Source organism: Cyclopterus lumpus, chromosome 9 (genome assembly GCF_009769545.1).
Source record: "Cyclopterus lumpus isolate fCycLum1 chromosome 9, fCycLum1.pri, whole genome shotgun sequence".
Classification (NCBI taxonomy): domain Eukaryota; kingdom Metazoa; phylum Chordata; class Actinopteri; order Perciformes; family Cyclopteridae; genus Cyclopterus; species Cyclopterus lumpus.
Window position 1 is genome coordinate 23,301,368 of NC_046974.1, and position 143,010 is coordinate 23,444,377.

A 143,010-nucleotide genomic window follows, 5' to 3' on the forward strand; every position below is an offset into this window, starting at 1 on the left:
ACAAATTAAACATCCGTTATTTTGACGTTTTACAGCCCAAATGATTAATTTAAATAATTAGCAGATTATTAAAAACATGTAAATAACTGTACCGCCATAATTATTGGAACCAACATCGCTCCATCTCCCACCAAACATCAAGTGTACAAGTGTAATATTCTATTTTGAACTGAGTCACTGCGACTAAAGTCTCATGTATAACGGTACAAATGATACGTTTGTGTGAATTGTTGAAGCAACACACTCTTTCTCTTTTTTTTCCAGGTAAAAGCGTGAATCATTTACTACATTCATCTGTAACTTTACGTTGTTTATGTAGCTGCCAGGTCCATAACCACCAAATGTTTCATTGCAGGACGATCCTTCTCTGATAAAGTCGACCGCTTGAAGTTGGCTGAAATAGTGAAACAGGCCATCGAAGAGAAGACGAATCTGCAAGAATCTCATTAGCGACCGCTGTCTTTCTATCTTCTTTTTATATTGTTCAATATGACCCTTTTTAACCCATATCTGTAAAGAGGCTTTTTTATGTAAAATAATGCGCTAATTTTTCTTTTTCTTTTTTTGTGAATTCACTATTGTACAGCTGTAGATATATTTCAAAGAGGACTCGTTGGTACTATAATTTTTTTTTTTTTTTTATGGAAACTTGCAAAGAACATTGAAAGAAAACAAATATATTTTCATTTTTGCAAAAAAAGAGAGAAAAATCAGTTAAAGAAATTATTTTCTGGGAGTGAATTTTTATTTGCTGATTGTCCAAGGCGTCACATGTTTTATCCCAGTCATTTAATTTTATTGTTTTCTTTCCTTTTAACCACCCTGAGACTAATTTAATTTATTTAAATAGTTCCATTATTTTATACCTCATTTGTAGCCTGTCAGTGGGCTCTAAAGTCGAGACACGCTGTCTACGGTTGTCCTTCTACTCTCTGATTCTCAACCTGCGTTTTAAACTATATGAATCTTTGGTTTTGTGTAACTTTCCCCATGAACATTTTTTGTTGCGGAGAGGTTAATGTGAAAGAAAGCCCCAGATTATTTTTTTGTAAGCTAGTTAGAGATCGGAGCAGACTGAACAGGCATGAACACTATGGTGCATATAGATCATTGTGTTTTGACAAATATATCTTAACCTAAGGTCCACTTACTAGCTTTTGTTTTTTTGGGAGCTTTTAACTGCCTCACGATGGTCTTCAGATGATTTAAAGCATTTTTAAAGATATGGTGTTAAGTTCCAACAGTTTCAGAGGTCAAGAGTGAACTTTCACGCTCGACGAGATCCATCTGTAGGTTTCACAAAGAAAACCAGCTCAGCTCGTACACATGAAGAGATGACCACGCTCCTGAAGTTTGTGTCTGTCAAGTACAATGAAGTGCATACTTTTATATAAAGGCTTTTTATATGTCTTCCCATTTCTGATGTGATTCCGAAAAAGTCTTAAACTCAGTCTTCGGCTGAAGTTGTTGAGCTGTGAAACGGGCACGACCTGAGCGGCTTTGACTTAAAGTTGTATTTGCTGGAATTCAGGCCACAGTCCGTTAACATTTCAGTCATTTTAAAAGGACGCCTGCAAGAAACACAAGAACTACCAGAGGGTTTCAGCGTCCGTTAACAGGGTTCCTTCTCATAAAACTGCTGAATGTGCAATAATTGAATCATGTGTTCATAGCGTATGCGTGTTCAAGATGGTGAAATATCAGTATTAGTGTCTTCATTTCAGGGGGTCTGAATACCAGCAGATCCTCCCTCCCTTCACCCATCCTCATTCTTTAGTTTAGAATAATGTCATTGGTCAGCCAATAGTGACATATCCAGTCATATCTGAGTTGTATTTCTTTAAAGAGGGGTTAAAAGAAGGGACTCTTGTTCAGTGCCTGATTTAGTTATTCAATCATGTTTTCATAACTCATGAAAAGACCTTTTGATGAGGTCCTATCTTCATAAGGAACTTATGAATGAATGACGTTTTGTACCGTAATGAAAAAATGTGTCTCTTCTGAGTCTTTAGCAAACATGGGAGCAATATGGTGTTGCTGTCCAGTTAAAAACAAACTCTTGAGGGATTGAACAAATTATCCTAGTTAAGTTAAATAAACCATTAATAAAACCTATTGGATTCTCTGTAAAATGCTTTGTCGCATTGCTAAAAATCAACGGCTAGCTAATAAGAGGCACCGAACAGCGATGACATGTCAGCTGATCTTTTTCACGCCATCTGTCAGGGCCATGAATGAAAACAACTCTTTTCTTATTTAGGTTTGGCTTGAAAAACAAAAATATGAGGGGACAAAAAGAACAATTACTAATGTGATTCTGAGGGATGTTTTTCAATCCGTCTTGATGCTGTTTTTTCATGCAGCCCCCCTTGAAGTCTAAATGATAACCACAGCCTTAACCACATGCTCGGATGTGCCTTGTCGAAGGGCCGGCATCGTCATTCTCTCTCATCAGAGAAACTGAAATACAGGATGAAGGGGTCAGAGTAGTCGGGGATATTGCTAGTTGTCCTTCTGGCTGTGATTTTCTTGTTTTCCGTGTGATGAAACGAAGGCTTTCATTCCACAAAGAATCGTAGCCTCCTGGTTCGGCAACATTTTCTTCAAATGAATATATAGTTCTATATTAATATATCTGTTAAAGAAAATCTGCACGCTTAAAGAAAGAGCAGGAGACTACCCCTTATTTTACTACTGACACATTAAGGTAATGGTTCAACATGTTGGGAAATGCCCTTAAGTCTGCTGCTCCCTGCAGGGTGCGCTTGGTTGTGAAGATGCTACCTCCCTCCTCACATCCTCTGACTGAGGAGAGTTGCTGCTGCAGGATGCCCTCAGTCTGACATTCGGCTCCTGACATGTATCACAATAATAAAAAGCTTCCACTAGTCGCTTCCTCTCTCTAATCCGCTCAGTGAAGAGAGACCAGATTTCTTGTTCCCTACATGGAGGATGATGACTAAGCAGAAATAACTGTCCTTTTTGACCTGGAAGGCAGTTTGATGGTTTTAGTCAGCACTTGCTACTCTTGATAGATACCAGTTGCTTCCGTGTCCTCTGCCCTCGTAAAGTATGGAGAGGTGGGTTTTATATCTTTTTGAGCCATTTCTGTTTATGTTAAATCTATACACCCACCCCACCCCCCCCCCACCCCCCCCCTCTCCAACCTGGCAGTTATGTAGCATGTACCTGAATCCCTCACGAGAGACTTGCTGTATTTCTGTCTACACTATTTAGTTTTTTGCCCTTTCTGCCTTCTTTGGAACATCAACATGCTGACTTTGTAATAAAGGAATTCTTTGACTTTTGAATAGACTTTGTTTTTTAATTGTTTACACGTTGTATTAGTATTCATTGGCCTGCCCTGGTGTACAGTCTGAGTCCTGCACACCTCATTTGAACCCGAGCGCCCCCCTCCCCCCTCCCAAAGTACCAGGGTCATTAAGACTTAGACCAGTGGGAGGTATTCTTTGGCTGGGCATATGTGCAGTGATATGATTGATTGATTTTCTTTCTCCAAAATAAAGCCCAAAAACATGTTTATTAATATTGGCACCTGAGAAAAGTTCAAATGGCACAGGTTGTATCCCATTTTAAGATCTTGCCTTTGTACATGTACATATATGAACAGTAACATATATAGTAAATCCCACACACGTGTTACCGTTGTTATACCAGTATTATAGTTGCTGCAAAGATACACTATTCATTGGAAATGTGTCTTGCTCTGAGAAGCTTGTAGTAATTATTATAATCTCTAGAAAAAAAATCACTTGCGTCCAAAGGTGTGCTTTAATTATTTATTTTCTCTCAGCCACGTGTGGGAATTTATTGTAAACGGAAAAAAAAGATCTACTCACATTAAGTTAAAAATATTTTATTGTAGATTAAGAGAGCAGATGGAAATCTAGAACAAAATCATCTTAAGAAATTCACAACCTCAGAAGACTAAAGCATGTTCACATTGATAGATAACAAAAGACACACTTTCTATGTCACACTTAAGGCACTTTAACATATATTTATATATTAAATGTGTGGGAAAGCAGCAAAGAAACAAACAGAAAATAGCTCCCAGGGTGGAAATTACACCATCAAAAACCTTGAAAGATGAAGAGTAATTTAAAGTCTGTTTTACAGGGGTTACATTTTTGTTATTAAACTGAACAGATCATCAATAGCAGTAATAGATCAAAACATCTGCAGTGCAGGGGACTTTCATGAAATAATGGACAGGGAGGAATGAGGAATATTGCGGCCTACAAGACATGGCTGCAATATTCCCCCCATTAGGTCCCGTTTATGCACATTACTGACACCTTTAATTTGACCAAGCAGATGACACAAGAGTCTCATTGGGTCCCTCAGCACTTCCCATTAAAAGAGGAAATATTAAGGTTAAACACAAACGTTGCATTGCCTCCCAGAAGTACATAAACAGAACTAAATTGTGGCTAGTTACGATAGCGCTCCAAGCTGTAAGAGATAACGCATTTCGAATTCCTTTTGGGTGATTTTGTGGTTCAGTAATTCAAATCGGAGCATTACAATTCATAGACATAAACCGGACCAATTTTTTAATCTGCACTGGCACTTTAATGCCCAGTTTAAAACAGGTTAAACACAATCTGTACGTTTGTGCCCATCTCCGTTACAACTTATGTTATGCCCCTCAGTTCCCCGTGTGCTACATCCCAAGACAAATCCCCGGCAGGTTGAAATGCACTTGGCGAACTGTAAAACGCCTCAATTCAAAGCTTTGAAATTGACACTGAGGTGATACAGGGGGGCTGAGGTATTTGCACAAAATAATGGAACTAAAATGGAGTCACGGTTGGAAAGAGAGCAGCAAATCGATTTTAGGTCTGTAAGAAATTTCTCTGAGCTCCACGACCCCCCCCCCCCAAACCCAAACGGAAGACAGGGATGATGTTTCGACAGGACCGGCTCAGTCCGAGTCCTCGTCGTCCAAATACTCTTCAGCGTTGCTGAGTGTGCGTGTGATATCTGAAACAAGAGGAATGGACAATTAATGACATGAATATTGCAATAACTCACTGCTTATATGCATCTGCAATACCTCTGCACTTTATATTATTAGCAGCAACATGTCCGTGGCATGTTATGCAAAATAAGTTCTGAAGCATTTGTGGTTTTATGGAGTTATTTCACAATGTATGAGAGTCTCATTCATGATTGTGTCCTGTGTTGCACTGATGCTGGTGCTACTCTCCGGGGTCCTCTGTGCTGTCCACTGACAGTTAACCTCAGTTCAGTTATGAAGAGAAAAAAAAATACACAGTACATACATTCTGTTCCCTGTGAGAGTGTACTGCCTGTCTCGATGATACTGTATGTGAGGGTGCAGCGAGGCTGCCCACTAGTGGCAGCTGCACTTACTGTTTCCCTGCTTTTTCTTGAGGAGTGAAGCGCACATTGAGTTGGTGGACATCTCCAGGGCCAGCTTATTCTCATTGTTCCTGATGTCCGTCCTCGGATCTGAAACAAACAGAGTCGCACTCAAAGAAGGAGAAAGCACATACAGAAAGACAAAACTGGTAAAACGGTGCACAGTTAGCTGGTTATTGTTTCTTCAAATTGGAACCACACATTCTCCTTTTATGGTTTGATTAAAAAACCCCGATGGAGCTTTGTCTCCGTGTTCTCCATGCTCTGTTCCGATATCCGTCCAAATGAAGAAGATGACCCTCTGGCCCAAATTTCTCTTTTTTACAAAACCAACCGTGACGTGGCTAGATACTCACTCTTGTTCAACAACATCTCCACAATGTCAGAATAACCCTTCCAGGCAGCAGCGTGCAGAGCGGTGTCCCCGAGTTTATTCTGAAACACAACGCATGAACATCAGTGACAAACGCCCCCGACGAAGCACTCAATCTGACTTCATTTAAACTAAGACGTGAAACCCCGGTGAAGCCACAGCCCAGAGTGTGACCCCAACCACAGCTACAAGAAGCCTGAAGCACAGATGGGCGACGGATGCAAAAGAAAAGCCGACGCAGAGTGTTGAAGTAATACGTCGACGCCTCTTGGCAAGGCTCACCTTTTTCCAGTTTGGATTGGTTTTATTAAGTGACATGATGGAGATGTCTCACCCTATAGGAGACCATTTGCTTTTCTCCACAGTACAAACTGTAAATCAATTGGTAGGGGTAGTCAGAGTGCGGCTTGTAAAAATAAAGAAATCAGTGGCGGGAGGTTTTTAAAAGGTTTGTGCTCATTAAAAAAGAAAATCACAACCCCCAGCGGGCCGACAGACTACAAAGCCTTTGAGCTACTTCTTGCAGCTGTTAAAGTAACATTCATGATAGAACAATCGTAGATATAATCTATAAAATATTATAAATAACTCACTCAATGTAATTCATCAAGTAGCAAAACGTTTTCATCCTCTTGTCCTGTCATGTGGACATTTGGGCCGGGAAATCCGGTAACAGCATATCTCTTTTTTCGACGCCTTAGTTAATCTACTTTCATGCCTGAATGAGTTTTTAAACCCAACCTACCTGCTGGTTGAGCTCCACGTTGGGCTGGCTGAGCAACACCTCCACCACATCTGATACAGGGAGAAAAAAAAAAAGAGAACTTTGAGCAACGGATTAAGAGAAGAGTTCGACATGTATCACGTAACAATCACGTGGGAACAATGGAGGAACACAGAAGAACTGGAACACTTTCATAGACTAAGTTCCTGTTTTTATGTACTTCGTGGAAAATTAATCTGCCAGTGTGTCATAATTCAAGATTTATGAGATTACATTCAGTCACTGCCTCACCAAAGTAGTGTACACAGTCAGTTTGTCAAAAGAAGGGCTGAAACCATTTAGTGTTTATGAACACCACAACCGGTTACCTTTATGTCCTCCGTGGCATGCCCAGTAGAGGGCAGTGCTTCCCGCTTTATCCAGCCCGTTGATTCCAACCTTGTTCTCCACACATTCCCTCAGCCAGCTCAGATTGCCTGTTTAAATAAAGACATATGAGGACACAAAGCACACATCTGCAGGGACAAGGGATGTCTTGGATGCCTTTTGATGACAATGTCACCAAAAAAAACAATAGAGAAAAAGAACCAAACTAAATAGAAGACACTTTGAAACAGAGGTGTAGATAGCGGTCGCACCTCGTTTGGCTGCTTCGTGCATTGGATTGTCAATAGACTCTGCCTGCTCGGCCACTAAAAAGACAAAACAGGACTATTAGTGCATTATCTAAAGATTCACTATCACGGTTATTCAAAGTCTTTTCTGTCTATATTGCCCACTCACCATAGTTACTTGGAATGAGTCCCGTCCTTCCTCGGCATGTCCCCTTCCACCAATTACTGTCACTCTGGGGATAATAAGTAATGCAGATATCTTTGTATTTGGCAAATGCGTGGAGACGAACAGGAGGAAGCGAGCAGAAAATAGTGGTGTAATAAAAAGAGGGAGGGGCAAAAGGAAAGGGAGACGTTTTCGGACTGAAAAGGTGGAAAACGGAAACACAAGAAAGGGGAGACACAAAATGCAAAGATTGCAACACTGAGATTCCACAGAAAGGAGGAAGAAGAAGTGCAAAGTAAGGGAAGGAGAGGAAGACGGCAGCAAAAGGCTCTAAAGGCTTTACTCACCGTGTCAGAGATGTACAAGAAGTCTCCTTCCTCAAAGGACAGCTCGTCTGGCTGAAATTAAAAATGTTAAAAACAAGCTGATGAGACTAATCTAATCATTTTTATGCCTTCGCAGTATTCCAATACTGACTTTTGTGTTGAATTTCATCCCCGTTTTCCCCCTCATTGTTCACCAAGTGAAATTATTGGGACTGCTAAATGACGGAGGACATAAAAATGATCCTTCACATATTCCTTCCCCTCTAAACTGTGTCACTAATCCCTTTTAGACCCCATTTAGTGGGGAAGGAATTATGTTCCTTTTAGTGGTTTGATAATGAATTAGATTTTTCTGTAGTATTTTGACAATTCATAGACATGTTTTTTTGGCGTCATTATGGTCACAATTACATAATAACCCTTCATGTGGCAATTCTCAAAATGGTGCTCAACATTTTCTCTCCATCTCTGCAACGCCGACATTGGTTATTGCATTTATTGTCAGATTTGTCTTTTAATGAGTCCGTCCTTTTAATTATATATATATATATATATATATATACACACACACACATACACATATACACATAGTACATATACACTCTCTCTGGAATGACAGTTGTTTCATTTATTCAAATCCATGGAAGAGGTATGTCAAGTGAATAGATATTGAAAATAAAAAGGACGAAACTAATGTTTTTTTTCACAATCAGAGAAAAACAAGCCATCTAAACCAACATAAAGCTCTTACTGTTCTGGGGTCAAAGGTGAACAGTGCTCGGAACACCTTGACTTGGCCTAGTGGAGCGAAGACAACAAAGAGATATCATGTGAGACAAAATATTTACAGAACGAACTTCATCCCTGTATGCAAGAGTGGCGAACATTGTACTTGAGAATATATATATATATATATATATATATATATATATATACATATATATACACATACACATATATATATATATATATATATATATATATATATACATACACATATATATATATATATACATATATATATATACATACACATATATATATATATATACATATATATATATACATACACATATATATATATATACATATATATACATATATATATATACATATACATACACATATATATATATATACATATATATACATATATATATATATACATATACATATATATATATATATATATATATATAAAGTGAGGTGAAACCACACGTGCTACCACCCAACAGCTCTGTACAATAAACTGCTTGGTTTCACTTCAATGAGACTGCAGGCGAGCGCAGATTGTGGCCTTGTTTTGTTATTTATGCAACCAGAGGTGTCACGAGAGGGTGGAGCTTAGCACAACCTCACAGCTCCTCATGTTGGCTCTGCTGCAGCCCACAACAATACACACTTTTTGTTTACATGCAGTGCAGGGATAGGAACACCCAGCTGGTTGTGTGCAGCCCTGAAAAGGTAGCCGCCCTCGGGCTCTGTGATGGCTCGCTGTCGAGCCCAGGGTTAGCTCTGCTGCTAGAAAAGCACCCGAGTGAGCGTGAACAGCTGAACTAGTTCATGGAGACAGACGCGGAACTCAAAGAAGCAGTGCCACATTTCACAAGTACTTGTTGTTGTTTTCTTAATATGTCTCCTACTGATTTCTGGGACTAAACAATGGCTGAAGTTAAGTTATACTTGCTATGTATATTTGCTAAATACACACACGGTTTACTAAAAAGACTAATGAGCTTGATACACTGAGAGCCAAAGACACACAGACACACAGACAGACACACACACACCTCTCTCTAAATGTGTGCTGGTAATGTGCGACAAGCATCAGATTTTTGACACAAATGTCTGCTGAATGTCGATCATTTGAGCCAACAGGCCTAAAAACCGGAGAGCTGTACCCCTCTGCTGTCGGTCGGGCTTTCTGTTTCGCTAGCACACTGTCTCAGTGTCTCAGAATGAGTGAGGCTGCACAAGCCCGACTTTGTTCAACACGGCTACCGTGTCTACTCTGCAGGCCCGGTCACGTCCCCTAAAACACACTAAGGCCTGTGCCGACTAGTCCACGTTCCCTCTGGATTTTAAAGCCTGAGGCTCCTACGAAGACTCTTTCGAGCTAAAGAAATACAAAAAAATCAAAATGAGAAAACAAATGTCCTGAGAGTGAGCAAAACATTGTCAGTCCATTTTATTTTGCTAGTGGGCTTTTGATGATTTCCAGCTGTGTTATTTCATTGCAAGAGCGACTCCAACAGTCTAGTCTTGCCCATTCCTCTGCAAAGCCCAACCCAAAAACCATCAACGTCTCCAAAAATACGACACCAGGAGTCATTAGTACAGACACTATAATGTCTTACGCCAGATAATACACACAGATCTCTAGTAGTGCTCTCTGCATTCCTGGTTAACCCCCAAAACTGATACTATTCCTCTTATAAAGTACCGATTAGAGAGAAGAAGGTAACACAAAAGACAATGAAGTCACAAGCCTGGTCCTGTTAGTTAGACTACATTGTTCAGGGTGTATGTGGCCATAGAACACACACAAAAAGCAGTTATCATGGGACATAAGCTGACGAGCTCTTCCACTGGAAAGAAAATGGTTGTAATTGATGTTTGTAGAGAGTTTTCTATTTTTCACTTTGGCTCCTCAGAGGCACGGTTACAGACCAGAAAGATGAATTCAAAATTTGATTTCAGAAGGATAAAAAAAAAAAAAGAAAGAAAGAAACCTGCACCACCACATAACGGCATTAATATCTCTCCTGCAAGGAAAACTCATTAAGGCAGGGAATCCTCAGCCACAGATCCACGTCAATTACCAGAAAAAAAGAAGAAAAAAAACAGACAACAGTCGTGACCAAGCGAGGCTGACTTTGTTTTGAGTTTTACTGCTCTGTAGTAGGCGTAACATGACACACCGTACAGGTGTCCGCAGAAATGTGCCCGGTCGTTAACAATGTGCCGAGTTAGATTCTTGGAGTTACTTTTCTTCTTTAACACCTGCCATTGCTTGATGCACAGGATGTGACCTGAAAAGAAAATACACTCAGCTGCCACTTTAGTGAGTAACCCTTAGGTGTCAAACGTCATCCGTGCATTAAATCCTGCATTCGGGATTTATTGTTTTTTTATTTACAGATTTTAGAAAAAGGTTGTCATTATGGTCTGTTACTACTATTCCGTCCATCTCATTTAGTGTACATCAGTGAAGGTAGACTAAATATTTGACGTTAAGAAAGATAAGTATGTGTGTGGGTGATACACTGAGCGTAGGTTTTACAGCACATGTGAAGATGTGTTTTTGCTGCTTATTTTTCTTCTTCTTTCCACCTGTCACGACTTGTGTGATAACACCTGCTGCACAAAAACACCAATACATGCTATATTTCACATTTAAAGTCATGCAAACAAACCATACATGCTCTTTATATTCACCTGACATGTTTGTTTTTATTATGTGTGAGTAAGAGACACATTTCCTTATCCCTGGGATGGAGGTACCAGAATAGCAGCAGCACAGACTGAGCTTGCCAGGAAGTAAGGCTGCTCTCATTGAGCGCGTGGACTCACTGTCTCCTCCTCACCTACGACCTAAAGCCACTCGATGATTGCACTCTTCTTGCATGAGTGATGGAAATGGGGAAGTCACAGAGGCCTTGCTGCTAAGGGTTGGATCCCCCTGTCAATCAGCAGTGGAGGCGCTTTTACCAGCTCCACTGGTCCGCTCAGTAATGACGGACGTTGACATGAAGCAGAGTTTAGGAGCTTTCCGTCCACTGTGCCATGAAGGTTTAAAAGAAACAAACGACAGACGTCAGCATTTCTCTCTCTCTCTCTCGCTCTGGAAGTGCTCACCGTCCGTCCATTAAGCTCACACCACCAACAAGGTGTGTAGTGCTCACGAGGGAGACCGAGCTGAAGTTTGCGGTCTAAATAAGAGGGACAAACCTCCGGAGCGTGGCTCTTACCTGGCTTGGCCGGCTTGGGGGGTGGCTTCGACATTTGCGAGGCTCAGAGATGAAATAGAAATGAAACCCGCGGTGTGTTACTTCTGTCACAGGCGTCGCGGGTGTGCGGACACTTCGCTATCACTGCCAATGAGGAAGTGGATGTAGCACTACGGGGCTAGGCGGAAAAGTTCTGCCGCGCATGCGCGCAGCGAAACCCGTAAACTTGAAATACGTAAGTACGTTTTTAATGATAGATAGATAGATAGAATGAATGAATGAGAAAGGAAGAAAGATAGATATATAGAAAGAAATATGGGTAGATATAGATGGATAGATAGAAATATGGATATATATTTTATACATAACTTACTTTACATATTTGTATGTGAACCCGAAACCTTTTTGCACAATGTATTCTATTTATATTAATTAATTATTTAATTTAGTTTGAACATACTTCAACAGGTTTCCGTTACCCCTTTCGTAACACTGCATACTGCGTACTACCACCACCCTCTACTCTTCCTGCTGACTCCACTCCCCCAAACCGGACTTGTACATATTTGATTACCTCCATTAGTCCCTACCGCATACCCACTGCAGCACGCTCAGTGTCATGTCCCGCTGCTGCTAATCATAATAATTTGATTAGAGTTCCCCTGCAACATCCCTCACTACCTCCAATTAATAGGAATCTGGCAAATGTTGGTCTTTTAAATATCAGATCACTAAATAATAAGTCTTTTTTATGCCACCATTTTATTACTGATAACAAACTGGACTTTTTTGTCATCACAGAAACTTGGCTATCTGAGGGAGATTGTAGTCCTATTATAGAGGCAACCCCCCTTCATCAACCCCGGCTGTCAACACAAAAAATGTATCTAAATTATTATTATTTTTTTTTTTAAATCACCCTTTCAGCATTTATTGAAATTTGACAGTTTGTATTGGATTAAAATAAATACTGCATTTGTTTACATTAACAGATGTTCAATAGATTGATACGTGTTTCTTTAAAATTGTTTGATTAGGGAAAAAGAGAAGCCAAAGGTATTTCTTTGTCATAGATTTTAAAATAACTTAATAGTGTGAGAAGATAATGTATGTGCATTTACATGTCAATCATTATTTAAAATCTAATAAGAATATGTTGCCGATGCAGTTACAATTTGGATCATATGTAGCACGGTTTATCTGCTTTGTTCCCACTTTAAATAACTCACATCATAAATCAAATACAGAGAGGACCTGAAGATGAGGAGAAGCCGTGGGAAAACTGAGTGGATGGACAAAAAATGGACCAGAGGAGTTCTCACACATCCAACTCAGAAGGATGGCAATAACTGTGGTGTTGTGGTCATCATGGTAAGTGCTTTGTAAAGTGGACTTAATTCATAAGATATATCATGTATTTCTATCGTAGGTTAGTTCACAGTTATCACCTTTAAATTAAGTCCATGTCTTCGTTAAACTCAGTTTTACCTGTGCAATTGTATTTTTCTATATAATAATAAGATACAAGAATGGTTGTAAATGACTGAATAAGATTGGTTTTAAGTAATGCAGTTTTGCCTTAGAACAGCTGTGTCAAGAGCATTGATGGAGGCCTTTCCAACGGTTCCAACAATCACGTTTGGGACATCCAAAAAGGACATGAAGAATGAGAGAAAAACACTGGCTCTCAAAATACTGAAAGCTTCAGGTTTGTAAGGATAGTGTTTGTCTGTGGTGTGGGGGAGGGATACGAAACTAACTTCAGGTTTGTCAGGAATCAAACAAACAACACGGCAGGGAAGTACGGTCAAAAGGTGTTCACTATGCCAAAAATGCAAAAGCCAGTTTGCATTATACAATTTGTGAAATCCATAGAAAACAAACAATCATTGAAAATGTATCCAAAACAAGTCAAAATAAAAATACACAGGGCAGACAAGGAATACAAAACAGAAGTGTTAATTCATGTAAAAACACATATTTATCAACTCGATGACCTATGAGGTATTTGTGGCAGTTTAGCAGGTGAATAGAGAAGACTAATGGATATTTATCAGCACCGAGATACACAGAGCGACCTCACATAAATACTGAGAGATAGAGAGATGAAGGGGACCTGAACAATGTAGGGGATCTGAACAGACCCCGATTGATATTTAGACATAGTTTATCAATATTTTGTATTGTCACAGCACAGAATGCCTTGTTTTAAGGACATGTGTGCCACACAACTCAAAATTCTGTCTTTACATTTTCTTTTATGCTAAATCTTTTTTCTATGTAAATAAACTGCAATAATGCAGTTTTTCCAGTAATACTAAAAATATTGGAAGATATTTGTTCAGTTAATGCCTGACCCCTGTGTATTTGAATAAAAAGATGATTTTGGTGTTAATAATATTTTTTTATTATACTTTTGTATTTCAGTGTTTGAGTTTGAAAGCAACTGCCATGTGCTCCATGGCAGATCCTCCTGGATCTGGGCCTCCACTGACAAATTGGGTTAGGGTTTATTTTTGTCTGTGTGTTTGTTTGCTTTTGTTAATGCAGCGTCACAATCAGCATTAAGGTTTAGAGGTGGACAAACGGTTTTGCCTTTAACTCAGAGATAGAAGCAATTCAGATAACTTTTTTAATGTCAAATGTGAATATGTAGGTAGTGTAATGGGATTTTTTAATTCTTATGAGTATCTTATATACTTTATATTATAGGTGAACTGTTTTATAAACTATCAAGGACTGCATTCTGAGACTCGTGGTATATGCAGCAGCTGCCTAAATAACATGCACGGATGTATGAATAAAGGACGTATGGACTTATGCTTATGTGTCACAACTATTAGCATGTGTGACAAAGACCTCCTTGCTGTATACATGCATGTATCTATATGTCTTGTGACAACACTGATAAGTACTCCTTTGTTTGTAAATATCAAAGCTGAATATTCCAATAACAGCCCACTCTTCTGTATACTGTCTTTATAGCGCTGTGAATTTCAATCTTCAGCACTCACTTGCACAGAATCGTTGTGGCTCTGTGCAACTGAGACTCTTCTTGCGAGAACAAAAACTTTAAAGATAAGTTTTAGTTTTTCGATATTAATCATTTCATCTTGAAAAGACTTAACACCTGGTAGGGTAAACTTTTGACACGACAATAGAAAGAAAAAAGTGTAGAACTTCGAACTTGTGAAGTTGTGTATTTGGATACATCGACAGATTGACAGTAAACTAGATATCTTCTTTCTTAGTAAGGTTAAAATAAATACATAATGTCTAGTTTAATAGTGGGAAACATTTGTTAAAAACAATGACAGGTCTAATTGTGCAAAAACTCACGGAAACTTTCTGATTTCTACCTTTTCATTTTCTAGATCCAATGTGACACATGACAGAAATGGTTCCATGCACAATGCTTGAACATGGACGCTGAAAGCCTGAAGAGAACCAGGGCAGGCAGCTGGAGCTGCAGTTTGTGCCCTTAATTCACAATCTATCTTCACTGAATTACTTCATTGCCTGCAATAGAAGTATTTTTGCACTTTGTTATGTAAAAGTTATTATGTTGTTTTACTATTTAATTTACATATGTTCTCATTATTGAATAATCTTTTTGAAACTCCAACATATATATCATAGTATTAAGATATGCAATATATGTTCTCTTTTATTTATGAATCTATTTGAAACTCAAATATGTATGTGTATATATATATATATATATATATATATATATATATATATATATATATATATATATATATATATATATTCAATTCAATTATGTTTATTTTGACTCTGCTTAAAGACATTGTATTATACCATCCAACACTGTTTTTAATTAAATTATTTTTTATTAAGAAATGGAAAGTCCCTCTATGAAAATATACATTCAAAATGTACTAAATAATTAATTTTGTGTGATTCTGTAGTGTTTTAGGAAAACACAAAGCAGAACATTGTAAGAATGCTAGAAAACATAACAATTAAATACCACTAAAACATTTCAGATTTCCAAAATAAATTATCACATTAAGATACTCTAATTCTTATTTGGGTCATTGTAGTACAACAGATTAATGTGAAAATTAAACAAAAAGAATGAAGCCATATATTCAATATTGCATCCTATTAAAAAACCTGAATTAAATGTCCTGGAAAAGGTAATAGTTTGTGACTATGCTTTTTTCTTTCTAATCTAATCTGAAATTTGACATACATTGCCTCGTGAATTTATGAGGTCAGCTCAGGATGGAGATTTTGACGGGCTCTCGTCTTGAAATCAAACATCAGAATGTCCTGATTGTCTCTGAGGGTTATCCTGAGATGGTCTACTATGCATCAGAAGTTGAATGAGTTCATAACTATGGGCCATTCCTTTTTAAATATTATCTAAAGTTAGACATAAATTGCCTCATGAACTTATTTGAAGCAAGCTCAGAAAGGAGATTTTGACAGGCTCTCAACTTGAAATGAAACATCAGAATGTCTTGATTGTCTCTGAGGGACATCCTGAGATGGTCTACTATGCATCAGAAGTGGAAGGAGTTCATAACTATGGGCCATTCCTTTTTAAATATTATCTAAAGTTAGACATAAATTGCCTCATGAACTTAAGGCTCTCAACTTGAAATGAAACATCAGAATGTCTTGATTGTCTCTGAGGGACATCCTGAGATGGTCTACTATGCATCAGAAGTTGAATGACTTCATAACTATGGGCCATTCCTTTTTAAATATTATCTAAAGTTAGACATAAATTGCATCATGAACTTATTTGAAGTCAGCTCAGAAAGGAGATTTTGACAGGCTCTCAACTTGAAATGAAACATCAGAATGTCCTGATTGTCTCTGAGGGACATCCTGAGATGGTCTACTATGCATCAGAAGTGGAAGGAGGTCATAACTATGGGCCATTAGTTTTTAACTATACACCATTTCCTTCTAAATCTAGTCTGAAATTAGAGACACGTTTGCTCATGAATGTGATTTTCTATCTTTTATTTTGAAATTCAAAATAAAAATGTCCCAATATTAGAAGAGTTACCTTCCTATTGTATTCTATTCATCATTCATAACATTCATGATTAGTTTAATATATTACTGTATCTGTATTTAAAGGCCTATTTCATCATATCACGTTCACCGGAAGTTTGCTCTTATTTTGAAGTCAATTTGTACACGCTCGTACCGTAATGTCTAGTATATACGTGTCGTGAAAAAAACCGTGCGGGCTGACTTGACTGTGTTTTTCGAAGTGGAGGCTGGCTTGACCGCAGCACTAGTTCAGTCTGCACACTCTTCGGTCGTTCACTCAAACCCTGACATGAAGACACTAGTCGTAGGAGTTGGTGGGTAAGTGAGTCCCGAGGGGGTTGCTGTGGTGACCCGCATGCCTCTCATTGTTCTCCACGGGTCATTCCGCCTCCAGACAGCATCGGGCATGCATTCACACCACACTTATAAAGACAGCTCTTTGTTATTACTTCATACATACATTTAACAAGTCAGTGTTCGAGACGCTGAAATTACATGGAGACCGGACAGCGTGTCACAGAAAGCCTCCCGTTATTAAATGACATGTTAATGTGAAATGCAGCGGGGACGTCATCGGGTCAGTACAGCACGTGACAGCATGGCAGGAACGACTGATGAGAGGTTTGGAGTCCACAGAGTCCATAGAGAGGTTTTTGTTTATTCTGACATTAATTTACAAAACAGGCGTGTTGAGACGTTAGAAAATGGGCTTTTAAAAGTTAATTCTTTGCATTCATAGTTTGTTTGTAAAGGCAGCAGTTCAGTAGAAGTGGCTCATGCACACCCTGCAGATGGATGTGTAGATACATTACATTAGGATGCCCAAATAGATTTAGAGCTAACTGTGTGAAGGATTCCTTCATAGCAGGTTGAAAGCAGTGCTTCACTCATCTCTGGTTTTAAAGTGTGGTTTGGTTGCACCTCTGACCACACACACAACAGTGATGTCACAGTGTGCTCGCTGCAAGACTGACTAACGTGTCCATTAGAGCCGGACCGATGCAGGATATTTGAGGCCGATACCGAAGAGTAGCCCTGATATTCTTTTTCTTTTACATAAACAAATAACTTTTTGATGAGGATCCCTTAAATGTGTGTTTTCTGCAACATTACTGTGACCTAGCTTTGTACTGGGCAGGACATTTGACAGTTTAAAGGAAACATTTCTGTACTGCAATTTCTTATTCTTATTCTTACCGTCTGGCTCATACGCCAACTGACATATATGCTAATTGGTTTATCTTTCAGGGTGACCAATGGGGGAAAATCTACTCTTTCCAATAGTTTACACCAGCAGATACCCAACAGCTGTCTCATTGCACAGGATGCATATTTTAAGGTAGACTTGTTGCATCATACCTTTTACACTGTGTCAGTTATGCTGTATATGTGAGAGCTTGAGTAATCACAGTGGTTTCTCTTTTCTTCAGGATGATTCTGTGGTACCAGTGGACAGCAATGGGTTCAAGCAATATGACAGTGAGGACACATTTACTGTCTGTTCAAGACATCAAGACCTTTTCGGTGCAGCTGGATAGATTCATGCATCAATTGGGGGATGCAAGGGAGTAGCAAATACAATTAAGAACACGGCGGTGTAAGAGTTCAGAGAGTCTCGAGCTACCTTGTGCCTGGAAGAAGAAGCTCCGAAGCCAGAGATATATAATAATCATTATTTAATCATAACAAACAAGAGTCATCTGTATACATACATGGTCCAGGCCCGGACGCGCTCACATGGCTTCGCTTCCACAGTCTCCTGACTTAGCCAACAGTTTCTGTCTGGCGTCACCACGTAAGAGACCAAATTCACGTCTCACAATTAGTTTTATTCGCAGTCCATTCGCTGAGCTAAGCTCCCATTGGTTAGTGGAGGTATTCATGCAAATACCTTTCAGAGACACAGCATGCTGCTGAGCAGCGAATAAGACATAAGGTTCACACCTGAAGGTTAGTTCCATTGGCCACTTCAAAGAATGCCTCAAATCGATAAACTAGCGGGGGTCAAAGCTCACACTTCCGGTCAAGGACAGGAAGTTCCCCTTCAGAATAAAACCCTATTATCCTGCCTACAGAATAAAAGCAACATCTCAGGTTTCAATCGGCATCCCTTTAACTATTGTCTAAACAATAAAACATCCATTCATTCCCATGCATCATACAATGAATCTTTACATTTGTCATTAACAAACAGAATAATAAAACAGTGATCCTCTCTTATGCTTCATAATACATTCCTCAGAATATTCCTCAAATTAATGATCATATCTTTCTTTATGTATTAATTTAAAACATAACCTCTCTTATCTACATGTGCAAGTGTATATAAAATCCACTACAACTCAACAGCGGCCACATCCTTGGTATTTCTTTCTGGGGATTTGGGTGTTTTATCTACCTAATTTGCAAATGGCCGGCAGATAAATGTATTTCTGAAGTGAATACTTCTAGAGCAAGATATTATTCAATTTCTTTGAAAGAATATTTAGACCTTCATGTTGGGAAATGCAATAAATGTATAGAGAATATACCAACAAATTACTAATTAAATAAATACAAATATTATAAATAAATTAAAAAACATAGGGCATCAGCTAATGATTATTTTCATTGTAAATACCTATTCTTTAAAAAAAAAATAATCCTTATAAAATCTGATAAAATAGTGAACATATTAGTTCCAGTTTCCCATTAAAATGTTATAAAAGCAGAGAAAACTCTGCCTTTGAGAAGCTAGATAAATGACTTTCATCTAATGTAGTCATATGACATGCATTTTTGTGACCGGGCAAAGAAACTTCTTCTCATTGCATTCTGTTGAAGTGCTCGACGCGCTCCACATGGACACGATGATGAGCGAGGTCGACTCGTGGCGAAGAGATCCTGAGGTGTTCCTGAGGCGGCGAGGCCTGAACCCAGAGCGCACAACACCACCGAAGGACGAGGAGGTGTATGTGCTGATAGTGGAGGGCTTCCTTATTTTCAACCACCGGTACACAACAGGAGGAGGGGGAAGCTAATGTGTTTGTAATTTACGCGTTATCATCAGAAAGTTCCCATGAAATAACTGTAACTTGATACAACTTCTCTCTTCATAATAACAATAATAATCATGAGGTATTCTAGGTCATAATGCTGTAACTAACTTGTGTTTGTGTGGGCTTTACCTTTCCAGGCCTCTGAATGATCTGTTTTACAAAAGATACTTGATGGAAATACCTTACGATGTCTGCAAAAGGAGACGAAGGTAATTTAAAATCAAAACACTATTCTGTTTTTACCTTCTATAAACTGATTTTGTGTCAATATCATTTCCATGACTCCTGTCTTCGATTGACAGTTCGAGGGTGTACACGCCCCCCGATCCTCCTGGGTACTTTGATGGACACGTGTGGCCGATGTACCTGAAAAACCGTCAGGAGATGGAGAGTTCAGTGTCTGGAATTGGTGAGCATCGAGTCAAAAGAAGGCGTATGAAGAAGATCCTGATCACCATAGTGACTGACTTTAGACAGATTTCTTTCTCAGTATTTCTGGATGGACTGAAGCCAAAGGAAGAACTGCTGGCTGATGTCTATGAAGATGTTTGTCAGGAAATAGAAAGGTTGAGGGGTAAGTGGCAAACGATATTAAACAATAGATCGACAACAAATCCCTATTACTTGTTTTGAATTCAATGGTATGAACATTAATGTGGAGTAAGGAGAAACTGGGAATAAGTCTTCAAGACCCTTCTAGGAAAAATACTACAACTAATTTAATTTTGTGTATTTCGTTTGCAGAGAAAGACTGACCTGGTCCCAAGTTAATTCGTCTGCCCTGACGGTGACGGCTGCGCCAATGGCAGGAAAGTACATCTCGTCAGGAAAGTACATCTCGTAGACTAATGTGTGACTGAAGGGGCCAAACCAAGTGTTAATGTCGATGTGATACTTAGAATATGGCTCAAATGATTTTATTTTGAAAGCTATGCATGAGAATTAACTGATGCAGTGTTTTGAGTATTATGATGCACTCTGAGAAACCTAAAAATGTGACGTTTTTCACTAGTTGATGCTGAATACAATCGACACAAAGTTGACTGATGTGACATCTGACAATGTTTTGTATCTCACTGCGTTGTTTTTATAATGATGTATGAAGGATCTTTTTTAATTTTTTATTTAACTTGTGATGTAACTCCAGCTAAACAAATACATAAAGTGTGCATCATTGTCAAAGAGCGGTTTTTAATCATATTGGATATAACAGATATTAAACAATGATAATTGCATGCTTTTTAGGTTTGGTGAGCATCATTCTTTTGTTATATATTATTTGCAAAAAGACGTGAATTTGTACCATTGGTGGCATTTTGTCTCTACCTGGTGGTTCGTTCTGATAAACTGGAGGCGGACGAGTGACCAACTTTAAATTGCTCTCGGCCCTCTTATCACCTGAATACTTTGTCCAACTCTCATCACCAGCAAATGATAAGGAAAGACACATCACAGCAGAAAATCACACGTTAACATTTTTTTTTAAATGTCATTATCATGAAACCAATTCAAATAAAATGTGTGCCTAATCGACATGCCCCACATTTATTTTAGGAATATGCACCATGTGAACATAATATTAACACAAATAATACTAAATTATCTCCTTACTTGTGACATGCAGCGAATCTGGGGCACCGGGGGCCCGTGGCGGTGTGTAAATTAAGTTGTTTCCCACTATGCCCACTTAATAATCCTTTGTTCACAAGGCTAGTCCTGAACCTTTTTTTAGAAAATGTGGCTCCAGCCTGCGCAACACGCTCCCCTCCTTTAAAATCCTATAAATAGAAAAGCCTGCTTTCCTTTGCAACCTGAAACCTGTTTGACAACTCAAATGCCGTTGTGAACCAAGAGCTCACGTGTAATTCATTTGTAAGTTTGCATAACCGCCCTCTGACTAATGAAGCTGGGATTGTTTCCCATCGCACTAAATGCTAGAAAGTTTTGCCAAAAAGTCCGCGGTGCTGTCGACAGAACATTTCTGTTGACCTCAGCAGCCAACTCGCATGACCTGAATGTGCAGTAGAGGAGTCATCACATGTAAATATGGACATTCCTCACTTCCCTGTACTGACTATATCCTCTTCTAACTCCACATATATACATCTGCTGCAGCTTCATAAGCCGACACTCTCTCAACAGCCTTGTACCTGATAGTCATGTCTAACGCGGGATCTTCAGCATACGTGTGTTGGCTTTTTGCCTCCTGCTTGTGTTGCCACAACGCAATGCCGACTAGACTCAACCAAGAGGCTGTGAACGACAGACCTGTGATCGGTGAGTGAAACGTACCACTAGAGAGGAAGAGGAGTTCATGGGTGGTGGGGTGGGATACAGACATTTAAGAAATAGACCAAAGGACTGTTTCTTTGCAGCTGTATCGCTGCTACATGTCCACAGCTGCTGTGCCTCTTTCTGCCCCGCAGGTATTTTGACTCAGATAGTTTCAGACGAAGTCATGAAACCGTTCGGGAGGACCTACATACCTTCCTCCTATGTGAAGTTCATTGAGTCTGGGGGCAGCAGAGTGATGCCTATCAGGTGGGTAGAGTCCTCTGATGCCGTTTATAACTGTAGAGACGGACCACATCACACCATATGCATTTTTTACTGGAGCTTTTTGATGTGTGATCGGTCATTTTAGGCAGCAAAAAACAACAACAACAGCGACCTGTTTAATGTCCCGAATACAAATGTGCACTACAGATGCAGTGTGTTTGGAAATGTATATGACTTGTGGTTTATACTACTGATATGTCACTGCTGATTTTTGCTGCTTTTGTGGGAAAATAAGTGGATTTTCTGTCCCCTTTGTTTACTGTCTAAACAATGTGTAAGGAAGCATTTATTGTTTTGTTTGTCTTCCACAGATTGACTCTTAAAACCACTGAATATGAAAACATCTTCAGGAACATCAACGGGTGAGCTGCGCTCCGATCAATGAGATGATACAATTGCATTTCTATCTTAAATAAATACACATCTTGTATTGCTGCTCTAACTGTGAGATGTCTGCTTAGCTTGCTCCTCATCGGGGGGGCAGCAGATCTGGAGACGTCCGACTTTGCCAGGGTGGCGAAGATCTTTTACAGACTCGCTCTGACGGTTTGTTATCTTTCTTTGTTTCTTCCTCAAAGGCTGTAGCTGTGTGTCTCTCTCTCTCTCTCGCTCTAACTGTCAAATTGTGTCTATTTGATCTTTTAAATTGACTTAAAACAATGTGCTTGAGTACAGTTTAGAGTGACTGCTCATGCTTTATTATTTATCGATTTTTTAACCGCACAACATTTCATATTGGAAAATAAAACATTTGACTCCACTACGTTGAGATGGTTGCTATTGGTTTCAATTCTTACATTTGCTGGTAAAACATACAATAAGTTCATAAAACATAGTGGAGTTCAAAACATACTGACTGTGTGTGCTACTCCTCCATTAAATGACGTTTTACTATCACTAATCCATCAGAGATTTAACTCTGAAAGGAAGATTAATATATTTGATATTAAATTAAACGTTACTTTTTTGAAAACAGACGGAAATAGCTTTTTGTTTTATTGTTTCAGAAACAAAAACAAGTGACTGTGTGTGTGTTGCAGGCCAATGACGAAGGGGACGTCTTCCCCATCTGGGGTACATGCATGGGCATGCAACTGCTGACGGTGCTGGTGGCCGGAGAAAATCAGCTTGAAGCGACCCCAGCAGAGAACGTAGCGCTGCCCCTGGACCTGACCACTGGTGGGAGCTTACTGCATTATTCAATTCAGTGTATTTAATGTAGCCCAATATCACAAATTCCGAATTATCCTCAGAGGGCTTTACAATCCGTACACATACGACATCCCTGTCCCAGGACCTCACATCGGATCAGGAAAAATGCCCAAATAATAGAAAAAACCCTTTCACGGGGAAAAAAAGGGAAGAAACCATCAGGAGAGCAACAGAGGAGGATCCCTCTCCCCGGATGGACAGAAGCAATAGATGTCATGTGTACAGAATGAACAGCATTACAGAGTTACATAAACACATTACATGAATATGACAGAATGTATGAATGGACCTCCACAATCAATGAAACAGAAGGAGGTAGAGAGGAGGAGGGGGGGGGGGCATTATTGTTGTTTGTTTTATTCATAGCATTTTGTGAACGTTTTCTAAATAGACGGGAAGGTCAAGATAAAGTGGACTATTTCCTGGAGAACAACATGTACTGAGTCGTACCACTTGGTGTCAGCAGAAGCAAGTTACAGCTCGGAGCGGGTTCTGTGTTTTTGTCCTGTAAAAATAATTTGTTTGATGACACCTCGTGTCCTTTAAGTTTGGTTGTTTTTCCAACGTGCATTTCTCGCTGCAGAGGCCGGCTCTAGTAGGATGTTTGAGGGTTTCCCCAACAATCTCATGAAGGCTTTGACCCAAGAACCGCTCACTGGCAATTTCCACCGCTATGGAGTCGCAGTGAAGGTACAGTAGAGTGTCCCTCTACCACACATACTCTCTCTACATACACGACAGTATGTTTCACTTCCTGTGGTTTTTCTCAGTTGTTATCGTGATGAGAAATAGAATTAGAGACATTGTGTCTACCATTGTGATTTCTGTCACACATACTTTTTGACCTTTATGCAGACGTACAGCGCACAGATAAATGTACAAATGAACAATCTGCGGGTTTAACATTCATGGCGCATTACAAGATTCACAAGTTTTTAAACTGAGTGGTTAATCAAAGCTGGATTAATTCCCCAGGGCCCCAGAAACCCTCAGGTGCACAGTTGCACATTGGTTTGTGGTACTGTAATTTGATTAATTATGCAATTTAAATTGCAGGTGATTCTAAACTTATGCGGCGCATATTCCTAAATTAATTTGTGTTTAATCAAATTACCACTCAGCACACCGTAGGCCATCAATAAGACTGAATAATAATAAGACTGAACACAGTGTATAGAATCATGGGTATTTTTGTCCCGGGGCTCCCCAGTGAATTCATCTGTCCACGTCCTCAAGATTGACAGATAAGATAAACGTAATCGATTCCGCGTGAAGAAAACAAACACGTCACAGCACACAAGAACACCGATTTTTTTATCGTTATGTGACCTTAAAAATCCAGACTGCTCTCCATACAATTTGGAGCATGACAACAATAATGACACATTAGTCAATACATAAATAACGCTGTCATGTTAATAAGAAATAAATGTTCTTTCAGACCTTCCAGGACAATGAGAGGCTGCAGAGCTTCTTCTCCCTGCTGTCGACAAACGTTGCAAAGAACGGAGTCCACTTTGTATCAACCATAGAAGGTTCAAAGATGATTTTTATATCAATGTGACAAACTTGGAATTATTATACTATATTAGCGAATACGTGTACTATTTTGTTTGTTTCTTCCCTCATGCCAGGTAAAACCTATCCCTTCTATGGAGTGCAGTGGCACCCGGAGGTGAACCGTTTCCAGTGGCAGAGGAAGCAGAACTACCCTCACTCTGCTCACGCTGTTCAGTTGTCGTCTCTGCTGGCTGAGTTTTTTGTCAATGAAGGTGAGATGACAAACACACATTAATAATTACTATTGATTGTATCATTAGTTATTAACTCTGGTTGCGGGTTATGATGACACATACTGCGAGACCATATGAATTGAATATATTCCTCATTGAATTTCCAGAAATCTCACAATCTATATTGATTGCAATAAAAGTGACGCGACGACAAATTGAATTCATATCAGCCAACACTAGTATAGAGAGGGTGTACACATGTTAGGTCTGATAGGTGCTGACTGATATATTGGCAGGTACATATTTAGATGAACCTAAAACAACACACTGTTGGGGTCCAGTGGTTGTGAAGACTGGGGACACTCCCATTGCCTCTTCACGGCTCACAACATGTCGACGCAGCATTTTAAAGTTAAATGCGTCGACCTGGTGCACTTTGAGAGCAAAATCAATAGGCTAGATCTACAAAGAACTTTGTGCTCTAGTAAACAAATCAGTCATACACACATTGGTTGTATACATTTGAATCGTGAAGCAAAAAGGTCACACTCACAAATCATGGGAGACAAGATAGAGTTTAAGGCAGATAACAAATGGTCAAAATACAAAATAGACTTGAGCGTACAGTCTACAGTCTTCAGACCGTTTAATCTTTAAAATGTATTTATATTTTATTTAATAAAATGTTTGTTTCATTCTCCTGATCCTTGAGAAAAGCTATTCTAATGCCCTTTTGATGGAGACACTTTTTACGCTCTAATTTGACCTGAAAGCTAAAACCGGAAAACAGAAAACAAGAATCTTGATTAAAATGTTAGTACATTATGTTTAAGAAGAAAAAATCCCATCCCTGATCAAGTAATCCATGCCTTTTGTAACTTATACTTCTCCAACTACAGTAGAACCTCAAGATAGAAAAAGTCTGTTCTTTCAAAAAACGGATTTATGCACAATTCACTCCGTACTGCATTGCGAGCGTGGTCTGACAAATATATGGTCATACCTAATATGCAGATCAAGCTGATAAAGCAGGAAAACATCATGCTTTCATCGAGCTCTATGCCGACAGCTCGGGATGCTTTCATTTGCTCCATGACAAGCTCCTCATTAGAAACTATTTCCAGCAACTGATCAATTATGTGACGAAAGCAGTGGTTGCTCCTGCGATCAAAAGATTACAAGTTTTACATCAATGCATCAGGGCTGAACGATGGAAGTTTGTAATATTTTCACATGTATTTACTTTAAGCTTGAGGAAACAGTTGCAGTTGGTCTGGTGGGCCGTCCTTATTCTTGACTAACCATACGGGCACTTGAACCCTCCTCCCCCAATAAAGCTTTATGCTCATAAATGATAATTGGCTCAAAAGCATTCATGATCGGATCATGTTTTTAGATTTCTTACATTCACAATCTACACTACATTATTAATCCATAAGTATTATCTCAGAACTGCTTTTTAATTTGTTTTGCTTCATTGCTCACACACATTTGTAAGATCTGAGAGGTCTAGTTGGATAAAGGGCCCAAATACACATGGAATGCACCTAATACCAAATGTTAAGCTTTCCATGCTGAGCAACATAAAACCAGTGTTTTGAACTGGGGCATTATTCCCCATTCAGGATTCTACCCAGAGTTCTGGTGTTTTCCTGCACATAGATGGCATAGACACAATAAATATTGCCCGCATACATCAACAACTACTGAAAGAGTCTTGGCAATTAACAGGAAACACTGCTCTTCATACGAACTTGTGATGGTGTTAGACTATTGTGGGCAACACAGCCAATCAATGAGCAGGAATTTGTGGGTATATATTTAACTAGTTTAAGCAAAAAACAAACAAATAAAAGTATGGTTGTTGTATGATGTGAGGTCCTGGGACAGGGATGTTGTATGTGTACAGATTGTAAAGCTCTCTGAGGACAATTTTTAATTTGTGATATTGGGCTATACACTGAATTAAATTGACTTGAATTGAAATTGCATCCATGAACAGAATATGTATAATATCTCAATATAAACTTATACTGTGTATACAATGATTGAGGCCCATTGACATTCAAGACCCAGAGAGATCTTAATTCAGCCGGGATGGAGGAAGAGACGAAGATTAACATGATTAATATTTTGGCTTTAGAAAAAAAAGAATATTACATTGAACACCCTGTTCCCAAACGCCCCGTAGAGAGATGATTTGTCTATTCTTTTCTGATCACATGCCTCTCACTTTGTTTAGGAAGGAGAAGTTTACATCAGTTTGACAATCCTGAGGAAGAAGCCTCGTCACTGATTTACAACGACACGCCCGTCTTCGCCGGGAACTTCACCGGATATGAACAGCTCTACTTCTTCTGAAATCCTCGAGCAGTTGTCTGTGCGTCACTCAGCGTGAACAACACAGCACTTTATATATAGTCTCAGGGGGGCAAAGCTAATATGTGTATATGCTGTTATTGTGCTTATTTGCATTAATAAACTTTAGTTGTAGTCATTTTGTGGAGATGAGCGTCTTTGTACATCTGGATGGATCTTTAGGGTCAATTTGTAACAAAGTGAAGTGGAAAGCTCCAGAAAAGGCTTGGAGGTTGACTTCTACCATTTGAAGTGATGCAAAATTCCTAGTATTGACTTTTATATTAATTTATGGTCAGTTTGCACAGTAAGCTAAGTGAGTTCTTCATTACCGTGACCAAATTAAAGCTAGGGCAATTAAGTTGAAAGCCAGTGCACAATCACAAACCCAACAAGAACAACAACAAATAAGAAAAAACAATCTGTACCTCTCAATGAATTAGCCACAGGAAGAAGAAACCTGTCCACCCGGCTCCCAAGAGGACAACAAAGATGAAGGGGAATTATTTGAGTATTGGAGATGAGGGCTGATGATGATGATGATGATGGCAGCAAAGATCCAGTAATCAGTAAAAAGATGATGATGATGATGATAAAGAAGAAGATGATGATGATGGCAGTAAAGATCCAGTAATCAGTAAAAAGATGATGATGATGATGATAAAGAAGATGATGATGATGATGATGGCAGCAAAGATCCAGGGAGCAATAAGAAGATGGTAGTCATGTTGATGATGATGATGATGATAAAGAAGAAGATGATGATGATGGCAGCAAAGATCCAGTGAGCAGTAAGAATATAATGATGATGATGATGATGGTGATGAAGAAGATGATGATGATGACAGCAAAGATCCAGTGAGCAGTAAGAAGATGGTAGTCATGTCGATGATGATGATGATGATGATAAAGAAGAAGATGATGATGATGGCAGCAAAGATCCAGTGAGCAGTAAGAATATAATGATGATGATGATGATGATAAAGAAGATGATGATGATGACAGCAAAGATCCAGTGAGCAGTAAGAATATAATGATGATGATGATAAAGAAGATGATGATGATGACAGCAAAGATCCAGTGAGCAGTAAGAAGATGGTGATGATGAAGACCAGGAGCCATGTGGGATGACAGCGACTCAGGTATACCTCAGTTTTGTCTGTATGAGTCTAAAAAAAACTAAAAACACAGCCTGCAGAAAATGTGCAGAGTAATCGCTCAGGTGTCCATAGCAACTGCACACTTGTGTTTTCTCCGGATACAAATACATATCCTCACATATTTCACATATCTCTATAATAGGGGCCCACAACATGTGGCCCCATGGCCCACCTGGAGGGGTAACCCCGCCGAGGAGGAGAGATGACTTGAACTCGTAACCTCAGTATTGTTTATGTCTTAATTAGACGGTAAAACACATATTCATAAGGAAATAGGAGATATGGTGACAGGAACCACACAGCCCGTCCAGCCAGGCCGTCACAACACACGCCGACCCAGGCCGCCCGACGATTGGTCTGTGCGCACGTCGGTCTGCGTCTGCAGGGGGTGGGAGTAGGCAAATCTAGCCAGTGCTGGAGTTTCTCACACAGATGCTGCCGCTGGGTCAGTGTTATGCCGTCTATTAATAATAACAACAGCCCCAGCGAGGAGAAGGAGAACAACGGGGGGAAATCCACATCACCATTTCTCCCTTTTTTCCCCTCCAGTTTGCAGGGATGAACCAAACTATGTGACATCGGATAAGCCCGCTTCAACTACCGACAGGAAGAAAAAAAAAACTGCTTCTCATCCACCTTTTTATCGGTCTTTTTTTTAAAATTTTAATATAATTTTTACAGGTGCCATTGTCTCGTTCACACAGTCGCTGGCTCTGCTCGGGGCACTTTATTGCGGTCATCCATCTGCAGCTTGTTGGTAAACACGAATCGGACCCTGCCGGCAAGGACTCCCTCTGGTGCATTGATGCACCCATTTCAGTGGTGTAACGGTGAGCAGTCTTTTTATATTGTTAGGCCTCTGAGGTAATGTGCAATACAGCCTGTCAATCTCTCGCAGCTGTGATATCATAGAGCTAGATTGCAGTCTCTCTTTTTTTCTAAATGTAGACATTGCACCTCATACAAAACAAAAACAGTCCTATTAAGACTCTATACACACTGTGTTAACATGTCATAAATGGTTTATAACGCACTGTGATATAGTTATAGATTGTGTTTATCAATGTATTTGTCAACAACTTTAACCCCCTCTGTAAGCACCCATAGGAGGCCCACAGGATATTGAATGCCAATATAGTAAAACTGTATGCAATATGTCTTCATGTGAGAAGTCATAATAGCTGACACATACTGTAAAGTAATACACTGTTGTTGTTGTTTTCACTTCATTATTAGAGCTGCAACCATTAGGCGATGAATCGATTAGTCGATTGCCAGAAAATTAATCTCAAACTATTATGATAACTAATTTATTATTTGTTTGTCATTTTTCAAGCAAAAATGGCTCCTCACATGTGATGATTTGAATCTTTTCTTTGTCATGTGTGGACAAATCATGTGTGACAGTGAACTGGACAAATCAAGCTGATTGAATACGTCACCTTGTGCTGTGGGAAATTAGGATGAGCATTTTCATGAATAGATTACGATTTTAACCAGATTAATAGATAAAGAAAATAAAACTTTGATTCTAGAATGTTTTCAACCATTTATTAAATGTGCTGTGTACTGCTTATCAATGCTAAATAGAAAGACATTAGGTTTGACCCGTTCTTATTATACGTCAAGGTACCATATAATAATATATAATACTCCTTAAATGGCTGTTATACCTTTTTTTGGGCCCTGAATTACATGTTAAAAGCACAATTATCCAAATGTTTAATCAATTTGTCCATTGATTGGTAGAATAAGAGACTGCCTAATCAATAGCATCCTTTACTTCCATCTAAATTAATTCCAGCCACACAAGGCCAGTCTTTGTGCTCTCTGAGTGACATTTTGCCTCTCGGGCTAATCTTGTTTATTCTGACTTTCTCTATCTGCAGCCTCTCATCACAATCTTAACGGCCGCGACCAATTATCTCCAAAAGCCCCAAAAAGACTGAACAACTTTCTCTGTCTTGTTTGAAAAATGTCCGTTTGCCTTCACGGAGGCGTGTCTGTCATGCTCGAAACAAAATGAATGCCTTCATGGCAGTGGGCTAGTGCGTCAGTGCGTCGTTGTCACGTTGAAACCCGGTGAAGATGATGGATTAGTCGTCCTTCTTTTCCTCTTAGGCTTTGCCGAATTGAGAGCAGCAGCCTCCTCGGTGGACTGTTGGCGGTGTTCAGACAAGAACAATTACTCCCTTTGTGCTGCTCAACTCCCCTGCTATTCATAGGGGAAATAGCACACACACACACACACACACACACACACACACACACAGCAACACAGCATAGCGCTGTGTATCTGTGATCATGTGTTTATGAGTGACACATGTAGTACTTCCATGCATATATAATAGTTTCGGGCCCTATCTTCTTCTTCTTCTTCTTCTTCTTCTTCTTCTTCTTCTTCTACTCCTTCTCCTTCTTCTTCTTCTTCTTCTTCTTCATGCATGCAGCCTTGAGTGTTTCCCCCTCCATGTGAACTGTTGAATATTTGATGGGAAGTTCTGTCTTTAATGCGAGCAGCAGCAGCAGCTGCAGAAGCAGCTTTGTGTGAACGCGGCGTATATAGGACAAAACCCTGCCAGGCGTCTAGTAGGAGCTGTCAGAGAAGCTTCCGTAGTCAGCGTATTTTACAAATCACGGAGGGACTTTCCTGCTCTTTTTGAACAACACGAGAATCCGTCTGACGGCTGAAGCTCAACACGACCGACTCGGGTTCTCTCAAAATGAGAACTTTTCGCTGCAGGCTAGCCTTCATCCGTTTTTGCCCCCAGCATCTGCTGCTCTTGGGGCGCCATGGCAACGGGGTGCCTCCTGAGTGTGCCAATATATATGTCAGTGGTCATGTGGGGCTCCACCCAAAGCAAAATACCACATATAGCTGTCTGCTCTCCATGCATACAAAGGTGGAGGGAGGAAGACGTGAGCATCCATCCATACCAACAGACAGACGGTCGGGACAAGACACACGCCCACACACACATGCACACACACCCACACACACACACACACAGACCTGAATACAAATGACCCAGACTTTGTGAGTCTGCAGCAGCTTCACAGGTGATTTGTGCCATCAGCTGTGCAGTGACATGAATACAGGAACATGTGCCCCCCCCCCCCCCCCCCCCAAGGGTGTGTCTCTTTGTCTGCTGACTGTTTGACACAATGAAAAGATGGAGAACATTATGTCTACATCTACGTATTTGTCTGTTTGAGTGCATGTTCACGTCCACACGCGGGTCCAAACCACCCTTATGGACACTCTGTGATATATGAGTATGGAGGAGCTGACCCCATGGAGTTTTACAGTTTGTGAGGACGCACGTGTGACACATGTTGTTGTTTTTTAACGGTGGATTCTGATCAAATATTCAAACAGTGGACTGTTTTTAGGCAAGAGTAGGGACTTTCTGGCACAACTTCACCTTTACTTACGTCTTAAAGGAAAAAGTCCCTCGTAAAAGTATTATGACGAACTGCACTTAAAGTATCAAAAGTAAAAGTACTCATTCTGCAGATAAAATGCCCCTGTGACTGATATATTATGACATAACAATATAAGATATTTATTACACAGCTTCGATGTGAATCTAGTTTTAACTACTTTCTAGAGAGGAGAGAATAGGCCTTTCACACAAGTTTATATATATATATATATATTCTTTTTGAGAAATATTGGATACCTCTACCGCTTTGATCTCAAACAATTATTTCAATGAAACCGTCTCTTTTGGAGGTACTGTTAAAACCTCACAGACAGCTGACAAAAGGGCACCAACTAGACACTGACTTATCGTAAAGGGTCACAAGCAGTAAAGATTGGGAACCCCCGGGTTTAATATTGTTTAAGCTCATCACGTGTTTTTAAAAATGTAAAACATGAATCTGCAAAGTAACCAACCAAACATTACAGTGTAGAAAAGGCTTTTGGAAAATATAAAATATAATTGAAGTGTGAGATCCTGGCTTTGCGGCGCTGCTCATGTCCTTCAGTTTGTGTTTCGTTTACGAACGTCGAGCTCTCAGGCGTGTGCAGCCACCACGGGCCTTGATAAATGGAGCATCACTGTGAGTGAAACTACGAGGCGCAAAGTATTGATCCTCTCGCGCTGTAATTTCCACTGTGAGGCGGGAGAAATGTCAACTAAAAATGTCAATGTGTCACTTTGGCTGATTAGAAATACCACGATCTATAAAAAGGAAAAGTCTTCCGCAAGAAAACAATACACATCACAGGCATGTGAAACTGGTCACGCTCCAACCATCAGTTCGTCCATCTGTTCATTAACCTATATATACGCATCTGTTTTTCCCTCCCCATATCGGTCTGTCCTTCCGTCCATCTGTCCATCTGTCCATCCGTCCATCCATCCATCCCCCCATCTATCCATCCATCCATCCTTCCATCATCCATCAGTCCATCTATCCCTCCCTCAGTCCTTCTGTCCATGTATTCCTTCATCTGTACATCCATCCGTTTATCTGACCATGCAGTTATCCGTCCATCTGCCTGTCCGTCTGTTCACGTTTTCTTGCCAATCCATCCATCGATCCGTCCGCCAATCTATCCATCCGCCCGTTCGTGCATCTATCAATTCGTCCGTAGACGGGTTGCCAGTCCGACCAGCAAACATAGAGACAAACAACGCATTCACTGCAAACTGCAAACACATTTGCAGTTTCCAGTCCACCGGACCTGCATGCCTTTGGACCACAGGAGGGAAATGGGGCACAGAAACAGGACGAACATGCAACCTTTACACACAAAAGCAGGAGTAACTGGTGTTTCTGGCTCCTAACTGTGCTCTGTTGTACACTTTGTTTCTACCGTGAGATAAATTGCCGAGGTGTCGCCTGGAAGAGTTTGGATTTCTGTATTTGGATTAAACAATACACAAACATTTTATTTGTGTCATTCAGCTGCTGTAGTGTTTGATCAAAATGAATATCTGCATATTCTCCCGTCCCTCTGTGGCACACAGCCTCCTCATCCCGTTGTAACGCGGAGAGGTTGATATCAGCACTGCGATGAGTCCTGTGTTAGCTCCGATTCACTATCGCTCACTGGGTTAGTGTGACCCCGATCTCACAAAGCCCCCTCTCACATGCAGATACCGACTTCTCATTACTCATGCAGACACACACCGCACAAGAGTCCTCTCTGTGTCTCTGTCTATCTAATCAACAGCTGCTTCTCCGCGTTAGTTTCTCCCCGGAAATCTGGGAATTCATGGTTCTGCTCGATTAATATGTACATAATAAATAATATCGGAAACACACCCTTGTCAAATACACACGTATAGTGCAACATGTCCAGTGATCATGGCCACATTTGTTCTTCAATCCCGCCCCTCCCCCACTTCTGACCTTGACTGCAAATAGCAGTGCTACAGTGATAATCTATTTCATGGTAAACAAACACACACAGTGTGTTGAGGCACAGCAAGGAGGACGACACAAAGAAGAGGGAGGGGGGTAATGGAAGTACCATCTGTTTAGATCCGAGCACGCTACAAAGTTCTTCCTAAAAGCCCTCAGTTCAAGACGTGAAAACAGTTGTTGTTGGTTTATAGGAGTGAGTCAGCTCCCCTGTACAAGAATACAGATGTCCTTTGCTGCCATTTCAATCGAATTGCAATAGCTGATTCTCAAGTGTGTGAGTCTGAAAACGAATGAACTCGATTTCATCAGCGTCAAAACATATTACATTTTAATGAGGGCTGAGCGAATTGGATCTTTTTCGTCTGTGGCTAGCTGCTCTCGTCCGTCCACTCTCACGCCTTCAAATGGCACTGGCCTGCTATCAGACACAGAAGTGTGTTGTAAGAGACGCAGCCATGATGCTCGGATACCACAGGATTCTACATGTTTAAGTGCAGTGGTCGTCTTTCTCGACCTCTTTTTCCTCAGCCTTTGTGTCCGTGCATATGTCTGTGTATGTGTGTGTAAAGCTTCCACTTCTGACCATTAGAGGAGGGCATGGCTGGCCCTCAGCGACGAATAGTGGAGTCCTTCAAATACCGTGTACAGTTGCATTCAGCTGTGTTTTGAGAGATAACATGAAGTCCACTGCCAGATACGTAACGAGTTCTATGTGATTTAGATTGAAAAAAAAGCGTGTTTCCTTCACATTAGAACCATCTCCAAACCAATCCTCTCTCAACCTGACCTGGAAAAAGTCATTCAAGCATTTATCTTTTCAAGACTCGACTACTGTAACTCCCTCCTCTCTGGGATTAACCAAATCCTGGATTCTCTTCACTGGCTCCCTGTTCGTTTTAGAATTGATATAAAGATTTTAATTTAATTTAATTTTTAAGTATAAAGCACGACTCGTGCCTTATATCTTTAGGTGGAGCCCTTCTTGCTGTTCCAAAGTCGAGGCTGAAAACTAAAAGTGGCCGTGCCTTTGCCTTCCTCGGCTTGAATAGATGAGGCTCGTAGAATCAGTCATTTCTTTAAAATCGCGTTTTAAAGCCCACTTTTACAGAGTGGCTTTTATGTGATGTCGTCCCTTCACTGCTTTATTTTTATTGTTGGTTTCACTCAATTATTTTACGAAAATTTTACGAAAATTTTATTTATTTAATTTGATGTATTTATTAGTTCATTTTATCGTATCAATTGTTTTTTTTTGTTTCATCCATTTTGGGCCTCACTGTTTCTGCTTTCTGTTGTTTTATTGCGTTGCTTTTGGTGCTTTGTCTTTAAAGGTGCTATATAAATAAAGTTTTTATTATTGTTATTATTATATATTCTTGCATGTAGCAGTTTCAGGCACTGAAAGCAGTTTTGTTTTCTAGCGAACGTCTTCATGCAAATGCATCTTAAATCTCCCCTCCGTCTTTGTTTAGGGTGCTTCTGTGGTCTGGGACTGGTTTACTCCAACAAGTCGTGCACCATGCCGCCCATCACCTTCCAGGACCTGCCTCTCAACATCTACATGGTCATCTTTGGGACTGGCATCTTTGTCTTCATCCTGAGTCTCATCTTCTGCTGTTACTTCATCAGGTGAGGGCCGATGGAAACATAAATAAGACACTAAGACGATAATGCTCACAAGTGCAATGCCAACAAGCTGATTAAAAGGGATAATGCTCATCATGTTCACCATGGAATTGTAGTGCGTTAGTATGCTAACATTTTCTCACTTGCATATTACACAGCTGAGGCTCATGGGAATGCCAGTTTTGCAGGTATTTGATGACAAAGTAAAATGTCATCAAAAATCCATCCCATATTTGTTGAGATATTTACATCTGAACCAAAGTGATGTGTGTGTGTATGTGTAGGCCAGAAACAGTGAGGGAGGGAAGGAGGAAGGGGGGTGGGGGAGAAGAAAAGAGGAACGGGGTGACCTCTCCCACTGTTGACTGTAAACTCCCTGATGAGCTGAATGGACGTTTGTGTCTGAAGGACGGGATATGAGGCAACAGGAAGCAGTCCGCCACAATGTGTGAGGACAGCAGCGAGCAGAGCTGCAGAGCGGCTCAGAATAAACTCGACCTGAATAGCACACAGTGGGAGTACACAACAAAATCACATATGTACAACATCTCATAAGGAAGCGCCGACACCTGCAAAGGGCCGGTGTTTCTCATTTTTTAAATTTCTTTTTAATCTGAGCTGTTTTGGGAACATCTGGATCGGGATGCATCACAGAATGTGCTATTATTTTTTGTGTCGCGTGTGATTTTGAATTGCCTCTCATCAAAATGTTAAACTGTTTGGAAAAACGTGTCTGTCGGCTGGAGGCATACGGAGCATTCAGATTATTTGGTAGCCGGTATCCAGTAGGAGTATTTGTGCATTTCCCTCATGTGCAGTCTGGCCAATTTTCTATAAATACATATCAATTAATTCCCACAGCAGCACCAAGTGGCATATATGACTGTGCCAACAACAACAACAACAACAACAACAACAACAACAACAACAACTTCTAAATACCTTTAACACATAGTTTACTCTTGACCTCAAAACACCAGCAGACAAAAGAACGTCAGGGCCAAGTACAGTATGTTTACTACCAGTGAGTCGTGAACATAGCGGAGCATCTTGAGCAGATGAAGAGCCAGATATTTAGAGGAGGCAGATTCAATAGCATGCATTCATTAGTTTGAATAAGTCACACAAACTCCACACCGAGGCCAACAATACAAGCGTAATATTTCAATAGAACTGTGACTTCCAAAAACATAATGTTGAGAAGCAAACAACTTGACTTGAGTCAACTAATGGGATGAATTATTTGGACAAACCTGAAGGAAATCTTTTAAAAGACAAAAAAAAGCAGGCATACATTTAGAGCAGTTTCTGGGAAAATCTCTGGGATACTTTTACGTTGTAGTTATTAGAAAAGAAAACCTTGGCACTTAATTGACCATTAACTGTGTCAGACGAGCTCGGATCCGTCCCGTTTCTCTCGAAGCACTTGCCTGTGAATCATAACCAATGAGTCACTTCCTGTCGGCCCCATTAACATGCTGAAGGTATGCTCGGGTAGGAGTGTGATTGTGAATTAATTTATAGACCGGGTGATTCATCAGATGAATACTGAGTGATGATTGTCATCCTCTGTTGGGGGCAGGCTTCCTATTATACACTCAGACAGGCTCTCTGTTTAAATCCTGTGTGTCCGGGAGTTTGAGGTGTTGGATTTTAACATCACGGGGACTGTCTCAATTTGCCGATGTGAGACTTCCCCTTTAATCATAATAAGCACAGCGCATTTATATCTTTTCAGCCTCCATCGTGGAACCGTTGCTGTTCTAATAGTGGCACAAACTGGGGGTGTACACAGCGGTGCCTGCAATATACCAGTGCAAAACCACGAGGGTGCCAAAAGCCCACAACAAAAATATCACATCTTAATTATACCCCAATGTCCTGTAACAGCAGCAGGTCTGTGTTCAGGGTTTTCTAGCGTTAACATACAGTACAATTTTGTGGTATTTTTACTTAAGTTGTGTATTTCAATGCTCTGCTACTTTATACTTTCACTGCGTTGCATTTCAGAGGGAAATGTTGTATTTTTACTACACAACATTCATCTGATACCTTTAAGCTTTTTACAACCACATCATGAATTCATGAAATATTATAATTTGTTCCATTAACCCGTTGAAAGGGTTCATCCTGACTGAGCGCGGAGATATTTGGCTACCAGATCCCACAGACTCATTTAATTTGCCGCCAGTGATCCTTGAGACTGGACCTGTGAAATCCCCTGAAGGTCCAGATGCCAGATTTTAAAGCTTAACACAGTTTGTTCATTAACAGGAAAGATGTATGTGCCCAGTCACACTTCTAATATTCAGAAATGCCTCTCACTGTAAATACCCCTGCAGTAGTATGAAGGGGTACATGCTCCCACGGAGGGATGCCATCTTGCCTGCAGATAATCAGCAGCAGAGAGAGAGAGAGAGAGAGAGAGAGAGAGAGACATCTGTGAAACAAGTTTGTTTTCTAATGAGAGTCCTTTGTTTTATAAAAGTTTGTCTCTGAAAATGTCAAAGTAGGAAATGAATTGCAAGATGACATTTTATAAGCAGCTAATATCGTTATTCAAGGAAATGACATAGTATGCGATGAGCAATACACGTTTTCCTTAGTAGGAAAAGCAGTGGCTGGTTTGTAGTTGTCCGTGCCGATCATTCACACCTGTTGAATTCATTGTTGCTTCACACAATGAGAACCAGTCAGCTCTATGAGGATTGTTTTCCTATTCTTGCGAACTAAAATCCCAGTCATGTCCCCTTTTTCACCCACTTCACATCATTCTCCAAGCATGGGAAACCCCAACACATGTAAAACGTGCATCCTCACATTGTTCCACGTGGAAGATTGTTAGCGGCAATCAGCGTAAACAACAAACCGAGATTATTTGCTGACAAACACAGTAAATAACTGCCATTTCCTGAATTTAATTCTTCCTTTTGTTTCTTGAACGGGGGATCAGATCAAAACTAAAACATTCATCTTTCATCTCAGATGCTGGGACTGCATTTAGTTTCAGGCTCAAAATCACAAACAGCGATAGACGTTGGAGTCTATGTTTAGTCGTGCAAAAGCAGGAGGCCAAAAATAACCGGCTGGACCGACGCAGTGATAAAGATCTCCTTTCTATTGTTGGTTACGAGGGCGGTGCAGGGGATTCAAAGACACAACACACTCATTAACTGTGTATGTGTGTGCGTGGAAGTGTGTGTGTTTGCTTGTGTGTGTTCAGCCAGTGAACAGTATGCGCGCAGGGGAACACGTATTTGTCTGTGGATGTGTCGCTCTTGGAAAAGACAGTTAATTGCCAAAGCTTACCCTGATTCTGTTACACGCAGTCCCAGAATGTAACCACACCAACTTTAAACCTCGGCCTGATCCAAGACCTGCTGTTAAACTCAGCTTAGAATAGATACACACATCTTTATTACTCATGTTTTAGACTTGTGGAAGTAGTCACAATGAGCTCAAAGCGACCAGCAGCAACAATACACTCCGCAGGATGAGGGATGTGCTTTCAACAGTTTATTTGCTGACAATACTTATTTTACTTTAGGCTGCATTAATCAGTATTTTCATATGAAGGATTTTAAAGGGGTCATCCACAGTGCCTTGTTGTGATCACCCCTCTGTACTTTATACACTCTGAGGAAATACACTGTTACAAGCAGTCCTGTATTTATAGTATAAGTCCAGAAGTATAAAAAGAAATGTAAATATAATATCAAAAGTAATGTACTCGTCATGAAGAATAATGGCCCTTGTGAGTGCTATATTATTATATATTGTATTATTTCATAGTTAATGATAATAATAATAATAATGCTTTCACGTGTAAATAGCATTTTACTGTTGTCGTGTACTTATACTTTCCACTTTTTAAGGTTCTCTAATTAAGGTTATACAGGTTGTAAACAGTAACAGAGTAAATTATGAATGTGTTTCTATATTCATCCACAGCAAACTACGGCACCAAGCCCAGAGTGAGCGGTTTGGATACAGAGAGGTATAGTCCCACGTTAATATTTAAGCACCCTTTAGGTCTGAATAATAATAAATGAATACATTTTGTTTTTGATACTCCAGGTGGTTTTAAAAGGAGATCCCAAAAAGTTGAATCTTCATGGGGTAATAAGCATGTGATTTTCATGTACAATTGCACTGATTTCTGCATAAATTACCAACAATGTTTTATAATATGAAACACACAACGAATGAAAAATGATGCATACAAATGTCGTTGAATAACTGTCCTCACTCTGTCCTGTCCGTCACTCATGCAGCAAACGTGCGCCGTGTGTCTGGAGGACTTCAAAGTGAAAGACGAGCTGGGAGTGTTGCCATGCCAACATGCTTTCCACAGGAAGTAAGAGTCTCTGTTTTTCTTTTCTTACCGCTTGGCACATGGGCTTGTCAAAATGGCAATGACCGTGTTTGATCTGCTAAATAGAGAGTGTTGGTTGATTAATTCATGACTAAATCTCAGTATTGCAGGGAGGAGTGGTCAAGGCATGAGCGTACCCCAGCATGCACCTGAGTAGACGGCGCGTAGAATCAGTGCTTACATTTAGCAGGGGAAACATTCCAGTTGTTTATTAGGTGTCTAAAATTGTGATTTGCTTGCAGTTATCTTGAACATGAGCATTTTGTATACATCAATATAAACCAGGAGAGACTAAATGAAAGATAGGCATACAAATAATACAATTATTATATTTGACTTAGTGGGCACAATGTGAAAACGTCAAATGAAATGTGGATCACAGAGATCGGGGCAAACTCTGACTGGTTGAACGGAAAAACACTCAACTGCCCTTTAGTCAGCTATTGAGTCAGCTGATTGAGTTGGAGGCAGGAAAAGGAGAGCGACATAATCTAATAGAGTAAGCACAAATATGGTCTCAAACTGCAGTTTCATAAGGGAAGACCAATTTGAAGGGTTATAAACATGATAAAGAAAGACTTAAGTGATTGGACTCCAGCGTAAAGATGAGGTAGGACAGGCTCCCCCGGGTGTCTAGACACTGGAGGTGGTGGTGGCGGAGTAAAGCCGGCAGGTGGTTGATTGAAACGCTCAGTAAAAGAAATAAAATATATACCATTGTTATAGATAATATGACCCAACAGTATATTGTAAATTAGCTTCAAGCTTACTCATACTTACTACTTTTACAGGTAAAATCACAACTTGTACTTGTAACAGAGTGATATATTGTGAAGTAAAAGATCCCCTGTCCGTGACCTCTTGCTCAGGTGTCTGGTAAAGTGGCTGGAGGTGCGCTGCGTCTGCCCCATGTGCAACAAACCCATAGCCGGCCCCCCGGAGCAGCACCACAGCATAGGGACTCTTCTGGATGAACTGGTGTAACTTCTCCAACACTGCCAGCCCGGGTGGGCCCCCGCCGCCCAGGCCAAACCAGCTGATATAAGGTAGCGACCAACAGGAAGAGAGACATTGTTTTGCCGTGGGAAACACAGCAAAAGCACCAACATGACGATAGTAAGTTGGGGTAACCTAGTTACTACCCGCAGACAGACTCTGAAGGATGCTGTTGCCTAGCAACCGTCTCCGAAGATGGCAACACGACACCTTGTGGTGTCTGAGAGATTATCTCCAGCCACCCACACATCACTCCGCCACTCTTCAACATCCTCGCTCGGTCCCATCTTTCTCTCGTTGCCTCGAGTCGGGTTAATGGCACCACCAAAGAAGGGTTTTCATTTTTCACAACGCCGTGGACAAGCGAGTGGTGAAGGAGGACAGCGCCGGGTAAGAGGCACTGATCCCCTCCAAGCATGTACGAGTGTTATTTTTCACTGATATGAAATAATATCGGCTGATGCCATTAGAGCTAAATTCTTTCAGACAAGACGTTTTGAGACAAAGCCACAAACAAAGATATGTCAACATCCCCGACTGAGCACGAGAACACTTTGACAGTTGAAACTTTTTAAGATTTGTGCTGAAGATAAATTGGAAGTCACACTGGTTACAAAACATGATGGAAAACATGGATTCAGGCATCATCAGTGGGACTTAAATTATTCATATAAGAAGCAGCTCAAGCTGTTGTCCACGTTTAGCAAATGTCAAACAATTGAATTTGTGCTTATATGTGCTACTGATACTGACACGTCCTGCCTTTCACTGTAACTGTTTGATTCTTTCTTGAAATATGTTGATTTTCTTTTCTTTTCTAAAATTGCACTTTAAATTCACAAACAAAACAACAACAAAAAATAGCCATTGTTCTTCTAACATATTAAGTGTAAGGTTTGACTGCAGTTTCCAGGTGTGGCAAATCTTTTATCAAAGTCTGTGAAGTATCCGAGATGCTGCTTCATCTGAAGAGAAGGGAGGGCAGCAGTCCCTCGGTGTTGTGAATTCATCTGGGAGCTTTTCATACATTTCTGTGGCATTATTGCTGAGATTCAGTTTTTTTTACATTCCTCTGTTGTAGTTCTTCATTTTTGTTTGTGATTTACAGCTGTTCAGAAAGCGAAACCACTGCCTACAATTGAGCACAAAAACTCACAAAGCACATTGTCCAGACACTGACGGCACCTTAACTGTAATTAAAAGCCAAACACGCACGCGAGTGCTGTTGAATTCACATGCCAAGAAAAGAAAGTGTCTAAGAGGTTTGTTCACTCTCATTCTGGCCACATTCCACATTTTGTAACCGAAACAGATGTAAATAACTCGAAACAATAATAAATACAGTTGTGTGTTTTGTTCAGCTTCTCTTGTTTATCTCTTGGTACTCATGTATCTGGCGCCACCATCAGGTGAAGTACTGCATGAACATGTATTAAATTATTCTGATCACTGGCTCTCAACCTTTTTGGCTTTTGACTCTCTAAAGCCGAACAATGCCTGATGTTGTTCAGCCAAAGACAAATGTTTCCTTCTCAAATGCTTTAACATACAAGTAACGTTGTGTCTTCTTTGCCTTGCTAAAAGAGCTAGAATCAAACATTATTGGTGGTAAATATATGGTTATTATTATTATATTATTATTAAGAATGTCAGAAAATATAAAAAGTGTTGGTTATCCAGTGTGTGTTAATTAAGAAATAGGGTCAGATAAAATATTTGTATGTTTTATTTGCACAGGAGTTTGACTCATCTTGTCTTTGAGATGTATTCATTTAAACTAACCGCAAGGCTAGACACCATGAAGAAAATTAGGACTTTAAGTTTAAGAGCTAAAACGTTGTGAAAGTACAACACTTTTTTTTTGAAACCCAAGGAGTACATGTTATATTATTCTGGCAGTGTATACGTTAAGTGTGTCGAGTACGGGTGAATGCACACTAGTAAGACTGCTGGATAACAAAAGACAAACACAAGACATAAATAAATAAGAGTAGTAAATAATATAGAGAGAAATAGTCACATATGAATATAATAAGTTCCTCTCTCTCCCTGTAGATTTTGCCTTTTCCTCGACAACATATCTGTCATGAATTTTAAGTCTGGTCACAACAGAATAACTAATACATATGATTAATACCAATGAGTTATGAAGTACCTTGTTACAGTAAATGCATTCATATTGGACACTTAAAATCTATGCAAATAAAAGTAAAAGAACTGGGGAGGAAACAAAGCAGCAAACTAAGAGAGGAGTCAGAGCTCAGGTGACAACATCCAAATGAAAACAAGGACCATCTGTACGCCGCCTCATTAAATGTGCAAGACCCGGTCCTGCTGGCAGGTCCGGCCGGTACGCAGCTATTTCCCCACAGCAGATTGCAGGTGGCATGAGCATCCACAGTCTGAAGGGCATTCCTTACCCCGGTTGCCTTCTAATTAGACTTAAGGCCAAGGAGGAGCCTCGGGATGACCTGAGAGGGGATTCAGGATGGAAGCAGATGGTGTGAGATCTCACATGGATGGAAGTGAACACTGGGTCTGATAGAAAGTGAGAGATGGAAAAAGAGAGAGGCGAGGGAAGAGCTGGGAAAAGGTGGAGAACGAGAGGAGAGAGGATGGGGGAGAGGGAGGAAGTCCTCGGCGTTCCCACTTTAACTGTCGATTTTGACACGGTCGAGAGTTGTTTCAACATTACACGGATGAGTTAACCTGGCAAGCACACACCCATTTCCTTTCAAGACTACAAAACAAAATCCTGCAAAAAGAGGAAGAGATGAGCAATTCGGGATGATGGACGTCTGGTTCCAACTTTCCTTTGAGGCGCCGCAGCAGTTGGTGATTATATTAAAGTTTTTTTTTTCTTCTGTAGAGTGTTGAGAGCGTGTTGGTGGATGGTGATCGCATGTTTCCGTCTGATCTGTTCTTTCGCAGACAGTTTCATCACAAATCTGCAGTTCACCGCCTGTAAGGTGTCCGACCGGGATGAAGGCATGATGAAAGCTTTGCAGTCATTTTGAATAAATTAAAGGTTTTTAAATAACCAACAAGATACGGAAGATTACAACCATAATATTTAAACCGAAAAACTATGGGTGCTCTCAAAAATGATCACAATAAATCAAAAGTTCATCTAAATTAGGATGAACTTTTGATTTATTTAAAATGACCTAATGGTCAGAATGGTAGAATGCTTTAATTAAAGGATTCTGCATGGTATGAGCACATGCACACATACATCACCACACACTCCTTTTCTCATAAAGACAAATACACACACACACACACACACACACATACAGCTTGGGTGGAACTAGAAACATAAGCAAGTCTTTCATGAGATCAGCCTCTACCTGAGCAATAAAGAGCCATCTGTGCTGTGAATAAACTGATGATGGCATCACACACACGCACGAACACACACGCACACACACACACACACACACACACACACACGCACACACACACATACACACACACACACACACACGCACACACACACGCACACGCACACACATACACACACACGCACACACACACACACACACACGCACACACACATACACACACACACACACACACATACACACACACACACGCAAACACACACACGCACACACAGGGCGGAAAGACACACAGAGAAATGCTTGTTTCTGTTACTTCCCACCTTCAGCGTCGTGGCACTGCAGAGTGAATGTAAGGTCAGGTTATTTCTCTCTCTGTGCATTTTATAGTAGCCAACCTGAACCTGACTAGCAGTCCAACAGCAGCTGGGAGAGAGCGCGTGGAACGGACCGTTAAAAAGAAATAGGCTTCTCACAAACCATTGAGACACATCAGGACGAGACGAGGACCAGGTTGGTTGGTTTACTTTCTCCTGGTTGTCATCTTGATTTGTTTGATGCATTAAGACCTGCTTTACGTCAACGCCTCTACTACATCTGTTTGTTACTTTCTTTAAAGTCTTTTGAGAAAATATATTAACTGTTGTTGCAGTTATTTTCACAATGGGTGAAAGAGGTATGTCTTCGAGCAATTGATTTAAGATTTGACTAATTAATAATCAGTGGTCACCAATCTGAGGGTCAGAAACTCCCAAGAGGTCCCAAGATAAATCTGAGCGGTCACCTCATGATAAAAAAAAAGAACTTGATTTTAAAAATGTTTTTATTATTTTATCTGACCATTCTCCAGCCAAGCCAGGTCTGTGGCTCTAGGGCTGGCAATATTAAACCAGACTGAAACATCTCAACAGCTTTCAATGGACTGACCATGAAAATATGTAGCCTACACACATTTAGGCTTCCCAGAGGATGAACCATAACAGCTTTGGTGATGTTGTGGGTTTTCCTCGAGCACATTTTGTGTTTTTGCGCTATTTAGCAAATGTTAGCATACAAACAGACTAAACTAAGATGGTGATGTTAGCATTTAGCCTCACAGGGCTGCCAGCATGTCTGTAGACTCTTAAGTCTGGTTTTCTTGTGAAATACCCGTCACTCCTTTATTGGTTGAACTGCTCACACACAGTTTGTGTCCATAACCTGTAATTGGGGACCACGACTAGGACCAGAAGGCTAAAAGTGTGGGAACCACTGCTTTAAAATGTACATTGCTGTAACAGGGAGTATCAGTGCTCTGGTGATGATCTCTACATGCGGCACAACACCTGTGAAGATGCAGCCTGAGGAGGTGACAGACGCGGACAACATGAGAAAACATGAGGATGTCTTCTTTAAAAGCCATAATTATTAATCTATGGTTACGGAATTATGGGTTGCTCATTTTTCTTGTGGGTGCATCTCCACGTCACCAAAAGAACAGACATGATTCTATAAACCTCGAGAGTTAAAGTTTTTTTTAAAGACAATCCACCATGTTCAAGCGGTGGCTTTTGGCCTTGTTGCCGCGGGTCGGCCTCATTGTGCTGGGCCTCTGCTGCTGTCTGTCCCTGTTCTACCTCCTCGCCTGTAAACCGACGTCACCCGGAAGCCAGCAGTCTCTGCTATGGTCCGGAGGGGCCACCAGTAAGGAGGGATACATGGCCTTGTTGCAGGAGAGGGAGGACTCTCACAGACATTACATCAATAGCCTGACGAAGCAGATAGCCCAGCTGAAGGAGGCGCTCCAGGAGAGGACGCAGCAGCTTCAAGAGTCCCTGGACAAAGCTAAAACAAGAGGGATTTTGCCTCAGGGTCTGGAGAGTCTGCACAAAACCCCGACACAGACTGACCTCAAGGTAGGAAAGAAAACATGAGGATGGATGGGGATGCAAAATAGATGAAGGAGTACCTCCATCTACTACTAGATAGTAATGTTACATCATTTCCCCCAGAATTTCTTGCACTCCCAGCTGAACCAGGCGGAGGTGATCTCAGGTGTACAGCTGCCCAGCGAATACGCAGTGATACCTTTTGACACTTTCACCCTACGGAGGTGAGTGGGACCGTCGTCCATTGGGAAGGACAACAGTAGAGCTTTCAAAGCCTCCAAGAGCGACGTCTGACGTTAGGTCCTACCTCGCGCCTCGTCATGAAGTGTGTTGGTCTGTTGTCCCGTCACTCAGAGTGTACCAGCTGGAGATGGGGCTGACGAGGCACCCGGAGGAGAGGCCTGTGAGGAGAGACCGCAGAGACGAGCTGATAAGCGCAGTGGAAACAGCTCTGCACGTCCTGAACGGGCCTCAGCAACACACAGACAACACCAGACGGAAGAGCACATACTCCCCGTCCGACTTCATAGAGGGTGAGTGTGATCTCCGTTCATTCATTACATCTGCGTCAGACGATTGAGCTGGGTGGATGGCTAGGAAACCTCCGGGAAGGTTCAAATGCAAGTAGACAGCCTCCACATCGATGCCAAGATGCTTTTCATGTTGATTGATGAGATTTAAGAATCTAGAATGTTTTGTTTCTGTAGATCGACTTACAAAACACACAAAGTACAGCTTGGTCTCTCATCATCGCACACTCTCGTGATATCTTTCTGGCTCCGATTGGTTGGTTGATTTTACAACCAGGGAAACAATGAGCACAATAGTCAGTGAGTGATTCAGAGGCCTAGAACCAGGATAGGAAACAAGAGCATCCAGAGGAAAACCACAATGGGTAAAAAGGGTCAAACATACAACGGACAAGGTTCAAATCCAGGACATTCTCTCCTTTACAAAGATACATTGGTACATGGTCGTTCTACAACGCCGGGTTACGCAACCAGTTGCTTTGCATACAGGGAAAAAAACATACTTTTGACAAAATTATAGAAATAAATAGGAGGCCGATGAAATGAAGTGCCGTCAGCTGAACGAGAACTTCTCTCGTGGGCGTGTCACAGGGTTGACCCGCACAGAGCGGGACAGAGGAACCGTTTACGAGCTGATGTTCAAAGGCGCCGGCCCGCGAGACTTCACACAGCTTGTGCTCTTCAGGCCGTTTGGTCCCGTGATGAAGGTGAAGAGCGAGAGCGTGGACACCCGCGGCACCCTCATCAATATCATCGTACCTCTTTCGAAGAGGCCGGACATGTTCAGGCAGTTCATCAACAACTTCAGGTATCACTGGGAAAGTGAAATAACACACACACACACACACACACACACACATACACAGTGATTGTATCAGGGCATTATTGACAGTGCCGAGTGAGTCCATGTCCTAATAGAGTAGCTGAAGCCAATAAGAGCCCTCTCCACTTCAGATAATATGAGAGAAAGTTGTGACTCGAATGGTTGTCCTTATCTAATAAAAAATGTCATTTGTCATGGAGTCGTATAGAAGTGGTCCTGAAACATGTTTATTTGTATTGTGTTTTTGGATCAGAGAAGTGTGCATCCAGCAGGACGGCAGGGTTCATCTGACTGTTGTCTACTTTGGCCGAGATCAGATAGATCAGGTGAAAGCCATGCTGGACCAGACCACCAGGTAATGCAATGATTATATTATATTTACAGTTTAATCATCCGCTGATTAGTCACGTTAGTCATGTTTTCATTCACATATATAAATGTGCATTTTGACATATTGCATTAGACAAGTTGTATGGAAATGGTTACATTTCTAAAACTTCCTTGATTGCAAAAACAGTCTGGAGGTGGCCAACCTCTGATCAACCTACGCAGCAGCACAGTTTATTCACTGCAAACCAGTTGATGGAAATTAGCCTAATTTGCATTTCTTGTTTTGCAACATTTCAAAGGTTTGCTTAAAATGAGCTTGAATGGAAACACAGCCATTGGCTTGGTGTGTTGAGGTAAACAATATCCACGTACAATATCTTTCCCGTATCTATTTTCTCTGTAGCTGCACACCTTTTTGAAATTTTTTTTTTAATTATTGGACTTCACAAAGATATTAGTCAAAGCGGCATCGATGTTCGTCTTTTTGATTTTGTCAAAACAAGTCACCAGATTTCCGATTCATGACCTGAGTTGAAGTCATGTGACACGAGTCCAGACTTCATGTCTGGAGGTTGGTTGTTTTTGAGTGATTATTCACTTAGCATTTCAAATGAAAAACCCTCAGATGCACCAGATTAACCGTCTATGGAAACACAGATTCCCCCATGAATGCCCTTCTGTTTTCCTCCTCTTCTTCAGAGAGACTCGGTTCAGGAGCTTCACTTTGATCCAGCTGAACGAGAACTTCTCTCGTGGGCGTGGTTTAGACGTGGGCGCCAGGGCGTGGAGGCGCAGCCAAAACGTCCTGCTCTTCTTCTGTGACGTTGACATCCACTTCACCGCTGACTTCTTAACTTCCTGTCGTCTCAACGCAGAGCCGGGTGAGAGGGGACTGCTTCCCTTCAAGCATTTATGCCACATCTTCAAGAGATATCCTGACGATTGACAATGTTTTAAAATATGACAAATGTTAAAAAATATATTTTTTACATTTTCAAATTTATGTGACTGGATATTTGTCTGTTTTAACTGTTTTTGTCTCAAGGGAAGAAAGTGTACTATCCAGTGCTCTTCAGCCAGTACAACCCCTCTATGATCTACAGTAATCAGACACGTCTACCCTCTGTTCAAAAACAACTGGTAAGCAGAAAATAAATACATACAAATAGCTCAATTGACTTGAATGTATCATAATAAATTGTCAGGATGTCCTCAAGATGTGATTTGACTGATTTGTTGCTTTCAGGTGATGAGGAAGGAAACTGGATTCTGGAGAGACTTTGGGTTTGGCATGACATGCCAGTACAGGTCTGATTTCCTCAACATAGGTAATGGGAACGCTTGTGCCATCACCTATTTCACTAATTTCATGTTTTGTAAGACATAATAACATTTCAAATTACAATACACATAATGTGTAGCAACAGAAGTACTGGTGCATTTTTTATATACAATTATAGTATTGATGACATTGTCTGTTCCTGACTGTACAAAAAAGAAGAAAATTCACTTCCTCATTCCATCTGTTGCCCTTTTCTTGTTTAAACACATCAAATTAAGGGAACAAGATTTTCCTAAAAAGGCAATTTTGTGCGGTCCTGGGACAGGGATGTCGTATGTGTACAGATTGTAAAGCCCTCTGAGGCAAATTTGTAATTTGTGATATTGGGCTATACAAAATAAACTCAATTGAATTGAATTGAACAAGAATACCTAAAGTTAGAGGTCACATCCACCACCTTTTACATGGATGTCGAATCAGTGCTGATGGTACGTGTAGTCCACTGAAGAAATACATTCCCCAGGACTTGCTACACTGATTCCTCCTGCTGTGGCTACATGTGCCAGGATGCAAGCATTAAACTCACAAAACATCAATGGAGGAAATATTGTTACAACCGTGGTTGTCTTTTCCAGTTTATCTACGGGTTCCTGAAGAAGTTCTCCAGTACACCTCTGTCCCAGTTAGGAGAACAACTTGCATAACGCACACATGGCTCTCTCTCTCTCTTTCTCTCTTTCTCTCTCTCTCAGCCTTGAGAGACCTCTCTCTGGCTGAAGTCAAAACATTGTAAAATGTTCCTCGTCCATAACATCCCTGTCGCCCATATTTTGGGAAGCCACTTTCGCTGTTGGAGAAGTTATAGTTGTGCATTGCACACGTCTAAACGTCTCTACTTCCTGGCAGGTGGTTTTGACCGTAACATCAAAGGTTGGGGGTTGGAGGACGTGCACCTGTACAGGAAGTACCTTCACAGTAAGCTGATGGTGATTCGCTCTCCGTCTCGAGGGCTTTTCCACTTGTGGCACGAGAAGAACTGTGCAGACGAGCTCCCTCCAGACAAGTACAAGATGTGTATGCAGACCAAAGCCATGAGCGAGGCCTCGCACGGCATGCTGGGAGAGCGGTTCTTCAAGCGGGAAATTGAGCTTCATCTGAGCTCCCAGAAGCAGAGGAACAGCGGAACATGATGAGGACAATAAAATAGGGCTTTGGCGACATTCGTCACAGTTCTTTAATTCAGTTCATGATCATTTATGTTTACTTACTTTATATTAAGCCTCAAACAACAGATGGTTTACTGTGATTATTGTTCTCCATATGGACACAAACACTTAAAAATAATGACTGCTATATATTTTGTGTGAATAAAACAATGAATTATATGACCTGTGCTGTATGTTTTCTTTCCATAGAAAAGTCACAGAGAGAATGTGGCAACATTTTTGTTTTGTGTGGTTTAATGTGGTGTTTTTTTATGGGAGGTGTTCCCAAATGTTTGCATAGCATAACATAGCCCAGTTTATATCAACCAGTAACATTACAGAATCAATAACATTATGAACAGCTTCACTTGAATTGCATGTGGATTTTCCTGCATATTTCTCACAGATTTCTGTTATCAAGAATAATGTCTCTCTTTCTGTATTTACAGTCAACTCAAGAGCGAGATACATTTGTTCATATTTTGGTAACACTTTATAATAAGGGTACAAATATGTTGTATGTGTACAGATTGTAAAGCCCTCTGAGGCAAATTTGTAATTTGTGATTTTGGGCTATACAAAATAAACTGAATTGAAAATAAATAAGTAAGTAATGCTTTAATCATGATTAAATTAATTAATTAATGCCGAATGTATCATCAGTTCTGTTTCTCACCAAGTAACTGTAACGTTATGTAATTAGTTCACACTTAATAGATCATTGATTGTGGAATGTTTTTTTTTACCAGTAGATACAAACATTTGTTTACATGAAGGCATCACAGCACTCTCGTGTCTGTATTGTTCCAAAGTAGATCTGATTCAGACTTTTATCACAACAGACATGTTGACTCTCGCTATAGCAGAACATTTTTGTTCCTCTGATTATTCACATAGGCCTTTTGTTTGTGTGTGTATACGTGTGTTCAGGCCTGTAGGCTGACGAAGATACCGCCTAAACACCGTAAGGGAACATTGAGGGAATTCCCATTTCATTTGTAATCAATATGAAAATTGATGATGAGATGATACAGTAAACTATCTTCTATTAGTGATACTGATGTCACCTCATTACCTCCACAGAGGGAGGGACAACTCTGTATCAGCCAAGCGTCAACACAGGCACATGATAGGCCCAAAACTCACTTCCCTGTCCTATGCTGCATTCATGTACACCTCGGAAATTCCATACACTGTATGTCCAATGAAGGAAAAGACTTCCCAGGCACTCATCTTTCTGTTGACTTTGACGAAAAGGACCTACTCCTTTGTTTGCACTTTTGAGTGCAATAACCATGAACACAACAACCAACACAAGTAAATTGCAACTACAGTTTGTCTTTGAACAGCACAACAAATGCAACATTTACATGGAAATGAAATATAAAAACTGGGCCTTTTAAACCAAAGAAAATTGCCTTTTAAGACGTTTAGTTTGGATAGAACCAAGAAGTAATTAGGTGTACGAGTAGCCCTGCGCTCACTAAATGCGGGGCTATTTGTGGTTCCTATATCTTCAAAATCAGGATGAGAGCCAGAGCCTTCTGTTATCAAGCTCCTCATTTATGGAACCAGCTTCCACTTTCAGTCCAGGAGGCAGACACAGTCACCTCATTTAAGAGTAGACTTAAGACTTTCCTCTTTAATAGTGCTTATAGTTAGGGCTGAATCAGGTTTGCCCTGGTCCAGCCCCTAGATATGCTGCTATAGGCTTATAGGCGTATAGGCTGCTGGGGGATGTTTTTATGATACACTGAGCACCTATCTCCTCTTCTCTCTTTACTTATGGATGAATTTATATCCCTCCATTGCACCTTACTAACTCTGCTTCCTCCCCGGAGTCTTTGTGACTTCACGTCTCATAGGGTCCATTGGACCTGGCGGTGTCTGATGCCTCTCCTGCTGATGCCTCTCCTGCTGATGCCTCTCCTGCCTGGTGAGCCGGCCTCCTGCCATGACCCTGCTGATCTCTACCTCCTTCTGTTTCATGGAATGTGGAGGTCCATTCATACATTGTCATATTCATTTAAATGTGTTTATGTAACTCTGTAATGCTGTTCATTCTGTACACATGACATCTATTGCGTCTGTCCATCTGGGGAGAGGGATCCTCCTCTGTTGCTCTCCTGAAGGTTTCTTCCCTTTTTTCCCTGTGAAAGGTTATTTTTGGGGAGTTTTTCCTGATCCGATGTGAGGTCCTGGGACAGGGATGTCGTATGTGTACAGATTGTAAAGTCCTCTGAGGCAAATTTGTAATTTGTGATATTGGGCTATACAAAATAAATTCAATTGAATTGAAGTTGTCCTTGTGTGGGATTTCTCCAGTGTGTAGAATAACAAGTGAGGATAATTGGGGAAAGTAAACTTTGAGTTCAGATCAGATTGACCTCTGATCTTATTTGGGACAAACAAAATACGCTTAGCCAATATTTAAGTGAGTAATAAAACATATCCAACACATTAAACCTACAAACCTTCTCTCTCAGTTAAGCATAACGTTATTTTTACTGTAGAAACACATGTTGGACCAGTTTAGTCAACACATTCATTTTGATAAAATATACTCTTAGCAGTAACAGTCCAACACAATTTTGTAATAAATTAAGTTGCATAGCAACATGAGGAGTAGCGTTCACTGTTACCTGATTAAGAACTCCACTTTAGACAAAATTAACCTTTTTACTCTTTTAGTAACATAATGCTTTAGACACTATATTCGCAGGCCACAGTAAAATACCAGAATTTTACTTTACATGGAAATAACATTGTCGATAACACACAACAAACTTATAACAAAGCAAAGCCCTAATATTGTACTGTTTCTCAGCTTTTGTGAAGCACAATGTTGTGACACGGACCAAATACTTTACAAATACGCAAATGGCACTGCTCAACTTCATTTTTGTCACTAAGGGAATGAGTAAAACCAAAGATTTGACTACATTAAGAATACTATTGTGTTTGATAACAGAAATAAAAGCAAGTAAAAAACTTAAGTCGGTAGTTCAATTGTTTACAAATGTATTCATTTCTATTTTAACCCCTTTTGTTCAACTGGGTCACAATGACTTTACTCAGGATGACTTTAACCACAGGGGACCAGCAGGTCGACAGTAATCAATGATAACTTTAGCCAATATGTAGTTTACCATTTTTCATTATCCACTACATTAATTTGACAACTTGCGTTACTCAGTTTCTCTGCATATTCAGCTTATACGTGCAACATTAAAATAATACAGGCAATCATATATCTGTGATAATAGGCTAGTACAATATATAACATAGGCTATATTTGTTAATCTTGTTAATAATGTTATTCTGAAATGAACCATTCTGAATAACTAATACTTTTCCTTTTGATATTTTAAGTATATTGTAATCCTAATATGGCACACTTTTTAAAAAACTTGTACCATAGTATTTCTACAATGTGGTATTGCTACTTTTACACAAGTGAAACAGGCTACTTCTCCCACACTCGGTTGTCAGTAATTTGAAGAGTATCGTGATAATTCTACGTAAACACAAACCAGCTCAGAGTTTCCACACACCGGCTGCATTCGGCACGGTCCTCCCCTTTCCCAGCGTCACGTGAAGGTAGCATTAAATCCCAACGGGAGGGGGAGCACTCGCGGCTCTCGTGCCTCGCGGGTGAAGCGCCTCATCACCGGAGGACAGGGCGCTGTTATGAGCTGAAGACATCCGGCTGTGTTATGATGGTTTGTGAGCAGCCGGGAGGGTGAGCGGCTCTTCGCGTGTGTGTTGGTGGTGTTAGATTATTTAGACTCTGGCTACGTGTTTTTTATTATTTTATTATTTTTTTTAGAGTAGACTATATATATATATATATATATATATATATATATATATATATATATATATATATATATATATATATATATATATATATATATATATTTTGAATCCCAGATTGTTTTTAGCTTCTCGGAAAGTCCCGGAGTTTGGTGGCAGCGCAATGTGACACTGTTTTAATTTGTGTAGCGAGACATGTGCGGCAGAAGGACCGCTTCTCTTGTCGCCTGAAAGGATATTTTCGATGAAGACGGAGGCCCGAAGAAGGAGACGCAACATGTTTGAAGCTGCGGGGATCCCTCTCATCGGGCTGGACGTGATCTGTCTCATCCTCGGTAGGACCCCCCCCCGACCCCCCCGATATGTCTGTTAAACCAACACTTTAATCCGTTTTCTTTCATTATAAAGAATTGCTGCTTGCTTTTGTCGTCAAACTCATATACAGCAACTATTCTGCTATAGAGACTTTATATCACATGAGGCCAATCAAATAATTTGCACACACGTCGGATTTATACATACACACACGCGAGGCTTAAGGTTTCCGGGAACCAAGCAGGAAGATGGAAAAAGGGGAAACAAAGTCTCTCTGTGTGTGTGTGTGTGTGTGTGCCTGTGTGTGTGTGTTTAATCATCTGCACGCACTCATACCGCTTAGTCAGTGTCCTGTGGTCGCGTGCGCTGCTGAATGGGCACCAATCCTCCCATTTTGTTGTGGTGCTGGCAGCAACAATCAAACTGGAAAGTGTATACTCGCGTTCGTTTTAGTAGTACTCGTCCAAAAGGGTGGAATCGAAGTCTAGTTCAATAAAAAGTACTTCCTTGTGTTTGGTAAACTCTGTGTTCAAGTCAAAGTAAAATGGTATAATGACAGCGACAAAAAGAAGTATTCAGATCCTCAAATTAAATAAAAGTAGACATATACCACAATTTCAAAATACGTGGGTAAAAGTCCTTTATTCAAAAGTACATGGTATTAAGTTGTATCAGCAAAATAGACTTATTGCATCATTATTACTAATGTGTTTCACTGTTGTAGGTGAAGCTGATCCTGAACTAGGAATCATTATTTTGTCAATGAATCTATAACAATGCATTACAGTTTATGTGTACATGTGAAGTTAAGTTGATACAAATGAATTAGTACTACAGCGTTAAAATAAACTTATCCTTGGAATGTAAAGTAGAACTATTAAGTGGGATATAATGGTAAAACTCAAGTAAGGTGTCTACCAATGTGAGAAAGTACCGTACTTGAATGAACTTAATCACATTTCAACTTTTACAATCTCATCGAGGCTCTTTTGTCGTTGCATAAAAGTCGTACCCCGTCTATATGTCTGCTATGCTTAACTTACCAGTCATTATTTTTCTTTACTTATTAAGCCAACCTCCTGATTAATACAGTTACATATTAAGTGTGGAGCGCACATAGGGAATATCACAGTATAGTTGTCTGCTGTATGTTAATATAGTATTATTTATATGTCAAATACAAACAACTTCAAAACTTTTTCATTCTCCCATCTCGTTAGTGGGGAACGCAGACACTATACAAAATAACTGGCATGCTTAACTCACCTGTCTTCTGAGTATGGGAGTATTGGTGTTGACCCCGAAAATCACAAAATTGGCCAATATACAAATTTTAATACAATATATATCTTCACTGTCTACGCCTGGTTTCATAAGCTATCGCCTTTATATTATTACCATATCTGGACTGCCAGACATACAGTATAATAATTTACGCAACTCTTTTGCAACAACTGCAACATGAAGGCACTCACACAAAGAGCACTCAGTGGTCCAACACCGACATGCAATCCAGACCAGCAGAGTCATTTACAGACAGTTTGAGTTTATTCAGAGTTTTTAAAAAGACTGCAGTATGTGTGAGAGGAGTACCATGTGAAACCAGAGCAAGTTGTAGCACGTTTAATGTGTGCTCGGCGCTGATTCCTACTCAGATTAACAGATCTCCTCACCTTCACAGCTCCAGTATCTTTAAGTCAAACGTGATTTTTGCAATATTCTCCTGTTTCAAGGAAGTCATTGTGCAGCTAAATAAAACCCACAAGGTGGGGAAACGCCTGCCAGAAGCCACATTCCACGCTTCCTGTGACTAAAACGAGGAAAATATAGAGTTGTGTAATAGTAGCGATGGCTCAGACCTCCGATTCAAACAAGTATTCGCAGCTGCTTTTAAACGAGATGTAAGATATGAGAGAAACCGACAAAGAGGTGGAATTCATACAAATGATCTGCCTCTTTCTTGATTTTAACAGTTGGACTTCCATTTTTTATCCTCACCCCTCAACACAACCCTTTCAAACGGGGTTTCTTCTGTAACGATGAGTCCATCAGATATCCCCTCAAAGAGGACACCATATCCTACCAGCTGCTGGGAGGAGTCATGATCCCCTTCACACTGATCGTGGTAAGCCAGCCGTCGTCCTCTGACCTTTAAATGTCGGTTGGCGGGGTCGCGGGGTCACATCTCGTTCCGTCTCCTCCCCTGTTTGCAGATCGTCTGTGGCGAGTGCCTTTCTGTTTACATGTCTCGCATCAAGAACCAGTCTTTGGGGACCAGGTATGTGGCGTGCGTCTACAAAGCAGTGGGGAGCTACGTGTTCGGAGCGGCCGCCAGCCAGTCCCTGACGGACATCGCCAAGTACTCCATCGGCCGCCTGCGGCCAAACTTCCTTGCTGTATGCAAACCGGCGTGGAATAGCATCAACTGCAAAGCTGGCGGATACATGGAGAACTTCACCTGTACTGGGGACAAGTTTCTGGTGGATGAGGCCAGGTAACGGTCCTGAACAGCTGCTTTTATTGTGTCTCTTCTGACTGCGTCGTAAAATTATTCGCTTTGTGTAATAGTGGGGTCTCTCAGAGTGCCTGCGGTCATTTGCATTACTTTGCAACACGTGCAACTTCTGTGGCAATCTGTACTTCAGTGACATAGTAGGAGAATAGTCAGAATGTATGCAGTCGACTGAGATATATATCCATCCTCTTAGTCCCCAAAACTCTAAATCCACAATAAATAGAGATTTTAAAAAAAGATAGAGCTTTTCTGTCACAACAACAGAAGTAGAAGAAAATATGCAGATTATGAACATCTACTATTTATAAATGAGCCATTAAAAAGAGGTGCTAAACACTATACACACACCAATGGAAAGTGACTTGATTTTAAGCTGATGGTGCCTAATTTCATTCAGTATCTCTTTTTTATTTTTTGTAGACTGTCCTTCTACTCTGGTCATTCATCCTTCTCGATGTACTGCATGCTGTTCCTTGTAGTAAGTACATATGTTCTACCACATGAACTATACAGCTTAAATGTGCTGGAAATTGCTCTGTTTTACTGTCTGTACCAATCAAATGTACACTATACACGACTGATTTATGTATGCCATCGTCAAAAAAGTGTACTTATTACAGTATCGACGCAAACTTTCTCCTCAGCAAAACGCCTAAGCTGCCAACACCTGTACTGTAAACATTGGCTCGGAACAAAATAAACAGTTTGCCCTCGGTTAGGTGTGACCCCCCCCAGCATTCATTGTTTCTAATACTGAATGAGTTCCTCTTCCTTCTGCAGCTGTACATTCAAGCGAGACTGAGGTCCGAATGGTCGAGGCTCCTGCGTCCCACCATCCAGTTCTTCCTGACCGCCACTGCAGTGTACGTGGGTCTGTCCCGCGTGTCCGACTACAAACATCACTGGAGCGACGTGCTCACTGGCCTCCTGCAAGGAGGTTTAGTGGCCACTCTCACAGTAAGCGTCCTTTAAAGACTTGTTAGGATCATGGCGGAGCGAGGCGTGAGGCTTTTTTTATACATCCGCAATATGCAAATGAAAAATGTCAAGTCAGCTTATTCACAAAGCACATTTAGAAATAAGAATGAATGAACACATATTTCATCAAACAGGTATATTTAAAGGATTAATAAGGCCTTACAGAAACACAGTAAATTATATTATCCGCCTTGGTAGTACAATCAAGTACATCATTGGTATAAGAATGTATGTGTGTGAATGAGCGACAAAGTGTAAAGCACTCGTCCAGTACGGTGGAAATATATTAATATAGAAAATAACAGCCGAATGTCTTTTAATTGCATTGCTTGTTTTTCCGCAGGTGTTCTGCGTGTCCAATTTCTTTGAACAACCAGTGGATCCCGTAGTGTCACAGGAGGAAGAGGCCTCGCACACCAGTTTACAGGAAAATCCTCCCAATGGGAACCACTATGGCAGCACGGAGTGAACCGGAGGCCTCAAAGACAATACTCTACAGGGCCTGCGTACCTTAAAATGGTCGCGGAGGGCCTAAGAACGATGAACTGCAAGTGTTTGATATTAACTGTACATTTCTCCAACACAGTTTGCCCGGTGGAGCCCACGCAGGCTTCAGCTGCTTCAGCTACTTCCGTTGGTGCGCTCGGTAGACTTTGATTAAAAGGAAGACGCGTGCACTACAGAAGACAGTTCTTGCACTTTACTGGGATTTAAAGAAGCAGAGGTTTTGGGTAGATCAAATATGATATGGTTTATGGGAGGACAAAACTAAATACAGTGTCGGCTTGTGTACATTGGTCAGATGTTGACCATCGTGAATGAATGGAATTCCTTTCGCCCCAAATATAATGAGCGTCTTTGTGTGCACTGCAAGCAGGCTTGTAGAGGGCCTGGTGTCTGTGAATGAGAAAACCTGGACTGTCCTTCAACTATCGGATGGAGACTGAACTCAGAATTGATGTTCTGCTACATGCTGTTATGTCCCTTCCCTGATCTTATTTCATGTATGAAAATGTAGGAAGTTCCATGTTTTTGTCAAACAGTATTGTTTGGATAAGTACTGGGGAAAAGATGTGTGACAAATAAAGAGAAGCTCTGTTTTGCTACTTTGCTACAAAGAAGGGAAAGGATTCCTGTGTGTTTTGTCTGTATCGAAAAAAGAAAACACAGCTGATATAATAATGTAAGTGAGCCTTGGCCCAAAAGGCAGCTGTAGAATAGCTTGTTGTCTTTTTCCAATAATACTGCAGTGTAAGGAATAAGGCATCAAGGAAGAGAAACCACAGGTGTGATCCCTTCTGAAAAAAATGTGTGTTGTTCGTAATGCCGGTGGTGTCGTTAACGAGGAGACTGCCGCTGCATGTTCCTTGCCGGTTCTAACACAAAGCGGTTTGGCTTGTCTTCGGCAAAGGAAACTGTCAGCAGAAAGGCGCTGATCCTCGCCTGCTAATGTCTGGCCTGGAGACCTGCTTTAGAAATCCTTCAAATCCTATTACGGGGAACTAGGTTTAGTTTAACACACGGTGACAGCAGTTAACCCCCCTCATCAATGTCAGCTCAAGTCTACCGGCTCCATTCAGAGATCCTATATTTATGAATCAGCATTCTTCAGCATCGTAATGCAGAGAGCTATATCGCGCGCCTGTGAACCAAACAAGCACAGCCAAAGACTAACGTTCAATGTAATTAAATCCATGTTCAATTAATAGGATGTTATGTTGTCGATGCACTCGTTTTTATTCTTCATACAATCAACTCCCTTCATATGACTAACTTAGAGCCTCTTTCCCATCATCCATCCGTCCCCACAGAACCACGACACTAACTATCTACAAGGTTCCCAAAGGCAAGAGTCACAATAATAAAATAGGCCACATAACCAATAATTTAATTATGCTAAATCACAAATGAGCAATCCCTGAACCTTTTTAGGAATATGTTGACAGGAAAGTCATTCAGAGGAACAGCACTCTGCTGACCTTATTGACCTTATTTTGAGGCCAAACAGCACCCACGCTAGTACTATCTAGGGAATGACATGTATGGGTGTTATATAGATTCCTTTCCAAGCACTTTCATGCAAAAGTGTGCATGCGAGCAGAACTGAACGGGGATGTAGAAATAGGCGGTTTAAAATGCTGGGTCAGATTTCCTGGAGAAATTGCAAAAATCTATTCACAAATTTTTTAAAAAGCCAGTTTATAAGCATTAAAGAATATTCTGCTATATCACTAACAAAGGCCATTTGAAGACTGCTGCTTAATCATTTAACAAATATGTTATTGATACTGGGTCATGACCTCAAGTCCATGTTTGTTCATTGAGAAACTGCTGGCATTGCTGTACAGCAGAGCATCACTTCTACGGCTGGACCGATCGTGTTGTCTGCTGCCCCACAAAGCTCTCGCTTGTTGTCACGCTGACCTCAACAAAAGTCTGTTTTGAAAGGAGCTCCATTCACCCTCACATGTCACATGCCTCACTTTGTCTTGCCAGGCAGTGGCATGCAGTTCAGTGTGAAGCAGCTGTGGCTATTTGGGGTGAAATCTGGTGAGCCCTTTACTGCATTAAGGTCAGGGTATGCTTGAGTGTGCGTCAGAGGTCTTACTGGATGGCTGGTTGATGGGCGAGTTGTGAATTGGAGACAGGTACGATACAGATATGAATCACTCTGCATTTATTTGTGTTTTACAAGACACGAGGCACAGATGTACAGATAACTGCATGTAATTGTGCAGTGTTTTAGGAATTACAGAAATTGATATTTGCTTGTAAAATCTCAATCCACTGCAGTTATTCACACACTTAGTGTAAATATTCAAACATGTAGATAAGTATGAAGTTAATATGAACACCATTGAGCCAACATAGATCACCAGATACACATTTTATATAAAAACTAGCAGAACAGTTGCAGGTGAGTATGTACATGTATGATTGCAAGCCCCGCCCTCATTGTTTCCACCAGTGTCTCGTCCCCCTGTGTATTTAGTCTGTGTCTACTCGTTTGTGTGCTTTCCGTGTATTGCTTCGCCTTCCAGCCTGCGGTCCTCGTCCTCGTCTGTCTTTTTGCCAGTAAGGAGACTTTTTTAACCTCACCTCGACTCCTGTGTATTCCTCTGATCCTGAGTCTCTGCCACTGCCCTTGGAAATGTTACAGAACGTTGCAGAACATGGCGGAACGATCTGGCCAAGACACTCAGCAGAGGCACAGTACAAACTGGCCAACATGGACTCCAGGAGTGCCGCAGCCCACGCCGGTTCCCACTGAGGCTCCAGGATTCTAACTCTCAGGTATACAGCCTTTTGTGTGCTCAATGTCCTGATTTCCCCTTTACCCTCGTCATCAGTGGAGGTGGAGCTGATCATGACGTCCCATTCACCCCCAGCCTCGGTATCCTGTTTTCCTAGTTCACACACTGCTGACGTTGATCCTACAAAGAGTGACCACCTCTTCCCCGGAACGTTTATTGGTTACAACACTGATGCCAACGAAAGGGCACGATCACCTCTGAGTCGGGCAACATATGACAACAATACAGTTTATGTATACAGTAACATATTTTAACATTTTCGTTGCTCTCTCTTTATGAAAACTAATTCCGACAATGCAACGCAAATCCATAAAAAGAATCAATCTGAACAGATGAATTATGCATTAGTATGAACAAATAAAGATATTTACCTTTTTAAAACCATGTGCAGGTTGAGAGGTCATCTCAGCAGTTTCTCTGCCGGGGTCCTCCATTCTGGAATCGTCCTCCTACTACATCTGCTGATGCAGAGGATGCATGTGTTTGTGTGTCCAGTCAGGAGGACGTTCATTGAATGAAAAGGCCTCATCTGCACGGGTGAATTGGGCCAAGAGTGGAGACTTGTTGGTGGGACAGTGGCGGGATCGGGCAGCGCCCAGTCTGCCTGGTGGACTCGAGTGGGGGAAAGAGGGCTTACTTAAAAGTAGGGGTGCCCCACGCTCTTTCTTCTTCAACCTGGAGAGCTCGGTGAAACCAGATGATTTGCTGTGTGTTCTCTTCCTGTCTCCTGTCAGCGAGCAGTCCCAAGAAAGGAGACCTGGAGGCCAGAAGTCCTCGTCTGTATGGACTATAAGGTGCTTTTCAGACTCTCATCAAATAGACTCGAGGACATCCTGGACTTGGTAGTACAGACCGATCATTGCATCTTGAGGTAAGGCGTTCATCAGTAACGTTCATTCAGCGGAGATGTGCACGTGTAGTTCACGTGACATGATTCAAAAGAAGCACTGGGACGCTCCGTTCATAGTTTTCTGTTCTTTAACTGCGTGTATGTAACGTAATATCCACTGTATGTTTATGTTGACTGGCGTACAGTAGAAAACGCTATATCATATATTTGATTGAACATTCACGTTAACATGTGATTTAATGTGACTTCCGGCCACAAAAACCCGATAAAGTAGTGATGCGTCCTTTCGTGTCGAGTCTTCGAAGCGTGTCGAGTAATCCAAGAAGATTTTTGTGAAGCGTGTATGGAGACTTGAATGACGTTTGTGATGTTCGAAGTCTCACGGGCCGGCCGTACCATGTGACCGATTCAGAAAATGGCGTGATTCTAAATATAAGGGGCAGCGAAGCGCAATGGATTCCCCAATCACATGTTGTGGACTTGGGACTTTATTGCGCATTTGTTTGCAAAGTATTCAAGCTTCTCTTTTTGAGTTACAACCAGCAAGAAAGAGGAGATTTTCCCCTGTCGGGTAACATTTTGAGCTGATCTCCCCTAATAAGGTATGCACATAGTAATAATGACTATCGGAATATACTGTAAATAAATGTGACAACACAGCGTATCTCTAGTTCTAATGCATTTATTCTAATTTCTGGTATTTTAAAACGGTGAAGTGTTTGTTGTGTTCAAAAGAACTTGGATACAACAATAACACCTCATCTATGCTGAGGCATTATAGAGCCCTGCAACAAGGAGACCAACCAAGGCGGACCAAGCTAAGGTAAGCCTTTTTAGGATGCAATAAGACAGCATACAAACATAAAATTACATTACACGTGTGTATGAGACAACATACATTTATATTCGAGTCACTAAAGCCACTGTTAACGGGGCCGAATCGTTGTGGCCCAGAATACACGGGTCTAAGAAGCAGTTTAGCTAATTACTGATTAAAGCTATAAATGAGTGATACACAATTTAGCCAATCAGCGTCCCAAAATAGATTCAGCATTCTGGTTAGGTGCCTTTTTTTAAAAGACATGACAACGACCAACGTGAGTGCCAGCACGAGCACTTCTCCTCCAAGAAGACCCGACCCGCTAAATTCTCTACAAGACCTGATTCATCCATTTGGTCTTGGTTCTGATACAGGAAGTTGAGTCACTAAAAGTTGAAAAGGAGCATTGTCAGTTGTTATGGAAGGAAAATTACTCCCCTCCCATATATCTCTACTTTGATTTATTATGTGTAACTGTAAATGGGATTTTGTTAATAGAATATAACCTTTTTTTTTTACTAAAGGATGTTTGAAGCACTTAAGTTACACAAGTAACATGAGTATTCATCTCTTGTGTTTGTGTCTCACAGGGCAGGATTCCTCTGGGCTTTTGTCTCTCTCTTGAGGAAGCTGAGGGTGGACGTCAACCAACTTGTTAACCCAGGATGACCCAGACCCACAGCCGACCTCTGAACCCCTCTCAGCACCCCAGAGAGTCCGAGACACAGTGACCCTCCACCTCAACACCATGCAGCCCCACCCGTCCCACCCGTCCCACCCGTTCCACCCGTTCCACCCGTCAGCCCAGAGGACGATGAGGGTCCCGTTCCCACAAGCACAGAGGACGTAGTTTGTTTCCATCTGCTTCTTCTGTGCTGATGGGTCAGGAAGCTCCTCACACACACAGGAAGCTGTCATCCACTGTTTGCATCTACTGACAAGAAATCAAGGAGACTGACGGTTCAGGCTGAATGAGAAATAATACTTCTAAAAGCTTTTAAAGCATTTAATTTGTCACATACAATACAGAATGTTCATGTACACTGTATGTACAGTATTTATACAAAATAAAGACATACATTGAAAATAACTACAAGGTACATTTGTGTTTTTTCTTTGCAACAAACAGAGGTCTGGCTCAAAGAGTATTGTCAGGTACATACTGGCCTAAATAGATCAATGAAACAGTTGAGATATCAAAAGGAAATTATTTTTTATGAGATGACAAGGGCATCTCACAATTGTTAACCATCTTGGAACCATTAGAGGTGGTGGTGGAGAACAGGGTCCTCCGGGTTGAGCACTTTCAGTAAGAGACTGATCCAGATCCGCTCCAGGGGCTCCTTCCTTCCAGCTGCCATACCACTCTACAACCAGTCCAAAAAATATACTTTTTTTTTTAACGAAACTTAAAAAAATTAACCTAAATGCAACTTTGGTGAGAATCACTGTGTTCAGTTCAGATTTGTAGTAACTGATTTTGTTCTTAATGAACCTTTTGGCTCAAGCTAAGTGTCGCATCACTGTTCAAATAGACCCTCCCATTCTGTTGGACCACCACGGCACCTTATTTCATTAAAAATATATCAATGGTGAGACAAAAATAACTTTGATTCCGTTGGAATTGTGCCATGAATTTGCACATACTGTTTATCAAATTAACAAATATTTTTTACGCATTTTGTCGTAAAACTGTTGAAGTATAAGACTGTGAAGGTATATTATTATAAAGACGACACACATAAAAGCCACAATGTACACATCGGAGAAGATAATGTTACATTTGTGTATGTAGCTCAGTTACCTGGATAGCAAGCCAAGGTCACGGCTGTCCTGGAGACGTGCATTGTGCCAGATGGTGAACACAGACAGCTGATATGATGATGTCATGCCTCTAAATGAGAAGAAGAAGAAGCAGGCAACCCCTCTGTGTTAACTGACCTGCCACAGAAATTAACTCTATAACTAACTAACTGTCTGACTGTCTCTCACTCTCTATCTCACTATGTCAGTGATGTAAATATATACATGGCATTAGCTTTGCTGAATCTTCCTTATACATTTAGATTAAGATTGATAATATAAAAATCAAGCGAGTGTCCAGTTAAATTGTTAAACCCTGAATTGTAATCTGTATGTCAGAGGGGTGCTGTTTCAACTCTTTTTGGGAGGCTGTTATCAATAGCATTGTGTCAAAATGTGGTGCAATAACAATAATAATGTTTTCTCCTGCATATAATTCAGGTGGACAAAATATCAGATACAGCTTTATTTCAGTCCAATGCAACACCACCCATTCAAAGCACTGCCTCAGCAACATTGGTGGATACATTCAGACTCCTCTTTTAACCCATCTTAATGATTATTTTATACACTTTATATACTGTTGTGTAACAAACATGTGTGACAGGTTAGGCATATAGGATGCCTAAATAAGTATGTCAGAGCAAATTAGGTAACATGTCGGTTATATCGCTTTAATTATGTTAGGAGAAACTCCTCATGTTTTAGTAGTTAACAAAAATTGCAAATATGTGAAATAAATGTGGTGGGGTTAAAACTACAACATATTTCTAAAATCTAGTAGAGAAGGACTATACAATATGTTTGTGGCCTCTTTGTACCAGTCCCACTTTAATTTTCCACCACTATTTTACTTTACGGCTCTAAATATCAGGATGTTTTTCAATAATTCTGGGGGGACATTTTTTGTCCGCACATACTAAACTTATGATCCGCGATTTTCAACCAGGGACCCACAAAATCAAATGAAAGTTCTCGTAGTAACTTTAATCTTCAGACTTTTTGACTGTCAACCTCGGAGAAAATGAGTTATTTACGTATTCCTTTATTTAGTTTCCATTTCTGTGCTATTTAAGTATTCAATTTGCACACTTTCATGTTTGTATTGTTTTTGTATATTCTCTGTATTTTCCTTCAGCCTATTCCCTGTACTATTGTTTTTTCTAGCAATGTTATTTCGGCTTTAATAAAATGAAGGAACAGAAAACAAACAAACAAAAACAAGACAGAAAGGCATCCGTGGGATTGGTACAACGGACCCGACAGACGTTATGCCGAGAATTGCATGAAACGTTGCTGAAACCGTGCGCGCTCACGTGAACGTTATGCAGTTCTCAACGGGCGGACAGAGATCTCCATAACACCGCTTCCCTCCCTTTCGCGCAGGCGCACAAACGGCATTTCCGGGTACGACATGCAATACAAATACGCTGGTCTCCTACTCGGCCGTTGATAGATTATACTAAACCAATGATTCCCATATGTCCAGTAGTGTCCTTCACCTATGGTGAGTATCTTTATAAACATGGATATCTGTTTTCAAGCTGTAACGATGTGGACTCGATTCGTACATGTATAAGCAATATTAAGATAGCGATATTAACGGATAACGTTAGTCCTTGGGGCGCTCGAGCCTGCTGCTAACTGTTAGCTTAGCTTTACCCTGTATGTCTGTCCTCCGCAGTGCCCAGCCGGCTTGGTGAAGATGCCAAAATGGCTACCGGCAATTACTTTGGATTTACCCATGGCGCTGCCGCCCAATACAGGTAAGGGTTTTAGTTGGGAAAATGCTGTTTCCTCGCTCAAAAGTTCGCTGAGTTAGTATGACTTGCAGTCACGTACAAGCTGTACGGCTCCCACTGTTACCATTGTTCGAGCTGGGGGAGGGGGCGTTTATGGCTGCTGCTGCAGTTGAATACGAACGGGATTTCAAGCTGCACATTGGCTGCGTTTAAAAAAAAATTAAACCTACTTCGACGCCCTTTTTGCGGAGCGAAAGTACCCCACAGCCATCGGTAATGCATCCACTAGTTTAAAGTGTTATCGGGCGGCCCAAAACGCAACATAGCGGATCTACAGTTGTGAGGATGTTTTTTACACGTCAGGTAAACCTGCTGGTAGTGTGATGCATCAAAGTAATCCACCATCTGGAATGTGCACACTGTCACTTCTCTTGCGCCACGTGCTGCTTGCAGTGGGGCAAAAAGGTTCAGCCTAGTGCAACTTATTTGACAGCAGACCCCAGAGCCTGCGTCTGTTGTTCCAGTGTTATTGGAGATGTGAAAGTAGTATATCTTTACATTGTTGGAAGACAGATGGAGCGCCTCTATCTATCATCTATAAATGAAGGAAACCTCAGTGCTTTAAATTATGATTTTATATTTATTTTTCATTTGCCACTTTCCAGCTGAAAGAACAATACCACATCCAAGCAACACATTATCCTAACAGAACACACACCTGTCATTGTAGTCTGGTGTATTGTGCGCTAGATTTTGAATTACATGTTTAACTTCTACTTATTTGTCCAATATCCATGTTTGTGTTTGGTCACATGCTGAAAACAACTGCCCCTTTTTATGTGAACCCACTCACTGCCACAATGGGATGGGGTGGGGGGGCCCTGGGTATGTTGACCTTGCTTTGTGCAACAGGCCTCTGAGGGCAGGATGAAAAGACATCAGTCGTATAACATTGCAAGTGCTATAACAATTCAAAGATGGTGAATACGGAACATGCTTATAGACCATCTCTTAGAAGACATCCAAAATTGTTCCCTTCTATTAAGTGATAGCTGTGTAAAGAATGAAAATGCATTCCTTGAGAAGCTCCTACTCTTTTGTTTTCTAACCTCCAACTGCTTTGCTTATCACAGTGTAGTGTTTTTATAAATCTTTCAAACTATTATGGCCTGTGCCTGTGATCATCAGCCTAATTGGGGCAACTGGGCAAATATTTAGCACAGGGGCCATGTGTATAAACGAGCGTCTACCTGGCCCAGACCGGTTTCACACAAACTGGTAGATTTAAAAGAAGAGTGTGAGGTAGAAATGTGCGTTGTTGTTTTCCAATTTCACTGATTGAGTTATTGCGTATCTTTCTCAGTGTGAATGTTGAGATTTTTAAATGGCACTGAATGGGAGAACAATTTTTTTTAGAGCAATATATTTCACTTCTTTAGCTAATGCAGTTCATCTTTGAGATGCAACCGTCTATCAGCAGCCAATTGAAATCACCCTTTTTTTATTCACATTTACACACAACAGTTTTCCGTTGCCTAACAGGGGCACCAACAATAATGCCATATTCACACGCCAAGTCTGTGAATATGGCGTCACAGGATTACGTCCGTATCATTGAATACAATACAGTTGTAATCATTTCCAATATTCACATGTTTTGATCCAATAAAATATTTAGCTTCAATCCATATGTTAAGTTTTTCAAAAACGACAATTTCTGCTCCTGCAAGCACCCGTTTTTAACGGGACGGTCCAGCAGCAATCTTACAGGACCATGAAGTTAATTTATTTACCACAATAACACTAAATCAGACTTTCATTTGTAATGCTATAGCGAAGCGTAGAGAAAAAGAGAGACTGAATGTAGCGCACAATTCTTAACGTGCGTTGTATAATTGAATATTGTTCCGTTATCGTGGACCGGTGAGGACCAATATTGTGTTGAACAATAATCTCGTTGTATTGCCTCAGCGTAATAAGCACTGTAAATGGCCGCGGCCGTGTGTAATGGCCGCTGCTCTGGTGCTGTTGGAGAAACTTGTCGATGCAGCACAATCTGAAATTGCACTTCCTTGCCTCTCTCATCACTGGTAGGTCTGATGAGTGGACAAGTATTGGGACGCAAGCTGGTGTTTTGAGTTTGTTTTTGTGTCCATTTATGGCAAACTGTGGGAGTGGAAATTAGGCTTATGCACATGCAACCAGTTCCGCATATTTATTTGTCTGGGTGCACATGCCGTTTGTCATGGATCCAAATGGAGTTATATGCATCTGGCCAAAATCCTCTATCCTGACATTGGTCCTTTCATATCTACAGATGAAAGGGTCAATGTCAGGTCACAATAAAGCATGTATTTTGGTGTATGTAGGAAGGAAGTAAACACTCGGTGAAGTATAGAAAAATAGGCATCACATTGAGCATAGCCCCTCCCCAATACAAATGGATTGCTACGTTAACGTATTTATAACGCGTTAACATGCCCAGCCCGTGTGTGTATATATAATGTGTGTGCTCAGCCCTAATATGTATGTGTATATGTACACACACACACACACACACACACACACACACACACACACACACACACACACACACACACACACACGGAAAGTATTCACAGCGCTTCACTTTCTCCACATTTTGTTATATTACAGCCTTATTCCAAAATGGATTAAATTCATTATTTTCCTCAACATTCTACACACAACAACCCATAATGACAAAGTGAAAACTGTTTTTTGCAAATCTATTAAAAATAAAGAACGAAAACATAACATGTACATAAGTATTCACAGCCTTTGCTCAATACTTTGTTGAAGCACCTTTGGCAGCAATTACAGCCTCAAGTCTTCTTGGTTATGATTCCACAAGCTTGGCACACCTATTTCTGGGCAGTTTCTCTCATTCTTCTTTGCAGAACCTCTCAAGTTCCATCAGGTTGGATGGGGAGCCTCGGTGCACAGCCATTTTCAGATCTCTCCAGAGATGTTCAATCGGGTTCAAGTCAGGGCTCTGGCTGGGCCACTCAAGGACATTCACAGAGTTGTCCCGAAGCCACTCCTTTGTTATCTTGGCTGTGTGCTTCAGGAAGATGACCCGTCGCCCCAGTCTGAGGTCCAGAGCGCTCTGGAGCATGTTTTCATCCAGGATGTCTCTGTACATTGCTGCATTCATCTTTCCCTCAATCCTGACTAGTCTCCCAGTTCCTCCTGCTGAAAAACATCCCACAGCATGATGCTGCCACCACCATGCTTCACTGTAGGGATGGTATTGGCCAGGTGATGAGCACTGACTGGTTTCCTCCAGACATGACGCTTGGCATTCAGGCCAAAGAGTTCAATCTTTGTTTCATCAGACCAGAGAATTTTGTTTCTCATGGTCTGAGAGTCCTTCAGGTGCCTTTTTGCAAACTCCAGACTAGCTGTCATGTGCTTTTTACTGAGGAGTGGCTTCCGTCTGGCCACGCTACCAAACAGGCCTGATTTGTGGAGTGCTGCAGAGATGGTTGTCCTTCTGGAAGGTTCTCCTCTCTTCATAGAACACTGGAGCTCTGTCAGAGTGACCATCGGGTTCCTGGTCACCTCCCTGACTAAGGCCCTTCTCCCCCGATCGCTCAGTCTGGCTGGGCGTCCAACTCTAGGAAGAGTCCTGGTGGTTCCAAACTTCTTCCATTTCCAGATGATGGAGGCCACTGTGCTCATTGGGACTTTCAATGCTGCAGAAATTGTTCTGTACCCTTCGCCAGATCTGTGCCTCAATACAATTCTGTCTCGGGTCTACAGATAATTCCTTGGACTTCATGGCTTGGTTTATGCTCTGATATGCACCGTCAACTGTGGTACCTTATATAGACAGGTGTGTTCCTTTCTAAATCATGTCCAATCAACTGAATTTAGCACAAGTGGACTCCAATCAAGTTGTAGAAACATCTCAAGGATGATCAGTGGAAACAGGATGCACCTGAGCTAAATTTTGAGTGTCATGGCAAAGGCTGTGAATACTTATGTACATGTTATGTTTTCGTTCTTTATTTTTTAATAGATTTGCAAAAAACAGTTTTCACTTTGTCATTAAAGCGAGTAAAGCGTTGCGAATATTAATGTTAATGCAGCATTACGCATTTAACTTGTCTGATATGTTGCCATGCTGCTTGTCTAGCCCTCACAGCGGGCTCCCCTGCAGTATTGAGACATTTCAAACCCTCTAATTGTTGCCCCTTTATCACAAAATAAAAAGCACAGAATCTTCTGATCATGTGTGATCTCTCTCACTAGTAAAGAGGCGATGCTGCCTACGTGTAAAATGTTACCCTAAACTATCACTTTAAAGCCACTTCTACAATGTGAGCGATACCAACAAAGTTTTGACTGGCCAGCTAACCTGTGACGTTTCTGTCTTGTGTGTTGCTCTACCAGTCAGCAGCCAACTGCCGGGGTGGCATACACACACCCCTCCACGGTGGCCAGCTACACAGTTCATCAAGCACCTGTGGCGGCACACACCGTGGCGGCGGCCTATGCGCCCAGTGCGGCCGCGGTTGCTGTAGCTAGGCCGGCGCCCGTCTCAGTCGCGGCCGCTACTGCCGCGGCTTATGGGGGGTATCAGCCAACCCACGCTGCGACTGACTACGGCTACCCTCAGCGCCAGCCGGAAGTCCCTCCACCACCGCCACCGGTCACCTCACAAAACTACCAGGTAAGCCACAGGTGCTCAGAGTACCAGGAATCAAAATGACCAAGAAACTGTTGACTCTGGATTTGCATTTATTTCTGAGAGACCAGTTCGGCCTTCATGATAGCCGGAGGACCATAGGTGGCATGTACATTTCTATTCAGCATTTATTTACAATTAATTAATTTGCATTAAATTGATTGATATTTAAATGGTAAATTCAGAACAAATTCTTATGCTTGAATTCATCCATCAGTAAATTAATGAAAAAAATAATTGATCATTTAGAAATAGTTTCTTAGTTCTAAAAATTTTTTTTTGCATGCATACATTTTGTACATTTTAAAAAACAATACATTTAATACATTTTAATATTTTACTTCAATTTGTGATTTCAGTTAGTAATTTAACAGATTTTCCTTAAGCAATTCCTTTTCATCGGCAGTTTGCTCCTCACTCTCCGTTTCACATATTTCTGGTGATGAAGGCACTTGACAAATGACAAGGAAATGTAAATGAATGTAAAATGCACTCTGGTGTTTCAGTTTGACCTCTTTACTTAAGATTTAATCTGATAATTTTTACAAAATCTACCAAAACACTGGCAACAAGGAAGATATTAGGTAATAAATATGAAACAACATTTAAATCATCTTGTGGTTTTCACAGTAAAACCTCTGTGTCCCACAAGTAAAGTTTGCTATTAGAAGTTGAACATGACTGCAGTCTCTTAAATAAACCTAGAGTTACAACCGCAAACTATTGTGTTACGGGCATAACTTGGAAAACTGTACATTCGAGATACGACAGTTCTTTCTGTGCCATGCACACAAGTGAGGGCCTTTTCGCTGGACACTGATCAGCATTGTTTTACTAGCGCAAAGCCCCAAGTGTCATGTCAGTGGTACGAGAAGAAGCAAAAGGAAAGTCAGTGGGAATTGCTCCTCCCTAAACGTAACTTCCCTGCAAAAAGAATTGTTTGGTAAAAAGTGTGTGGAGGGTGTGAGGACTACCCGTACTCAACAGTTCACATGATAATTTTTGAACTGCTGACCCTGACCCTCTGTTTTTCTTTCGCAGGACACCTACTCTTATGTCCGGTCCACAGCTCCTGCTGTGACGTATGACAGCAAGCAGTACTACCAACAGGCCACTGCCACAGCGGCAGTCGCTGCTGCACAGTCACAACCCAGCGTGGCAGATTCCTACTACCAGACGGGTATGCTAAATGCACACAATTAATTTGCACACACTTGTACCCCTTTTAAGTAAACAGATGTGGATAAGACACTGGTTTACTAATCGCACGTTTAACCAACTCGTATGGACCTATAAATAAGAGACGGCATATCAACTTCTGTTTCTCACCACAAACCTATTTTTGACAAACAAATTCGGACAGTAAAACGAGTCATTTCTTGGGGTTTGTACATCAACAGCCTAACCTTATTGGCATGGTCTAGCAAACGGGCGACAATTGGTCAGGTGTAACTCTGGATGAATTTCAATTGATGCTCCTCATGTGTTGAGACGCAAACAAAGTTAGCGAGGTAATTCAACATTACTTTATATTGACGAGAATGTTTTTGAGCTCTATGCATGTCATCTTTTGTGTCTTCCAGCCCCCAAACCTGGATATAGCCAGGGAGTAACATCATACACCCAGAGCCAGCAGAGTCGGCAGGTGACCGTGATAAAGCCAGCTGCTCCCAGTCCAGCAGCATCTACTTTCTCCATCTACCCAGTGACTTCTACTGTCCAGCCGGTGGCCGCCGCCTCCGTGGTCCCGTCTTACTCCCAAAGCCCTACCTACAGCACAAATGCTGTCACCTATTCTGGTAAGCTTTCACTCTAGTTTTTAAAGTATAGTTAGTACGTTGAAATTAGTATTAAGTTGCTATATACACAAGGCATCACCGGTAAACGTTTATAAAGTTTGTAAAGTCTTGGGAGTCGTACTCTGAGCTAAATGCTAACATGCTGGTAGGTGTCATATTTATCATCGTCGCCACGCTCTTAGTTTAGTACCTCAGCATGCTTATTTTGTTAATTAGCACTAAACACAAAGTATACACAGGATTTACACAATGTCCTGTCATGGAGATTCTTAGCCCAAAATGTGCTTGAACCCTCGTGTGTTTTAATTAAATGAAACATTCAAACGTATTGAGAAAGTACTTCAATTCTAATTTTCCTTCCTAACCATGTGAGCCGTATGTATTTAGGGATGACCGGGTCGGTCGGTCCTCAAATCAATGTGATGGATTGCTTTAAAATGTGGTATTCCCCTGAGCCTCACTGGTGTTTGGTGTTTAATGTTGATTTTGTGTTTTATCAAATGTTGGCATGCTATGGTGCTAAAATAAGATGGTGAAGATGGTTGAAACGACGTGCACAAACCTCTGTTTTGCTTTTTCATGGAGCCTGTTCGAAAGGTACAACATGACAGAGCCTTGGTCTATCTTTTTCCAGGTACCTCGTACTCAGGCTATGAGGCAGCAGTTTACTCTGCAGCCTCCAGCTACTACCATCAGCAGCAGCAGCAACAACAGCAGCAGCAACAGCAACAGCAACAGCAACAAAAGCAGGCCGTGGCAGCTGTAGCAGCAACAGCGGCTTGGACGGGGAATACCTTCACCAAGAAACCCCCTTTTCAGAGCAAGCAGCTTCGGCCCAAGCAGCCACCCAAACCCCCACAGATCCACTATTGTGACGTCTGTAAGATCAGTTGTGCCGGTCCGCAGGTGAGTTCACCAGCTTTACCTACGTCCTACTTGATTTGAATGGAATTGTGATGTTTTTAGGTTTCGTGTCTAAAAATCCCTCGCATGTCATTAGTGTCACAAAACAAATACTTGACAACCGGTGCGACCAATGGCTCTTGTCGTTTCCCCAAACATCGAATTCATTAGACTTACAAGGAGCACCTGGAAGGTCAGAAGCACAAGAAGAAGGAAGCGGCGCTGAAGGTTTCCCAGAGCACCAGCAGCAGCAGCGGTAGTGGCGGAGGGGCGTTGGCCCGCAATGCTCAAAACCAGCTTCGCTGTGAGCTTTGCGATGTTTCCTGCACTGGAGCTGATGCCTATGCTGCCCATATCCGCGGAGCCAAACACCAGAAGGTAAGAATACCAGAGGGACATGGTGGTACTGCCCCTTGTTTGAGGAGCTCCATCGCTCTTTGAGTTTAGGGTTGAAGGGAAAATGTTATATAGAGATACATTTTTTTTTTGTTCTATGCTTATAGTGCTAAAACTCTTTTATAATTCCTTTTTTAATTTTTTTGCCAAAGTGGATTTGGCATTTTGCTGCAATATTCTCCATGATAACGATTCTCGGTCGACCCATAGTACAAACCACAACATCTGAAGTGATAAACAAAACTTATATAAAATTGGTCTACTGTGTATGTTAACTGGAAACCTCAGACCTTCTGAAATGTGCTCTTTCCGTCATGTGAACTCTCTTCAGGTTGTGAAGCTTCACACCAAACTCGGTAAGCCCATTCCCTCCACCGAGCCCAGCATGGTCACTCAGACATCGTCCTCCACCACGGCTGCTCCCAGCAAGACCACCACAGCGACCCTGAGCAGCTCCAGCACCAGCGGCTCTCTGTGTGTGGCTGCCGCCTCCACCAGCAGCAGCTCCAGCCCCGCGTACCTGAAACCCGTCAACATGGTCAGCGGCGGGATAGCAGGTGTCAAGAACCAGTTGACCTCTGCTGCCAACTCGGCCTCAGCCGGGAGGAAAGTCAGCCCCCCCAAGATCAATTTTGTTGGTGAGTAAGCTTACGTTGATGATGCAGCACTTTGCTTCCTACCGTCCACTTCTTGGACGAAGCGCGTATTTTATTCAATGGTTTTGCAAAAGTATAATCCTGCTCTGTTATTGTTCTAGAACATGCTTGCTGTTTTTTGTAACGAGCAAGCTTCAATTCCATCTTATGGTGTTCAATAAAGATTATTCTCCTAATTTCTTAGCATTAATATGGCAGCAAATATCTATTAGCTATGTAAAGATCTACTCTAGGAGTAACGTTGACCTGAGCAGAGGATAAAGTCGTGCTTCCTCTGTGTGTGTTGCCCCTGTTGGCACCGTTAGCTGCTCGCTTCCAGCACCTTTTTATATATTCTGCGATTTTGTCAGAAGACGAGTCAGAACTACTCCAACACATCTTGGAGGTTAACACAATATAGTTTTTCTCAAACACATTTTGGGTATCACTTTTCTCAGCTCCTCTGGATGTTGTTCACTGTATCATCATGTCATACCACACAGACAATATCCCCGCGTCGGGATGAATTTGTTGCAATTATAAAAGTTACAGTGATACAAAAGATACATGGATTTTGATGCTCTTTTTATATTCCTATATGGTCCTCTTTTTATTTACACATGCATGAAAGGACACTTGGTTTGCACAAGTGTATGAGTGCAATCCAGTACTGGAACCACAACTGTTGGGTTTCACCATCCGAGGGCACATTACACTTTCAGGAGCATTTTATCAGAAGTCCACATTTTCTCTGTTAAAGTGTGGAAAGTTCCATCGCTCAGAGAATCAGCAATGCAATGTGACTATTTAAAGCCCTTTAGTCTAGTTATTATTCCAATGAATTATTCTTGTTTAGACATGTAATCAATTCTAAATATTGAGTTATGAGTTGTTTAAGATGACTGCTACCAGCCAGCATGATGATCTAGTAATATACATATATTAACCGTTATGACGATGCATTGTGTTCTTATGTAGATCTATTTGGACCCAGGTTTAACGGTAGCGCTGTTAAAGGTCTATGACTCAACGACATTGTAATTTCTTGAATGCAGGTGGAAATAAATTGCAGACCACAGTGAAGATGGACGAGGCCAAAGTGGAGGCGTCTAAGCCCGCAGCGCCCTCCCCGGGTACTCACGACCCCAAGAGCGACGTCTCAGATTCTCTGTCCACATCGGCTTTGGCTGCACTGCAGAGCGACGTCCAGCCGGTTGGTCACGACTACGTCGAGGAGGTATGTTTTGACGGGACCAATGCATGCACTTAAACGGAGCAGACACACATTTGAATCTTGAGCACTATAACGTGGACCCCCTGTTCCCAGGTCCGAAACGACGAGGGCAAAGTCATCCGCTTCCATTGCAAGCTGTGTGAATGTAGCTTCAACGATCCGAATGCAAAGGAAATGCATCTAAAAGGTCGAAGGCATCGCTTGCAATACAAGGTTTGTAGCTGACGCGTCTTGCACCCGCTACACAGGATTTTAATACACGCAGGTGTATTCATCAGGTGTCTCGAAGCAGGGACATTAGTGCTGAGTGACGCACACTCGGTCCTATATTGCAGATTTGGGTTAAGTGATTAATCTTCATAAACATAGAACGACTGATATCTCCTCAGATAATGTTTCAACACAGGCACCAATGCGTGTGATCTGAAGGCCTATTCGCTGATTTTAAAGGCACACTCAAAGACATCTGTCATACTGACACATGGTAAAGGTTCCATGTTATTTATCTTGGTTCTCCTAATGCTCAGAGCAGGGGTTTCAAACTCATTTTCACCGTGCAGCATCATAGCTGCCCTCAAAGGGCCAGTTGTAACTAACACTGTATAATTGTAACTCCTCCCAAACATATTGTTAAATAACTGTCTTCACATTTCATTATTGTTTATTCAAGTGTAAAAGTATTATACATTTATTTCAATGTAAAAATATATGTACGCAAATTTCTCTGTTATACCATAAATCAATTTAATTTAGGTTTTAAAAAACGACATTACTCTATCAAAGATTGAAAGCACGTTATTACATTAACTTTGTTCAAAACCTTTTTGTCACAGTTGAGAAGGACATAACTCTGGTCCAACAAATAATTGTGAGCTGCTAAGAACATGTGTGACAGATGTGGTCAGGGTCAGTGGTTCTCAACTGGTCAGGGTCAGTGGTTCTCCACTGGTCTGAGGCAGTGGTTCTCAACTGGTCTGGCTGTGGGACCCCCCATCAACCCTGATTGACAAGCCGCGACCCAAATCGAGGAACATTTTCAACTTCTCAAATTGATTTAATCAGTCAATTAATAACCAAAAAGATCTTAAGGACACGATGTAATGCAACATGCATAACAATTCAGTAACTGCAGCCTTTTAAAAAATACTCAACAGTGCTTTCATGCACAAACATGAAATAAAAAAGTCCAACTACTGAGAAGTAGTTTAAAAAAGACTGACATTTTGTAACTTTAGCTGAGTACTCACTCACTGAATCTATGACAAACAACGCTGAACTATGGATAACTTCGGTGTCTTGAGGAGCAGCTTTTATCCACAAACTCAAAATAAATTAAACAAAGTGCAATTAAGAAAGATTCAAGTAATAATAATAATAATAATGCATTTAATTTATATAGCGCTTTTCATAATACTCAAAGACACTTCACATAATTAAAACATCCTAAAAGCTAAAAATAAATAAATAAGAATAGCTAAAATACATTAAAACAAATAAAACAAATAAATAGGGACTTTGAGTCGCTCGGACCCTGATAAGAAAACAAAAACAAACAATCACACATTAAAAGTAATCTAAGATTCAAGTAAGCAAAATTAACTTTTCTTCTGATTACCTTTATCAGTAGTTTAAATATTGAAAAGATAAATACTTTGAAGAAAATGAAGCAGCACTCACTTCGACCTGAGGTGTAACACTGACATAGACCTGTGTCTGGAGGAATTAATAATGGGAGAACTGGGGATTTTTTTAGCATACAAAGTCAATGCACAGACGCACGCGTATGGATGCGAGTAGCGCACATGTTGCCGGGTGGCGTGAATGATGCGACGCTAAGAATTTGCCTCATGCAAGCAAATTATTTTACCTCTGGTGAAAAAAGTGGTGTGTTGATCAGCGTTGAGATGCTCCTGACATCACTGAGTCATGCAGTTGTTGAATCAGAAACTATGGAGGATACGTTGATAGTCATCCAGACGCAGTTCCTGGAGAAGCTGTGTGCGGCTCCGGACAATATTATATATAATGTATCATATTAATATTATGAACCCAGACACGAGGGTTTGATGTTCCAATGTTTGTGGGACTTCCACAACATGTACTAAGCAGAAATTGTGGTTATTTCCTCCATGGTGGACGGCGGTAATGGCCAGTTCTTAAAGCAATAAGCCACACCTCCTCTCCGGCGCGAATGATCACAAATAGTGCGCCGAGTAAACCTATGCAAGTAAAGCAACGTGTAAATTTGCTTCGCTTTTGGTGTGAACGCAGTATGAGTGTGAATAGACGGCACTCTGCTGAATTAAAAATCCCCTTCAAAATAAAAGCACTTTTTTTTTTTTTAACTTAGGCAAAGGCCCGCAACCCAGCTGATCATATGCCTTTGAAGCTGTCGCGGGCCACATAAAATGACGTGGCAGGTGGGATTTGGCCAATAGGCATTGAGTTTGACACCTGTGGCTTAGAGTCCTCAAATGTCTTGGGATGACTGAGATAAATATTGAAGATGATTGATGTTTTAAACTAGGGATGCACCAATACCTCAAGTACTTGCATGCTTACAGAGTACTGATATGAGTACTTAATAATACCATTACAGTTCTAACTTAGTTTGCTGATTTATTTTACATTCAACGTTGTTGTAGGTATGTTAATAATTACCTGTGAAATATAAAAGGAAAAAAAACTCACCATGTTTTTTTTAAAAAACGTTTTTGTTTTGCAGAAAAAGGTGAACCCAGATCTGCAGGTGGAGGTTAAGCCCAGCATCCGAGCTAGAAAGATACAGGAAGAGAAGATGAGAAAGCAGATGCAGAAAGAGGAGTACTGGAGGAGAAGAGAAGAGGAGGAGCGCTGGAGAATGGAGATGCGGTACGGTTGTGGAAGTTTCTTATTTATGCTTGTTGAGGAAAGATAGGAGGCAGTGATGTGTCTCGACCATCTTCATGCTGCACACTCAAATAGTTTGGGATGGAGACGAGCTGTGGTTTTGTATTTTCAGCCGTTATGAAGAAGACATGTACTGGAGACGTATGGAGGAGGAGCACCACTGGGACGACCGGCGACGTATGCCAGATGGAGGGTATCCGCAGGGCCCTCCTGGTCCTCCTGGTCTACTTGGAGTCCGGCCTGGCATGCCTGGCATGCAGCCTCAGGGTCCTGTGGTAAGGCTTTATCATGTTGTTATGTTATATATTATTGGGTATATGCAGTGGGGCTCAATATATTGCCAGCAACCATTAGTTGGTCAAAACTATGACAGACTAGCCCAGTGAGGGGCGGGGATTTGTCCCAGTAAAGTTAAGAAGGCTTTCTCTGTGATATTTTTTAATTTCTTTAAGTGCCAATACAGCAGAATACATAGCAGAGACAAACTGCAATATTAAATAATGGGAAAGACGTGTCGGTCAATAAAAAACGACAAATGGCTATTTTAATAATTATTTCATGACTTACTTTGGAACCCACAAATGTACTGAACATTTAAAGACAAAATGGGGACACAGGATTACAAATGAGCACATTGAATATTCAGCAAACATCTTTGTGTTTATTGCAAGTCTTTGCTAATAATTTGCATTATATTGCATAGGGAATATATTGCATAGGGAATATTGTGTCCATCCCTGTACAGAGGAGGGTGTTAACAATAGTGAGGAGAGTTACTCACAGCAATGGTCAAAATACAGCTACAGGACCTAAGTTCGTATGAAAGGAACTTGGGTCGTACCATTCCCCATTTGTCTAAGATTTAGTTTCGGGTGTAATTTTCTTTTGTTTCCAAACATGGTCCTCCAGCTTAAAATGTCCCTTTTTGTAAACACGGTGCTGCCGCCCTGCACCTTACTTTGAACATTTTCTGTCCTCCAGCCGCCACGCCGGCCCGACTCTTCGGACGACCGCTACGTCATGACCAAGCACGCAGCCATCTACCCCTCGGAGGACGAGCTCCAGTCCATCCAGAAGATCGTGTCGATTACAGAGCGTGCCCTCAAACTGGTCTCGGACATCATTACGGACCAGGACAAGTCTAAGGAGGAGGACAAAGAGGAGAAAGAACCCACTAAAGACAGGTGGGACGTCGGTGGGATGGGCTGCTTATACATTCGAGATGCATTTTCTTTCCCAAGCAAAAGCTGTCTCACCCTAAAAAGCTGTCCCGCCGTGCAGGTCCAGTTTCTCGTCGCTGTAAAAAGCTGTTCGGTCACGCTGAGTCCGTGCTACGTCTTTTTACATCCACCCCCGATTTCAGATGCACATCAAAGTACAACTTTCTAAGGCTACGTCCAAGAGTTTGAAGCTCTTTATTTCTGTCGGTTAAATACCAGTCGTCATATAGCAGCAGGTATTTGTTGAGTTTTTTTGACAGGATCTAATGGGAATTGACCATCTGTGCTTTTCTTTACTCTGGTGAGCTTTTCTGGAGAGACCAGGTTTATACAGTGAGATTTCTTTGGAGCTTAGCAGCTGACTTTTAAAGGCAATTTGAGATGCAAGTGACCAGCCTATTTACTGTAGTGGCATTATTGTGCGCGTGTGAACGTTCACACTGCTAAACACTGTCCTGTCCGTTCAACGCTGAAACAGTTTGATGGCGGATTAGTAATGTCACACTGCCAAAAATAAAAAGGAAGACGGCAACATTTCCTCCCCCCACAGCTGGGAACACCCGCCTATAGTTAATTTCGACGAAAGAACGTGAATGTATTTGTATCTCACACGGTCACCTGAGCTTATAGGCAAACCACCATTGCACATTATTTAGACTAGCTAATTCAATAAGTTGGCAAAATGTAGCTAACAGACAAGTTGACCGGTCGCATCATTAATTTCCTTTTCCAGGTTGTAATATACGTTGTTCATCTGGACAGCATTCTGTATATTGATGTATTTCACTTCCCAGAATGCTTACATGTTAATTGTTGTTTTTCTCTCCCCTTTCCCATGTTGTGTGAATGTCTAGAGCCCTGAAGGGAGTGATGAGGGTTGGAGTCCTGGCCAAAGGCTTGCTGCTTCGCGGGGACAAGAATGTCAACCTGGTGCTGCTCTGCTCCGAGAAGCCCACAGAGAGCCTCCTCGCCCGCATTGTGGAGCACCTCCCAAAACAGCTAACAGTACTATCTTTACAAATATCGCAACTCTTTGTCCATTTTCTTCAGTTGCCACTTTAATTAGCAGCGGGCTCATTATCAACATCTTTTTGCCTTTTGTTGGCGCAGTCGTAACCGATATCAAGAAACTGAATATGTGGTTGAATATATAAACGATAACCCTGACCCCCCGCGTCGTACATTTTAATCGCACGCACACAAACCACAAAATGCATTTAACGTGTGACGTTTCAAGCAACCTCCCGTAAATTCCGGACTATAGAGCGCACCTATATATAGGCCGCACCTAATGGTGCGTTCATACCAAGTTGTGTTCATTTGTGTATTTCGCGAAAGGTGGGCGTGGCTTATCTCTGTGGCTTGTCTCCGTAAAAACAGTTATTATTTCCGCCATCCACCACGGAAGAAATAACCACTAGTTCTGCTTCATACTTGTTGTGGACATCCCATAAACGTCGGAACATCTAACGCCCTCGTGTTTGGGTTCATAACATCACCCGTAAGCTCACACAGCTCGATAACTTCCGCTTCCAGCGCTACTAGAGTAGCAGCAGCGGAAGTTTTGCCAAAGTCTGGTGAAAACTTTCACAACGGGAAATTGGCAACCATTTGCATCTGTGCATTGACTTTGCATGGGATCTACTTGCACGGAAAATTCGCAACGCGTTGAACATGAGTTACCGGAAGTTTGCCGAAACAGTTTAATTGGTCCACTGTGACCTGTTCAGTAATTTCATTGGTCAGCCGCATCGTTGTAAAAGCTGCAGTAGTAGCGGCTTATATGCCGGAATTTACGGTACTACAGAAAACATTTACACAGATCGAGTGAATTCTTTCCCGTTTCTATTCAATTGTGTAGTCAAAGACATGACTAATTAATGTATTTGTTCTAATAAGATAACGGGGATACCATTCCATAATGGAGCATATGCAGGCGGAGGGCAGCAAAGAGCGTAGCATAGCATCAAGATATGGTTTGGTGAGTGAGGGCTTGTTGGAGTGGGTTTTCTTGCCTGACAACGGTTAATATGTACTTACACAATAACTACAACTGCATCCCGACCACAATACATAGTTGCTGAAAACGCATCTTTTGTTACAACGCAAGCGTCCCCAGTCCATGTTCACTAACAACTGCTCCTATGAAAGTGGCCACTGAGGAGAGTAGGTGCTTCTGTCTGTAACTTTGAGATTCGACCGAAATAACGCTGGCGCATTTTGCGTCTGCGCCGTTTCTTCCAGGTGGTAACGCCGGAGAAATACGAGGTCAGTGGCTCCGCCCAGGAGGCAGCGATCATCCTGACGTCCTGCACCGAGCCGAAGATGCAAGTGACGATCACACTGACTTCGCCCGTCATCAGGGAGGAAAGCGTCCGGGACGGAGGTTGGGAAAAAAAAAGAAAGAAAGAAAGAAACCCTATCACAGCCCCTCCCCCATTTGCACCTCCTCTCTTGTCGCTCTGCTATCTCTCTATGAAATCAGTCTCGGTATGTTTGTCGATGCCCTGAAGAGTGCTGTCCTGCTGGCACGCAACAAAAACCTTTTCAATCCGATTCATCCTGGCACACTCGCTCTCTCCGTGTGCAATTTAATTTGGATTTTAGAAATCGGAAATGAACGACAGGGCAACCAAGGAAACGCAAACGCGTCATGTTTGCCATATCTAGCTGTGGTCTCATTCCTTCAGGGTCTGTGGTGCTCAGTTTCTGGCCTGCACAAATTTCTTTTCTTTTTTTTTTACACCACCTTTTGTTTAAACAACTAAACCATTGAGTAGCATTTTGATTTAAAACATTTTTTCTAAGAGATATCTTCTTTTTACTGGCCAAGATGGATGCCCATTTTAGTTTTTGCAATTAATACTCTTTCTAAAAATGTGGGTCAGATCACCTTTTAGTTTCAAATGGAAAGAGGAATGTGCCAGCAGTATTGCTCTTAGGCTTTTTTTGCTCTTACCTCTCAAATGCTATCTTTGATCCTTTTTAAACAAAGCATGACCAGTGTTTGCATTGTGTCAGTCTAGTTAATCCCAGGTGAGATTCTATTTTGTTTCCTGTGTTCCAGGGGATTCTGTTTCCATTTTACCGCTTGCCGCCATAACCAATGGAAGACGTGCATTACTGTATCGTTCCTCCAAATTTCCTTTTGAGATGAGGAGACAAACAAAACAATAAAAGTAACGACAATTCCTGCAGAAGATGATTAAATAGACAACAGCAGACCCTTCTGTTACTCGAGTTTAATTTGGAATTGATTTTATTTGACTTTTTTGCAACTTTTGTTTACTTTTGTTACCTCCAAATCCAGATTTGGCAGAGGAAATTGGATGTTACATTCCCACAGGAAACAAATCTTCCTTTTGTGTACCGGTGAACGACCGTTCACCATGCTGAGGTCCCCTGTTCTAAAGTGCTCCCCTGAGTTGATTGACAGCCTCCTTCACACGCATAAGACTAAAAAATGACAAGCCTCTGACAATATTGTCGTTTTGATTTTAATGGAAAGATAAGGAAACAAATCCATTTTAAAGATGGACCATTTTCTCTTTTTAGACTTAATTGACAATGGAAAGATGAAGATGAACCAATTATTATATCCAATGATTCTTAGGGGAGTATCGTTAAAAGTTCAGGTACAGAAGGTTACGTTTGGATGGACCTGAGTACAGCCTTTTGGTATACAATGATTGTTGGGGTCTTATTCCTACCTAATGATATTAGGTATGCATGCAGTGATATCCTAACCCCTTTTGTTTGCTGGTAGTTCTCATGGTTTTTTTTCTCTTCTTCAGCACCCATTGCTTCCTCCTCTTTTGTATCCATAGTAATATTTACCAGTCCAGCACAAAGACCCCTTCATTTCCTCGGAACAAAAAAACAAACAAACAATTTGTTTCCCAGTACATTGTCTCATCAGAGGTTTAGTAGGGCCCAACCGCTTTCGGAAGGATTTTTGACCAAGGTTTTCTCACATCCCAAAAACATTGCCACACCTACTATTGCCATGCCACTTAAAAAGAGAAAAGAAAAAAAAGATCAGACGTTTGCCCTTTTCTTTATTTCTGCACCAAGTTGATGGAATCGCTCCTCTGTCCCAGCGCTTGAGATATGAAACGCTACTCAGATGAAACATTACATTACCACGGTCATGGTAAGCTTTAAGATGACCTGATTTCAAAAAAATATATTGGCCTTCAAACATTTGAGAGCCTTAAACCATTGAGTTAGATTGGGGGCTTTCCAAACGCGTCTATTCGTCAATATTGAGTTAGTAAATCCAAACCCCTATTGGGGCTTGTAACATGCCGTACACAGCCAGATACAGATCGGCAATGTGTCGGTTTGTCAGCTTTAAAATGTCCGTAGCTTTTTATTGTCGTTTACATTTTTCTTTATCGGAAAATAAGCAACCAATTGCAACGGTTGTCCCGGAGAGAGACATTGGTATGTGTGGCAATGTGTTTGTTCTTTGCCAGCCTCGCTGACCTGGTCAAACACCCATTCCTCACCTTTTTTGACACTTCAAATCCATTTTTAGATGTAACCTTGGGTATGGTGAAAGACCCAGCGGACGTCTTGGACAGGCAAAAATGCCTTGACGCTCTGGCTGCTCTGCGCCACGCTAAGTGGTTCCAGGTTCGGAACATCATTTTACTTTCTTATTGTAGCCTTATGAGATGCATTATTCACTTGTTTAGTCCTTTTATTTGTGTTTTACACATTTGTTTTTTTGATTGTTATAGCAATGAGGAAAACTATTACTATTTGAAGTAAGGAGAAAAAAAAAAAAGACATATTCAAGGATGCCACATATTACCACTCAGATCTGGTTAATGTCCATATGTATCGATTGTGATTCTTAAGTCCATTTGAAACTCGTATGAAAAAAACAAACAAAACATACTCTAGCAAATGACTGGCATCCTTGTATTCTATTTCCAATTTTTTAAGTACTGCATTAGAGTTCCATGTGATTCCATAAGGCTGCACAATAACTTGCACACAGTTGTGCTATCAAGAAGTGATTTCATGTTACACGTTTGTATTGTTTTTATTCTCTCTCTCTATATATATATATATATATAATTATATATTTAGTAGAATAGGGATTGAGAGAAAAAGGAACATCTGAGTAGTTTCCTGTGATTCTGCTCGCCGAGCAAAAGCACAGGCAAAGTAAAGCAGATCTCTGCTCTTTCAGTCCCTATACTCCCCTCACAGGTGGCCTCTTGTACTTTGTTTTTTAAAGTACCTGTTTGTGAGAGACTTGGACAAACCCGGGGGTCAGGGTTTAGAAGATGACAAGTTCTCATTTCTTGTGCATCTTGCAAACCTTGAACTCTCCGTTTACTAACTGTGAGGTACAAGACTACTGGGAATGGCAGCTGATTGCAAGCTCTTACATGAACACCTCCAAACCATACTCAAGCTTCCATTATGCACAGTAGTGTTTGGACCTCTGTGAGAGAACTGATTCACTTGTTTGCTCCATCTCTTGTCCCTCCTTGTCACTCCGTAAAACCTAACTTTATTGCATCAAAAGGCTAGAGCCAACGGCCTTCAGTCCTGCGTGATCATCATCCGGATCCTGCGAGACCTCTGCCAGCGAGTTCCCACGTGGTCGCCCTTCCCGGGTTGGGTAAGTATATTTTACACCCCCAAATCAGGGGGGGGGCTTGGTGTGTGGGGAGTGCCCCTTGGTGGCCTATTAGCAACCAGTGGCCACAGCGATTATCTGTGCTTGTTCCGTCACGGCTGTGTTAGTTGTTCATCTACCGGTTGAGCGATCGGCCACGTCAGTGTTTGGCAGTTCTGGCCGCCGGCTGCAGTTTAAAATTAAAGAGACTAACGAGAGTCTGTGAGGGTAAATATGACATCTCTGCTCACTAAGAGCACGGTTTTAAAAAAGACCAACCAAAAATGTCCCCGCTGAGAATTCTGACAGGAATGTAGGACCACGACAACATGAACGTGCACAGGAAACCTTTATTTTTTAAAAGACTGTGTGGGAGAAACTAAACCAGAAAGATTTCCACACCCATGTCCCTATGTAGTATTTTACTGCCCCCTTTTTGCACAAAACAAAGTTCACATTTCTAACAGTTTCTGGGATTTAGTGTGTTTTCTAGCTTTGAAAAGTGACTATTGTAATGGCAGCAGTCAATTTGTGTGTGTGTGTGTGTGTGTGTGTGTGCGCGCCAGGCATCCAAACCCTCACTGTCCCCTCTGTTCAGGCCATGGAGCTGCTCGTGGAGAAGGCCATCAGCAGCGCCTCGGCCCCCCTCAGCCCGGGTGACGCTCTGAGACGCATCTTTGAATGTATCTCTTCTGGGATTTTACTCCCTGGTAAGATGTTTCTTTATTGCATTGGTTGTCTTTTTAAAAAACAATTGCATCAATGCACTGATGTAATCTGTCTCTTCCTGTCTTTTGGCATTCATCCTAAAAACGTTTTTTTGTGCCGAGACAGAAAATGTTTGATTTTGAACCGGTGCCTACCCTGTCGGTTAACTGTTGGCTTACAAATAGAAGGCATTAGCTTAGCTTTGCACACAAAGACTGGAAACGAGAGGACACGACTTACCTGGCCTTGTCCAAAGGAAACTCAACCCGTCTACCTGTCCCTCTAAAGCGTTGTCCGAGGTGTTTACTGCTGGTTTGAACTAAAGTATGTGTGAGGTGTCCACTTTCTTATCATGCGTTCTGGTTTCTAAAAACCTGTTTTCAGGGTCACACACTTTTTAAAAATGTTTATGCACCGCACGGTATCAACCAGTGATGGTTAGTAACTATTAAATGAGCTCTATTGAAGCTGGCTACCGTTATTATACGGTAACCGCTAAATAGATCGTACACTCGTATGCCGTTTCATTGGTCGGCGTACAGGCAGGAAAGAGCATTACATTACAACACTACATTTTACGAGATTACGTGTGAAAGCATCATAATAATGTTATCTGCCAGTCCAGAGGCTGTGACTCCAAACCGGAGAGCCCTCAGCATCTCATCCCCCCTGAACTCCTGACCCCGTCAGAGCTTTTAGCCAAATGATTCGTGATTTCCTTCAGTTTAATTTTAGTGGTGAATATTCAAATCATTCCATGGCATGAATTTGTGAGAGACCTCTGGTGATTTATTCTTCTTTTTTTCCCCTTCTTTCAACAGGTGGGCCAGGATTGGTGGATCCTTGTGAAAAGAGGCCTGTGGATACCCTCACGACTATGGGGGAGCAGCAGAGGGAGGACATCACCTCCAGTGCCCAAGTACGAGCTCTTGAATTCTACTGAAACTATCAAGCTCATTTGAAATATGAAGAAGTTAGACAGTTTTCTTTAAATAGGAGAAGTGACTGTGTGTGTGTGTGTGTGTCAGTTCAGAGAATAGCGCAGGCTTTTTTATGGATCTCATAAAATAAGTTTTGAGGATTTGTTTGCTGCGACTTGTTTCTTTTGAAATGTCCCTTTTTCCCCCACACAGTTTGCTCTGAGGCTGCTGGCGTTCCGTCAGATCCACAAAGTCCTGGGCATGGACCCCCTGCCGCAGATAAACCCCCGCTTCAACGTCCGCAACAGCCGCAAGCGTCGCCACGACAACAGTGAGGGCACGGACAGCTTTGAGGGCGAAGGCAAGAAGGACAAGAAGGACTACGAAAGCTTCTAACGCGCCTCTAGCGGCAGTTTAAAGTGTGGCTGTTGTTTTCTTTTCTTCCTTAAGCTACAGATGTTTCAGTGTAACCGCAGCCTCACTCTGCTCTGTATTACACAAACCAAAATGTTAGGTTGTGTACTGTTTTAGTTGTAGATTTCTTCAAGTTTGGCTTCTCTAGAAAACGCTGTTTTTACCCGATGTGCTTCTGGAACGGAGGAGTTGATGACGGGGCGATTGCACCAGCAGGGCTCAATGTACGCCTTCATTCATCTGTATAGTCTTATTCGGAGGTGGACTTTGTTGTTATTAATGTAAAGCATTCATTTGGCCAACTAAATTGTATTTTTGAGTTCTTTTTGAATATGAATAACCGTGCTTAATGCAAGTGATGTTTGATGCTGTGGTCTTGTTGCGTCTCAATGCTCGGCTACACTTAACCATAAAAAGACATTAAAAAAAAAAGACCAGAGATTCAGAAGAACTTTAACTGTTGATAGATCTTTGTTAGTAGTGACGTTGTCAGCCCTAATGTGGTTTTATGTCCTTTCATTTTCATATACATGGAAGTATGTGTGTAATCTTTCAATAGATAAAAAAACAAACAAACAAAAAAACTATGCTTTGGTTTGTGAAAAAAAATGTTCACTTTGTGCACCCTTTTCTTTTTGTTTTTAAAATGTTTTTTGTTTTATTTTCCTTGTTAATAAGAAACTTTATTGGCTTGCTTGCCTTTTAACTTGGTTAGGTGCTAAATTAAGTTCAATACTGGAATGAGAATAAGCACTGGGACTGGGACTGGGACTGGGAGGGAGGGGGGACCGGGGGTGCTGCTTGTGAACGCTGCGTTCTGCTTCAGTCCCGGGAGCAGAATAAACACATTTCCAGATTGAGACGGTTTGTTTTGGATTTCTCTCGTGGTATATAGTATATTTCTTTCAGAAATTTTCCAGCAATAACTAAAAGGAATTATATTATGAAATGTAGTGATGGTGAGTCCAGAAGAGGGAAAATAAAAAGAAATTAATGTTACAAGATCAACTGATATGTCAGAGAGGTTCATAGTATAGTATGCCATAACAATCTCATGTCATGAAAAAAGTCCTCATGAAACATTAAATTGTAGTATACCAATATGTGAAAAACGTCATACAAATATTCTACAGTATGCAATAAGAGACATAAAACATGCCATATAAATATGATAGTATGCCATAAAAGTGACGGAACAATATAGTATAATATGACTGAAAATCATCAAAATGTCATTGAATAGTATGTCATACATTTTCTTTTAAAAGTGCATAAAATAGGACCCACTCTGAGTACATTCATGAAGTGGAAGAACAAGATGAATACCACAACTACAACGTACTACATCAAATGCAATTATTACAACAAATATAACGTACTACATCAAATACAATTATTACAATAAAACTACAACGTACTACATCAAAGATAACTACTACAATGTATTACATAAAATACAACTACTAGATTCAAGATTTGTATTTGCCATTACTACAAGGTTTTCTCAAAGGCACACTGTACAATCAAATGTCTCATGGCAGATGTAACTAGTATAATATATAATATGGATAATATATATTAATATATAATATGGATAATATGTAATACTGATTTATAATATGAATAATATATATGATTATATAATATAGATCATATATATGTATATATATGATCTATATTATATCTATATGATATATATATATCATATGTAATATGGATAATATATTCATATATATATATTCAATTCAGTTTATTTTATTTTGTATAGCCCAATATCACAAATTTGCCTCAGAGGGCTTTACAATCTGTACACATACAACATCCCTGTCCCAGGACCTCACATCGGGTCAGGAAAAACTCCGCAAAAATAACCTTTCACAGGGAAAAAAGGGAAAAAACCTTCAGGAGAGCAACAGAGGAGGATCCCTCTCCCCGGATGGACAGAAGCAATAGATGTCATGTGTACAGAATGAACAGAGTTACAGAGTTACATAAACACATTACATGAATATGACAATGTATGAATGGACCTCCAATCCATGAAACAGAAGGAGGTAGAGAGGAGGAGGGGGGGCGGGGCGCATCAGCAGGGTCAACGGGGGAGGCCGGTTCACCAGGCATCAGACACCTCCAGGTCCAATGGACCCTATGAGACGTGAAGTCACAACGACTCCGGGGAGGAAGCAGAGTTAATAAGGTGCAATGGAGAGATGTAAATTCATCCATAAGGAGAGAGAGAAGAGGAGATAGGTGCTCAGTGTATCCTAAAACATCCCCCAGCAGCCTATAAGCCTATAGCAGCATATCAAGGGGCTCGACCAGGGCAAACCTGATTCAGCCTTAACTATAAGCACTATCAAACAGGAAAGTCTTAAGTATATTCTTGAATGAGGTGACTGTGTCTGCCCCCCAGACTGAAAGTGGAAGCTGGTTCCATAAAAGAGGAGCTTGATAACTGAAGGCTCTTGCTCCCATCCTACTTATCCTATATATATATATATATATATATATATATATATATATATATATATATATATATATATATATATATATATGAATATATAATATGGAAACAAATGTGTTTCTAAGTGGTTTAGCAACGTGCAGGGAACTAACGTGTAACAAGTAAATGGAACTTACACATGTGGGTTACTTTTAGAACATAATTAATAAACATAAATGTTATATATGTTTTATATATATATATATATATATATATATATATATATATATATATATATATATATAAGACAATGTAATATACATCTATATATATTAAAGAAAACGCATGCCATTACTGTAAATAGATTTAGGCAAGACTAATCAATAGATTAAAAGATACAAAATAAAAAAAATTAATGAATCCTCTTCCGCCGGCAGCACGCGATCCCTTTAAAGCGGAGTAACATCGTAATGAGTCCGGCGGAAGTGCGATTATAAACTGCAAAGCGGACTGATTGGTTTCTGGCTCAGCCGGCGTGTTTTCAAGCCGATTACAAATCAAATTGACGTTTAACCCGCCGCCAAAATGTCGTCCGTGTTCTGCTTCAGAGACTTCGTCACCGAGCGACTCTCCGCCGCCGCGGAGGAGATCCAGTGCGTGTTTGAGAAAGCCGTGCTGGGCTACGAGCAGGAGATCGAGCGGCAGCGCAGACTGCTGGACGCCGTTCTGAAGCCGGTGATCAAGCTGCACAAGAGAAGTCAGTCCGCATGACCCTTTGCTCGTCATCACGTTACGCGGCCTTCATATTCTAGTTCAATTTCTTCATTTGATTTGATTTATTGCTCCAACATTAAACTGCTTCTTACACGCTCGACGTGCACATATGTGACGCATAACAGGTCGTTCTGCATTAGGAGCACTACTCTGGACACGTGAGGGGGGCAGTCTGCCAAAAACTCCTAACGTAACATTTAGAATCCAGGACATGTAAGAAATTATTATTACTATTAATAGTTTTTTTATTTGTTTTACATGGTGGTGTTGCTACTTACATATACATAATAATAATCTTTATTTGTACAGCACTTTTCATACAGACCTATAGCGCTAATAGTCTGTACATTTAATTAAAAATGATAAGTAATGATACAAAAAAAGTGGGGATCTGTGGAATGCACGTAAAGTGCTGTTTTTAGGTGATCGAAATGTCGACCGAGGCTGCCTCTAACGTGGTGAGGGGAAAAGCTGCATCTCCTATTTTCTTCTTTGAGTGTTTCTGAGGAACTAGAAGCCCAGGGGTGGAGGATCTGAGGGGTTTGTGGAGGAACAAGTGATGTAGGCCGGTCCGAAGCCGTTTAGACCTTTTGTACACAAGTTATAGGACCTTCAAATCAATTCTGGAGGCCATGGGCCGGAGAGATGTGTTCTCTCTTTGTTTAGGTCTGGTCTAGCGGCAGAGTTGTGGGTGCGTGAAGGAGGGCTGCTCCTTGGGGTTCGTGTTGCATGCGTGCTTCTTCAAACCTCATCACAAACGATTCTCCTGTCTTCCCTCCTAGAGATCACACAGCTGTCCGTCTATCACGAGGAGGTTCTCGCTGAGAACCAGCTCCGTGTTCAGGAGAGCAGCTCCGGTCTGGGCCGGGAGGACCCGGATCCTCCTCGGATTAAAGAGGAACCGGAGGAACTGCGCACCAGTCAGGGGTCGCAGGAGGCCTATGCGGTAAGGGATCCGACCATGCTTTCGGATATACTGACCAACATCTCGGTCACAGCAATCAAATCTGAATCCGAACGAGCCAGAAGCCGAGACCAGAGCGCCGATCAGAAACCAGAGGACACGCGCTTCAGGTGTCCGTTTTGCACAGAGGAGTTTTGCGATCCCTCGAAGTTGAAAGTTCACGTGAGGGCCCACATCGGCGAAAAGCGCCACAAATGTGCCACTTGCGGGAAAGGGTTCGCCCGGAAGGCCCTGGAGAGGAAGCACGCGCAGATCCACGTGGGGGCGAAGCCTCTCGGGTGCCCGGTGTGCGGGAAGGAGTTCAACTGCCGCTCGAACCGCGCCGCCCACATGAGGACCCACGCGGGTGAGAAGAGCCACGCTTGCGTCACCTGCGGCAAGGGATTCAGCCGCGGGGCGGACCTGAGGAGGCACCACCGCACGCACACGGGGGAGAAACCGTACAGTTGCGTCCACTGCGGAAAGGGGTTCCCCTACCACTCGTCGCTGAAGAACCACGTCCGAGTGCACACGGGGGAGAGGCCTTACAAATGCGCTCTGTGCGGGAAGGGGTTCGCCGTCGGCACAACGTTGAAGATACACACCCGAGTCCACACGGGGGAAAAGCCGTATAGGTGCGGCGTGTGCGGAAAGACTTTCGCTCACGGCACGGGACTGAGGATACACGGGAGGATCCACGCACGGGAGGAACCGCAGAGCGCTAAACTCAAAGTTTAGCACGATTTTAGACCGTTGGGCCTTCAGCACGCAGCAACTCCATAGCTTGATTTGTTCCATGAATCGTTCTCCTGTTGGGCGTCTTGTTGTATGCGCAGGATTACATACACATGATGAACACATGTCTTTGTGATGATAACATTGCGGCATGTTTTTGCTTGTTCAACTGTAAGTGGATTTGGTTTAGTTATTGAATACAAATCAAACCCAGAGGGAGATCAATTAGTTAAACCAATACGGTTTTACTATTTGTAAACAGGATCGTTTGGAGACGTTTTAGTCTGTCAAACTATAATTCGTTGATAAAATGATTTCCCATTTCTGTTTTTTATTTTTAAGTACTTTTATCTTGTTGAATGATGTATACAAACGTGTTCAGCACGAGCCACAGAAAAGGAAATGCATTAGAATACGACCACTGTTTGTAACTTACACGTACGTATGTATGTATGTATGAGATCCAGAGTTAGTCTCAGTATTGCTGACATTGTATGTAGAGGTGTGGTCAGTCACCTTGACCAAGATGATTGTCTCAATCATTATCTTAAGAAGTTAGCAACGCATGAATTGAATGCCTTTGCTCCTCTCTGACTCTAATTGGCAGTGCATTAATTAATGTATCTTTTTAAGGAACTGTAGTGTTTGCTTTATTCTCGGATTTACACTATACAGTACATAACGACTGGATTTATTTAACATAAAAAGCTACTTATTGTGCATAAATAAATACATTGTACAGAATGTGTACGTCTGTTTTTGATTTTTTTTTTCTTCTGTAGAGTCGTGGACATTGCGCTTTTATTCTGAAAGATCGACCGGAAGCCACTCGGCGGTTGTTCCGCCATCTAAACCCCCCCCAAAGAATTCGGATTATCTTATTACACACAGTAGAGATGGCTGCGGTTGAGAATTTGAGAACAGTAATCAACGAGCGACTGACTGAGGCGGTCGAAGACATATTAGGAGTTTTTACACGAACGTTATCTGTTTACGAGGAGGAGATTTGTCGCCAGCGCACACTGCTGGACATCGTCCTGAGGCCTGAGATAAAGCTCCACAGGACAGGTGTGTTCCGCCAATACTGTTTAGTGTGAGTAATAATGTATTCTTCCTTTGCTTGTCACATTCCCAGACGTTGCAGGACACCGTTTCACGTTTCAGCATTTCTCTTTTAGAAATGTGTAAATGAACCCTTTCGCCTTTTGTCTTGTTTTTCCCTATAAGATCTTCTTCGTTGATTTATTTTTACGACAGTAGACAATCCGGTATGTTGCATTGCTGCCACCTTTTGGATCTGGACCGTTACTGCGCCGTCTGCATGCTACATCCTCCATCAAACCTCTCAAGCAGTCTGCCGTATTATTCCTCTCTAAAATATTTCATCACATTAACCACTAGTTTTTTTTCATGCATCGAAATCAAAAAATGGTATACATATTTGTGTGTATATCTATCTATCGATATACCTCAATGCGGCGCAGCATGGAGGTGATCGGCCTGTGGCTCAGCTGAGGAAGCTTGTGTCTGTCATGTTCATCTTGACTAAACCCCATAGATTCTCAATGGGGTTTAGGTCAGGCGAGTTTGCTGGCCAATCAAGCACAGTGATACCGTGGTCATGAAACAAGGTATTGGTACTTTTGGCGGTGTGGGCAGGTGCCAAGTCCTGCTGGAAAATGAAATCGGCATCTTCATAAAGCATGTCAGCAGAGGTAAGCATAAAGTGCTCTAAAATGTCCTGCTGGATGGCTGTGACAGCTTTGGAACAGTAGACCAACACCAGCAGATGACATGGCTCCCCAAATCATCACTGACTGCAAACATCACTGACATGTGTATCTAAAAAAAAAAAATATATATATCTTTAAAAAAATGTTATGTGTTGTAACGCTATTGCGTCTGTCCATCCGGGGAGAGGGATCCTCCTCTGTTGCTCTCCTGAAGGTTTCTTCCCTTTTTCCCCTGTGAAAGTTTTTTTTTTATTTCTTGGGAGTTTTTCCTGATCCGATGTGAGGTCCTGGGACAGGGATGTCGTATGTGTACAGATTGTAAAGCCCTCTGAGGCAAATTTTCGATTTTGGGCTATACTAAATAAACTACACTAAATTGATTAACTATATTTAATTTTTTTGGAGTGTGTATATTGTCCCACACTCCAGCTTTAGTTTAACTCTGCCACACCAATATTGTGATAATGATTTTAACCCCTTCCCTTCCACCACCACCAGCTGATAACAGTGCTTCCTTCGTTCTCCTTTCCTTTTCAGAGCTCCCGCAGCAAAATGTCTGCAAGGGGCAAGAGGAGGTTCTCGCCGACCAGCAGCTCTGTTACGAGGAGAGGAGCTCCGGTATGGACCGTGAGGACCAGGGGCCTCCACGAGTTAAAGAGGAACCGGAGGAACTCTGCGGCGGTCAGGAGGAAGAGCGGCTTGTGCTGAAGCAGACAACGGATTTGGAGAGAAATGACCCAAGGGAAGGCCGGACTCTGCAGTTGGATCTCGATCGAAATCAAAAGGCAGCAGAGGAACGGTCTCCGGACAGCATTCGACCGGAAAGTACAACATGTGAATCAGAACAAAGCGGCGGCCATCGGTTCGTTTTTCACGCCTCCCGCGTCACAAATCCTCCTCCGGAGGCCAAACAGACCGACAAACCATTCGAGTGCGACGTCTGTGGCCGAGATTTCTACCTGTACACGCACCTTAAAGTTCACAAGATGACCCACCCTGCGGGGAAGCCTTTCAGTTGCGCGGCGTGCGGGAAAGAATTTGGCTTCAAGCGGAACCTCAAGCGACACATGGCGACCCACTCAAGCGAGAGGCCGCACGCCTGCAACCGCTGCCCGAGGACCTTCCGTCGCGTCGAGCACCTACAGGTCCACACCAGGAGCCACACGGGCGAAAAGCCCTACCGCTGCCCTTTCTGCGACAAAGCGCTGTCGACGAACTCAGCCTTGACAAAACACGTCCGGCGGCACGCGGGCCAGAGGACGCCGGGGAGGGCTTTCACGGCGAGTCCAGGAGGGGCTGGCTTCGAACCGGAAGAGTTTGCGAGCCGCTTGATCCCGAAGATGCAAGTGATTGTTTGACCGGAGGCTGTTTTCACAAATGTTTGACTTCATTTACCCGGAATTCTCGTCCCACGTGGCTGTAGATCATCGCGTGTCTAGTGGTAGCGTATCACTGATATGCTGGCGAAGGAAAAAAAGGAACGGAAAGTCTAAAAATATAAAGACGAAATGTGTTGTATGTCATGTTGAAACATTTAGAGCTGGGATTGGTAATCTTCTTCAACAACATGTTTTTGTTATGTTTGTTGAAATTGCCGTCCAGACGGCAATCAAATATTCAAATCATTTAATTCCTACCAAACATAACAAACAAATCTCACCGTGTTCCGCGAGCTGCCAGCTTGACCGCTGTACGTGCTAATGCTGCGTTTCATTTGAACTGGGAAATTAGAATTATTTCCTAATTCACAGTTGAAAATTTAAACTGGGAAGTCCGACGTACCCCACCGACCCCCGACCTCAAAAGATGGCCGCTCCAATGCATCAACAGTTTAAAAAAAAAGCTGTAGTAGTATTGCGTTTTCTGTCGTACGCATCTTATTACATCATACATCTGTCCAACTCCTCTCTGTGGACATGTTGCTATGTTTTTAGCTTGCCTAAAATACCGTCCGTGATGCGTTATTAACTTGTATTGCTAATAACGGCTAACTTGACTGGAGCAAAACGTCAACATCATTCCCAGCTCCAATTTCCCGAGAAACTCGGAATGCAGCATTACAACAGCCATGCTTATCCTTTATGTTCGTTCTAACATTTTTTTGGGGGGGAGTGGCCCCGCGAAGGGATGCGCTGTCATTGGTGCCGACTTGGCAACTTTTTAACTAGATTTAGAAACTTTATTGAGTTAATGCTGCTAACTACTTTCATTGGAAAAGTGTCGGCGACACCGGACTGGGCTTTTTCAGTTTAAAATCCAGCTTTTTCTTGCTAGTTTCTTTAGATTACCAACCCATAGCTTTAGATGGACAGTTATTGCTATTATATAATACAGTCTGGCAACATAGAAGAATTGGCAAGATGGGGCAGCATTGTTACTGTTGTGTTGTGTATGTTTTCACTCTATATTTTCAGTTTTTTATCGTATGTACATACGTGCTGGAATACTTGGTCAGTTAAATAGTTAGAAAATAAATTGCCAACAATGTTGCTGATTATTAATTGTTAAAAACATCAATCAAACAAAACAAGCCTTTGTGCTGATGCAAGCCTTCCGGAGAAACTGATGGGCAAAATGCAACAATTGCTTAATAACGGAGGGTATATTACCTGTGGGTAGTTTTTGACAATAAAAAAGGTAAGGAATCAAGAGCTGGTGCTGTCTGGGCTTTTTGTTGAAAGAGCCAAGTGGAAAAGACAGTTTTCTTGCATAGTTGATGTGTCCTCTTGAGCAAGACACTTAACCCTGCATTGCTCCCCGTAGCTGTGTCCACGGCAGGGGTGTGCAAACTTTTTGGCTCAGGGGCCACATTGACTTTTAAAATTTGACAGACGGGCTGGGCCAGTATCAGATGGATGGAGAGCAGGGGCGTTTGTAGGATTCCAAGAAAGGGGGGGCTAAACCCCAAGAGGAGTGTCACCCTGGTGAATGTGTGCCGCAAAGCGCGCACCAAATTTTTCTTGGGGCTCCTGATAACCATTGTTTCAATCAGTGTGATTTTGCTCTAGTTTTGCTTCATTCAGTATATGATAACACAAGAGACAAAATTTCAGGGTCATAGTGGTATTTTATGCTCATTTGGACACTATCATTGAGATAAAGATGAACAAGTTCAGTGTCAAATATGTCATTCAATGGAAAAAAATATTATAATAATCTATATTAATGCAAAGAATAGAGAGATGTCGATAGCAGGCTGGACTCGCAGAAAGCGCGGCACGCAGTGCAGTGACGCTTCTCCGTTCCCGACTTGAGTTTCCATGAAGCACGATGACGGCAACAGACCAGCATCAATGTTTCTTAATGCTCATTTATTGCTCAGCTCTTTTAGGCTGTTTGTGTGCTCCTCTCCTGCAGCAGAAAGCGTGACGGCGCTCTTTAACCTGCCGTGTTCTGCTGCAGGAGTGCGCACACGCAGCCCCGAGGGCACAAAGCGTTACAGCGGTCTTAGTATAATTTATAATTCATAATACTCGGCGGGCCGGATCAAAACGCCCAACGGGCCGGATCCGGCCCGCGGGCCATAGTTTGCCCACCCATGGTCTACGGTGTATGAATGTAACATGTAAAGTGTCTTTGAATACCATTTATTTATTTATATATATATATATATATATATATATATATATATATATATATATTATTATTTTTATTAATTTTTTTTTTGAAGGGGGGAGGTGTAAATATAGACGCTAAATTGAAAAGAAAAATGTACTTTCTTCGGGCCTGTATTATAGCCGACAGAGATGTAATGACAACTCCAAACCAGAGCGGGTCAGCAAAGCGCGACGCGCGCCCACAGTGCCAACATAAATCCACAAGGAAGAAGAGCTTGTTTAGAGCGTGGAAGTAAACTGAAGAAGAACAGACGTTCTGTTAGCTCTAAAGAGTTTGACAACGTTTCTTATTCTCGAGAACGAGTGTCTCAACTTTAACCCCACTATGTCGACAGTCCAAAGCATGAGACGGTTCGTGAGTGACCGGATGACGGCGGCGGCTCAGGAGATATTGGGAGCCTTCGAAAGGAAGCTAGAAAACTACGAGGCGGAAGTCGCTCGTCAACGCAGACTCTTGAACGTCGTTCTGTCCCCCGAGATACAGTTACACCGGACAGGTTGGCAGACACGTCTTCTAATGAACCGGCTCTGTGTTGGACGTTATCTTTTTACAATCCACATTTATACACACGACTGCCCCTAACTTTACTCTGTGGGACAACTTTCTCTACTAGAAGTCCAGTATTTACTCAGTACTCTCTCTAAATGCAGCTTCAAAGGTATACTTTAAAAGGTATGATGGTCCCGGGGTACTCATACTTTACTTGTTTATATACATTACACGCTACTTGTACTCTACAATTCAGAGGCAATACTCTACTCTCATTACTTTGTATTGTGGCAATCCTTAAGATGCCAGTCCTGGTTGAGTTACAATGTCTGTTTGAGTGATGACGATGAGATTGTGTTCAGAGTCGAGCAGTCTGGAGTCCTTTTCCTGGGAATGTCGCCACGGGACACCCAGTTTGTAATACTGCCAATGTAGAAATCTAGCAATACTTTTATCAGCTAAAGTCTCAATCAGTGTTGGGTTAAGAAAAGGTGGGTAAGAGATCATTTATTGCCCCATTAAGGGGGCCATTTTGCTTACGCCATAATGCTGCACTCATCCTGATGCAACAAAGGGTGCAGTAGAAAAACAAATGATAAACAAATATAAATAAGTAGGCATTGCAAAAACACAATGACATGAAACAAACGGCAATGAAATGACGATAGAATAGTGACAACAGCAGCTTTTGGATTGGTTCCCTGTAACCCTCCCTTTCAATTTGAGTTCTGTATGCCACCTGGTGCTACACCCTCTAAATGTGATGCCGATTAAAGTTGGAGTACTTCTGAAGGGGGGAAAAAACTTGGATTTTCTGATGAACAATTTACTTTGCTGGGTAAGCCCAATGTTCAAAGATGTACATATTTCAAGATTTGGCTTTAAAGTTTGTTAAGTCATCTATTTCTGAATGATGATTGATGAATTTAACACCGTATTTACATATATGCAGTTTCATGAACTGGTGGTCACAGGTGACATTCACAGTAAAATGATGCAAATCAAATCCAAAATCTCTCCACAAAGAATGGAACTATGCGCGTGATTGACCCTTTGCTAAGTCCCGCCCCTCAAACACAGACTGGCCAATCATAGCGCAGATTTGGCCAGCTTCCGACCAGAGTCCGATATTTCATCCATCCATCCATCCATTTTCAATACCGCTTATCCTCATTAGGGTCGCGGGGGCGCTGGAGCCTATCCCAGCTGACATAGGGCGAAGGCAGGGGACACCCTGGACAGGCCGCCAGTCCATCGAGGGCACATGTAGGGACATACAACCATTCACTCTCACATTCACACCTATGGGCAATTTAGAGATCAATTAACCTGCAGCATGTCTTTGGACTGTGGGAGGAAGCCGGAGAGCCTGGAGAGAACCCACGCTGCCACGGGGAGAACATGCAAACTCCACACAGAAGGACCGCTCCGACCGGGAATTGAACCCGCGGCCCTCTTGCTGTGAGGTGACAGTGCTAGCCACTACACCACCGTCAGTGCAACATAAAAAGGAAATTATTTGTTAACCGCACACAATATGAACAAGAAAAAACACATTTGCAATGAGCAGGCTGAATGAAATACCAATATGAACTGTTGTATTTATCAACTGAAGTTACAACACAACACTGACAACATTCTCAGTCACTGCAACTAATGTAAGTTCAGTTCAGCTCTGTGTTCCATCACAATGCCATCAGAAGTCATGTGACTTAAGTCTGTGAGCTTGTAGTTGGACTCATAAGCACAGACAGCCAGTCTGAGGCAGTCTGTGAGCTGTCTGTCAGTCAGTAATCCAGCTCCTGGACACTGAACTACACTTATGCGTTTTTCGGGACAAATTTGTCATTTATGAAAGTTTTCTCATGGGATTTGTTCTGAACTTAGACTGTTGGTGATTACGTTCACATCAACTCTACAGACATTTTCAGATTTAAATAACAAATGTACATTGTGCAACAGTCTCTGCACCAGTGAAGTTAGGTCTCAGTTTACTCGACCGGTGCTCGCTTTCCGCTTTGACATGATTTTAATCAGTCTGAAGTTGCTTTCACGTTGCCTGTGTAGTCTGTCAATTTGTGCACACGTCTCTTCAGTTGCATGCCCTTATAAGGAGCTGGTGGGGCATTTCTGTATGCAAATCCAGGTGCAGGAGAACCTCATTCCTGGGAGCACAGCTGAGAACACTTTGGCTGTGTTAGAATCCATTTGCAGGCGTTCATGAATCAGGAGATCTTTTGTGACGTTGGTCTTCTGGTTCGAGAATGAGGCCCAATGTGTTTCAGAATTTATTTTTATTTTATTTTGGAGAGCGACAGGGAACCGACCGGTCGATCTTGGAGACGGGTTGGCGACCACTGCTCTAATGCAATGTTTTAAGATATTTTCATACTCTTGCTGTTTTTGTGAATTTGGAGTTAGCTGTGGTTAAACGTTGTGTACTAGTGATATTTGTTCCCCGGGGAGGTTGGAAGGAGAAGTATGTTTCTAAAACATTACGTTTCTACAAAACAACCTGTGGAGCTAACGTGAGCAGAGAACCTCAGCACATCATTGACTAGCATTAGTGCTTCTATGCTACGCTAGCAATAGAAGGTGTACCGAATGTTATAGAATGATACACACTTTCACATTTGCCACTGTAGTTTTCCTACACACTTTGCGCACGAGACGTTTTAGTTGGTTGCAATCTGCAATGTCACCGCTAGATGGCAATAAATCATACACACAGCACCTTTTTAGAGAGATTTTGAAGACTGTTACTTGTATTTCTATTACTGGCAGTTATTTAATACAGGCAATACGTTTCTTTTACAAATGCACAAAGACTAACAATAGAAGGAAAGATGAGCTATACTTTTTACTATAACAAATAAGTAAAAAACAAATTATGAATGGAAAAAAGGACTGCAATAATGACATTTTTAAATTTTCTTCTTTTTTAAATTGGTAAATAGAATGTCAGAAAATAGCGACATCTTCTACTTGTTTTGACAAAAAAAATAAAATAGACATTTCTATGCAATAATGTTTTTATTTTCACTTAAAAAAACTTTTTCTGCATCTTAAAGAGTTATTTTCACAACAAACGGGCAAAAGGAAGGATTTACAACAAACAGGCTGTCTTTAGAATAGGGCTGCAACTAACGATTATTTTAATAATCGATTAATCTGTCGATTATTTGTTCGATGAAAAAACAAAAAAACATTAATTTCCAACCCTTTATTCAACAGAATTGTGCCAGAAAATGCACAGGTAACAGGTACCGTAAATTCAGGACTATAGAGTGCACCTATCTATAGACCGCACCTGCTAATTTTTAAAAGAAAAAAGAAATTGTACAAGACGCACTTGTCTATAAACCGCAGGAAAGGGGGGCGTGGCTTGTCTCTGTGGCTTCTCTCCGTAAAAACAGTTATTTTCCGCCGGTCACCACGGAATAAATAACCACTAGTTTTGTGGACATCCCATAAACGTCGGAACATCTAACGCCCTGGTGTTTGGGTTCATAACATCACCCGTAGGCTCACAGGGGGGGGGGGGGGGGTCTCTTTTACTGTCTCAGTAAAAACAGTTTTCAGCTGTCCACCACAGGGGAAATAACCATTAGTTTGCGCTGCGCTCAACTCAACTTTTTTTTTATTTATACTCAAACATCTCTGTGTCTTATTGGGTGGCGTAATAATCGCGCGACACAACGAATCGATAATGCAATTCGTTGCCAACTATTTTAATAATCAATTTTTATCGATTTTAATCGATTTCGTTGTTGCAGCCCTACTTTAGAACATTGACCTCATCACAGGATGAACCAGATACCAGTAAGTGGCACTGGCAGCAACAAATGACTGGCAGCACAGGCCAGATCCACCACTTCCATTCTTCCCCATTCACAGCCCATATAATATTTGAAGGAGAACATTTAGCATTTTAGTGTTTTATTTGTCTCATAACTGTGCATTAAAGGCGTATACATTTCAACATTTCTTTATCCTTCCTTTCAGAGCTCCTACAGGAGGAAGACACGGTTCTCCTGATTCAGCAGCAGCGCCTACACCAGGATGCGAGTACCAGTTTGGTCCCACCAGAACCTCCGCCAATTAAAGAGGAACCTGAGGAAATGTGCATTAGTCAGGAACGACAGCCGCTTGCACAGCAACGGGAGCCCAAAGCCTCGAAGTTGACTGGAACTTGTGAGAGAAGTGTCCAGTCTCAGTGTTTGAACCCTGACCAAACTGAAAGTGCAGACAATAAAGATCACCAATCCAGCACCTCAAACAAAGACATATTATCTGGATCTGACGAGGAGAGTTCTGCAGCATCAGCACAAAGCACTTACCACCAGCTCCAATCTCACAACTGTCATGTTATAGCTGAGAGCCAAGAACACATAACTTGTAGCCTCAAAAATGCAACGCCAACTAGATATACTAAGTCAACACCAAATAAGAAAAGCAACGACGAGACCACAACATCAGCTACAAATACAGAGGAAACGTCTCATAAGAAATGCAACGACGAGACCACAATATCAGCTACAAGTGCAGCAGAAACATCTGATAAGAAAAGCAACGACGAGACCACAATATCAACTACACGTACAGAGGAAACCTCTCATAAGAAAAGCAGCGACAAGAACAAATCAGCTACAAGTACTAAGCAAACATCTAATAAGAAAAGCAACGCAGACGACACAACATCAGCTGCAGATACTGAGCAAACATCTGATAAGAAATGTGATCATGAGAACATAGCATCAACTTGTAATACCAAGCTAACACCAAATAAGAAACATAACAATGACAACCCAACATCAAGTGGAAATGGTGAACAAACACTGAATAAGAAACATAATGAGAACAAAACGTCAATCACAAGTTTTGAGACAACATCCCACAAGAGTGGGGATGGTAATGCAAAATCAAATGGGGGCGGGCCCACAGAGCCAACATTGAATAAGAAAACAGATAATGGAAAAACATTAGTAACTAGTGCTGAGCAAACACCACATAGGAAAGATAAAGATGAGAGCACAACCTCAAATGAGACACCAACAGGAAGTAAGAAAAGCCAAGATGGGAGACCAACCTCGCCTGGAAGTGTTGCGCCAAGTAAGAAACGTAGTGATGTGAATAAAACGTCAACCAGAAGAACTGAGCTAACACCTACGAATAAATGCAACAATAAAACCACAACATCAACCAGTGGCGCCGAGCTAACTCTAAACGAGCAATGCAATAACCCAACATCAAGCGGAAATGGTGCACCAAATACACCAAATAAGAAATGTAACAATGAGAAGACATCAGCTGAAAGAACTGATGGGACAATAACTTCTACTGGATGGTTTGAGCCAACAGCAAATATGAATTGTAACCCTAAGAACACATCAGAAAAAAGTACTAAACCAACAACAAAAAAGAAACCCAGTGATGGGAAAGTAATGTCAGCTACAAGTACAAAGGTAACATCAAATAAAAAACATAATGATGGGCGCTCAACATCAACCAGTAACGACGAGTCACCACCAAATAAGAGACAAAATGATGGGAGCGTAATATCAAACGGGAGTACTGACCCAACACCAAATAAGAGACGCAAGGATGTACGGACTACGATGACCAGTGCAGCTACAACATCAACCAGAATAACAAGGCAAACACAAAGTGAGAAACATAACAGTGAGAGCACAACATCAAATGCGAGTGCCGAACCAACACCAAATATGAAAGACGGGAGCACATCAGGGGGTAGCATCCAGGACGATGACAACCCTTACAAGTGTGACAGGTGCGGCAAAGCGATGACCAATTTCAAAAACTACAAATTCCACATGAAATCCCACACCGTCGAGAAGACTTTCAAATGCGACACTTGTGGGAAAATGTTCCGGGAGAGTTGGGACTTGAATAAACACTTAATGGTTCACGCCGCCGAGAAGCCTTTCAAATGTACGGTGTGCGGCCGCGGGTTCTACCGGCAGTACAACCTCGACCTGCACAGTCGGGTGCACACAGGGGAAAAGCCGTACAAGTGCGACGCCTGCGATAAAAGCTTCAGTTCGTGTGTAAACTTGAAGAAGCACGTGAGAGTTCACACGGGCGAGAAGCCCTACACCTGCGGCGACTGCGGGAAGGAGTTTGCCGATTCCTCCTCCTTCAAAAATCACCAGCGAGTGCATACGGGGGAGAAACCCTTCAAGTGCACCTTTTGCAAGAAGACATTTGCCGTCCGGACGACCTTGAAGCGGCACAGCAGGATGCACACGGGGGAAAAGCCGTTTGTGTGCGACGTGTGTGACAAGGTGTTCGGTCACAGATCAGACCTGAAAGGCCACATCAGGATGCACACTGGGGAGAAGCCTTACGAATGCGGTACTTGCGAGGAGCATTTCTCTGCCTGGTCCAAACTCGACAAACACAAGAGCGTGCATGCACACGAGTGAAGCGCAAAGCTCCTCTGCTTAAAAACCTGTCTGCAATGGATACTCCACACTTCCGATGAACATAAATGAATTGCTAGTGGTATTTTGAGTTGTCGTTTGAATTTACCCAATCAGCGTTGCATTGCTTTAACATTGTCGGAGCACAAAATCTGTTTTTTAACATTCATATGCCAATTGTGACAATTTCACACAAATATCTAACGGGATAAGATTATGTATTGACACTTTCGCCAGACGTACAACTGCAAGTGGCTCATTTTAGTTTGTTTTGTTACGGTCTTAATTTAAATACAATTCCCTTTTTAAGGCTCAGTGGGTAGCGTGGGTCGTCTTTTAAGGTTGGCGGTTCAATCCCAAATTGCTCCCTGGGTTTTATTTTTTAAATGAACTCAAAATTAATACTGTACGTCACCATGTTGCCTTATGAAAGCTTCAGTTTAATTTAAGTCAAGTCTATGTGTACGAAAAGTCTGAATAATGGAATTCCTGTGGAAGAGAACTGGATGATCTACCTGCTTTTTAAATCTGGAAATCTGTTGCCTTTTTTCCAGAGGCAGTCTTGGAACGCTCTCTCTTAATTTGTGGAGTATAGTAGTTGTGAATCATCTATAAATATTTTTGAACACTGGGGTTTGGATTTGACTGACGCATCAGAGAAGAAACATTGTTTCTTTGTTGTCTTAATGCCTTGACTAACATGTAATGAGTTTACATTAGTGCACAATGAATCTGTAAAACACACTTAAATCAATGTATTGTGGATGTTTTTTCAAATCACATTTTTATTTTTTTTCAAATCACATTTTCAATAAATGTTATGACCCTTTTAATGTTGATGCTTGAAAAATGATGTTTTGGGCATGTTTGCACTTCCGGTTCCATCTTTTCATCAACAAGTCTTTGGTTAGATGCCTGAAATAAGGTCTCTGCAGCCCCCTATGGCCACAGTAACGTACTATGTACCCTTTCTGTAAGTCCACATTTCAGCAGATTTTGCCTGTGGGCATTACCCATAATTCATAGCATCGCAACTTTAACACAGGGTTACCAGGGGAAGGGGACGACGGATCTTTAAACCGGGGAGTATAAAATGTAAAATAAATCCTCCCCCGAGCCTCTGTACTGTATGCGGCGTGTCACAGTGGTTAATCAGTGGCAGGTTGGGATTCCAGAGCTGTGGTGGCTGCGTCCAGTGTCATGTGGAACCATTAGCCGCTCACAGGTGGGTTCATTAATCATCTTGATTGTGTTTGCACAGCTGCTTGCAAAGCACCCCCCCTATCACCTATCACAGTTCCGCCACTGTATCCATTTCAAACAGGCAAATATTTGTAATCATCTCAGTTGACCTGTACTTTGTGTCATTATATGATTCATGGAAGAAGTGTGAGTAGGCCTTTTTTGGAGAGGGTGACTACAGTCTTCTCTACTGTACAACTAGACGCCATCTATCTACCAAGGGAAACCTTAATAGGTATTTTCATTATTTATACAGCGCCAATTCATAATGGAACCAATTCACACTTTTCATATAGAGCAGGACTACTCAGAGAGAGAGAGAGAGAGCAATTAAAGCACCACAGCTGTAATGATTATAGAAAATGTTTGCCTTTTATCATATTGCAGTGAACCTGCAGAACTGCTGGCAGATATTGAATATAATATTCATAATTCATTCAGTGTATAATCACCCGAAATGAAGGTTGTTTTACTTTCATTTATGTCTACGTCTTCCACGGAGTCCGCCATCTTGCATCATGTAGAGACGTGTGTGTTCTTCATTTGTGTCCAGTGAGATATTAATGACTTTATACTGTGACTTTGTGGTTGTAAACTTAACTGTTGCTGCTCTAGAAGCAACATTTAGTTGTATCTAAATTATAACTTGTAGGCCACTGTAGTTCTCCTACACGCAGGGAAAGGGAGGGGCTGAGCTGAGGGGTATTTAGCTGGTTTCAACCTGCCACAAACCACGAGATGCCACTAAAACATACACACTGTCCCTTTAAGTTAGCATCGTCCTCAGTTGCATTGAGACATGGCATTGGATTAAAAGGCCAATCAGATAGACATCTAGCGGACAACCTTTTGCCTGATTGCGTGTCTTCCAGTAATAAGAATTCAAAAGTTAAATTAAATAATGGCCCGAAAAGTGTTCAGTGTGAAGACGATTGAACGTTCAGTTTCAATGCCACATGACACTTAAACAGATTTGCTTGTGTGTTCCTCTTCCTAGTGTCGGAGCTAAACAGGTACCTATTTTTTACCTATTTTGAGTGGTGTGAACTTAATCATAATGAGGTCTGTGGATTCCTAGATTTGACCCCAAAATACTCACTGGTCAAAAAAAAAAAAAAAAAGGTCAAAAGGAAAATCTGGCGCCCTGGTCTCATTAACAACACCAGCCTTGCCATCTTCTTTCTCATTAAGCTCAGCCGGTCACTCCCTATATTTTCTGGCTGACATTTTTTGCGCTCCAGTGAATATTTGTCATCTCGTCAACACGGTGGGAATTTCAATTCAATTCAGTTTATTTTGTATAGCCCAATATAAGAAATTACAAATTTGCCTCAGAGGGCTTTACAATCTGTACACATACGACATCCCTGTCCCAGGACCTCACATCGAATCAGGAACAACTCCCCCAAAATAACCTTTGACAGGGAAAAAATTGAAGAAACCTTCAGGAGAGCAACAGAGGAGGATCCTTCTCCCCGGATGGACAGATGCAATAGATGTCATGTGTACAGAATGAACAGCATTTACAAAGTTACATAAACACATTTCATGAATATGACAATGTATGAATGGAACTCCAATCCATGAAACAGAAGGAGGTAGAGAGGAGGGGGGGCGGGGCGCATCAGCATGGCCAACGCGGGAGGCCGGCTCATCAGGCATCAGACACCGCCAGGTCCAATTGACCCTATGAGACGTGAAGTCACAAAGACTCCGGGGAGGAAGCAGAGTTAATAAGGTGCAATGGAGAGATGTAAATTCATCCATAAGGAGAGAGAGAAGAGGAGATAGGTGCTCAGTGTATCCTAAAACATCCCCCAGCAGCCTATAAGCCTATAGCAGCATATCAAGGGGCTCGACCAGGGCAAACCTGATTCAGCCTTAACTATAAGCACTATCAAACAGGAAAGTCTTAAGTCTATTCTTAAATGAGGTGACTGTGTCTGCCTCCTGGACTGAAAGTGGAAGCTGGTTCCATAAAAGAGGAGCTTGATAACTGAAGGCTCTTGCTCCCATCCTACTTTTTAGGACTCTAGGAACCACAAGTAGCCCCGCATTTAGTGAGCGCAGCTCTCTAGTGGGGCAATATGGTACTACAAGCTCCTTAAGATATGATGGTGCATCACCAATAAAGACTTTGTAGGTGAGGAGAAGAATTTTAAATGTGATTCTTGATTTTACAGGGAGCCAGTGCAGAGCAGCTAATACAGGAGTAATGTGATCTCTTTTCTTAGTTTTTGTGAGTACACGAGCTGCAGCATTCTGGATCAACTAGAGGGATTTAAGAGACTTATTAGAGCAGCCTGATAATAAGGAGTTGCAGTAATCTAATCTGGAAGTAACAAACGCGTGAACCATCTTTTCTGCATCTTTTTGGCACAAGATGTGCCTGATTTTTGAAATGTTACGTAGATGAAAAAATGCAATCCTTGAGATTTGCTTAACGTGAGAGTTAAAGGACAAGTCCCTGTCAAAGATAACGCCGAGATTCTTTACAGTGGTGTTGGATGCCAGGGCAATGCCATCTACAGAAACCACATCACCAGATAATTGATCTCTGAGGTGTTCAGGGCCCAGTAAAATAACTTCAGTTTTGTCTGTTAAACAATGTTGTCTGGCTGTACCTTCGGTCCACTGTCAATCAGCATCACACACACACACACACACACACACACACACACACACACACACACACACACACACACACACACACACACTGCATAGGTCAAGTCTCATAACAGAGGTCACTTTCTATGGGAGTTTCCCCACTCAACATCATACTTTTACATCAGGGCTCGCGGGTCGAAAATTGGACACGTAAAAAGATGAAAAGGGGATTCTGTATATATGTAACCAAATTACATAAAAGCTTAAAGGGATTTGCAACGGAACCCCCGAGCTTAAAGAACCATGTCTGCGGAACCCATTACGGTTTTCACAAGTGCTCCCTGGCGATCGGCATTGGCTGGAGCGCCGGCGCGCACCGCAAAAAAAATCCATATCCATATCCACTCTGGCCCAACGCCCTTGTGTGCACGCAGAAAGTACCTCAGCCGCTAACCCCGTGATTTATAAACGATTATCTCACCACAGCGGTCAAATCAAAGGCCTGGGAAAAGGGGAACAAATTAACAGAAAGGTATTTCGCTTTTCAAAGGGACCTAAGTTTGAAAAGCCGCAGTATTCATAAAGCCGCAGTGCATAATTATGTTTTTATAGCTGTATAAACCATAATGTTGCCTTGTAATTTCATGGTTACTAACGTAGCAATTTTCAGACCCCAGTTTTTCTTTGGGTTTGTTTGTTTGCGTTTTTGAAAGCGGAGCTCTAATTTTCACAGGATGTAGGATCTTTTGAGATTTTGGGGTCCGAAAAGCTTAAGAATTTGGAGCGACGGGAGGCCGAGAATGTTGGCAGGAAGCTCTGTGACTCATGAGCCTGAAACTATATGTGTGTACGCTGTGTTGTTGGGTGCCAGAATCGATATTGTGTTGATGATAGATGATAGATAATAGACTGTGGTGTTAGGCTGCAGCGAGCTACAATATTGTCAAAGCGTTTCAAAGACGGAGAAAATGTTTCTCAAATAGTTTCGCTTCGCCTACCACTGACCTCCTCACCCAGGCTGCTGCACCGCTGCATGCTAATTTATCGGAGAGATGGAGAAACATTTTGCTCATGGGCTACACTATTAGAGCGACAAAGAGATGGCCCTTTGTCTGGATTACTTTCTGTCATCAGTGTTGTAGGAAAGCGTGGTGGAATTAGAAAGCTAACTAGCGGCCGGCTGGCTAATTCCACCGCGCTACCATGCAAACACTAGTGGCGGATAACTGAACAAAGTTGTCATTTCTCACACCAATAACAATGTGCTCTCTCTACACTGTGACAGCAGGGTGTGGATGGAGAAGTAAGTTGGTACGGTTGACTCATTTAGCAGCTGGCTAGTTAACGAGCTACCTCGCTAATTCCACCATGCTTTCATGCTACAACAGCGGACACCAGGACACCTTGAGCCAATGGTGACACTGTCATATGTCTTGTCTTATCCACGTGATAGTTCAAAATTCAAGGTACCATCCCATGTGTTCGAGTCCCGTCCCTCTGGCAGCAGGCTGCGGTCCATCAAGACCGCAGCCCTCACGCCACAAGAACAGTTTCTTTCCAGCTGCCATCGGGTTCATCAACAAAACCCGGGACCCCCACCACCTGACTGTGTCTCTTACATCCCCAGGACTATGAAACCCAGGACCCCCACCACCTGACTGTGTCTCTTACATCCCCAGGACTATTATTTTATAATATATACTTGTTCTAAAGTACTGTTATCTGTTTGTTATTCACCACATTTATATATAATTGCATGTTTAAGGTTTTTATTATATTTTGTATTTTTTTGCATGAAGATATAGCTAAAGGAATATTTGATAATCAGAATACCTGCCAAGTAATGTTCTATCAATCAACCAATGAGTTACTTTGACTAACATTTGCAGCTCTACATTGATATAAACCACAGAAAACCAACGCGGTCCTCACAAGAACCCCTGAATATTTGCTATTTTTCTTTGGTAAATGACTCCGACAGTATTAACAGCCAATAACAGTTTGAACTGTATTCTGAGTCATTTCTTAAGAAATAAATGATTTGGTTTAAGCTTCTTCAGTGAGGATTTTTATTTCATAGTACACTTAACATCTTTGGGTTGTGGACTGTTTGGAGACATCGTCTTAGACTTTGGGAAACTGTGACGGACATTTTAAACTATTTTCAGTTTTTTTTCCATTGACGAAACAATTGATTATTGATTGATAGGTTTATCAAGATTGAAAATAGTTGACAGTGTTTGTAGTCTGTTCTGAAACATTGTGGCTTCCCACCATTTCTCCTTTTCGCAGCAATGTTCACTCCGCCTTTGCACCGGTGACATTTGTGGGCCAGAGGACTATGTTTTTGGCCTCTCAGGAACATCTGGAGGGGATATCTTCACATTTGGCACAAGCGCTCAGCTGGACTCAAGGATAGACTGATTGGAGGTTAAAGGTCACCTTCAACGAATTTCTTAGAATTAGGTTCAAAATCCACTTGGACTCGAGGATGAAGTGGGTTGATTTTAAAGGTCAAAGGTCACTGTGAGCTCACGTCTCGTGAAGGCGATATCTCAAGAACAACTTGAGCGAATTTCTTCAAATTTGGCACAAACGTCCACTTGGACTCACGTCTGAACTGAGTTGGCGGCCAAAGGTCACGTGTTTGGTCTAAACTAGTTAAGAGAATTTCACACAATAGGATAAAAGAAATAAAGTGATATTGAATAGATATGGATGGATGTACACTGCTGCCCTCGATGGACTGGCGGCCTGTCCAGGGTGTCCCCTGCCTTCGCCCTATGTCAGCTGGGATAGGCTCCAGCGCCCCCGCGACACTAATGAGGATAAGCGGTATTGAAAATGGATGGATGGATGGATGTACACTGCAACATGACTGGTTGGCGGGGGCATTCAACTGTGAGACTGTTATTGTAGTTATATATCAAAGGCCCTGTGCTCTGCCTTTAGTTGTGGGTTGTATACGGATGTCATTTTCTCCAAACTGCTCATTGAAGTTTAAATCCAGTCTTTTTCTTGGTCCACTTCACAGACCACCATTGCTTTCAAGCCCTAGGCTTCGAAGCTGATGCTCTTATCCAGACCATCACACAATCTGCACAACCAGCTTTTTGTTCTAGCTTCCAATTATTTACAGCCAAACAATTACAAGTAATGACCTCATCGCGATATTTTAGGGAAACGTCTTGAGTGAAATGCAGAGAAGGAGATCCGATTGTTTCAAGGTGACAGGAGATAAGAAGGAAGCGGTGGTGCGACATGTCCCTCTTATTAGAGTATAAAACATGAAATCACAGAGCGCACCTGTTTTTCTGAGCTTTATGGTAATAAATAAGGCTCGAGACGGAGCAGACACATTAAAGTTGCGTAATGGTGGCCTTACCTCTGTGGGCTGAGACTCCACCAGTTCACTTGGAGCCACCAGAGATAAATGCTCTAGTTCTAACCTGGCAGCCTGAGCTCGGACGTAAATAATGGCCTTTAAGTGCAGTTTAGTTATTATAATAACTTAGGCTGTGAGAACGTGTTTCTTTTGGGTGGGAAGACAGGAGAGCAGAAGGGCGAGGGGCATGCATTAATCAGCCAGCTGCTGTCTGCTATTAGATATTTGAAAATGTATGTTAAACTTGTATGTGTGTGTGTGTGTGTGTGTGTGTGATATAGCACCAGATTGTGTTTTGCTGTCGGATAGGCACAGTTTGAGATAAGCAATGTTTTGTGGCTTTGAGAGACACCGAGCAACAATTCTTTTTACAATTTTCTAACATTTATAGAGCAAACAACGAATCGCTCAATGGGGAAAATAATCAACCGCCAATGATAATAGGCTAGTCTTCCGCCGCAGCCTAAAACGCTTTGCCACCTCGTCATTATTGGTTGGATGCAGTCCTCCACAGTTTTGCAACACACTTCATTTAAGAGTAGACTTAAGACTTTCCTCTTTAATAGTGCTTATCGTTAGGGCTGAATCAGGTTTGCCCTGGTCCAGCCCCTTGATATGCTGCTATAGGCTTATAGGCTGCTGGGGGATGTTTTAGGATACACTGAGCACCTATCTCCTCTTCTCTCTCTCCTTATGGATGAATTTACATCTCTCCATTGCACCTTATTAACTCTGCTTCCTCCCCGGAGTCTTTGTGACTTCACGTCTCATAGGGTCAATTGGACCTGGAGGTGTCTGATGCCTGGTGAGCCGGCCTCCCCCCCCCCCCTCCTCTCTACCTCCTTCTGTTTCATGGATTGTGGAGGTCCATTCATACATTGTCATATTCATGTAATGTGTTTATGTAACTCTGTAATGCTGTTCATTCTGTACACATGACATCTATTGCTTCTGTCCATCCGGGGAGAGGGATCCTCCCCTGTTGCTCTCCTGAAGGTTTCTTCCCTTTTTTCCTTGTGAAAGTTTATTTTTGGGGAGTTTTTCCTGATCCGATGTGAGGTCCTGGGACAGGGATGTCGTATGTGTACAGATTGCAAATTTGTAATTTGTGATATTGGGCTATACAAAATAAACTGAATTGAATTGAACTTCATTTTGATATAGATTATCGGTCATATTGTCCAGCACCCCCTGCCAGAAAGGATCCAAATCAGATTTCTCAAGACACATTTCTAGCTTCCAATACTGAGTACCGGACCGTGGCCTTTAGGGGGCGCCACTTCACTGGCTGATGACTTGGGCTGTGGCTGGCTCACTCTGAATCTGAAGCTTCCCTCCACCACCTGATGAGACCAGGATTTAAACCGAGAATCAAATTAAATTCTGCATTCATATTCAAACCACAAATGGCCAAAGAAAGCAAATTACTGAAGTTTTACTTTGCACGGGTCCGACTTCACAATGCACGTTTGGGTGTGTTCTTCTTGGTGTGCGAGTCCTCATCAGTTTCATCCAGCTGGACCGCCACCAGCAGATAGTGTGAAAGCAGCTGTGGGAGAAGATGGTCGTAAATCTTCCTCGGCTCACTATAATGTTTGCTCGCTGACCGAGTGACGCCGCTTCAAAGAGAACCCGTCTTCAAATGAACTTCAGCCTCCAATGATACAGCTTTGGCTCGGCCAGCTGTTTCAACTGTGTGTGTATGTGTGTGTGTGTGTGTATTGAGACTGACAGCAGCGGGCCACCAACCAGGAGCCCTGGCTGACACCTTTTGGATGAAGTCTTGGTGCGTGTGTCATTCTCATGTTAGTTTTAAAGGACCACACCGGTGGCTTTGCTCATTGTGGTCCATTTGCCGCAGGTCATCAAACTCTTTTAAATTACTTATGGCCATTTTACAAACTCTGACCTGTTTTAGATTTTTAAATATGCATTTGTATACCTTCCAGGAAAGCCAGTTTCCTTTCATGTCCTTCTACAATGTGAAAGTCAAGATGAGTTGGTTCATTTATTTTGTTATTGTTGCTGGTTCCAGCTTTTCAAATATGGGAAAATAGTGCTTATCTCTGTGATTTATGATACAAAACTGAAAATCTTCAGTCAGACGTCAAAAATAGAACTATTTGACATTTTATCAGAACAAAGAATTATATGAATGAGCCGCAGATAAGAATATTAGTTTGAATATTAGTTTGCCGAGGATTCCACATCACTGTGAACATCATGCGGGCATTTGTTGTCATTACTTCATCTCACCTTATCCATAGAAGAGCTGTTGTTATGAAATCAAAGAAACCTCAAATGTCAGCACACTTTGGCTTTCGGGCTAAACACTGCTCAGTTTTGAGAGAGAAACCAAGTTTGGAATCCCAGAAAACAAAACAGTAATATATATATATATATATATATATATATATATATATATATATATATATATATATATATATATATATATATATATATATTTAAATATATATTTATATATTGGGAACTGCAGCATGAGGTCTGACAGCTCATGGAAGACCCTGTAGAGAAAAGCTTTGGTTGTTAAACACAGAGTTTGGTCTGATTGGAGAATCTCTTCTCAAGAAAATAAATGTGGGAGACGAGCTTCTCAAAAGATTACCGACGACTTTGCCAAAAGATACAGTTGCAGAATAAAAATGGATCCCTGAGGGCTTCAATAGCGGCGTAAGAATTTCGGGAAACAATTTTTCCTTTTTAACATGTGTGCTATTGCAATTTTTAAAATTAATAAAAGCATCTGACGTTTATCACTTTAACTAATCTCACTTCTACTTTTTTCTCCAGTGACAGCGGCGTATTCCAACATCTTTCTCCCCCCCCCCCATTCCCTTTGTCTCACCCCTCTTCTCCCCTCTCATCCCATCTTTTGCGTTAGTTGTCTTTTCCGTGTCAGAGACTAAGCAAACAGAGTTGTGTGTGTGTATGTGTGTGTGTGTGTGTGCGGCCTCATAACTCCTCGTTCCCGAGAGACCGGGGGGAGCTCTCAGACGAGTGCAGCTGCGTCTTCATTTGTCGGCCATGTTTCGGCATTCTCCAGATATCTCCGGGAGGCTCCCTGGGCTTTTTCTGTGTGCCGGTTTGACCTTTGTGCCCCGTGGCAAAAAAAAGAAAAAAGAAAGGCCGTGTGCTGAAGGGGAAGCAAAGTGGGACACTTTTCCCAGGTACAGTCACAAGGTAGATGGACGCACGAGTCCCAAGATACAAGTTGGGTATACGTATACAGTATAGGCTGGGCTTCACAATAGGTTCCACACATGCTAAAGCCCATGTAACCTAAATAGGGCTGTGACTAACTAAGTAAGAATCTGTTATTGATTGATTTCCCAGAACACAAGGTGACATCTTTAAATATCCAAAATCCCAAAGGGATATTACGTAATGTTTTATCACAGCAGACTAATAAAACCATTACATGTTAGTATTTTAGAAGATGAAACAAGTACATTTTTGGCAATTCTTTTGTCAACCAATCAAGTCGTGTGTAATGGACACATCCGAAGCGTAGTGTGCAACAACAGGGAGGCCAAACCAAGACGGCAACCTTTCACAATAAAAGCCCTGGACATATATCCACGGTTCAAAATAAACTCAAATTAATACTTTGAGTTGATTTTGAATAGACAGTTAGCTCAGTTATTATTATTATTATCGGCAAACTTTGAGACGCAGCCCGGTCGCAGCCGGGACAGCATGACAGCAGGAGAGGGAGGAGAAAGGCTGAGTGGTTGCAACACCAAACAGGAGGAAAAAGAAAAGGGAGGAAATGCACGGCGAGAGAGCAAATGGTGTGTGCTGAAGATGGGAGTGAAGAAGAATGAGAGGGAGAGGGAGGGCATGGGGTGGGACCTGTCCTGGCCGGTCTCACGGCTAACACAGACATCAGCGGGAGGCCGGCATGTGTTTTCTTCAGCTCGGCCAAAAGGGAGGTTCGCAATCCCTCCCTTCTCTCGCTCTCTCTTCCCTCCCTCCTCCCTTCTCCTCCCCTACTTGCTGTCCCCTTGACCCCTACCACTCCTTTACCTTGCAGGTGTGAACCCTCAGACACACACACATCTCTATCCACACTCCCCCGTCCTCCTCTCTCTATCTTCTTCTTCTTTTACTTCTTGCTATCCTCTTCTCTCTCTCTCTCTCTCTCTTGATCTCACTCTATCCCTTACTGTCTCTATCACTGTCCCTCATCTGTTCATACTGCATCAGGCGAAGATGAGCTGTAGAAAGACAACAGATATGTAATGGGAGATGTGTGTGTGTTTGTGTATGTGTGTGTGTGTGTGTGTGGAGGGGGGTTCTATTAAAAAAACCTTTTACTTTCCAAGGGTTATATCTAGAACCCTTAAGGGCTGGACCTGACAACAATCATGGTTCACAATCAAAGTTTGGGCCGTATTTCAACACACATGCTTTCAACACTTCTTACCGGCCCCCTTAGTGTCACAAAGAGCCCTTGAAAAAAACCTTTCTTCAAAACAAGGATTCCTCTGAAGAATTAGTTCTAGGTAAAACCCTAGCCTTTCAGGTGGAACCCATTTGGAACCCTTATTTCTAAGAGTGGTCAGTGGAGACTGTGTTTGGCTGAGATTACTTTAATGTATGTTTTGTTACTCGGGTTTATAAGGGACAATCAGTGATGGGTTCCAATAGCCAGTTCCATTTTGGATCTGTTCCCGGCCAGCAAAACTCTCAATTTGTTCAGCTCAGACGCTAACAAGTCTCTCACCAAACCGTTTATTTGTTCTCACGTCAAATATAATGCTTATCATCTCGTTTTCAGGCCGTGAACATGGCGCTTTAAAATATTTCTACTTTTAAACTTAAGTAACGTGCAAATATTGAAACATAACCTAGTAAGACTCGATATGGAGATTTGAAATAATTTGTATTCAATAAGGGGATAACTGGACTTGAATTTGATCGAACGCTATCAAACCCCATCCATAGGTACAATGTCCAGAAATTAATCCAGGTCCACTATTGCAAGTACAAACAGTTAAGACCACAAAGAAATTATTTAATTTTATATAAGTATAATAGTCGAACACTGAAGTAGATCGGCTCCAAACATACCCTTGCACCTCGGATCTGGCTGTGAAAACAACCTGTAAGAGGTCCCGACTAGGGTTGCAATACACATTTCCTTCTTCCTTCCCTCTCAAAGTTTGAGCTCATGAGACCTGAACTGTCAAGAAAGTATCTGAACAATAACTGAAGTGAGTATTCACACATGTTTCAAAAGGGACCTTCTCAGACACTTTCTTTGTTAAACTCTCGACGACCTGAATGTTCAGCTGGAGGATACAAAGCTCTAAAATAAGACTGTTTAACTTAGCATATTAACCACTCCCAGCCCCGTGCTGCGAGTGAATGTTGGGTTTGTGGTTCAGACCGGGCAGATGCCAACTTCTGGTTGTGCAGTGCCTGCCAGTGACCATCGGTTACACAGCATAACTGCGCCGGGAGTAATATGACAACCTGACGGTCTAATTCGCTAAGAAGTAACATCTGTCAAGCTAGAAAATAAATATATAATAGTCTGAAGTGTAAACAGATGATGGTTGTACTGGCTTCTTTTGGAGGCTATTTGGTGGTTTGTACTTTCAGCACACCTACACAGAAGTACGGGGCAAGTTGCAACGGACGGTGTTTCTGCTATATATTAGATATTAAAGTACAGGTCAAACCGAGAAGCACACACTTATATGTGCACATGCGTTTCACGGATATATCCAGCACTCTTGCTTCATTCATTCTTACTCCTATTTTGAGCTCAGTAGCATGCCTCAAGGGATGAATGTCTGCTCACTGGTTGATGGAAAAGTCTGGACAACTATTGGATGGGTTGTCATGAAAGTTGGCACTTATGGGGCCTGAATGATTAATCTTACATTGGCAATCCCCTGACTTCTCCTCCAGGGCCATGAGGTTTACAATTGTGGTTTAGAATGTCTCCACTATTTGACGTAATGACATGTCCAACCCCAGAAGAGACACCGGAACAACTCGGCTGAACCCACGTTTTCCCGATGTGGCGCCATGATCAGGTCAACACTTTAATTTCAGCAATACTTTGGTTTAAGACCGAATGTCTTTTAAAGTTAATCACATTCCCACCAGCCTCAGCTGCTCTTTGTGTTTCCTGCCAATTAGCCAGTGTTAGCACACTGACGCGCTAAATAAAGATGGGGAACTTTGTAAACGCTAGCATGCTCAGGATGACACTCACTGTTGCAAATATACAGCGCCCTTGCAACTCATAAATTGTAGACCTTCATTCTTACTTTGGCCTGCTAGCGGCATGCCTCAAGAAATTAATGTCCGCCTGCCGGTTGACTGAAATATCTGGACAACTATTGGATGGCTTGTCAACTCGGCACAGACATTTGAGGGGTCCAAGTCATGCTAATTAGCACATGTTAGTCTGCCAACACGCCAAGATGGCAAACAAGGTAAGCCTTACAGCTGCTTAACATCCACGTTAGCGTTGTCATTGTGAGCATGTTAGCATGCTGGCGATAGCATTAGCTTATAGTCCAGCCCCACAGGGCTGCTAGCATGGCTGTAGACTCCAAATCCAGACTCCAAATTACTTTGTCCCAACATCGCACCTTGAACTTTGACCCTGTTGCTCATACATCCGCATGCAGCATACTGTCTTGCATACAGCAAAATATGACTGGATGCTGTGGAACATCCTGGTATTTTTGGGAGAACGCATTTGACATGCTATGTAGTTTGGGACATACTCAATCTTTTTCAGGCATGCTGAATAGCATAGTGTTATGGGTATTGTAACACACAGCTAAATCCATGTTGGATGCTGATGCTAAAATCAACTGGTTCAACTTCCACCAGACTTGAACTTGTCATGGCTTTTACACCAGACCCTTTTAAACTAATAAATTACTGAAGACCGTTGTCTTAAGTCGGTGTGTTGAGCTGCCTGTGGAGCGGGGCTCAGATTTTCCTGGCCAACTTTAAGACGCTCTGACAGAAATGTCTGAGAGAGGAGAAACCCTATCCTGTACATGTCATTGTAATTCAGGAATATTATATGATTTAGAGGGTGGAGAGCACAGGGCTATGGAAACACAGAACTCAGTGGCAGGGCACACAAAGGGCGTCTGTTCTTTCACAATGGAAACCTTGTTGGCATTTTTTCTCGTTGCCCTGGAGAAAACTAAAGAATAAACAACAGTTTGCTGTCCCCCCCGTCTCTGACGTGATTGTATCTCGAACAGCCCTTCCCCAAAATGGAAATAAGGCCGGATTTAAATCCATCCGAGACAAATCTCAGCTTGATGCGTTATTGAATTTATTCTGTGTGGTTTCATCGCAAAATTGAAGGCTAAAAGAAATCCAAAAAAAATCACCACAAGCGTTGACTCAAGCTGGAGTGCAGCTATAAAAAAACAACAGCGGTTGAAGCCCAGATCTGTTTAAATGCAATTTTCAGAGGGTCACTGCTCTGTCTCCACTTCCCCATCCCTCTTCTCTTAGTAACAGAGATCCCTTTGCCCTACAGTAAGGTGTTCAGGTCAGCAGGAGGGACAATCGGCCCTTTGTGTCCACTCAAAGTTAAAGCTTGCATCCAAGATGAGGAGCTGCACGGTCCATTTATGCCTGCGCAATATGTGGACCTTTTAGGTTCAAAACAGAGCTCTGTTTTGAAAAGGAGTCTGAATATTGGACTGCAATGTGCTTTTATATTGTGTTTTATGCACAATAGCTTTTTATTTAATCGTTTCGTGGTGTTCATAATTAGTTCTGAACTATTTTGTTTTCTATTTTTTTTTTACCCTCACAAGTCCAGGTTCCTTGATGTCTTTTTTTGGGGGATTATTTTGAAAGGTGTCACATCCATCATGGAAATAACCTTTATTCAAACAGGTAAGACTAGAAACACATTATTAACGGAAATCTCCATGTTTCACAATTTATTTATTTTTTCATAAATCAATGCTACAAGTATTTAACCAATGAAAAAAATTAAAAAGAAGAAAAGAAATCATAACTCCATTGCGTCCTCAAACTGTCATGTCTCCACACATCGTCTGACTTGGTCTGAGGCAGTGTTCCCTACAGTTTCATAATGAGGACACACTTGTAGAGGCCCTAAGAAAAGGTGGCTGGCGTCCCCCGGCCGTGAGCTTTTCTTTGTCAAATTCAGCCTCTGATGTTAACAGTGCGATTATAGACAGAGGTGTTGGCTGAGGAGACTAGCGTAGCTCGCTCCCGGTGTAACCTCAGTGGTTGTTCTAATCAACGACGGACAAAACTCGCATCTCGACATTTGCCGGTAAAATCTACTTTTTACTCCATTTGAGGTCGAATTTGAGGTCGAATTTCGGATTGAACGCAGTGTTCAATTATTTATAAAACAAGTTTTTTGTTTTATATTTCCTGAAAAGTAATGTTTTTTAAATGTGAGGTTTCCGCCCGACAATGTGGTGATAACATGACAACACCAAAACACACACACAAAAATATATAAATACTATATATATATATATATATATATATATATATATATATATATATATATATATATTACTGTTTTGTTTTCTGGGATTCCAAACTTGGTTTCTTATATATATATATATTACAGTATACATAAATATTTTTTTTATTTTCATCACTTTGTCATTCAAATAGATGAAATGAGTTGCTGTTGCTTCGTTAAGCTGAAAGTTGCGGTTGCGGTGCCAGAGTCATCTGAGGAGTTTCATTTGAGCATACAAAAATGAATGAGATGAGATGGAACATGTGTCACATGACATCCTCCAAGGGGGATTTTCTGGGGATCAGATCTGTTCCAGGAACTGATGCTGAGTCCACCGCTTTGCAGTCTCATTAATCATCTTTTGAACAGAACAAAAAATAAAATACTTATTACATATTACAGAGATTTTGACATTAGAGTTCTTTCTTCATTTCCCAGAAGTGTCTGGCACTTATCTTGTTACTTAAATGAATTGTGTGTGCAAGACTACTATTGAATTATACTTGCACAGCTTTATTTCATTATGTTTTTATTTTCCTTGTAAAACTGATATCTTGACACACATACATGTGATTACTTAAATAGATGTGTATTCACTAAGAGATCATTCAACCTCTGGTCTCCAGTGACCATCATAAATGTATATTTCCATGTGACAGCAGTTCTGGACCACATCATCAAGCTTGAGAGTGATCCCTGGCGACTTGCGTTTTTTCCAGAGAGATTAGAAGGATACATTATTTTCCAAACTCAGTGACGTTCATGAAACTGGTTCTCGTTACTGCTGTTGTTCAGGAGAAAGACTTCATATCCTGGAAAAAGTGGTTTGCATTGTTCCTTTGTGGCATTTAGTTCTGAAAGCTGTAGGATTATATTTAAATAGCTCAAAGATAATCAAGAAGTCACTAGTGTGTCTAATTTCCTTGTAATAATTCAATTAAATCCTAATTTACAACACCTAAAATTAACCACCAAATATGTAAAGTAGGATACTTAAATAACTTTAGTTGCCTTATTGTTTTCTTGCAGGGTTCAGTCAAGAATGCGTCTTTATAAATGCACACAAAACGGACCAAAAAAAGATGCACGTTTACGAACACAACACATTTCTTTCTCAGAAAACCATGGTGTTTCTTTCCTCCCCATTGCTGATTATTTTCCACATTAGTTTGTTGAGTTTGGAGGAAACAGGCGCTCATTCAAAGGACTGGCCGGGGTTTAAATCAATTTGCTGCCATCTTGATTAGCCAACGATCCACCAATCTGCCTGGGCAATCAGCAGCAATTAGCCCGGCCCCGGAATAGAAAAACCTTCTCCTCGATCTCCAACTTATCAGTCTGGTCCGCGCACCAATGGCAGGGGCTCCTTGGAGTTCCTGTGATTACCTTTGGCGTCATCTGAGCCGCTATCTCCTCTCCTGTGTAAGGAGGCCAAAAATGTGCAGGCATTGAGGGGGGGGGACTAATGGGCCAAATGGTGAATGGTCCAGATGGCTGTGGAAGAAATTGGTCTAAGATGACAGTTTATCCAGGCATCCGACAGACACGGCCTCCTACTGAAATAAAAAAGGCACCATTTGGAGAGTTCATTTAGATCTTAACAATGGAGAGAAAATGTCAAAACACATTCCCACACACAAACGGAACCATGTGGCAGCCATCTTTTCCGTTGTATTATTGCCTTGCCAATGCTGCTTTGTCTTTCAAAGCACTTTGTACACTCTGATTTTATAGGTGCTATATAAATCAAGTGTATTATTATTATTATCTTACCTGGGTTCTAGTTCAAAAGAACCATTGGTAGTTAAAAAATATTTTTGTACTGTAACAATGTTATACACTAGTCTAACCATGGCTATTCACTTATTGTAAACATTCTGGACATGCTTGTCATCAAGGCTCGTAAAAAAAATAAAATAAAAAATGCCCTAAAGTGGAGGGAACACATGTGCCTATAATGTTAAAGTTACAAGGAATTTTCGTTTTGTGACGATTTTGGCGGTCCCTGTGGACGAAAGTATTATTGTTTCCGAGCAACAGATTTCCTTTCGCAAATCTAATTCTTTTTAGTCCGACGCAGTGCCCAATCCCAATGAAACAGCTAGAAACAGCTTTGTGGATCCGTTTTATCCGAATGTTCTCTGGTCTAGCTCAACCAAAAACACCAACATATTGCATTCGTGAATGTTCAATGTAGCCCGGCCTACTCCACCCCTGAATCTATTCCGAGGAAGAGATGACCCACAAAACCCGGTTCTAAACAGAAACCGGTTCTAAGTAAGTAAAAACCCAGAGTACTAATAAGGTCCAGAGTTAATGATACTGCTATCGGTACTTTAGAAGTTACAGAGTGAGATCTCCGCAGATAATACCACCGTTGCAAACCTTAAGTTGTGCTTTGCCTCAGAAGTAAGAGAGGAAACAGCAGCAGGCTGTGGGACCTGATGGAGTTCCCCCCCAAAGTCCTAAAGGTCTGTGGGGAACAACTAGCCGGAGTTTATGCTGACATCTTCAACCTGTCACTATCTCAGGCTGTAGTTCCCCGTATCTTTAAATCCTCCATCATCATACCAGTCCCCAAAAAACCAGACACACCCACCTTAAATGACTTCAGGCCAGTGGCACTCACACCAGTCGCCATGAAGTGCCTAGAAAAACTGGTCCTCACCCACATCAACCACACGGTCCCGGACAATGTCGACCCCCTCCAGTCTGCCTACCGCCCCAACCGATCAGTGGATGACGCGGTAGCAATAGCTCTACACCACACTCTGCAACACCTGGATAGCCGCAGAACGTATGCCAGGATGCTTTTCCTGGACTATAGTTCTGCCTTTAATACCATCTGCCCGGGCAAACTAATCAAGAAGCTGACAGACCTCTGCGTCCCAACTCCCACCTGCAACTGGATTCTGGACTTTCTGATAGAAAGACCCCAGGTGGTGAGAATGGGAGGACGGGTGTCTACCGAGCTCACAGACAGCACAGGATCCCCACAGGGCTGCTGCCTTAGCCCCAAACTATTCACCCTGTAAACCCATGACTGCACCTCCACCCAGGACAACACCATCCACATCAAATACGCAGATGACACCACCGTCCTGGGGCTCATCAAGGGGAGCGGGGACGAGTCGGGCTACAGGACCCTGGTGAACAACATCCTGGTCTACGGAGAGGAGAACAACCTCATCCTCAACACAAATAAGACCAAGGAAATAATACTGGACTTCAGGAAGAACCCTCCCCCTCTACAGCCTGTCATCATTAAAGGGACTGAGGTGGAGAGGGCTGACGGGTACAGATCTCTGGGAATGCAGGTGACATCTGACCTGAGCTGGACTCTTCACACCACAGCCACAGCGAAAAAGGCCCAGAAAAGGCTTTATTTCATCAGGATGCTCAGGAAAGCTGGTGTGAACCGTCGCCCTCTCACCCAGGCCTATAGAGGACTGATAGAGAGCATCCTCACCACAGGCATCACTGTGTGGTATGGGAACACCACACAGGCAGAGAGGAAGGCTCTGCAAAGAGTCATGAGGACTGCAGAGAGGATCACAGGGACACAACTTCCGTCCATGGACTCTATGTGTGTGCAGCGCTGTAGTAAAGCAGAGGGAATCATTGGAGACTCACTTCATCCAGCTCACTCTCTGCTCAGACACAAACACTGCACATCCAACCTGAGACACAGCAGAGCGGACAGCATCGTCACCCACAGGACACGCTTCTTTAACAGCTTCTTCCCTGCCACAGTCAGACTGATGGCACAACAGAACTACTGAGAAATGCGCACTCCTTGAAAGTGTGAAAAAATGTGCAATACCACAATCAGTGCAATACCCACCCACCCTTCCACCAACATCTGAACATGTGCAATATCCCCATATAACTGTCCCCTTCCCCCTCTTTCTTTCTTTTTACAAGCTAGGTACAGCACTAGCCTACTTACCTACTTATTATCTCTGCACTCTCCTTTCTTATGTTTATTTTTGATAACCTGTTCCTGTACTTACTGTTAATACTATAAATACTGCATACCACTATGTACGGTGTGTCTTTTGTACAGTGTTTTAAAAAATATATATTTTTCATATTTCTATTATTATTACGGTTACTATTATTATTATTATAGTGTGTTTGTTTTCTACCTCTGTTGACTCGGAGAACCCTGCTAAAATAATTCCGATGTGTCTGGACTGCTGGTCTAGGCACAGATGGCAAATAAAACACCTTGAACCTTGAGTTCATCACAACATGTGAGCAACAAGCAGAACATCAATCTGCACAAAGGATCAGGTTTGTGGAGCAGCCGTCCTTCCTCTGGAGGTAACGTGAGTGATGTCATACGGAGTACGATCATAACAACAGGATAATACGTGAAAGCCAGTCGCCAAGCTAATTGTTTTGCGGTGAATGTATTTGAAAGATTTTCGAACTTCTTGTACTGCTGCTCAAGAAATACTATTTGTTTTACGTACAAGAAAAATAAAGCAAAGTCGTTTCTTTTCTCAAAAGAAGAGTACTCGAATCGCTAAAATCCGAACGATACCCAATCCCCCGGTCTGAGCAATCGGATCTAACTGCATCTCGGGTGCATTCCCACCCAGGACTTTTTTAAATGATCCGCTGGCTCTGATGTCTCTGTAGCGGTTAAACATGAGATATAATTCGGTTTTGGAGGATCGAACGAGCACTCTAAAGTTTATTATTTGTTCACAGGTAACGTTAAATCAGTTTGACTGAGGGTTAAGATTTATAACTTAATATTTTAATTAAACTTTAACGTTGAACTATAGCGGTGTCTTTTTACTTTTGACCGAATTGTTTGCAATTACATGTGTAATATAACTATATATATATATATATATATATATATATATATATATATATATATATATATATACACACACAAATATGTATGTATAAATATAACATATATATTTTATATAAATATGTTATTTTTTACACAATATATATACAATTATATGTGTATGACTGGGAAACCAGTGCAAGGAGGAAAGAGTTGTGCCATGTAAAGTAATGCGGTGAGCCTGTAATGTGTCAAGTATATGTGTGTGTGTGATATATAGATATATATATCTATATATCTATATATATGTATGTATTCAAAATAAAATTATATTTAAAGGATAATGAAAAAAGCAGGGGTTTCCTATTTTGTTTGACTGTAAAAATACTTTACAGTGAATAATTGGAGTGAACTCACGAGCAAGAACAGCTGAGGTGGTGACGTCATCAAGTCAGCTGCTGTTCCAATTGCAGAAAGACCGTCCTCCCGTCCTTTGCAAAAGTACACAAGTCTGTTCTCCGTTGCCAGTGCTCGGTGTGCCCGTCCTATTCTGAGGTATGTCACGTTTTTTTTAGCCATGTTGGTGCCCTGTCAGATTAGCTCAGCGCTGCATTACCCGCTAAATTAGCATTGATGTTGCTTGAAGTACAGTCTCAGTCTCATCTATTTTCCCCTCCGCCTCATCCAGTCTGTTGTTTGCTCGCTTCAATTGTTGTTTAATGTCCGTGAGTTGAACCCCGTTATCTTTTCTGAAGTCTCGACGTTCATTGACTGCTTCGCGGGCTAGCCTCTGAGCTAACTCGTCATGTGCGCGCGCAGCCCCAGAGAGCCGTTGGGGATCGTAGACTGAGACTGCTCGTGAGTTCACTCCAATTATTCACTGTAAAGTATTTTTATAGTCAAACAAAATATAAGAAAACCCTGCTTTTTTCATTATCCTTTAAATATAATTATTTTATTTTGAATACATACATATATATATATGTATATATCACACACACACACACACACATATACTTGACACATTACAGGCTCACCGCATTACCGTGTTATTTCACAAAACCACCGGGGAGCTTGAGAATTAAACTGTCGTTTTTTGTAAAGGTTTGAAAAAGGTTTTTTGAACGCGGGAGAACCGAAGGACTCGGAGAAAACCCACCCACACGAGGGAGATTGCTCACACACCACAGGCGCTGGGCGGGTTCGAACCATTGAGCGCTCAAGGCTAGCCGCACGACGCGCGATGTGGCTGGTGCTAACGCTAGACCACCGTGTTGGGCAGAAGTATATGGCACAATAAGTCCTTTTTTTTGCTTGGAAGACAAGCTAAGTAATCTGGCCGCCTGGAGTTTTCAAGAAATTGTAAAAAACAACAACTTAAATATGGAAATGAGCAGGTTGAAAGGTAGAGTGACGTCACGTCCTCCTTGTGTCACGTGACCAAGCCGCCATTCTGACTTGGAGAGGAGCAGAAAAAGCCCGGCCGACGGTTTGAATAAAACAATTGACAAATAAATAAGAACAAATCAAAGATAATAATTAATCAAGAGTTGACAATTGACTTGGAGACATTTTTACATGTTGACTTCAACGGCAATTTATCCTCTCACAGTACTTGAGATTGATGTCTCCAGATACATATATACATATGCTACAAAAGTATGTGGTTGAAGGCTTTTAATGCTCCAAAACATGGAGCTCGGAGAGCTTTCACATCCCTCATTAGTTTGGTCCACTGGCGAGTGATAAGACATTCTGTACATTCACTTTGAGTGTGTTAAATTCATAGAAAACAAAATAAAGAGCAAATGGATAACAGATGGTTTGGTGGTGTATAAGACAGAATCAATTCCCAAACATCTGGTGCAAATAAGCCAGGGAGCCATGGAGAGAAATAATAATGATGCATGAAACTCAAACATACAGTAGACCTGACTATAGCTCAATCAAAGCATTTGTTTTCTTCAACAGCATAATAATACAATAATGTTTATTCTAGTTTTTTATTAATCTATTGAAAAGGATGTGAAAACACATTATTGCATAACATTTATCAAAATGTACACACGTGTGCTGCCACCACATTATAGCGCCACTATCCCCTACATCTATGCCACAAACACACACTCACACGCACATTGAGGAAAGACATAAAGTCGGAACAACTAACTTAATCAGAGACTTGTTATATATATATATACAGTATATTAGGGCTGGGCACGTTAACGTGTTATTAATGCGTTAATGCAGCAATCCATTAACGCCGACAATAATTTTTTCATGCGTTAACAGCATTATTTTTTTTGCACTGGGAGGGGCTTAACACTGCTGCACACATTGACAGAGAACGTGGAGAAAGGTACTTTTAAATGGACATTTTCATTTTAAATCTCTACCAGACGGCGTGGTTGATAAAAGCAAAGTTATTTGTAACCACTCAAACTGGAGTTTTCTTATCACCGGAGGACCACGAGCATGAAGTACATCTTAAAGGGGTCACACAGCATTAACTAGCTACCCAAACAACCAGTGGAGCGAAGCTTCGGCAGACTACTTTGGATGCGGCGTGCGGGAGAACTGTCGATAAACCAACTCAGGAAAAATAAACAAATGCCTCAGCCAAATGGAGAGCAGCGGACTGCAGGTCGATTCCTGTCGTGGAAGAGGTCGGTCTGAGGAGCGTCCTTCGAATCGCCATGAAAGACGATGCGGCGCGTACGAGCCTCGAGGCGATTTGTATGAAACGGAGCGGACTACAAAAATGGCGGTGAGGTCAGTGTAACTGCTCAACCTGCATCACTGAAAGTGTTTATTTCTTGAGAGGCTTTACAGACTAATAAGTCCCATGCACAGTAAATTCCACCTGTGTTTTTTAATTTTTTAATTTTTTGCTAGAACTGTTCAGAATTTATATATATATTTATATATTTATTAGCGGAGGTTACATTGACTTGCGTTATGCCAAGTTCAAGCTTCACTCAGTAAAGATGAGTATTGGCCGAAGGTAAATCATAAAGAAATCAGCCAAAAATTGCAATCGGTGCATAATAATTAAGTAGAAATGTCATATTTCAACAGGTAAAGAATGAAGTGGTTGTGCGTGTCAAGAGAAATGACTGCTATCTTATAAAATGTACTTACATAATCAACAGAGGACAACTATAGTTCTCGCAGGTATGACTAAAGGCGCACTCACCACAATTGATATAGTGATGAAAAGAGTCACCACTATATCAATTGTGCCTCTATTTCTTTTGGGGCAAATCAGCGGAAAGCAAATAAAAAAACTGTGAGCCAAAATAATCTTTGTAAACCAATTTAAGTATCTTAAGTAATGAAATTCATGGACAATTTGATTCCAAGATACATTAAAAAAAAGTGCTTTTCATGGATGAACAATACGACAGCCGCGTGAGATAATCCCCTCAAAGCGGCGCCCTCTATCTGCACCGCGAGCGGGGATGAGCCCGAAGGTGAAGCGACAGATTTATTGCACTCCAGATGTGCCTGATTTATGACCATTGTCTAATCTCCAGAGTCCAGCCACATGAAGGTCTCTATATTTGGAAACTTAATTTATAGGGCTCAGAGAAACGCAGGCTGAAATGTTTTCTGTCCCCGTAGAAGATGAGCCAGCAGCCGGAAACTCTGGCAGATAAGCAGATGCTTGGATTAACATTGATCTTATAAACAGATGTGGGCAAAGGTTATCTCTTAAACAGGCTACGTCAGTTTCGGTCAAATGCAGAAACAGGGGACCCAAACGCCACTGAATCCAATGTGAAAGCATAGACTTATGAACATGGACTCCATTTAAGAGCCCCAGGCGGATGGTCCCCCCCCCCCCTCCCCTCACGTTGTGGTGGGAGTGTCAGCGGAGGCAACACAGGGCAAACCGTCTCTGTTTATTTCTATTCGGTCATGTGTGCGAATCTGATTACATGTTTGACAAAGTCAATATTTAGACCTACGCGGATGGCATTAACGCCGCCAGGGTTTATTTTCTCTGCCTCTCCCCCCGCCGCCCGCCACCGCCACATCTGCTGCCAATGTCGCGTGCGGTAGCCGACGTGTGCCGCTACCAGGAAGGAAAGCAAACAATGAGTCGGCAGTCTTTGGTGAGTGAGTCAAGCGAGAGGTTGGTGAGCGGCGAGAAACCAAGATCCCACGATCCCATGATCCGCAGCTGGGAGCTGGGACTGGTTTGGATGACGGCAGTGGTTTGAGGGACGCCTTAATGGATCTGATGACGGGGGTCGGGGGAGTTCATGGTAAAACTTTCCCTGGTCAGCCTCGGTCATATTTGAAAAAACCCAACCATGGGTAGATGAAAGCAAGAACATGCTGACGAAATGTTTAAAAGAATGTCGCGTTCAAGTCCTCGGCTCCAGGTGTAGAAACATCTCGCCTCCTTTTAGATCCATAGACATTGGGGAAACTGCAGGCATAATAATTGCATTTCAAGCATTTCTTTTCGTTTTGATTCCCCCCCTCTCTGCCTCGTCTGAGAAGCTTGCATGGGGGCCGCCGCTTTATTGCGAGCTCAGGGGAAACGCTAGGTCGGGGCTTCTTTTCATCCTGCCCTCCGGCAAGACGGATTTGATATTTATTAAAACACAGGGAACAGAATATATCTCTGCAGTCGCACGTTATTCCAGCGAGGCGGACCACACACAGTCACAAGATGGGAAACACCTCTTCTGCTCGTTTGCCCGACCTACTATTTTAATTTGGAGTGTTCGCAGAATCGTAGAGTTTCCACAGGCCAAAGATGTGGAAGTCAGGACTTCATTAGACTTGGAATGGTTTCTGTGCCGGCTCTCATTTGAAACAAGTTGGCAACTGCACCCAGTGTGTGGACTTGCTTTCCATTTATTATACATCTGAGCTGTTGAGCTGGTTTTGTGAGTTACAACACTTGTTTAAACGTCTCTACGCGACCTTGGAGTCCCGCCATGTGTAAGGGGCCTTTAGTGCTTTTTATGTAGGTTACATACATTATACATACTGGGCAGAAAAAAAAGAACTCCCCAACTGCCAGCACCCCTCCACTCCTTCAAATTCACTTTCGTCTGCACAACATCTGGAATTCATTGAGAGGAGGAGGTTTGAGGGGGAAATGAACTCCGACAAGAGTCTGTAGATTTTGGGTCCGGCCCCCTACTTTAGGTTCCCTCAGATGGTTGAGATAGGCCTGCAGACAAAAGCCTACTGGTCCGTCTCACACAGACTGGTACCTGTTTCACCCTGAAAACAAAATAACACGTTGTTGTAATACCAGTGGAACCATTTGTAGCATTACAAAAAACTGCTTTTATAGCTCTTACATTTCTACAGAATGTAGTATAAAGTAGCATAAGGTTAACCAAAATGTAATCCATTATGATGATGTTTCCTTTATTTGTCCAACATAAAACCGTCTCCTCGTCTGACTTTTTTCCCCCATGAGAAATAATTGTAAACCTTAAAGAGACGTGTTGCATTTCCCTATTAAAGAGTGAGTCATCGACTGCGTCAGAGTGACCAAAAACAGAGCGCTGGAAGGCTGGCGTGCACCCATTGCAGTTTGTTGTGTTTGGAAGAGGCAGAGCAGACTTGATGCATCAACCCTCATCTTGTTGAGAAAGACACAAGTAATGTCTGAAACCGAGTGAGGCGGCCCCCTCGAAGTTCATTGGTCGACTAATCTGTCGTGTTGGTCTCGGTGTACCAAGATTTCTTTCTTTGATACATAACAAAAAAATGCTTTTTCACACTGAATGACTTATTCCCAAGAAATATATGGGCACTCTTTTGGTAAACACAAGATTTAAAGTGGTGCTTTCATGTGATTCTTTGTGGAGAAACTCACACATCGGGCGTTTAAATCAACTAAACCGAAAGTGTCAGTTGGCTGAGAAGTTCTTTGGTTTGGCGACATGTTAATATATCGTTACTCTCGTGTGTTTTGTGTGGTTTTTAGAGATGTTACTGTGAAGCACCTTGTAACTTGTGTTTTTTAAAAAAAAGGTACAATACTTACTTTCTTGACTTACTTCAAGACTTCGGGAAGTACGTAGTTCAGCTCATATGTCTAGATGGATTCTTTTATCAACATAATGAGGGAACACTCTTACAGTAATCTTAATTAAGTCAACAAAATCGCACAAGAATTAATTTTGCCGAGAACAACGCTAAACCAAGAGAAATCTGACAAAATACATTGGTAAAAAAACAAGCAACATCAAACATAAATCTTAAAATCTTAAAACAGCATAATCTTGTTATGACTACTTTACTTCATAACGCCTAAATAGCGCCGTACTTTACATCCTTTACTTTACATCCTTTACTTTACTACTGTACTTTAATATACAGTTGGGTATTATGGAAATCTGAATAAAATGCACCATCAGTCTTACTTTGTTTGATGAACTACTTCTTACTTGCGTCCATGTTTCGTGTCCGTTTTCACAAAGAGCTCTTTTCTTGGTGTTGAAATGAACCCGTCTGGGATATGATATGTGTCACTAGCAGCAGGCCATGTTCATTTGTTTTTCCTGAGAAAGATCCAAAAGCAGCAAAATGACATCGTAGGGAGGATAAACGACCAGGTCCTTTCCCATCATACCTGTCATGTCCCAGTGTTATAGTAAATATCCCCTTTCTTCATGGCTGGACTAGTTTTCTCTTCTTTGTGTTTCACTGCTTTAAATATGAGAGTAACATGAGGCTAGAGCTCCTCGTTAAAAGAAATAAGCACGTAGCAGCGCCTGAGGCAAATAGTTTCACAGTACAACGTGCTGCACGTTGGCCTCTTTATGAACAGAATTACATCTGTTTTTTGTTGGTCTGAGACATTAATTATATCCCTCTGGAGTTGTCTACACAGTGCGCTGCTGGTGTAATTGATAATAACATAAAACATTGCATACAATACCCACTATTTCTTTCATGTTCCCCCTTTGACATATTCTGTGAGAAGTTTTACCTTGCATTTATGTGTAGTCATCGTCACATGTGTAATAAAAATGTTCAAATCACACATGAACAACAGATTGGCTATCAGCCCTATAGACTGAACTGAACCCTTGAGTTTGGCGAGTAAGCCATCTTAGCTTTTGCAACCTGATGTGACACAGGAGGCAGAGCTAAGTACAACCGAACTCTGAATAAGACATTTTTAAGCGACTAAAATGTTACAATTAACTGAAAACAAACCTGAAAGAGTTACATGTCTAAGACAAAAACATGGACAACTCCCAGGCCGGACATCGTTGTGGCAGCGACCTGTCAATCACAAGGTAGCCCCGCCCTAAAGCATACACTGCTTTATGGCCTATTTGGCTCTAAATTGACTAAATGGAATGGGGAGGAAGGCACCTCGGGAGAGCAACAGAGGAGGGATCCCTCTCCCAGCATGGACAGAAGTGCAATAAGATGTCATGTGAACAACATCATTGAGTTATGCAATTCATGCTTAACACACTTTTGGCTTGGCAAGTTACAACATAAAGGCATATTCATTTTTCCCAGTAAGTTGCTTAAGTTGCAGTAACTGAACTCGGACAGCCTATTCACACATCCCACAAACAGCCCTGGAGAAACATTAGCTTTAATTTGAAAGTATGCTTATGTACACCCGATGAATGTAAGTCCTTTAATCACTCTCCTTTTAACTCTATTTTTGGTCTCCACCAACTCCTGAGGGAAATATCTGGCTCTTAAGATGCAAAGTTATCCTTTTTGTTCACCAGCAAGTGACTTTAGCAGGTAATCTAGAGGTTTATCAAACTCTGGCCAAAAAACACAGAGGTATGAGAAACACTAAAGTTGTGGGCCAGAAAAACCAAAACAATGAGATAACAGATGCTAAAGAAAAACGATGTAGAGTTGCAGGGAATTGCAGAGTTGGGTAATGATTATCTGCTGGTTGGTCACTATACAAGCTGTCAGATACAATTTATTATAGCTGCTGTAAAGATATAATAATTCTGTGCAATGAGATTACAAGCAGGAAACAACCTACGCGTGTCCTTGGTAGGTACAGTGTGTTTGCTTCTTGTTTGAGTTTTGTGGTGAAACAAATGAAATGCTTGTCTGAGACGTGCTAAGACTGACTCTGTAATGTCAGTTACACAGCATTATAAAAGCGTGCAAGATTAGCTAGCACGAACCACCATAAGAAACTGGTGTATTGGTTTGAGCGAGTTTGCGTTATCTTTTTGCCTTTTGCTAATAAAAGCATTATTTTATCCGTCTCACTTAAACTTATTCATAAAGTCTGAACCAGGTCTAAAATAAAATGAGAAAAAAAAGAAGCAAAAGAAGCATTGGGACTCTGACTCTCCCAACTGTCTTACCTTAAAACTTCTGAGGAACTTCGTAAAAATGACTTTTCTTTGGCAGGCAAAACACACAAAAAACCAGGTGCAACAACTGCTGCTCACATTAATGAAGAGCAACACACACAAAAAGCAGATGCATACGCGCTAGACGTAAAAAAAAACTGTTGCTTTGTTTTGGGAAAAACTTAATATCCTAGCTTTGGTTTAAAGTGTTTCCAGCTGGTCTTTTCTTTCTACTTTTGGCCTCTCTCAGCGGGTCTGCTGCAGTAACAAGGGTGCCCTAAAACTTTATCATATAAAGAACTGGGGATCAGCCTGCCAGCATAGGCCTCCTTTTAATAACCTAAAATATGCAGCAATTCATATGGATGTGGTTCACCCTGTTTCTGATGGAAAGAAAACACCCTGGTGCAGGAACCATAACCATCAGCGCGGGGCAGGGCGCAAAGCCAAAAAACACTGCACTGGTTTGAGGCTTGTTCCTGGTCACCAGTGAGCCACTCGGGTCTTGCTGCCGTCGTCTGAAAGGATCTTTCAGAGGAGGTTCGTGAAGTCGTTTTCACGTTGGGCAAATGAGTTATTTCTTACTTTAAAAACTAACTGCACACTAGTGTTATTTCTATGTCTGTACTGTGATGAAACCCATCAATGTTGGTGTTATAATTAACACATCTTACCAAATTTTTTTCAAAAGTCAGCATTTCATGGTTAAAAATGGCTCAAAACGTCATTTATGATTTAAATTTGAGTTAGTTGAAGTCCCCGGAGCTAGCGTCCTGTCTTCCTTCCAGCGAAGTAGTTTCCCAGGGCCGAGGAGTGAGGCGGATGTAATTATTGTCCCATTTTGTGCTCTCATCCACAGTAAATTAATCAAATTCAGAGCTCCCCATGCTATATTGCTCTTATCCAAGACGTGGCTGTCATGTTTGTCGATGCTGCCTCAAGCATTTCGACATATGGAAGTGGGTGCGGTTTCATCCTGAAGCACCTTGCCATCTTTTTATCATTTAAAAAAAATGATAAATAAAAAACAACAACTTTGGCTCAGTGGTTAACAGGTCCTTCTTTCAATACGAGCATCGGTGGTTCGATCCCCAGTCAACCCATGTTGTGTCCTTGAGCAAGACACTTAACCCTGAATTGCTCCCCGTAGCTGTGTCTACGGTGTATGATTCTAAGTTGCTTTGGATAAAAGCATCAGCTAAAAATGTGTGTAATGTAAAAGAACCGAAGGCCGTGTGTGTGGAAGCAACGAGGCATAGTTTAACGGTGTATGGAGAACACAGGTGAGACACTTCAGGCCAGAATTCACACTGACTTTCATCCACGATTCTAAAATGTCAATGTCTTACCTCCTTCGTCATCTTTTCTTTCCTTCTCGTCTTCTTCACCAGCATATTATTAAGATAGGAGAGGCAAAATGAGACAGAGGCCTACACAAGCTTCAGAAACATCTCTCTTCATATTTTGTTTAATTGTTTGTTGTTGTTTTTTCCGGTTATGATCCAGCCAGGTTGTAACTTCTGAACACACTCTCACTTCTGTGTTTGCTTCTGTTTCCAAAAGCAGCTGCTTCAAGAAGCTGTGAGGCGTTCGAGCGATCGTTCGGTAGCTCAGAGGGCGGAACTCCTCAGATTATCGTCTAAGCCCTCAAACAAAGCTGATCGCTGAGTAAACAAACTTGCCTTTTTCACACTTGTTCTCGTATTTGCTCTGCTTTTTGGCCTCTTCTACTAAAAACAAACAGCCCGGCGACTGCAGTTGCTCTGCCAGGGGTTTGTGATTTATTTGTCTGTAAACTTATGTCCCCACTCGAAAATAGTAAACACTGAGCAATCTTAGTCTGGTTGCCAGCCAATGCAAACGGTTATATTATGATAACAGGCCTATTTCCTGTATTTAAGATTTTTGTTTCACACTAGGCCCTACTCTCAGCCCGCAACTGGTAAGGGAGAGGCGGCCCAGTTTTGACGCTCTTAACCTCTGCCTCAGCCATCCGACCAGATGTGGGTTCCCTTAAGCAAATTATTAGCGGTTCCTAGTACACACAGGTTCCCTACTAAGTGTTTCCAGCTCAGATTTGGCAGGACACGCAGGAGACATTCCAATGGAGCAACATCATATTTTCCCCTTCAGCAACCATAGCAACTAATTATTTATTGTGAAAAAAAGAAAATCCATTTCTAAACCTAACTTATATGTTATGGTCACTTATGGTCACTTGTTATTTTCTGAATTAGAACAATCATGCTTTGGGGGAAGATAAATAGTGCAAAAGAAAAGAACGGTGTGACTGCCCCGTGACATGCTTGTGTTTGCTTTTGTGAAATAAAAAAGCCACCCAAGAGATGTCTGATTTTTGTGGGACACTTACCCATCCCATTCTGGGACGCCGGTACATTTAATCCACACAGTAAACCACCTCCAGACCCCTCAACGTGACGGTGCACTTAAAGTTTAGACTGATATGATCGGCTTTAGGAGTATACCATGAAAATCTTGGAGGTATTTGTTCTATATTTGTCCAGGACATTTTTCAAATTTCTTTTGCAAATCCTCCCCTTCAAGTCCACATAATCATGATGAGTGTTCTCATATTCTTCCCACACGTTTATACTCTACACATGTTGACTGTAAATGAGGCTGACAAACGCCTGAACTATTTTGAAAGCATTAAGAACACTTTCAAGTCTTTCGGGCTGCAATTGACTCTAATTGATTACTCCGAAGGTTATTGTCTCAAATACTCTTTTGGTTGTTATAGAATGCCTGCCAATAGTAACATAAATAAAAGTATATTCTCAGAGGCCATCGTGATACCTTAAAATGTGTTTTCTCAAAAACCCAAATACATTCAGTTCACACAAGCTGGAACAAGTACATTTATTTGTGCCATTGTTGGTTAAAAAATCGAATAAAATATAATGAATCAATTGTGATTGACAATTATTATTTTTTACGATTTTTTGTTTTATTTTGGAAGATGTGTTTGGCTAACAGCTAGCTTAACTACCAGTACGCACACTGCTGAGTAAATCACTGCTGCGAAACAGGTGCACTCTAATGAGTTCACCTGTTGGTGAAAGGTGAAATTGCCTTGTTTTCTATTCTTTAAGTGGTGTGAATACTGATCTAAGATCAGGTTTCCATCTCAGGTATCAAAGCCACCATGAACGAGCTCGGTAAATAAAAGCACATTTCTTGACCGGACAAACATCCCTCAAGTTGTCATGCAGAAAGATAGATTTCTGTTTAGTGAACAAATGCTCTGAACCCGACCAGTAATCTTCAACAGCCGCCCGACGTACGTAAACCTGCACCGTCTGAATCTTTCTTAGCCCACACCTTTTTAAAAATGTGAACGCTGGCAGGGAGGGCAGCTGACAGCTAAGGAAATATTTACAGTGAGAGACCACTCACACATGGTGGTTGTGTCTCTCTCGCCTGAATTGATGTTGGTTCGAAGGTGGTTGGTCTCCAGAATGAACATAAACAAGCAGCTGGAGCAGGAGCCCGCCTGGTGCTAACGGCAAACTCCTCAACACGTAAACACACATCGCTCAGCTTTGTGAGTACGCGGTCATGTACAAGTCATCACAGTAGGAGACATCAACACGCAGAGACTATGTTACAAAGTTTGAGATCTGGCTCAGGGTGGCGGTGACCAGCTCCAATGTGTAACTGGGAAGCATAAGGAAATAGATGTCATTTGATAACATGATAGCTTTCAGATTTTTCCATCAATCGGTTGTAATGTTGCAACCAAATAATGCAACGTTAGACTGTCAGTGTGTTTCATTGAGGCCATAATAGGGATGGGAATCATGGGCACCAACAAGTATTAAAACTACAGAAAGATGGCATCTAATGCTTGCTCAGACTATCAATTCACATTTACATTCTGTGAATTTGCTTTGCCAGTTAAGTTTATTTTGAGTGAAAGAAGCGCTACTTTTTTTTGCCATAGTTTTGTTAACATGTTAAAGAAATAATCTCATCCTGTCTGGTGGATCACTAATCAAGTGTTCATGTAGATGTAACGCAACTTTAAACCAAATGTCCAAGAAAAAAAGAAAAAGCAAGTAGTCGATGGAAGTACTGTGTTTCTATCCACTACTTCCCCACCTCAGCCAAGCATACTGTATATAGTTATTTGGGGATTTTTCGAGTTTCTCTCAAATTCTATCAAGATGTATTTGCTGAACTGCTTGCCAAAGTAATACATGCTATGATATATCATATAGCATGTAGCACCTTTTTTAAACACAAGTTACAAAGTGCTTTACAGTGACATCAGTGAAAACAAAACAAATTCCAAAGAAAAAACTATGCTAATAAATATAAAGCTGTGCTCGAACCAAGTAAATTCTTAGCTGACTGACAATCGATCAGTTGATTTCAACACCAGATCTGTTTCTACACAATAAATCACACAAAAGCACCACTTTAAATCTTGCATTTACCAGAGATGTGCTCATAAGTTTCTTGGAAATAAGTCATTCAGCAGAAGAAAAAAAAGAAAAACGGACTGATGAAATCTTAGTTGATGAAAAACGAGGGAGCAGCTCTAAAAAGATACTTAGCAACACAGAAAGCAAACAGCAACCGGTTACCACACAGATCAACCCTTGAACTTGAACATTTTAAATTATTACATTTCATTTAGCTTAACTTTTGAAATGGTAGAACAGTTGACAGATAGAAATGATATCATCTTTTCTTTTTTTAAAACACAGCTCTAAAGTGAGGAGGGAGCTTGTTTACGAAGTCTGGGTGGCAGGACGGAGGATAAAGAACATTCGCCTTTGGTTTAACGTTTGGCTCGGGGTACAGCTGACCTTCCAACCGTTGTGGTTGGAAGAACTAATTGGACGCTCGGTGGTGTAAGGAATTAGCAGCTCGGAGATGAAGTCCATTGAGTGCCTAATAAGTGATTTAAAAGAATCTTAAAATCAATCCCAAACTTTTCTGGCAGACAATACAGGGAGGCTACAATGGGAGTGATGGGAGATTTAGTATAGAGTGCACATTTTCAACATAACTTTCAGGACTCTTGTCTGAACTGCTCATATAACTGAATCAACCAGATATCAATATGACCCAAGACAGAGATGCTTAATGCTATCTTTTGGGCAAGAAGACTGAGCAAAAACTGGGGGGGTTCCTCTCCCTAATTGCACTCTTAGCGATGACTTCCTGTGGGGGTCTCCATGAGGGATGCTTGGTCTTGACTCTTCAGATGACCCCAAACCAGAAACCTCAACGCTCATTCTTCTGGCTCATGAAATATGTCCTAGACTCAAACCACCCCCCAGTGAATCGTTCATTTCGGTGCTGTGTCAGTGCTGCCAGCTTTTTATTTCAACCCTTGTCTCTTACATAAAAAAAACAGACTGAGGTTAATGGAAAATAAATACAATACAGGGAAATTTGTTCAGCTTGTTCTGCTCCAAGACCAAATGTTTGCTCTCTTTTTTATGTTGTATACATTATTCCATCAGCCTGTAAAGTCTGTTTTGTGCAATTCCCTGGTTTCTAGCTCAGATTTTCAGGCCTTCACAACTTTCTCAAGCTCCTTTCTAAGTCTTTCACAATCTGCAGTACGACTCCCTGTGCAGTCAATCATATGACTCGCGCTCCCTGCCCTCATCTGAACCCAACGAAGCCCCAAAGCTCAAAGGTAGATTTTCATAGTCAGGTTGTATTTACATTAGACATTGCTCTGTCTCTGACGCTGCCAGGAGTGTCCACTGTTTAATCTAGAGGCACCAGATAAATCACAGGCCGTCTGGACAGCAAGGCCAAGGGGTTGTAGCAGGATCAGAAGCCGATCGATCAGGCGGACGGCTCGGGACACGATAATGAAAGCCTGCTTATGCTCCCGTGCGAGAAAAAGTCACATCCTTGTGGCTAGGAAAAAGTCAAATCACCGATAGGTCAGAGAGTAAGAGAAGGTGAGGTCACATGTAAGGGTCAGTTCATTCAAATAACCATGTCTATGTTTATGTTATCTTAATGTCCGTTTAGGTTTTATTTGTCCGGTTCTTGGGATGTTTGAGATGTCTGTTGCCACCCCAATGCAGTGGAAGTAAATGAAATTCCTTTTGTGGTTCTCGCAGCATGAAAAATGAGCATCTTCCGAACTGCTCTGAGTAATCCCCACAGCAGTTTTCTGTGGAACAACTTTACATCTAAGGGCGCTTTCACCTCTGCAGTACAATTCATTTGGTTCTGATGAAGAGGGAAAATGATACTGTGTTGCTTTTCACCTCTGGTCCTCTGGTGTCAAAGACCTCATCTCACAAAGAAATAACTAATTGTGAACATCGTTTTTATTGTTATTATCAGTCTGCAAATCGTCCGTGGGTTTTGACGGGATGAACCAAGTGAACATCTTGTACCGTACAGCATTGTTATGGCGTTTATTACTGTGGGATCGCTATGTCACACATTTTACGAGAAGCCACTTGCATCCTGAACGGGAACGATCCCCGTCAACGCAACAATACTAGGAGCCAATAGCTCAACGGCCTCCCAGAGATACTAACATTACAACGGAACTCTTCTTCACTTCCCGGCAGCACGTCCGGGACCCAGGGCCATGGAACTTAAACTACTCCATACCATCGAACATCCCTTGAGCACTTGCCAAAGAGAAAGCTCAAGTGAGGACAGTTCACTATATTTCCTTTTAATCAAAGAGAACATGGAGTTACTACAGGCTATATCAGTAACAGCTTTGACTAACAGATCAGACCACCCCTGAGACCACAGATGAACGCAAGCTTTGCTCGGCACTTCTGTAATCAGTCCAACAGACAACAGGTGTTTATTTAGACGGCTGCAGGTGGATTTGATGATAAGGTTTCTAAATCTAGTGTGTTGTTTGAGTTACTGCAGAGATAAGTTGTCTCCTGTGAATTTCAGTGGTCTGTTGCCCGTATTCTTAACTACAGTACTGCATGCTATTCTCGTGTAAACGTACGAGAATTTACAGTTCTTTATATGGTTGTGATATGGTTCCTAATCCCTGACTTTTTTTCTCCCTCAACTGCATGCTTTCTTATCTTGTCTTCTCAACACGGGCCAAAGATCGTCAGATTCCCAACACCCTCTGGTCACTGAGTCAGCCTTGTCCAGGCACGACGGACTGCGCTACACTTTCATTTGAAAACACTTGGAAGCTTTACACTCAACTTCAAATGTGGATCCGGTGACAATTTGCTGTCTTCAGCCGGAGGAGCACTGACACAAACCCCAGTCTGCAGAGAGGATGACATTATTAAATCACAGGAGACAACAACAATGACAACAAAGACAACAAAGAGAGAGAAAAAAAGTTGACCCTCCCGTTTTGACTGAGTGGGGATGGGAAGTGATTTGGTGTGGAATGCTGAAGCATAAGTTTTGTTTTTCTGCATAATTCATCTTCTGATAGTTTGTTATGCTCCTTTCTTTTTTTTGCAGTTTATTATGCAATGACAAATTGTTTTTTGTTGTTGTTTGACTTGCACCTGTACAGTCCGAGGTTTTGTACATTATACTATATAATATAATCTAAACATTTCATAATACTATTTTCCTATTTCCCTTCCAGCCCATTGTGACGTCCTCAAATATCTTGTTTTGGTCCAAATCCCAAAGATATTCAATCTACAACCATAAAAGATGAAAAGACACAACAAAGTATTCGCATTACATGATTAATCGTTTCAGCTCTAAATTGGTTCGTCTTTAAGAAAATATTTATTTGCCGAGCTTGAATTACAGCAAAATCCTGCTGAGCCGCTGATGAATAATCTTTCTTTTTGCTTTGAGAACAAAACTGTGTAGACATGAACTGTTAAGGAGGAAAAGAGAAGAAATTATTGGCAATAAACTGAGCAAAACCCTGCAATGGAAGCGACGTCCAGAGCGATGACTTGACTTTTCCCACTGCCTGTCTGTGTTATCGTCATCAAAGAGCACGCTCAATGTCCCGTTCTTTCCATGACTGCAGACGTAATCCCCGGGGATCATTTAGTTTTCATGTGCTCCCATGACCTCCGAGCCAACGAGTCACGTCGAATCTCACATTCAGATAAAAAAAAAAAAAAATTGGAATGAATATCCTTTTGGGGTCTTTAAGTTGATACTCAAGGTATAAAAATCTTCAAGACTTCAGGAAAGGCTTTTTATTTATCTAACCTCTCTTCCCACGGCCTGTTCTTCTTCTGTTTCTTCTTCTTCTTCTCTCTCTGATGAGGTACTGAGCAATCCCGGGACCACCAGAGCCCTGGCTCCCACTCACAGGTGGGAATCGAGTGTTTCAACTCCAGTCAAACGTGATTATTGTGCCTCGAAACAACCCTGTCCACACACCAGCGTGTCAAATAAAGCTCCAGAGAGGGTGAAAATAGCCAGCGACGTAGCACTGCAGCGGCTCCTGAGGCCACAACCGCCTGGCTGCCGGCCTGCCGCTTGAAGTTTAACAAGCCGGTCATTTAAACACCACTAATAAAAATATGCTGGGGGTGTGGGGGGTTAGGATCTTCATAAACCCTCGCTGCACAATGTTGAGTGTACCTTTCCCTCCACTCTCGCGCCCCGACCCTCCTTTTCCTCTAAACTCTCGCAGGCACTTCTGCAGGCGTCATGTTTTTAACTATAATTGGAGTGATAAAAGTGAAACAGCCACCACATTAGAGCTGCTGTAACTCATGTCCAGGCTCGGGTAACACATCGGTGGATGCCACGTTCTCGCAGCGACGAGGTAAAGCCTTGTTTGCATTGGCTATATTTTAAAGTGAAAGGGAAGATGTTACAGTATTTTATTCAGAACAATGTGACACTTAGAAACAGTGTGACAATTTGAAACATTTCCAAAGATATGTTAACGTGAATTCTCCAATGCCATT

At 41.6% G+C, this 143,010-nt stretch overlaps 10 protein-coding genes and 1 long non-coding RNA gene across 18 annotated transcripts in view; 10 read left to right on the top strand and 1 right to left on the bottom strand.

Annotated features, from left to right (window-relative positions):
* The window catches only part of mapkapk5 (MAPK activated protein kinase 5), a 13,053-nt gene extending 10,921 nt beyond the window's left edge, over positions 1 to 2,132 (top strand). The window contains exon 14 of the mRNA XM_034541594.1: positions 356 to 2,132. Within this exon, the coding sequence (XP_034397485.1) occupies positions 356 to 450 (95 nt within the window). The 3' untranslated portion in view covers positions 451 to 2,132. The remainder of the gene's footprint in view (positions 1 to 355) is intronic.
* Positions 2,133 to 3,861: 1,729 nt separating this feature from the next.
* Positions 3,862 to 11,737, bottom strand: ostf1 (osteoclast stimulating factor 1). Its single transcript, XM_034541309.1, has 10 exons — positions 11,584 to 11,737; positions 8,364 to 8,410; positions 7,634 to 7,684; positions 7,290 to 7,353; positions 7,145 to 7,198; positions 6,875 to 6,982; positions 6,528 to 6,577; positions 5,766 to 5,844; positions 5,401 to 5,499; positions 3,862 to 5,007 (listed from the first exon to the last, which is right to left on the bottom strand). Exons 1-10 carry the CDS (start codon positions 11,615 to 11,617, stop codon positions 4,949 to 4,951), a joined length of 645 nt encoding a protein of 214 aa, XP_034397200.1. The 5' UTR covers positions 11,618 to 11,737; the 3' UTR covers positions 3,862 to 4,948.
* Positions 11,738 to 12,822: 1,085 nt separating this feature from the next.
* LOC117736181 lies at positions 12,823 to 14,064 on the top strand. The gene is made up of 3 exons (XR_004609955.1): positions 12,823 to 12,933; positions 13,151 to 13,270; positions 13,990 to 14,064. It is a non-coding gene; the product is annotated as an uncharacterized LOC117736181 (long non-coding RNA).
* Positions 14,065 to 16,751: 2,687 nt separating this feature from the next.
* On the top strand, positions 16,752 to 27,638 carry LOC117736610 (gamma-glutamyl hydrolase). 4 transcript variants are annotated; one of them, XR_004609979.1, is made up of 16 exons: positions 16,752 to 16,917; positions 17,848 to 17,938; positions 18,030 to 18,078; positions 19,423 to 19,591; positions 19,775 to 19,846; positions 19,940 to 20,046; positions 20,115 to 20,211; positions 20,382 to 21,914; positions 22,064 to 22,178; positions 22,508 to 22,558; positions 22,658 to 22,742; positions 23,237 to 23,375; positions 23,992 to 24,098; positions 24,850 to 24,943; positions 25,043 to 25,180; positions 27,384 to 27,638. XR_004609979.1 is itself a non-coding variant. In XM_034542054.1 (16 exons), exons 8-16 carry the CDS (start codon positions 21,797 to 21,799, stop codon positions 27,500 to 27,502), a joined length of 966 nt encoding a protein of 321 aa, XP_034397945.1. In that variant the 5' UTR covers positions 16,778 to 16,917; positions 17,848 to 17,938; positions 18,030 to 18,078; positions 19,423 to 19,591; positions 19,775 to 19,846; positions 19,940 to 20,046; positions 20,128 to 20,211; positions 20,382 to 21,796; the 3' UTR covers positions 27,503 to 27,638. The 4 variants fall into 4 exon arrangements, 2 of the variants coding, with proteins under 2 accessions (XP_034397945.1, XP_034397946.1); XR_004609978.1 differs by having other exon boundaries at positions 20,128 to 20,211; XM_034542054.1 differs by having other exon boundaries at positions 16,778 to 16,917; positions 20,128 to 20,211.
* A 1,347-nt stretch (positions 27,639 to 28,985) lies between these two features.
* rnf122 (ring finger protein 122) lies at positions 28,986 to 42,496 on the top strand. Its single transcript, XM_034541626.1, has 6 exons — positions 28,986 to 29,489; positions 35,514 to 35,670; positions 39,619 to 39,664; positions 39,745 to 39,786; positions 39,942 to 40,024; positions 40,912 to 42,496. The coding sequence occupies exons 1-6, from the start codon at positions 29,465 to 29,467 to the stop codon at positions 41,024 to 41,026; spliced, it is 468 nt and encodes a 155-aa protein (XP_034397517.1). The 5' UTR covers positions 28,986 to 29,464; the 3' UTR covers positions 41,027 to 42,496.
* Positions 42,497 to 45,911: 3,415 nt separating this feature from the next.
* LOC117736502 (chondroitin sulfate N-acetylgalactosaminyltransferase 1-like) lies at positions 45,912 to 50,551 on the top strand. The gene is made up of 9 exons (XM_034541877.1): positions 45,912 to 46,274; positions 46,371 to 46,471; positions 46,602 to 46,780; positions 47,369 to 47,585; positions 47,854 to 47,955; positions 48,630 to 48,811; positions 48,976 to 49,070; positions 49,177 to 49,258; positions 50,119 to 50,551. Exons 1-9 carry the CDS (start codon positions 45,912 to 45,914, stop codon positions 50,400 to 50,402), a joined length of 1,605 nt encoding a protein of 534 aa, XP_034397768.1. The 3' UTR covers positions 50,403 to 50,551.
* A 3,471-nt stretch (positions 50,552 to 54,022) lies between these two features.
* LOC117736666 (phospholipid phosphatase 1-like) lies at positions 54,023 to 59,171 on the top strand. The gene is made up of 7 exons (XM_034542153.1): positions 54,023 to 54,159; positions 54,423 to 54,568; positions 56,522 to 56,673; positions 56,762 to 57,042; positions 57,484 to 57,541; positions 57,844 to 58,020; positions 58,385 to 59,171. Exons 1-7 carry the CDS (start codon positions 54,134 to 54,136, stop codon positions 58,508 to 58,510), a joined length of 966 nt encoding a protein of 321 aa, XP_034398044.1. The 5' UTR covers positions 54,023 to 54,133; the 3' UTR covers positions 58,511 to 59,171.
* A 7,034-nt stretch (positions 59,172 to 66,205) lies between these two features.
* zfr (zinc finger RNA binding protein) lies at positions 66,206 to 88,368 on the top strand. Of its 3 annotated transcripts, XM_034540994.1 has the most exons (20): positions 66,206 to 66,335; positions 66,513 to 66,594; positions 70,987 to 71,266; positions 72,323 to 72,461; positions 72,865 to 73,080; positions 73,715 to 73,986; positions 74,155 to 74,361; positions 74,711 to 75,017; positions 76,070 to 76,251; positions 76,342 to 76,461; positions 78,974 to 79,119; positions 79,250 to 79,412; positions 80,119 to 80,321; positions 81,212 to 81,362; positions 82,602 to 82,743; positions 84,898 to 84,995; positions 85,903 to 85,998; positions 86,594 to 86,705; positions 87,525 to 87,622; positions 87,837 to 88,368. In XM_034540994.1, exons 1-20 carry the CDS (start codon positions 66,299 to 66,301, stop codon positions 88,017 to 88,019), a joined length of 3,234 nt encoding a protein of 1,077 aa, XP_034396885.1. In that variant the 5' UTR covers positions 66,206 to 66,298; the 3' UTR covers positions 88,020 to 88,368. The 3 variants fall into 3 exon arrangements, with proteins under 3 accessions (XP_034396885.1, XP_034396886.1, XP_034396887.1); XM_034540995.1 differs by lacking the exon at positions 87,837 to 88,368 and having other exon boundaries at positions 86,562 to 86,705; positions 87,525 to 87,541; XM_034540996.1 differs by lacking the exons at positions 84,898 to 84,995; positions 86,594 to 86,705; positions 87,525 to 87,622; positions 87,837 to 88,368.
* Positions 88,369 to 90,972: 2,604 nt separating this feature from the next.
* On the top strand, positions 90,973 to 93,612 carry LOC117736275 (zinc finger protein 239-like). Its single transcript, XM_034541494.1, has 2 exons — positions 90,973 to 91,237; positions 92,037 to 93,612. Exons 1-2 carry the CDS (start codon positions 91,066 to 91,068, stop codon positions 92,933 to 92,935), a joined length of 1,071 nt encoding a protein of 356 aa, XP_034397385.1. The 5' UTR covers positions 90,973 to 91,065; the 3' UTR covers positions 92,936 to 93,612.
* A 150-nt stretch (positions 93,613 to 93,762) lies between these two features.
* On the top strand, positions 93,763 to 97,316 carry LOC117736276 (zinc finger protein 41 homolog). The gene is made up of 2 exons (XM_034541495.1): positions 93,763 to 94,000; positions 95,203 to 97,316. The coding sequence occupies exons 1-2, from the start codon at positions 93,829 to 93,831 to the stop codon at positions 96,021 to 96,023; spliced, it is 993 nt and encodes a 330-aa protein (XP_034397386.1). The 5' UTR covers positions 93,763 to 93,828; the 3' UTR covers positions 96,024 to 97,316.
* A 1,152-nt stretch (positions 97,317 to 98,468) lies between these two features.
* Positions 98,469 to 106,046, top strand: LOC117736274 (zinc finger protein 37-like). 3 transcript variants are annotated; one of them, XM_034541493.1, is made up of 2 exons: positions 98,469 to 98,779; positions 102,778 to 106,046. In XM_034541493.1, the coding sequence occupies exons 1-2, from the start codon at positions 98,608 to 98,610 to the stop codon at positions 105,216 to 105,218; spliced, it is 2,613 nt and encodes an 870-aa protein (XP_034397384.1). In that variant the 5' UTR covers positions 98,469 to 98,607; the 3' UTR covers positions 105,219 to 106,046. The 3 variants fall into 3 exon arrangements, with proteins under 3 accessions (XP_034397384.1, XP_034397382.1, XP_034397383.1); XM_034541491.1 differs by lacking the exon at positions 98,469 to 98,779 and adding an exon at positions 98,786 to 98,955 and having other exon boundaries at positions 102,778 to 106,036; XM_034541492.1 differs by lacking the exon at positions 98,469 to 98,779 and adding an exon at positions 99,096 to 99,610 and having other exon boundaries at positions 102,778 to 106,036.
* Positions 106,047 to 143,010: the final 36,964 nt, after the last annotated feature.

Excerpts from the sequence above, each read along its gene's own strand:
- LOC117736274 (XM_034541493.1), top strand. The coding sequence starts at position 98,608 with ATGTCGACAGTCCAAAGCATGAGACGGTTCGTGAGTGACCGGATGACG. Across the intron at positions 98,780-102,777 it reads GATACAGTTACACCGGACAG|AGCTCCTACAGGAGGAAGAC; the intron begins GTTGGCAGACAC and ends CCTTCCTTTCAG.
- LOC117736502 (XM_034541877.1), top strand. The coding sequence starts at position 45,912 with ATGTTCAAGCGGTGGCTTTTGGCCTTGTTGCCGCGGGTCGGCCTCATT. Across the intron at positions 46,781-47,368 it reads CCCGTCCGACTTCATAGAGG|GGTTGACCCGCACAGAGCGG; the intron begins GTGAGTGTGATC and ends GGCGTGTCACAG. Across the intron at positions 47,586-47,853 it reads CAGTTCATCAACAACTTCAG|AGAAGTGTGCATCCAGCAGG; the intron begins GTATCACTGGGA and ends TTTTTGGATCAG.
- zfr (XM_034540994.1), top strand. The coding sequence starts at position 66,299 with ATGATTCCCATATGTCCAGTAGTGTCCTTCACCTATG. Across the intron at positions 72,462-72,864 it reads AGATTCCTACTACCAGACGG|CCCCCAAACCTGGATATAGC; the intron begins GTATGCTAAATG and ends TGTGTCTTCCAG. Across the intron at positions 85,999-86,593 it reads GGTCGCCCTTCCCGGGTTGG|GCCATGGAGCTGCTCGTGGA; the intron begins GTAAGTATATTT and ends CCCTCTGTTCAG.
- ostf1 (XM_034541309.1), bottom strand. The coding sequence starts at position 11,617 with ATGTCGAAGCCACCCCCCAAGCCGGCCAAGCCAG. Across the intron at positions 7,354-7,633 it reads TCTTGTACATCTCTGACACG|AGTGACAGTAATTGGTGGAA; the intron begins GTGAGTAAAGCC and ends TATTATCCCCAG. Across the intron at positions 5,008-5,400 it reads CAAGAAAAAGCAGGGAAACA|ATATCACACGCACACTCAGC; the intron begins GTAAGTGCAGCT and ends CTCTTGTTTCAG.
- rnf122 (XM_034541626.1), top strand. The coding sequence starts at position 29,465 with ATGCACCCATTTCAGTGGTGTAACG. Across the intron at positions 39,787-39,941 it reads AAAAGTTGAATCTTCATGGG|CAAACGTGCGCCGTGTGTCT; the intron begins GTAATAAGCATG and ends TCACTCATGCAG. Across the intron at positions 40,025-40,911 it reads CAACATGCTTTCCACAGGAA|GTGTCTGGTAAAGTGGCTGG; the intron begins GTAAGAGTCTCT and ends CCTCTTGCTCAG.
- LOC117736275 (XM_034541494.1), top strand. The coding sequence starts at position 91,066 with ATGTCGTCCGTGTTCTGCTTCAGAGACTTCGTCACCGAGCGACTCTCC. Across the intron at positions 91,238-92,036 it reads GATCAAGCTGCACAAGAGAA|AGATCACACAGCTGTCCGTC; the intron begins GTCAGTCCGCAT and ends CTTCCCTCCTAG.
- LOC117736666 (XM_034542153.1), top strand. The coding sequence starts at position 54,134 with ATGATGGTTTGTGAGCAGCCGGGAGG. Across the intron at positions 54,569-56,521 it reads CGTGATCTGTCTCATCCTCG|TTGGACTTCCATTTTTTATC; the intron begins GTAGGACCCCCC and ends TGATTTTAACAG. Across the intron at positions 57,542-57,843 it reads ACTGCATGCTGTTCCTTGTA|CTGTACATTCAAGCGAGACT; the intron begins GTAAGTACATAT and ends TTCCTTCTGCAG.
- LOC117736610 (XM_034542054.1), top strand. The coding sequence starts at position 21,797 with ATGTCTAACGCGGGATCTTCAGCATACGTGTGTTGGCTTTTTGCCTCC. Across the intron at positions 21,915-22,063 it reads GAACGACAGACCTGTGATCG|GTATTTTGACTCAGATAGTT; the intron begins GTGAGTGAAACG and ends TCTGCCCCGCAG. Across the intron at positions 22,179-22,507 it reads AGCAGAGTGATGCCTATCAG|ATTGACTCTTAAAACCACTG; the intron begins GTGGGTAGAGTC and ends TGTCTTCCACAG.
- LOC117736276 (XM_034541495.1), top strand. The coding sequence starts at position 93,829 with ATGGCTGCGGTTGAGAATTTGAGAACAGTAATCAACGAGCGACTGACT. Across the intron at positions 94,001-95,202 it reads GATAAAGCTCCACAGGACAG|AGCTCCCGCAGCAAAATGTC; the intron begins GTGTGTTCCGCC and ends TTTCCTTTTCAG.